At 40.4% G+C, this 137231-nt stretch overlaps 2 protein-coding genes across 6 annotated transcripts; one reads left to right on the top strand and one right to left on the bottom strand.

The window, feature by feature from the left end:
* The first annotated feature begins 15980 nt into the window (after positions 1 to 15980).
* Positions 15981 to 20156, top strand: LOC119905963 (twist-related protein 2-like). Its single transcript, XM_038723403.1, has one exon. The coding sequence runs from the start codon at positions 16377 to 16379 to the stop codon at positions 17007 to 17009; it is 633 nt and encodes a 210-aa protein (XP_038579331.1). The 5' UTR covers positions 15981 to 16376; the 3' UTR covers positions 17010 to 20156.
* A 105-nt stretch (positions 20157 to 20261) lies between these two features.
* Positions 20262 to 136511, bottom strand: hdac7a (histone deacetylase 7a). Of its 5 annotated transcripts, none has more exons than XM_038723398.1 (26): positions 136335 to 136511; positions 118325 to 118390; positions 74907 to 75089; positions 74593 to 74683; positions 71930 to 72050; positions 70945 to 71045; positions 70580 to 70702; positions 66590 to 66699; positions 65717 to 65818; positions 64938 to 65106; positions 64076 to 64281; positions 60149 to 60373; positions 59113 to 59338; positions 57302 to 57435; positions 56764 to 56884; positions 56267 to 56316; positions 55670 to 55777; positions 50586 to 50641; positions 49518 to 49605; positions 49251 to 49370; positions 49046 to 49143; positions 34052 to 34170; positions 26721 to 26854; positions 24090 to 24171; positions 23750 to 23888; positions 20262 to 23656 (listed from the first exon to the last, which is right to left on the bottom strand). In XM_038723398.1, exons 3-26 carry the CDS (start codon positions 75051 to 75053, stop codon positions 23602 to 23604), a joined length of 2925 nt encoding a protein of 974 aa, XP_038579326.1. In that variant the 5' UTR covers positions 75054 to 75089; positions 118325 to 118390; positions 136335 to 136511; the 3' UTR covers positions 20262 to 23601. The 5 variants fall into 5 exon arrangements, with proteins under 5 accessions (XP_038579326.1, XP_038579325.1, XP_038579330.1 ...); XM_038723397.1 differs by lacking the exon at positions 136335 to 136511 and adding an exon at positions 119410 to 119605; XM_038723402.1 differs by lacking the exon at positions 136335 to 136511 and adding an exon at positions 119410 to 119603 and having other exon boundaries at positions 60176 to 60373.
* Between the last annotated feature and the right edge of the window lie 720 nt (positions 136512 to 137231).

Below are 137231 nucleotides of genomic sequence, written 5' to 3'. Positions count from 1 at the left end.
CGCTCTTCATCTGGGCAACATATTCAGCTGGGACATAGATTTCCTGGTTTTTCAGATGCCTCTCAATGACACTGTGCACTGAGTCGCATTCCATCTGGGTGTGCCCCTTCTCCAGGAACTTCTGGGTGACTACCTTCTTCATTTCACTGGAAAACTTCAGAAGAGCGTTGCTGAGCACCGAATTGTTGTTTTGGTACCCACAACAATCACTCCATAAAATGTACTCATGTTCCTTATGCTCAGAGGAAATTGGTGAGATAGGATGCAAACTCACTGGCAGACAGAGCTCCCTCACGTTGACGGCAAGTTTTGTCTTGTAATAGAGAGCAGATGCTTTCAATCTTGGGCAGAGGAGTGCTTGCAGATCCATGCATACAACCATGGTCTTATCTGCATCATTTTTGTCCTGTGCTTTTTGTACACGGGCCTTTTCCTTTTTCAGACAGTGGTTCTGCCACTCATTATCTGGCAAGTTTCCAGCAGGTGTACACTGGTCCTTCTTTGGATGGTAAAGCCCCAAGTTCTGCCGCTGAAATTCCTGAGAAAACCTGCCTTGATAACGGTCTCAGCATCTTCTCCTCAGCAGCACTCTGGTACACTTTATGCAGGTCAGTCATGGACTGAAAAACAGGCTCCAGGTACTGTTTTGATGTGGATGACCTACAGTAGTGGGAGGGCACTTTAGGGAGATCCTGCAGAAAGGTCCTCATGAAATCATGAGTCACATCTGTGGCATGATGTGGGATTCTTCGGTGTCCTATCCGTGTCTTTCACCCAGTTAAGGAGAGACCACTCCCCTATTCCAACTGTCCCCAAAAACAAATTCCTGCACACCCTCCTCCTCCTCTCCCCATCAACTTTTAAAAAGAAAACAAGAGTTGAATTTTCAGACCCCCTTCTCCTCTGTACTGGGGTGACATCTACCAAACCACGCACATACATTCTTTCCAGTCTTTCTTCTTCTTCCCAGTTAATGTTTCCCCAAAAGCTTTTAAAAATCTCCTCCCTGTCTGCCTCTCCAATTTTACTGCAGTAATGCTTGGAGGATTTCTCACAAGCAGCTGACTGGCATCTTGGTCCCTTGGCTCCTTGGTGACTTCTTCATTCTTGCTCCTCCTAATATAGGGCTGTCCCATCATTCTCTTTTTCTGCACACGCTTCTTCCAATTACTTTCATTCTTGCGCTTTCTTCCTCCAACTGTCACCCTCAGCCCCATCACGAGGATCTTAAAAAATAACACAGAAAACGTGTCTGTATGTATTATCCACTGTGGCTGCTGCTGTAAAATGTGGCCATTTATTCACTCATTATAAATTTTAATATCACTTAAAAATACCAAATAAATTCATTAATCATTATTCACTGTACCTGCATCCACTTCATGTTCCTCTCTCCAGTGCTGTCTCCCCATCCTCTCTCTCTCGGAAAGGATATCACCTCTCCCCATCTCTGCTTCTTCTCTGTCGCTCTCTCCATCTGTGCTCTCACTGTCTGTGTCTATAACTGGCCTTAGTTTGTTTGCCTCTTCATGACACATTAACCATAGCACACATTTCTTCATATCAGCTTTGTTAGCTAATTAGACGACACATCTGAAACATGTTAATCTGTAACACTGATATTAAATAACGTTACATCTACTGATAAGTACTCATCGGCGTTTCAATAATGGACATAGTTTAAAATGAGTTTTCTAATAAGTATTACTTTTGATTTAAATAGGGATCTAGCTAGCAAGAGAACCTATAAATAATCGGGTCTTCTCACGTAACGTTAACTTGGCTGGCTAGCTACGCTGGTCTCCTCGGAAAAAAAAAATTCCGTCTATAACACTGATAACATCAGAGCTAAATGTGAAACGGGTACACTGGATAGTTTTAACTGCTTTAGCAAACTAACTATGGGTAATTGAAATCATTTGAACATATTTACCTCAGTCAGTCACTGTTTACACTCAATTCTGCTGTCACTCTAGAGGGGGGCGGGGTGGAGCTACAAGGTTTTGCCGACAGTTTGAGGATCCGGTGGAGTTATGAGAGAGTCACAAGCTGTTTTTATACTTTGTATTGGTAAAATATTTGTAAAAACCACAGACAGACTTAAAGGGTGACCAATAACACTGATTTATTTAAAAAAATAAAAATGACAAAATGTGGAGATATGAGAGATATGTTTTTTTTTTTTTTTTTGCAGCTTACATGACATGAGCATTGTTGAGGAGGACTTAGAGGAAAATGTTTTCAATGAACAGTAGTACTTCCTAATTACATGTAGTATTCAGTGATATTATTTGAGAACTTGTTTTTATCTGAAAGTTGTCATTATGTACAGAATTGATTGGGCAGATGAAGCTTCCCCTTACTCCCTTGAAAGAGATGATGGACAGAATGGTTTCAGCTCTGAAGAGTATCTTCCACCGATTTTCTATATGGTGTGTTATTTGTCAGTCTCAATTTTCAATTGTTCTTTGTTGTCTGTTTACTACAGATTTTTGTGCCTCAACAGACTGGGTGGAGCACTGAAGAAAGCACACTCTATCAATGAACTTCCTGTTATTGGAATCGACGAATGTGCATGATCTGCCTGCACATGAAGACCCTCCTGATGAGCCTTCTCCCTGTGATTATGACCCTGTTTTCCCAGAACCACAGAATGTCCTTTGTGAAGATGACATCATAGGTGTCAGAGCCTCCATAGTGTACGAGAACTGCTTAAGACAACTGGCTACATTTCTGATCCTGCCTGGGGATAAATGCACTGGCCTTCTGAGGACTGGTGCGCCGTGCAACTCTGTTGCACCCTTTGAGATCAACATCACCACCAAGGGCATAGCGGCTACTATTGAATGGGTAAGTCCAGACTATCTTGAATATCTTGTATATCAGAATATCTATCTTTAAATTAGTATAAAATTAAAGTATACCAAAAGCCAGTGCTGTACATGACAAAAGCAAATGTTTCTTCTGTGTGACTTTTAGATCTGACCTAATGGACACAGCTTGTGGAGGTGGAATTCCCAGCCTGTGATGAAGTTTGGGATGCAAGCTGGAGATTTTCTCTTGTCCACCAACATTTTGTTGTCTGGCAACAACTATACAAAGGTTGCCCTCTTGTTCAAATTCACGAACATGGGAATGGTGAACAGGATGATGCATCTGCACTGATGCATCATCAAAGACCAGGACTGGCTGCCTCTCCAGCAGAAGGGTGGAGAGCTCTCTGTGTTCTTCAAGGGTCATCTCCTGAAGAAGAAGGGAAAAATACTCAATACTCAATATGCAATACTCTCTACTTCAATACTCTGGTTACTCTGTCTCAATATGTTGTTTTTAAGATTGTATTCATTCCAAATGAACTATACCAGTACTCATTATTACTAATGGTATTTAATGCGCTACTATTATTTATCATTACACTTCTGTTGATGCTGTAAATTACTTTACATGTCCACATTACCTTTATTTAGATTTTATAATTTGTATATTTAATTATATTTCCTACTTATCTACTTTATATAGTTAGTTATTTTCCTTATGTTGTGAACTCAACCAGACGCACTTCAAAGAAGGTCAGATGGTGTCAAAAGAGGGAGGGAAGTTTCCCTCCCCGAGAGTTGACCCTTTTCACATGTAAAACCCAGAGACATCGCCTGGTGTTGGTAAGGACCGAAAGAGACTCAATCAGACAATGAATCGCTTAAGGATTGTGTATTCAGAGAGCCTTAGTGAACCTTTCTAGCCGTAAAGGTGTCACTAAAGACAGTCCACAGGACAGGAAAAGGGGCGATCTGACCCCTTCTCCCTCCAGCAGGTCACCTCCAGCCTCAATCTGACTCTTTTCTCCCCACAGAACGGCTGAGCCATAAACCACCAATTCATTCTCTGATAACCTGTGCGATAAGCCAGGAATGCAGAGAAGAAAGACCATAAAAACCCCTGTTACTCGAACCAAGCAAGGTTCCAGTATAACTGTGTTTATTCTGTTTAAATAATAACCTTGCTAAGTGAGCAGCAGTGTTAGCCTCTGAGTTTAGTAAGTAATAACCCTGTTGTTATCCTTTAGTGATGTTTGAAGACTAGCAGACCCATAAGAAAGTAATCTTGAACTAGTTTTCTAACCTCTTTCTGTGTTGTCTTAAGTCATTCCTGTTACTCCCTAGTAAACACTGTCTATTCAATGCTAACTAATGCTTTAGTTAAATGTCTCATATACAATTTCTTACTAAATTATCCATGGAAACGCTCGTAGGCATCACCAGCCTCTCAGTTAAAGTGGAATGTCTACTCTTTTCTTGTGTGACCCGAGTGCCACCAAGGGGACAAGAAAGGTATAACACACAAGTGTTTAAAACTCGGCTTACACTGACAGAATTGTTAAGTAGGCCTAACTATCACCACGTAATTGCATAAACGAAATTTTACTGTCATGCTTACATCTAAATTGTCTCATGAGTTAAAACCAGTAACCAGCAAGTATACTGAAGACATGTAATCAAGCTTTGTTACGTTTTATATAACCATTATAACCTTTTTCCATAGTGTTTAGCCTTGTTTTAACTGTCTTTATCCGAATGTTTAGAACTAAGTATTTTTCCAAATGTCGATATTGTGGAGAGAGAGATCAAAGAGAAATACGCGCAACGTATATTTCTTTATCCCAAAAAGTTAACACCTTAGCGACGTTTGGGAGACCATCCCCAAAATTGACGTCACTACCTAGCGGAATCAATAAAAAGGCCTTGCTGTCTTTTGTTCTAGCTGCTTCTTGCCTCTTCAAAACTCTTCGTTTAAACTTTCTTGACACTAAACGTATACGTTCTCTTAACTTCCTTTACTTTTGAAATTCCGATATTTTTGTTTCGTACTTAAATCTCCTTCAGACGAGCTGAGAAAGCTACGACCCTGAATTCCAAATTTCTCAGCGGGAGATTTGATTTTCTTTATTCTGTTTGGAGCTGCCTGTTTAACCTCAGCAACATTAAATAGCCTATATTCCCGAGGCCTCGCGAACCTACGGTGAATGTGTGCGTTTATTTGATTTTGTTGTTGCAACCTCATCCGACCGTTGTGAGCAACTTTGGACCAGAAACTCAGAAGCCTTCATTTATGGCCTTGAATAAATTCGTCATTCGTTCCCTCATACTCGTAGAATTCTCTCCCTCTACAATATAAACTGAAACTCCATCGAACCTTACATAGGCTACCCTTTTTAGTACCTCCTTGTTGTCATATTAACTGTTATCCCTGTAATATCACCACATTTACCCACAATTGTATCCTCTTTTGTTAGTTAATAAATTAACCTTGAGCACAGCGATGTATGTGTGTGTGTTATTCAGAATCTAGAGTCCCTATACATAGAACTTACGCTCAGATCTGAGACTGACTGATTGACCTTACGATTTCAGAATAACAACTAATGAAATAACCGAACTTCGTATAATTCTCAGGCTATACTCAAGGACCTAAAGCCTTGGGCGGACAAGCAAATCTTTAGGTGGTGCTCCTAATTTCGAGGTATAAATTGATATTCCCGGAAAAATTAATTTTCATAACTGTATTAAAATTAATATTCCCGGAAATATTAATTTCCATAACTGTATTAAAAATTTTACGTAGCCGAGGTCTGCTACACTTAGTATCTTGACATGCAAGCTTAGCAATTGTGACCATGAATTTCCCCTTGGGTATCAAAGAATTTCTGATTCTGATCAAATAAGGCTTTATAAGTTGCATGACATTATGTTGGCAATATGGTACTGCATATTAAGGTTTGCAGGCTGGCCAGTGTTTGCTCAACTTGTATAATATGGCTTCATATAATCATTGTTGCCCAGTAAATGACATGTTACACTATGAAAACATTCAACTACTAACATTTACAGTATCTGGGGTACATGTGCACAGAGCTGCTATGAAAATAACGTTATAACTGTGTGCTGGGGTTTGTCATAAAGTGCAAACAGGTCAGAATATAATAACGTTACAATAACCTTTATAAATACAAAACTCGGTGACAGCTCTCCGGTTCCTTTGGAGGGCTTCCACTCTTTCTTCGTCCTCTATTGAGCCATCACTCCGGGTAGGTCCTCTGCCTCTCCGCCCTCTTCCTCTCTCTCCCCCCTCTTCCTCTCCCTCTCCCTCTTCCAGTTACCTCCGGTAAATGGACTTCTGCATTTAGATCACATTGACATGTGCTGGTTCTGTCTAACCTTAGCTTCTTCTTCCTCCTTCTTGTCTATGAAGATTCTCAGTCATCCAGGTCATAGTTATCCAACGAAGGTTAAAATCAAGGGCAACTGGACTTGGTTGAAGATACTGGAAGACATTTCATCCCTCATCCAAACAGAACCACCTGAAGGGGGCACTTACAGCCTGTGGATACCCTAAATGGACCTTTGTGAAAACAGCCACAAGATCCAAAAAGTACAAAACTACAGGGGATGAGGAAAAGAAGGTCAAACGCAACAACATTGTGATTCCATACGTGTCTGGAGTATCAGAGAAACTCAGGAGGATTTTCAACAAACATAACATCCCTGTGTTTTTTAAACCCAAGAACACACTAAGACAGATGCTGGTACACCCCAAAGACCGCACACCCAAACACATGAAAAGCAATCTAGTGTATGTGGTCCAATGCAGTGAGGAATGCACAGACCTGTATATTGGGGAGACTAAACAACCACTACACAAACGCATGGCTCAACACAGAAGGGCCAACTCCTCAGGTCAAGACTCTGCAGTCTACTTGCATCTGAAGGACAGAGGACACTCATTTGAGGACCACCAGGTGCACATTTTGGACAGAGAAGATGGATGGTTTGAAAGAGGTGTCAAGGAAGCCATCTACACCAGGGTTGAGAAGCCGTCATTGAACAGGGGAGGGGGTCTACGCCACCACTTATCCCCCACTTACAATGCTGTCCTTTCATCACTTCCCAGGAAACTCAACAAACGTAACCTATTGGCCTCAGGTGAAGATACCAACGAGGGTCGTTCAGTTCATCTCTAAGGGAAAAGCAAATGTATGTATTCTTTTATTCATTCTTTCTTTGATATATTTCTGCATTTGTTTATTCTTTTATTCTTTCCTTGATATATTTCCCCATTTATTTATCTATTCATTCATTCTTTCTTGCATATATTTCCCCATTTATTTATTTATTCTTTTTTAATTCTGACACTTTGGATGTTCCATATATGCATCGTGTGTGAAAATACTTCACTAAAGATGAAACAGGTACTACTGTCATGCACATTCATCTGAAAAGGCATACGTTAATGCTAGGGGAGGAACGATCCAAATCTTCTCGACAGCAGTCAATTAGTGAATTCACCAAACGCCCTGCAGTAACAGAGAAAAGATGGCTGCAACTCAGCAATTTGCTGGTGAATTTCAGAGTCAAAGATAATAGACCTTTAGCTGCAGTACATGGAGAAGGCTTCAGAGAAATACTGCATTTTTTTGAACCAGGCTATGTTGTCCCATCTTACAACACACTGTGTAATGCTATTAAACACCAATACGACAGCCTGCGTGAAAATATGTTGAAGGAAATGAAAGGCAAGCGTGTGTCACTAACAACTGACCTGTAGACATCCTCCACCATGGAGCCGAACATTTCGGTAAATGCTCACTACATTACAGACACATGGGAGCTGAAGGCCCGTGTGTTGTGTGCTATGATAACGGCAGGAACAGCTTGGCGTAAGCGCCAACAAACTTCAGAATGACTGACTGGTCTTTTCGAGCAAAGGATCGCGGTGCAGTCTGTGCTCGCGGATGAAACAGTCACTAAACCGAGCGTCCAGAAGTCACTCGCCATGAGAGCATCACAGTGAGAGCTGGTGGAAAAGCTAATTCCAGTGCTGCAACCTTTGGCCAAGGCTACCGAAATAATGTGTGGTGAGATGCACGTGGGGTTGTCTTTCCTCTATCCAGTGATTTTCAACATGACCAGTACCACTCTGCGTGTTGAAGCATCTGATCTGGCAGCTGTACGAGCCTTCAAAATATACGTTTCGGCAGCAGTTTGAAATGCGGTTGAAGTTGCAGGCTGATGATCTGACAGAATCCATCCTCATTGTGGCCTGCATGTTAGATCCCAAGTTCAAAGATCTTCAGTTCATCCCAGAGAGTAAACGAGAGGCTGCCCAGAGCCACCAAAAAAAGCCTGCTACAGGATGAGGAAGAGAAGCTCGTAGCAACAGGTGGGTCTGCTGCATGAAATTAGTTAACCAGTGTATCAATTTAGAATGATCCTCTTTTGCTTTGTTATAATATGTACATATATAGTAAATCTAGATATTAATATTCGTCCTAGGTGAGGATGTCCAAAACGAGGACACCAATGATAAAGAAGGTGAGCTAGAAAAAAGCCAAGCTTGAACAAGATTTTGCGCAACTTTTTGGGCCACACTACCAAAGCGGGAGGAAAACGGGACACCACTGCACTGCAGCTGAAGAGTTCTGCGATTATTTATTAACGCCGCATATTCCCACCACGGAGAACCCGCTGCAGTGGTGGACCCGTAACCAGGACAGATTTCCTCGATTGGCTAAGCTAGGCAAAACCTACTTGGCTGTCCCAGCCACCAAGCACGCTGAGCGAAAGGATTTTTTTTCTCTGGCTGGGAATACCATCACGCGACAGCAGTCGAGCCTTCATCCAGCCCATGTCGATGCCCTTATCTTCCTGCAGGATCGAAAAGCAAAAACTGTCACTGAGCAGGACTAAGAAAGTGACGAGTAGGCTCACAGGTTAGATCTTGCGTGAGTTTTGTTTTGTTATACCGACATTTCAGTCGATCTTCTTTGCACTTAAATGAAAGTTGGAGCATATGCCTAAAATTGTAATTGCAAGCTCTTGTTTTTTCTACTTGTATATCTGTAGATGTGTATGAGCTGTCTGTTTGTCAGCATATGCATTATACATTGGAAATACAGATTATAGCTTGTTGCAAAGCATTCCCTTTTACTGTGGTTTATTAATGATGTCATCAGCGATTAGTCGACGTTGACTCGACTTTCATCACATAACTCTCGACTGTAAAAAATCTGAAGTTGCATTTTCAGTTAAACTGAAGGTGGTGATAACGCTTAATTTATTTGCCTCAGGACAAACGCAGCAATGCTGATGATTGTGGCCGTCTTAACCATCAATAAACCGAATAGTTGTGGAAACAATTATAGCACTTGCTTCAACTCCACACATTGTCACACGTTTCATCGACTTCCCAACACCACCCCCGTAATCCGACAGAAGCAAACACAGTTCATTCAAATAGCTGGCAATACAGGAGTAGTAGGCGCATTTGATGGCGCTCATATAGAGAAACTTTTTTTTATTAATGTTTAGGCCTATATCATAATGTATTATCTTGAAAATTCTTTATTGTTAAATGTATGTTGAATATAAACTCCTCTTAGGAATTTCACCATTCAATGTGAATTTATCTGAGAAAATCCCTAATAAAAAAATCTATTCAGTGATTGGTCCTTGGCCACATCGTCATCCAAAATCCGGTTTGCAGCACAGCAAAGTGTCGTGAATCAGCACTAAGACTGACACTTAAGATTTAGTCTTACTCAAATTAGGACTATGATGCTTGATAAGTAACTTTTAAGCTCAGCTTTGAGCCAAGAATTTTAAGCATTAGTCAGTTCTTAGCAGTCTCAGAGTAATTCTGAGAAGCATTATAAATACAGGCCCTGGTCTCAGCTCTGGGTTCTCATGGATTTGGTCCGCTAATAAACTTGGCCAGATTTCTAGAAATGAGAACGGCTCCTTCCCAAGTGGGATCTCTCAGAATCAGACCAGGTCTTCCCCCAGAAAGTCTGCCAATGATCTACAAAGCCCACATTGTTTGCTGGACACCACCTCGACAACCTGCAGCAGAATGACGACATGCGGCTATACATGTCATCACTGGTCAGATTTGGCAGGGCTCCAGAGAAAACTACGGTGTCCGATATTGTTTTTGCATATGTACACACCGACTCAACATTAATCTTAGTGACTTCCGATTGGCATAACCGGGAGTCATTACCGCCGACATGAATAACAATCTTACTGTATTTACGTTTATCCTTAGCCAGCAGTTTCAAATAAGACTGTGTCACCCGCTCTGGCCCCAGGGATGCACTTAACTATGGCCGCTGGCTTCGCTAACTTCACGTTTCTCAAAATGGAGCTGCCAATAATCAGAGTTGGTTTCTTAGCGGGTGTGTCGCTGAGAGGGGAAAATCTGTTAGAAACGTGAACAGGTTGGTGGTGACACGTGGGCTTTGAATGCTTACGACTATTCCTCCTTCGGACAGTCACCCAGCCACCCCTTCTTGGCTGCACAGGAGATGCCGGGGGCTACCACAGGCTAACCCAGGTTGGTCCGCACCAACTACCGGGGACTGGCTAGCTATTGTAGCAAAAGACTGATATACCAAGGTGCGGAGCAGGACTTCTAAATCACTGGGCCTCGCCTCCCTGTCTACAAATAAACTATATTTGTTACACGTACCATTGCCGCTAAAGGAGGCAGAGGAGTAACTGAACGTCTGACGCACCGAGCAGGAGAAAGTAGGAGAGCGAGAGGGAGAAGGAGAAGCCATCGCTAGCTGCTAAGCTAAAGTACGGTAGCGTTGGCTACCAAAACCTTTGAAAACAGCTATGAGATTAAACAGCAGTCACTAAAATATGGAAAGAACTGTGAGTGCTTAGGCAGAATTGCTGTAAGAATAAGTGTTTAGCGGACAGTTGGCCGCTGTAATGACAAATCTAACAAATTTAACTGGTATTTAGCGAGAGCAGCAAAACACGCTACCAACACACAAGCACCGGAAACAGAAATGTCAACACGCTTACCGCAGTACGTCAGCACGTCAGGTTAGCTGGATCATCATAAAAGGAAGTAAGCTGTTACTGACAAAACGTGGCCACCTCACACCTCGATGTGCTACACGTGTCTCCACCCTCTGATATGGCCCATAGCAGCATTAGATTGATTAGCACCCAAAATACCACAGATATGGATAAAATGTAGGAAATCCCTGTTGCATTTGGGCTACGTCAAGGGTAAGGCTTGGTTAGGTTTGGTCACAAACCCAATTTGATTATGGTTGTGAAAAGATCATGGTAAGTGTTAAAATAAGATCATTACATGATAATTGTCCAATTGGTAAAAATATTAAGCACAGTTATGTTCAGATTTGGGGTTGAAGGCTAGATGTAGCTAAACCACTGTACTTAAGTATGGGTTGTAAAAAAAAAACAACAGGTTGCTCAAACAACCCATTAGCAAATTTTGTACAGGAGGACAGGCTCACTGTAGCTACTTGTTTTGTCAGTGTTTCCCAGCCCCATTGCTATGGCTCATTATTCATTATATAGATTGTGGTATGGCCTTCTAACAAATAAATTGTTCTGTGTTCCTACTTTGTGTGTACTGGCTTACTGTCCTTTTAGTATGTATTGTGGCGGTATATGAGCATCCCAAGCTTAAAAAAGTTTAAAAACTACACTATTAGTACTATTAGTTTAAGTAAGAAAAATGCAGAGTTCATCGTCATCAAAAGTGTTACATTAATACATTATGTATAATGATATATAATATCACAGCATGTATTTATATGGATTTTAATTGCCATGGGTTTTCATGAAAGAAAAATGCATTTATGCGTCTTCTGTCATACGACCTGTATAACTTCTGATGAACAGCAACAAAACTACTTAGCTAAGTGAGACTAAATATTTCTTTGAAGCAGGTTACATGCTGTGAGAAAAAGTTAAATCCCATGATTTCCATCGTCAATCAAGGGATTAATTACCCTTAACTCAATGTCCCACTGGTCGTGATAGGGGCGTTGCATAAGCACATGATTGAGTCTTTGATGTTGAGGCAGTTGGAGCATTCCAACTGTCCACAGTTGCATTGGGGACCTACTTTCCATTGTCCTTAAGCTGTGGTGGTTCCACTGCCTCACAAACTCACCCATAGATCTGTTAATTCTTGGAAGGTAAACATGGTAAAGAGCCCTAATGTGAAATGGGTCAGTGCTATCTAAAATCCCAACATTTTCCATAAAGAGGAAAAGGTCTTATAAGTATGCTGCAACAGCCTGTTTAGTTCTCCCTACAATCTTTCAATTCTTTGATTATAAACACTACGTCCAACCAAAAACTTCCCCTGTTTGCCCCTCGATTCTCAATCATAAACCGTACAATATCAATATTTTCACAACCAGCGTCACTCCTGACATGATGTGGGAGTCCAAATACATGAACACCTCCCTGGAAAAGTTGCAGGTAGGTAATGCAGCGGCTATAGCCATCAACTACATTATTGTCACCATACTAGCAACCAAATAATGTACTGATATATAACAATTTTATTTTTAGCAGGTTACCGTGTTGTTACCATAACATTATTGTACTATACTAACTAGTTGTGTGTTGTTGCCATCATTAAATGTGATTCACTGTTATTACCTGGTTACATAACTTTCAGTCTTATTACCCAGTTAATAAGAAGAGATTACCTGGTTATTAATTTAGTAATAACATGGTATTATTTAATTGTCTTCATTATCAAACCATTACCCCATTATTTCTATGCTTATCTAGCTGTGATGTAAAGTGCTAATGTAATGTTTTTTTCATATGCCATGATAGCTCATTATTTAATTAACATAGTTTTGGTCCTCCTAAATGCATACATCTTTCTAACATGCTTTATTCAGCAGCTTGGAAGTAGCCTAACGACTGTAATTTAATCAAATTTTCACAACACATACCACACTTGATTTGGGACAGAGACATTGTAGACCCTCCGTTGAATTGCCCTTTGTCCTCTTAAGGCTCTTCCTACTGGATCTACTATTCTTAATCGCACTCGCCAAGGCTCAACTCTGATCCCTCTCCCAACTACCAGTGATGTAGGTCTCTCTGAACAAGGGGTTTGTCTAAGAACTTCAGTAATAAAACGATCAAGATCATCATTTGAAATCTTGGTAAAACTCCCATAGTCCAGTAAACCAAGTTGTGTCCTGTGGTTGTACAGTGTTCAAATGTTTACAGACAATATTCGAGATATGGCCATCAAACTAAATCCTAAATCCCGCATGTGAGTCAGCTGAACAGCTGATATGTTGTACCTTTAAAAGAGAAAAAAAGAAATGTGTTAATGTATGTTGAAAAACTCTGTAACCACTGTTACAAGTAAAAGTACTGTATTGGAAATATTAAACTACTTCAGTAAAAGAACAAAAGTATTAGCAGTACCAAAACAAAGTAGCCTACTCATTATGCAGAATAGCCAATTTCAGAATAATATATATTATATTTAGTGGTGGACAATAATGATTAATTTACTTAAGTACTGTACTACTGTTTTGAGTATCTGTGGGTCTACTTGAGTTTGTCCTCTTTTTATTTTTACTTATGACTTTCACTCCACAACAATTGAAAGACAGTATTGTACTTTTGACACTACTACATGTCTATAAAGGTTCTTGTTAATTGATACTTAGAAGCATAGCTTTAGAATCAAGAATTTTCTTTTCTAAAATGCGATCAGCCAATACGCTTTGTGGAGAAAAAACAATCACAGCAAACTAAAGCTCCTACGCTGTCAGTCAAGTTCAAAGTGTTTGCTGCATTTTTGAACAGTTCAATTTGTTCAGTGTTTAGTGTTGCTGTTGGGCAGTCATAAAGCTAGAGATGTGTCAGGCAATCAGTGCATTCACTAGGTTGTTTCAGAGTCATTAGGTTCTGTAAATGCATTGTGGCAACAATACAACAATGTGTTAACATTATAAGAAATTTGACTTCTGAATGTTGAGTATTTTTAAAAGCAAGTATTCTGATTGTTTCACTTAAGTTTAAATTTTAGTGAACATACTTTACTTCTATTGAAGTTTGCTCACCACTGATTATATTATTGTATCATAATTATTGATAAATTATTGTGTTTTTTGTTTTAATGTTGCAGCTGGTAAAGGTGGATATCAATTTCATTTATTTATATTGATGGTATATATTTTACATACTGCTGAGTAGCTTGTGAATTTCTTCATGGGGACCAGTGTTACTTACATGTCCCAAAGAGACTCATAAATTCCTTCAAGAATGATGCATAACGTTCTTTCAGCAACATTTTGTTGAACAGGATTGCTCATAAGCACTAAGAATATCACAATAATGGAAATATGATCCTCAAGGTGACCCATTTTAATTTCCCAACTATTTTTTTATATATAGGCTATATATAATATGACTATTTCATTCGATGCCATTTTGTAAATCCAGTACACACACCAAGTGAAGTCTGTGCGAGTGAACACACGCACTGACCCCGCTAGACCCCCACCCCCCACCCCCCATGCCATCGTCCATCCTGATGTGTGTGTGTGTGTGTGTGTGTGTATAACCAGGACATGGTTACGATTTCTGACCATAACCACATCCAGTGAGTACAAATTGTTAGTCAGTCATCGGTCAATCCTATAAGTAAATATGGAGCATCATCTAAGATCAAATTTACGATGATTGTGTCGTGTGACTGCAATGTTATGCTAATTGTGTGTGTCTGTGTCTCTGTTTTTGGCTTTTCTATGATGTTGCAAATGGATCTGCTGTAATGCAAGAAACATTTCAGACTCGATCTGACAAAAAAGTATCATCATCATCATTATCCCAAAAAGAAAAGTCACATTACCTTTTTGGATTCAGTCTTACTGCGTGGGAGATCTGTGCATTTTCAACAAGCACAAGGACTGCACGGAAAAACAATCTCATGATAGGAGCATACAATAGGCACATTTGGTGCTGTGTGCTTGTTTCGTTGGATTTGTAGAAGGTATAGAAGGAGAAGAAAAGGAGACAGAGACAATGATGAAGACAACACTGTATCACAGAAGCCTCAAAAAACACTAACAATAAACTCCTCTATTGTGTATGGCCATGCTGAAGTCTCACCCAGAAATTTGGAGGACAAAGTCCACATTGGACCTAGACTGAATTCCTTTAGATGTAGCTCAGTGGATGAAAGTACCATGAACATGTCCCACAGGCCTCCCTCTGTTTCACAGAACTAATTCTTTCCTTAATGCTGCGATTAGACCTCTGTGCTGCACTGCTGACTAAATGCCTATTTGTTCCTTCCTCTAGGTCTATGCTTAGAAACTACAGCCAAATTACTGAAAGTAAAATTAAACCTGCTGTCTCTGTTTCACAAACAAGAAGAATCCTCTGTTAATAAAAGGTGTTAATTTTTCTAATATTTTTTAGCATTTTTTCTAGCCATTTATTCAAGAGATCTACAGTCATAAAACCAACATTATTTTTGTTTTGGTTATTTGCTAATGATCATATCTGTTTAAAGGCCATAGTTTGTTATGGTTAAATTATATTCTATTGTATTCTTACAATTGTTGCTATTGTTTTGTATACTTCATCTGCCTAGAATATTATGTGTTTAAACAATTATCACATTTCACTATTATAAAGCAGACAGAATTCCATGTGGCAGAAACTCCAACTTTGAAACCAGAAACCAAAACATTAGTGGAGATTCCTTTATAGCTCCCCCCCCCCCTTTTCTCTGAACTATATTAAAAGCAACTGATAATGGTGCATAGCTGTAGAAAGCTAAGGCAGAGTGGTAAAGAGAACACGGCAGCAAAAGGGGGGATGGTAGCAATTTGCTTCAGAGGAAATCTGGAACCTATAAACTTGGGCAACTTCTATGACAAGAAGTAAACGTCAGAATGGTTCAATTTGGTTGGCTGTACAACATACCTTTGTCTCCTCCTTGTCCTTTTGATCGGACCAATCATTTTAGATTCATTCTTCCTGTTTTCATAAGCTCAGCTGTCCAAAAACAGTCCTCTGGACCAATCAGTAAGTCAGATGGGTGGGCAGCTGAAAGTTTCATGGTTCCCTCCCTTTAAAAAGTCAGAGTCAGGTTGCCTCACACGCAGCTACAGAAGCGGGACATGAGAACATTCGGGTTCACCGATGCAGTATACACTCACAGAGACTGGCAATAGATGACTTGACTTGTAGATGAAGAAGCAGTGTGGCAAAATAAAAGTGAGTGCTAATTACTCGCCCATTTTGGCTTGGCATGTATAGATGTGACAAAGTGTAAATCTGATAACTGTTGGAGAAGAAGAACAACATAGCAGAAAGCCGGAGAAGCACACAGCGTAACGGAAGCAGTTTCAGAGGATGAATAGAGAGTAAAACTGTGTGAAAGAAGCAGAGGAGGACTGGAGAGACACACATTGAAGGAAAGAGAGAAGCACACAATATAGAGAAGGAGTGAAGGATAGTCACATAAAGGAGAGAGAGGAAAGAAGAAGAACCTGGAAAAGCATGAGAGAGGAGGAGCAGTCTAAAGATGACCACCCTGAGGGAAGGGTGGTTTCCAGTGAGGAAGACACAGGAAGACAACCTTTGAACGCCTGTCCCGTCGTTGTGGCAAAACCAGGGGTCACCCGGCATAAACGGCTGATGGGCACACGTCATGTTACCACAGTTACTCCCCCCACCCCAGCAGACAATGGCCAGACAGGGGACGACACCCAGATTTACACGCTGACTGGACCTAAAAGACTCAAGAGGAGCCCTCAACATCGACCACCTTCCTCAGACTGGTCCATTTCTCCTGACCCCGGTCCTTGTCCCGGTAGTCTCTCAGCCCTTGAGGACCCACACGGCCAGCGGGTGATAGCCAACATCCGTGAACGGCAGCGGACGCAATCTTTAAACGAAGCCTTCGCCTCATTGCGTAAAATAATCCCAACTCTCCCCTCCGACAAACTAAGCAAGATTCAGACCCTTAAGTTGGCGTCGCGATACATTGACTTTCTGTACCAGGTTTTGCAGAGTGATGAGTTGGACACTAAGATGGCTGGATGTAACTACCTGGCCCACGAGAGACTGAGCTATGCCTTCTCTGTCTGGAGGATGGAGGGTGCCTGGTCGACCATGTCTGCTGGTCATTAGCTCAACCTTAATGCAAGATTTGTCCTTTGATTGTTGCCCTAAAAAGTGGGATGAATTCCTCATTACAGGGAAATATTCTTACTTAACACAGAGTGCTGAGGAGGCGTCTGAACTGTGTCTGCTTACCAGTGGACTATTTATCACCTCAACTTAGATTATCTGTCTGTCTCAGTGATGATGGAAAGACTATCTGACAGTTGATAAGTAGAGATTCTAGTTTTATGTGAGTATTTGGATGGAGCTGGTTTTTAAGCCACTACCCCTTCATGAAAATTGCAGTTTTCATTGTTCATTTCAGATGTGACTATGGATTGATTCTATTGTTTCTCTTGCCAAAAGCAGCTATTGCGTGCAGGGACATTGTTGTCAGTGTGTGATTCCTAGACATTTGTACTGTCTACATAGATGACAATGGATGACAGGACAATCTGAGATACAAAGACACCCAGACATCATTCAACATTAACCAACCTGATGGTTAACGATGCCCTGTCCTAAATGTTGCCTCTACCTGACAGCACAGCTCACCCTGCTGGAACCCTCTGACATCTCGGCTTTCTAGGGCTTTTGGAGCTTGACCTCTGGTTTCATCCTCATCATCACCCTTGATTTTATCACCATAAATCACCATAACTGACATCAGTATGATCATCATCATCATTAATATCTTCATCATTATAGGTATGCATATTTTGAGCCACATTTTAACTTCATTAAATGTTTTTATTTAACTTTATTTCTGCCTTGGCTAGCAAGTGTTTAAAGTTTTTTAATATATACAAAGAGCAACAACTACAGCATACAGGAAAGGAATTAGAAAAAAGTGGACAACTGGAAAGACAAAATTTGATGTTTGAGATACATTTTGAGATGAGACATTGGACCTTTGACTTTTCTGTACACTTTCAACTCCTACTTTTCCAAGAGTCTGACATATTACTCTGAACCAAAGTCATGGTGGAAAAACTAGCTGCAGGCAGCAGCCTAACTGAATTTTCTCCTCTTTATTTTCAAACCAAGCCCTTTTGTTTCTTCTAGTGCCAAAAAAACTCTCCTAGAATTTCTTTCCTCTCATTCTGGCCAAAATTTGCTTGAGTTGCACAAAACCATGATGCGGCTACAGCGAGGCATAATGAAAACAAACAGTCTCTAAAAGCCATGAATCATGTGTGTCACCATCAAAGGGGAGGCTGATGTGGCTCCCCACTGGGCTCCCATAAACCAATGGAAGTGATGGAGGAGGTGAGAGCTGATTAATGCACACACAAATGTGCACACAGGCATAGGTGTAGCCATGTAGCCAGAACTGCCCAAAGTCTTGGGTTCGCAAAAAAGAGTGCCATTTTATTTAAATGTCCATAATCACATCCATGATTACCATATTATATACATGCATTAAACAAAAAACTAAAAGTCAGTTTTTGTATTGTTATACCACTGTTTGTTGTCTTACCTGCCAAGCAAATGAACCTGCAAGGTTAAGCTTATATTTAATACAAACAACCGTATTCAAAATATATGGGGTTGACATGCTGTTTGTATTCAATACATATCCATGAACCACTTCTTACTTGCCAACATGCATGAAGCCCAGCAACCTATCATTAGAATGTCCTAGGGAGGTAGCTAACGTTTCCAGCTCCTATGAAGAAAGCACAGTGTGGTCTCAGAAGGCTAACCTTCACAGACATGTCAGTAGACACTTGACATTAAAAAATAATTGAGTTATGGGCCAAAAGAGAAAAGCAGCCCCTATGCATTTTGTATTGAGTGGCTTATTTAATAATCTGGGAGAGTAATTTTGAATGCATATTAATTTCATAAAGCATTTGTCGACTTACTGAGACACTATGACAGCTACTTATTGGTATCAGAAAATTTACATTGAAGCAAATTTGGCAGTACCCTGTTGATGTCCTAGTTATTTTGTAATTATTTTATTCATATGTCTAAAATCCAATAATGAATTTGTCAATATGTGTCCAATATGACCTCTACAAACTTTTAAATGAATCTAAGTGGTTACCAAAATATCATATCTGCCTTTTTGTCTTTCCAGCTGCTGAATGAAGGGGCTGTGACCTTCACTGTACATCTCTGGTCCATGCTACCATTTCTGCCATTCTAATCATTTGGCCTTTAATGCAGATCTCACATTTTGGATAAAAGGAATATTTAAGATAATTAAAAGGCATCTTGATCAGTAGGCAGACTGACTAGTGGAAAGAGAGCACATCTCTGTACCAACTAAACCAACAAAGAGCTTTATTGAAAATAAATGGACAACACAGGTCAAGCAATATTTGTGTTCAGTTTTTTCTTAAAGTACTATATTCCAAGATATTATCCTAAGGAAACAGTTAAAGAAATTTCAAGCTAGACTTAAGTCTCAGAATGCGATTAGTGTCTGTCTCTTGCACACCAGTTTACAGACAGGGTGTGAGATTTTTTAAGGAGCATGTACTTGAAGTATGTACAGTGTGGTGCTATACAAATGAATGTCACAGTATGATAAATATCACAAGCAGAAAAAGCAGAGAATTGCCCTGGAGAATTAGTTGTAGTATTTTTCTGAAAAAAAAACTTTCCTCAAACAATGAAATTTGTGTTTTGTTAAAACTGGATGATAAACAGTGTAAATATTTATACTGGCACCACACTCTCTTTGTCTACTGTCTCTCTTGTTTTCCCTTCCTTCCGCCTTCCCCCAGTCTTTTTCATAATGAGATCTGTGTGCCTTTGCCTGGTCAGTCAGGAACAGTTAATTTTTCCAAAAAGAACACATTAATGTGCAATTAAGTTGTAGCTTGATATTTTCAGTTATGCTACAGTGGCCTGCATGTTTAGTGCCATATCCTGATACTTTAGCAAGAGTTATGTCATTAAAGCTTTTACATAAGCTAAGGGTAAACCTTAAAAAACACACAAGGGAACATAAATACAATATGGTTTAACAACATTTATCAGTGTTGGTATAAACGTTTGGCCATATTCCAGTAGTCTCACTCACAGACGTACGTAAACTGTGCATTGTTTTTAACTTCTGCTAACTTATTCCCTTCCTGCACTAATGTTTTTGCAGAAACACTAGTTAAAGGCTCTGGTCATAGGCGCAGGTATTTGTGTTATGGTCCATGATTGTGGAGCCATGGTGTGGTGCTTGTATTGTCATTGTTAATTAATTGACACAAGCAGTCTGCAAGCATCAGCTTCTATATTATGATTTTCGGAAAAGAAGACAACACAAAAATGTACTAACTGGAAATTTTTCCTTTAATCAAGAGGATGAGACAAAAATAGACAATCTTTCTATACATATACATGGTAGGAAATGTAAAAGAAACATAACACATATAGGTAAATAATAAAGAATATACCGAAACAAAGATTTCAATGTCATCATTAGTTAGTTAGTTTAGAGTTACTGTATGTCCAGTTAGTTAAGAGTTTCCAATACACATACTACTTAATGCATCAAGGCACATGTGTAAAATGTGTATTTTGGTCTTGCAGTTTCTATTTACAGTGTTTTTCTTTAAGAAGGTACAAATGACATCTGTAATAAAGGGAATTAAGAGTTGAGGCAATACTGGCCTCTACATCAGACAACAGCCACTTGGAATATAATACAGGAGAGGTCATTTACAGTATTTGACGGACACACATACACACACACACACAGACACTTGCAAATGCATTAACAAAACACATGACTAAAGTACTGGTACTAGTGCACATGTAATCACTGCCACTCTCTCTTTCACACTTACACTCATTGACAAATCAGACATTTTCTTTATACACACCACATGCACCTGCTGTGTACACTGTTTGAGAGAGACACCGTGTTTTGTCAAAATGCCTCACTCACTGTTAAGAATACTATGAACAACACCTAAGAATGATGCTTTTAAGTTGTAGCAATTATAAAACACTACTTCTCCATTTAACATTCATAATTCCTGGAGCAGTAGTGCAATAGCAGTGGGATTTCTGCAAAATATTTTGGTTTCTACTGTCCTTTTGTTTACTATTAAAGCTCTGATGCCTTCTGTTGGGCAGACGATGCCCATGGTCTGACTACAGCAAACTTTAGTTTCCTACCTGGATGCTAAACTGACAATACTTGCTAAAAACTTGCTAATTGTGCTAATTTCAATCTCGATTTTTACAAACGCTGCATTTACACACAAACACAAAATCAAGGTGCTTTTTACCAAATATTTGCCAACAAGACTTGAAAATCATATTGTGCTGCTTTAAGACCAATGGATGTGAAAACTCAAAGGAAAGCTCTAAAGCAAACATTTTCAGACAAAGCCATGTAACTAAGTAGTCAAATATGAAATTTCATTAGTTTCATTGCACAGTTTTAGTGTCTTGATGCTATTTAGAAGCTTTAACACCCAACAATCTGGAAAAAAACTGCACTTTATTCAGGCATCTTATCTATAGTATTGGTATTGTTCATGAAAAGGTCAGACCTAGTGTGCAATAAAATTAACTTAGGCAAATTTAATTTTGCTGCACAATAACATCCAAACTAAGAAATATGACTTGTTAGTTTTACTTTTGAAGTGATGATGCCCGTTTAGCAGGGCAGTCAGATAAATTCTTCAAATGAATAATCAACATGACCTCTACTACAAACATCAGCTTAGATTATGAACTGACATGTTTAACGTGGCATTGTGTAGGTTGATTGTAACATGACAAGAAGAGCTGCTATAATATGGAAAAACACAAGTTCACTTCCAAACAAAACACAATGCATTAGTTTCCTTAATTAGACTGTGATAAAACCTGAAACCTGATTTTTAAACAATGACAAAACATTCAAACCAGGCCAGGTCACTGTAGACATCATCAAAACAAACAGTATACAAACATCTGCATATATGATGTTTACCTAAATCCATAGGTTCAAATTATGTCTTAAAGGTAGAGTCACTGTGTTGCTGTCCCATTGCCAAGTGCAGGCTGTTTTAAGGCAGGTCTCTTTGGGTGATGTCCATTAAGTGCATTAACATTATTGCTACTATTTTGAACAATACAATGGTCCTCAGTTACCTCATATACAGTATTCAATACTAGTGGTACACCAATAGTTCATCATTGCTTTGTATGTGTGTGTGTGTAGATATGTGTACGTGTGTGCATTTAAGACACTGAACAGCAGTGAAAAATAATCCTGCTCTGAAAATCTTGCCCACTTTTCAGATTAACTGCATAAGAAATTCAACTCCACAGAGTAAGTCAGAGACTTTATAAGACATCTCAGATTAAGAGTGGGAAAAACATAGCAAACACAATTTCATCCAATTCATCCAAAAAAAACAACAACAACTATTAAATAACCTACAGAGTATTTTTTCCCAGAGCTTTGGAATTTCTAATGGTTCACATTATGGAATGAACAGTGCAATAAAATAACAAGGACAATTGCCCTTTCTTTGTTTGTACAAAACCAAAGTTGTCCATTTTGTGTCTTCGTTTTCTCTCTTTCCCTCAAGTTCTTTGTGGTCTTCTTTTAGTGGTTAAACAGCATGTAATGACATCTTTATTCTTTATTTATGATGTGACCACTTCATCGTATTGATATTTTTGCATATACGATTTCACCTGAAGTTTAAAGATGGGGTATGCAATTCTGGAGTAATCCATTCCATGTCAAATACCATGATATAGAGAGAATGACACAGCAAGTAATAAGTAAGTTGTGGGTTAGTAAACTGTTGCTACAGTTGATGCTGCAAAGCTCTGCTGCTGCAGAGGACAAGACTGTTTCCCAGAGCCAGCAGACCAGCTTCAGACAGCACAATACTCACAAATCTCCTGCTACCATAGCTAACATCACAACAACATGATTCTCGGCAATCTCAAAAGTAATCTAATGTTACCTGACACACAAATCATGGCTGGACGGGCCGAGTCACTTTGTTTATTTCTCATTTATAAAGTCAGGGAAGTACAAACAACAGATTTTCTTTCAGCAGGCCGTGAGGAGTTTCACTGAATTTGACAAAAAGACGTGTATTGGATTAGAATTGCATAACACACCTTTAATTCTGCGTCAGCCATTCTGCATCCCATTTATTCTGTGTTTGCTTGTTTTCCTCCTCCTTTGAAACCTGATGTTGCGTCGTTTCGTTTAGACAAAGTTAAGGAAACAAAACAGCTGCTGGTACATAGTGCTTCAAGATGAATCAGTATCTGAATTCTGGCTATTCCTAAAAAGGCTATGGTCACAGAGCTGTGGCACTGGACTTCTGAACACACACAATCCGATGTCAGTCAAGAGACATGAAAAATCTATTAAAAATCATCTTGTTTTGCTCTTTGGTGAAGTTTCAGATTGTTTCGCACCTGCAGGTTGTGCTGCTGGTTTCAGCTGAGTGGTTACCAGCAATGAGGTGATCACACTGCAGGTCTGTAGAGGTTCAGCACTGTGTGTTAGTGGATGTGCATGTTAGTGAATAAGGCAGATGGATCTGTCCCAAACCTGTCCCCTTCATGGTCATGTGACAGCGCAGGTGATCCCAGGCTACAGGTTCCTGAAAATGAGTTCTGTGAGGTGATTGGTCAGATTCTTCTACATGGAGTCACTGTCATGCTCCATTGGCTCGTCAGGGAGGCTGGAGGAAAGGCTGATAAACAGATGTGAATGGAGAGTTGGAAGAGTTAGGGCCAAAAACATGGAAATGTGATTTTTGTGTGGTTGCACATTTGTGTGTGTGTACCTTTTGTTGGAAAGGACTCCCACAGAGAGTGAGGCCAAAGCATTGACAGCATCTGTTTCCTCACAGTCTCTTCTCTGAGCAGCCAGGTAGGACAGACCCACTGATCCACAGTAAGCCTTTACACTCTGCCAGTACTGACCTGCAATACCCACATACATCTAGGTTAACACCACATTGGGGTGGACCCTGTTCTGATGTCAGTATTGTATCCGGAGGCCATGTTGATTATAGTAAGAAGAAGGAAGCAAGAGAATAATCATGACACTCCTGGGGCTTTTATAGGATTAAATAATGGTCAAAATGGCACAAATAAAATAATTAAAGTGTTATTGCTGCTCACTTTGTATCTGTATGACAGTCTGCAGGGAGGACACTGCGGTAGCGCTGGGATTTTGGAGTAGAACTTGTTCTTGCAGTGGGTCCTACAGGACAGAGGCAGACAATCAAATTACCGTAATTCTGGCATCTTTTCAATGGTTGAATGTTTGGTTAAGAAGTGATGAAGAGATAATAATAATAATAATAATAATAAAACATGTGCAGCATTATATTATTATCAGGACCAACATACCTATACCAAAACAACAAAAAATACAGTACTGTAATTAAAATGGCTAATTTCCTATCAGTAACATAAAGATAATGCCTGTGTGAGTCCGTACACGAATCTCAATGTAAAAATTTCCACAGTAAGTACTATGACAATACACTATGTGTTCAATGGTTAAGTGTATTCATGAGCATTATTATTATTTTTCTTAAATTTCAGCTGAGAAAACTAAAAAAGAAGCAAACAGTTCATTTAATGTCCATATAAAGCAGAAAATTACGATTTCCTGATTTTTCTGACTTCCCTGCCTGCAGTGTAACCTTTGTAAACCCTCAAATCCAGTCCACAAATTCAAATTCCACTAATCCTGGGAAGCATTTCAGCACTGAATATAGATGCTTCATCCTCTGTTAGTTAGGGGTGCTTGACTGGGGGGGCTGGGCCCCCGTCCAGGGATGAGATCGGCCTCGGGGGCTGCTGGCACTGCCTGCACTCTGGGGAGGGATGCCTCTGGCTGGGCTGGGGGACCGTTGGCCTGGTTCTCCCGCGTTATTGCTCCCTGGCGGCAGGGAGCTTCCTGGCATGGCTTTCTGCTGTTCTTCCTTGGAGCGGGGTACAGCTTCCCCCTGGACATGCGGTCTGGGGTCCTTTGCGCTTTGGGGGGTCGCGGGGTGCCCTGGCTTCTGGGGGTGGGGGTCTCTGCTCGGGTTGATCCAGTTGCGGTTTGGAGGGCTGCGGTGGGATTGTGGGGCGATTGTCGATGCATCTTGATGCATTGTGCTTTTTCCCTGGGCAGGTTCTCTGAATGGCTGCTGGGCGTTTAGTTTGTGCATTGGGAGTCCGGGGGAGGCTTTTCCTCGTTAGCTGGGAGGGACCAGTTGTTTTGCTTCGTTGGCCTCGGATCCATGCTTCCCCATTTCTCTGTCGGCCGGTTGTTGGACCCCTCTGGATACTCAGGCATATAGTTCATTTTCGGGATGTGCAGTGTGCGTGCGGGGCAGGGCTGTGCTCCGGTTTGTTCTGGGCTTGTGCCTGGAGTTCTCGGCCCTTGACGAGTGGGTGGGTTGGTGGTGGCATGCAGCTGAGCTAGTTGATTTTGCCTCGTTGCTGGTTTGGCTGGTGTTGCACGGCGGCTGGGGGGCGTGCTGGGCATGGGGGATGTCGGCTGGCGTCGGCGGCCTTAGTTTTTTCCGGCAGTTGGGGGGACGGCGGACTTTTATAGGCGGGTGCACGGTGACCGTTGTGGCGCGTTTGCTGCCGGGCTGGGACTTGCTGCTGGTGTTTCTCTCTGCTGGCTTTCGCTGTCGTGTTATTCCGCTTGCTCTCTCTCATTTGCCCGACCTCGCACGCAGGATTCGCGGGGGGCTGCTGGGCATTGGGTGTCGCCGTGCTCGCGCAGTTTGCGTGTTGGGCTTGTTACTTGTGCATTGGTGTTGATGATTGCGTGGCATTTGGGCGTTTTGGTTGTTTGCTGCGTGGCGGTGGAGGGGGAGCACTGGTCTATGTTGTGTGCGCGCCGCGGTCGGCCCGGGCGCTGTTCTTCCGCTGGTTACAGGGGGTTGCGTTCCGTCGGCATTACGTTGTCAACTGGCATTTGGCTCGGGGTCTTCCGCGTTTCCATCGCGGTGCATCTGGGAGTCTTTGTTTTTTTTTCTTCTTTCTCCCACTCTCACTAACAACTACATTCTTTAACAAGCTTATGCGCACACACATGTACACACACACACATACAGACACATTCACCCACATGCACACAGACACACACAGTCTCACACATAGACACAAACAAATTTAGGATGTCCCTGGTAGAATTATTCCTGATGCTTTTCTTTCAGTTACTTATTTCAATTAATTATTATTCCAGCTCTCGTTGCTGTGCTGTGTTGCTTATTTATTGTGCGTGACTGTTTCTTGTTTTCATTTTTCTCTTAGTTGTCTTACTATGTCAGCTGTTTATTGCTGCTGTTCGGCTGGTTGTCTTTTACTATTATTATTATTTTTATTGTTTGTTTTTGTTTGTGTTTGTTTGTTGTTGTTTTTCTCCTCCCCAAGCCCCCTCTCTGTTCTATTACAGGTTTCGTTGCTTTCTGCAATTGGTGTTTCCCACTGCTTTTCCCTGTTGTCCCCACCTTCCATCCCCCTTCTCTTACAAGTCTTGTCCTTTCTCTGTGCTGTCTGTTTGTGCCCCCCTGTCCGGCCCGGTGACAAATCAATATATAATTAAATAAATAATAAAACAGACAAAGGAGTATATTAATACTCTCTTGTTAAAGTAAAATCTGTCTGGCACAATATGGTATCCAGGTCATCATACTCTATACCAGGCTGCTGGGCAGGACAGGTTTAAAAAAAACAAATACAAAAAAACAGATTACCCTAAAAAGACATGTAAAGAGGACTCCATTACCCAGTATGCCTTACCTGTATGCCCAGGAGTGCACTGACACAGGCTTCAGATGCGTCACAGATAGCTGTAAGGTCGTGACCTCCCTCAAGGGCCAAAACCAGACGACCCCCTGCCAGAGACATTAGTTGGCGGGTCAGGAAGCTGAAGCCTGTGGTAGACAAACACACAAAACACAAACAGAAATGTTAACCTCAAGTATTAACCATGTAAAAACAATAGAGCTTGGCAGGTAAGCTGCAATCATCAGACCACCTACTTTGTGGATTCCCGATAGCAACACACTACCTACTAATTGCCGTGACCATGAGAGTAAACGCTGGTGCGTCCTTTTAATGTTTTTAGTCAATTTTAACTGATGTCCACGATTTTTAACTGAGTAATTGGAGGCCCCACGTACTACGGAGGAGTTGAAACAAGCCACTGCTTCTATGAAAAGACATAAGTCACCGGGGCTTGATGGGATACCTCCAGAATTACTTTTAGCAATCTGGGATCTGATTGCCCCGTTGGTGCTTAAGTCTATTCAATATTCACTTGAGGTTGGTTATTTTCACAGAGATCAGAGGGCTGCATTGATCTCTGTACTGTAACTGGGAAGGATCTGTTAGATTGTGGGAGTTATAGGCCTTTTCCTTGTTAAACTCCAATGTTAAAATATATGCAAAGGCTCTTTCTAATAGATTGAATATATACGTATATTGTAAAGTTGATACATGAGGATCAGACTGGCTGCATCAGGGGCCGTCTGGCCTCAGATAATGTTAGACGCCTCTTGCATATAATTGACACTTCAAGGGATAAAAATACATGTGCAGTACTCAGTTTAGATGCTATAAAGGCCTTTGATAGACTGGAATGGAGTTACCTGTGGGCTGTGCTTAGGAGATTTGGCTTTGGACCCTCTTTTATTCATATGATCCAAACCCTGTATGCTAAACCTACAGTCTGTGTATCAACTGGCCACACAGTCTCTTCACAGTTCTGTCTTCAGAGGGGTACAAGAAGACAAGGTTGCCCCTCTTTCCAATTTGGTTTGCTTTTTCACTTGAGCCGCTAGCACAGGCTGTTAGGCAGAGCCCTTTGATCTCTCCAATTCATATTAATAATACTGTACATTACATTTCATTATTTGCAGATGATATTATCCTCTTTCTTTCAGATATTAATAATTCTGTACCACAAGATTTTTTATTATTTGAAAGATTTGTTTTTTTTTCCAGTTACAGAATAAATCGGGGGAAATCTATATTAATGCCTTTAGCATCAACTCCTCCAAAACTTAGTCTCCCTGCTTTTGTACCCATTAAGATTCAGTCCTTTGGCTTTAATTATCTAGGTGTGAGTATTCATCCCACTTTGATCAGCATATGTAAATACAACTATGATGTCTTGTTACAGAAGATTAAAAATTCTTTGAATAGATGGTCTCCTTTACAAATGGATCTCTGTGCTGAAAATGAATATTCTTCTTTGGGTAAATTTATTGTTTTCTTCTATTTTTTAGGGTTATTGATAAATTCTGTAGGGGAGAGCGGGGTATGTTGTCACACTTTTCACACCATCTAATATTTACTGAGCACCGTACATCACAATGGTACAAATGTTGAACCAAAGAATGAAGTCTTGGGCAAAAGTTTTGTATTCATTACATCTTCATATCTTATCTCATTATGGAGCTGTAGACTGTTGAATAGAGAGTGTGCACTTGTTGACAATTTGCCCCATCGGCAGGTAAGTTGTCACACTGGATTATCAAACAGTTAGAACACTTAATTGTGAATACTGATTTCAATTTCAATTTGTAACCAGAACTAAAAGTAAAATCAATCAACAATCAAGCCTAGGGAATTTGGAAAATAAATAATTTAATTCAAAACAAAAATGTTGGCAGAGCACACATTAAGTGGGACAACCTCTTTCTTTGAACTTTAAAATTAAACGTTCTCTGGTGTGCAAATAGATCTATGGTAATTGAATGTAATGCTGCAGATAACTTGCTTAAATGTACTGTATAACTTCTTAACTAAACAGATGTGGTGTTTAAACACACTAATGCAACAATGTGAATTTTGTGTTCGACCTACATATGTATCTGACTAATCAGACATGTCTTTAGTGTCACAGTTCTGGCACACATAAATTGCCTGGCCTGAGGTGCAAGCATCGCAGGCCCATTTGTTGCATTTCACACACTTAAACGTCTTCTTTCGAATATTGTATGAAAATGGCTCCACACAGATGATCCAAAAGAGATGTCGGCGGCTTACATCAAAATTCTTAGCTGTACTTCTGATTGATTTGTTCTTCAACTTCACCTGCCTGACTGCCTTTAACATTATGTCAGGTGGTGTACTGTCATTCTCTGTCTTCTGTTGATAATTTTCTTCCTTCCTTCAAAAACACATTCCTCCTTGCAATTACAAATTAATTACAAGCTTATTTGTCTGCTACCCTTGTTGCCTAACTAAATTAATAACTGGATCATGTAGTGTGTGTGTGTGTTTGTATCTACTAACATACTACATGCCAACGGTATAAGACCGTATATACTCTGTCATGAATTCAGTCTTGTCCAGGCATATGGCTGCTGCTGTAAACTACAGTGTGTAAGATTCTATTTACAGTATCATTTAATACTTGTGTCAGAGGTAATTACACAATTTCACTTAGTTTTTTGAGCATGTTCTATGTGTTTATTTGTACTGGGGCAAGTAATCACGTGTGACGACTTGCCCCAAAGTCATGGAGACAACTTGCCCCAAACTGACATGTGTGATAATGTTAGCTAAATCTCAAGGTTAGCTTAACATAGCACTTCAGCTGAAGTATCAAAAGACACGTTATTGTCTCCTCTACTTTGTGCAAAGTTATCATTTTGAACATTCATACCTAATAAGGTTGGAATACATAAAATGTAAAGTGCAAATGTTTTACTTTTGAAGCAAAAAAATAATAAAATTGTGCTCACCTCAGATTAGAGTGACCTTGACCACATGTGAACAGGAAGTTGAACATAGAAAAAGAAGTCACACAAAATGGCTATTTGATTTTTGACATAGAGCCTCTAGTGTTGGAGTTATGAGCAGTGTGACAACTTAGACACGAGACAACTTACCCCGCTCTCCCCTACACTCTTTGTATGGGATACTAAACGACCCAAAATACGTTTAACAACAATGCAGAACTGTAAATCTGCTGGTAGTTTAGCTCTTCCTAATTTCAAATTCTATTTTTGGGCTTTTCAGTTACGGTTGCTAAAGATATGGTTTGAACCTTCCTCAAAAATTTGATTGAACAAGAATTGGTTCATCCTTTGAGGAAAACTTACCTTTTAGCTTTAAACTTACCTTACCTTGTAGGTATTTTGTAATACCTACAAACTTACCATTTGTAGGTATTACGAAATGTAAAAGTACATTACTTCGTTTGGGACCCATTATAAAATGTTCTTTGGAAACATGGAAACAATCCTGTAAGTTTCTTGGATACAAGCATAAATTCCTATCTGGCACAACAACTATTTTTTAACAGGCTCTAAACCTTTTGTTTTCCCCTCCTGGTATTTTATCCAAATAAAGGTGTTTATACTTTTAATGACATCTTTAACTATATGGCCTGGCCTGGCCTGAGTGGCATTGCCTCTTGGGTGTAGGCGGACCCTCAGGTCTGGGCCCTAGGGGAAGATGGGCTGTTCTGTCCCTGGGCGGGGTCCTTGCCACTCCGGGTTAGGGTTAGGGGGGTTGTGCCAGCACTGGTCTATGTTGTGTGCGTGCCGCGGTGAGTCCGGGCGCTGCTCTTGCGCGGGTTACGCCTCTTGCGTTCCATCGGCATTGCGTTGTCAATTGGCATTTGGATGGTCGTTTTTATTTATTAATTTTTTTTGGAGTGTCGCGGTACATCTGGGAGTCATATACTTATTTTTTTATTATTTTATTTATTTATTCACCCACCCCTATTGGCTACTGGGGTTCTTGCCTGCCTGTTGCTGGGGTCGGGGTGGCACAGTTGTGGCGTCCCACTCTCACTAACAACTACATTCTTTAACAGGCTTATGCACACACACATGTACACACACACGCACACATACAGACACATTCACCCACACGCACACAGACACACACAGCCTCACACATAGACACAAACAAAATTAGGTTGTCCCTGGTAGAATTATTCCTGATGCTTTTCTTTCAGTTACTTATTTCAATTAATTATTATTCCAGCTCTCGTGGCTGTGCTGTGTTGCTTATTTATTGTGCGTGACTGTTTCTTGTTTTCATTTTTCTCTTAGTTGTCTTACTATGTCAGCTGTTTATTGCTGCTGTTCGGCTGGTTGTCTTTTACTATTATTATTATTTTTATTGTTTGTTTGTTTGTGTTTGTTTGTGTTTGTTTGTTTGTTGTTTTTCTCCTCCCCAAGCCCCCCTCTCTGTTCTATTGCAGGTTTCGTTGCTTTCTGCAATTGGTGTTTCCCTCTGCTATTCCCTGTTGTCCCCACCTTCCATCCCCCTTCTCTTGCAGGTGTTGTCCTTTCTCTGTGCTGTCTGTTTGTGCCCCCCCATCCCCATGTCTGCCCCCCGGAGACAAATCATAATTAAATAAACAATAAACAGCCAAAGGAGTATATTAATACTCTCTTGTTAAAGTAAACTCTGTCTGGCAAAATATGGTATCCAGCTCATCATGCTCTATACCAGGCTGCTGGGCAGGACAGGTAAAAAAAAAACAACAAAATTTTTTTTTTTCTCTTCACGGTTCGTCTTATTTTTTTTAAATCTTAGGTTGCGCTCTGCTCTTAGGGCTTGGGATACAGAGCTGAGTAACCATCCCTTGCCTGAACATCTACAGAAAGCTACACAAAACCAGGGTGTGGTTACTAGATTGTATAATGTATTTGCTATACATAAGGCTCCAGGTTTAGATTTTATCTCAATCTAGAGTAGGGAGCTGGGTGAAATTGGATTGGGAGACTATTTGGAATAATATTTTTGTTTCATCAAAAAAATTGGCTCATCAGTTAATACATTTTAACTTTACCCACATGGTCTAAATAACACCTTGCAGGGCTTTTTTGATGAAGTTTTCTAATGATAAATTGTGTAATCAATGTAGCACAGCCTCTGTTGGTGACTACAGGCACATGTTTTGGGAATGTCCACATATTATGGGGCTCTGGACATATATAGTAAAAGTGCTCTCGAGGATTTTGTTGGTTAATCTGCCTTTGTCCCTTCTGTTGCTGGCAGATGACTCTGGTGTGGCGCTTGACACATACCAGAGAAGAATTTTAATGTTAGCATTTACAGCTGGTAAAAAAATTATTTTAAAAGGTTGGTTTGAATTGAACATTAATTATACATCTGCCTGGATGCTTTCTTTCTCGGACATTTTACTTTTAGAACGTGCCATAGCAAGATTTCACAATGCAACTGTATACACAATCAATCACTGGTCAGCTGCTATTAATTCTGTTAAATCCCTGATGAGGTAATTGTTTATTGTATATTTTTTGTGTTATGTTTTGTGTGGTGTGCAGCAGTAATTAATTGTTTTATGTTGTTCCCCTTCGCTGTATTTGCTTGATTTGGTTGATGTTAATTATGAATGTGCTGGTGTTGTTTAATTATTTATTATTTGTTTGTTTTGTTGTTGGAAAATTGAATAAAAAACCAACTACTTGTCAGCTAGAACCTCTTACTACCATCTTGGTAAAAGCCTGCTCACCCTCTCTCTCCTCCCCATCATTATACATTCCGTTCTCTCTTCTGCTCATTTCTAAAATCAGCTGCTATAACTACTATACTTAAGAAACCTGGTGCAGACCCCAACAATTTCAACAACTTTTGTCCTATTTCTCATCCTCCTTGCTCCCTTTGACACCATCTCCCATAACATCCTCTTTGACAGATTAGTATCTCTTGGTATCACTGCTTTAAATCAAATCTCTCTGGCTGCACTCAGTTCATCCAACTCAGAACTTAAAAATCACAGCTATCTCCTATCACTATCTGTGTTCTCCAGGGCTCTGTCCTGGGGCCCCTTCTGCTCATCATCTATCTACTTCCTCTTGGCTATATCTTCCGTAAATTTAACATCCATTTCCACTGCTATGTGGATTACACCCATCTCTACCTGTCCACCAATCCTACCCCCACCCTCTCATCCACCTCCCTCTCTGATTGCCTCATGGAAAAATACTGGTTCTCCTGCAACTTCCTAAGTGACAAAACCAAGGTTCTCCTCATTGGCACCAAATCCACTTTGACAAAACTTGACAGATTTTCTCTTACCACTGACAACTCCTCAGTTTCCCCCTCCCCTCAGGTCAAGAGTCTTGGTGTCATCCTCGACAGCACACTTCTTTTGAAGCTATCATTAATAACGTTGCTCGGTCTGCATACTTCCATTTACGTAACATTAATCGCCTCTGTCTCTCTCACCCACTAGTACAGCCACTCTTGTTCACATCCTGGTTACATCCCGCATTGATTATTGTAATTCTCTTCTCTTCGGTCTTCCTCTCAAATTCATACATAAACTTGTTCATAAACTTGATCAGAACTCTGCTGCCTGTATCATCATCAGAACCTCTTCTATTTAACATATTTCTCCTGTCCTTCAGCAGCTTCATTGGCTCCCAGTTAAATACCTGATATAAATATACTGATTTCAAGACTCTGCTCCTGACCTTCAAAGCCATTCACAACCTCGCTCCTCTGTACCTCACTGACCTCCTTTATATGAACACACACACTCGTACTCTTAGGTCTTCTTCTTCTATTCTCCTCACTGTACCTCCTGCCCGTTTGACCACTATGGGGTTTAGAGCCTTCAGCTGCTCTGCCCCTCGTCTCTGGAACTCTGTTCCACCAGACATCCATAACATTGACTCACTTTCCATTTTTAAATCCCACCTGAAAACGCATCTTTTTAAACTGGCATATCCAACGTGATCACTGTTTATCTGGTCACAGCAATCTTTGGTTCCCAGTTGTTTATGTACCCTGATTTTATGAACTGTAATTTTAGTTTTTGCTAATTTTATTGATTTATTTTATTGTTTTGTTGCTAATTTTATTGTGTTTTGTGAGGTGACCTTTATTGTTCTGAAAGGTACCTATAAATAAAATGTGTTGTTATAATAATAATAATAATAATAATACTGGTTACATCAGCGAGGTACTGTAGTAGGCACAACTTCTGCTCTTTGGTCCATGTTTGACAGGAACTGTAATAATATATTAATATCTCCACAGGACCGCAAAGTAAAGTTCTTATTGGCATCCCTTGCTAAAAATGAGACCTTGAGGTAAAGACTGTGCAGTCTGTGGTAGAGATCCATGCTTACATTTGGAAGAGACCTTGTATCCTCCCAGAGGAGCAGGGTTGCCCTCTGCGGCATCAAACCCAGCCGACACAAGAACAACATCTGGGGAGAACTCCTGCGCAATGGGCATCACCACAGACCTGTGAGAAAACAAACACACAGGCCACTGTAACTTCAAGGGACTGGGAAGAGATGGCTGTGTTGTTGTAATTTCTACTGGTTGCCCATATAGGTAGATACATGTCATATATTACACAACACTCAGGATAATGCCAGTGTGCATTTTATTTTCCTTTTTACCACTAATATCAATGAATAGTCTGTGTTTTGTCATGTAATGTCTGTTCTACTTCAGGTTTGTTTAATCTACTGGCTGTAATGTACCCTCAATATGCAATCACTGTTGGCATGGAAAAATGTATTTGTATCAAATCTAAAAAAGGCATACAAATGAATCTATTGTGTCTCTGTTGGAGAACCTGCACAGTCTCAAATAAGACAAGTGTACTTGACAAAGTCAAATTGTTTTGTCAGCGCTTATAAGCAAGGCAAGGCAAGTTTATTTTTCTGGTATATTTCAACAACAAGGCGATTCAAAGTGCTTTACATAAAACATAAAAGCAAAATAGGGAAACATAAAAAAGACATAGTTAGACAAAGTTAAATTTACTGTGCAATGTAAGTTATTAATTTACAACCTTACATTTGATTTAATTAAAGGCAGTGGTAAAAAGAAAAGTCTTCATCTTGATTTAAAAGAACTGACAGTATCAGCAGACCTGCAGTTTTCTGGGAGTTTGTTCCAGATATATGGAGCATAAAAACTGAATGACAGACAGAATGAGACCTGTCCCTGACTACCTGAGAAATCTGAATGGTTCATAACGTAACAGAAAATCTCCAGAAGTGGAGTGGCGTGATTCACTTTTTTGGTCTTAGTGAGGACTCGAGCAGCTGCTTTCTGAATCAGCTGCAGCTGTCCGATTGATTTTTTAGGTAGACCTGTAAAGACACCGTTACAGTAGTCGAGTCGACTGAAATGCAGTTTTTCAAGGTCCTGCTGAGTCCTTTAATCCTTGATATATTCATCAGGTGATAATAGGCTGACTTTTTAATTGTCTTAATGTGGGTGCTAAAATTCAGGTCTGAGTTCATGACTACACCAAGATTTCTGGCTTGGTTTGTGGTTTTAACATTACTGATTGAAGCTGAGCACTGACTTTTAATTCTTCTTCCTTGGCACCAAAAACAATGACTACAGTTTCATCTTTGTTCAACTGAGCTGCTCGGTGTTGTTTGTGGACTTCAAACAGATAAATATTTCCTTAATGCTATTGTTGTTAGGGGAGTGCTGCTGCCCCGGGGAGAAGAGAGAGACTCAATTCTGCAGCTGATGCTGTCGGCGGAGTTCAAAGCAGGAGTGTGTGAGTCTGTTTCCCATTAGAGGCTTGTCACTCTCCTCACGTCATTGACAACACAGAGAAAAGACAAAAAACAGCCCATCTGGGATCCATTTCCCTTCATTACTCTGCCTGGGGACTTTGGAGACATCCCTCCCTCCCCTTCATACACACATACATATTCAAACACACATGCACATTTCCAAACACACACTGCATGCAAATGGACAACATAAGCTCCTAGACAAAAATGAGGACAGAGATAAATCACACATTCCAGCATGAGCATATACACTCAAATACACAACACAAAGATACATAGATGAATTTTCATACATACAATGGTGGTGGTGGTGTGTGTGTGTATCAAGCGACAACCTCCGGCTCTCACTTCCGATACCAATACGGAAATATCTGAAACTGCAATTCATCGAGTGGCCACTTCAGACTGGCTGCAGAAGGGAGTGAATCTCCATTGACCCCCATGTTAAAATGCCCAACTTCTTAGCAGAATAAAACATGTTTACAGCCTGGGTCAAAAAATGGTTTTAGTGCATATCGCTAATTTTGTCCTTCGTGACAACTGTGAGGGGGGTGAATTTTTTTAATTTGTGTGTGTAATTTTAATATTTTTATAACTCACCTTTTTAAATTATATGAAGCCTTAAAGTTCTGCATTATTAGGGGAGTGGCCGCTTTAATTAACAGACGCCATTAGCCGCTGCCACTGTTAGCACTCGATCCGCCATCTGTTAGCCTCACTCAGCTACACGGAGCTCTGAGGCTCAGCCTGTTGGAGCCTTTTGGACATTTCTACATGCAGATACCAGATGAATAATGGCAGGCTGTGCAGGTCGTTGGAGAGAGAACCTCCAGGAAATCCGTGTTCTACTTGATGAGTGAAATTCCTGTATTTTATTTATGTGTTAACATTTAACAGGTATCGCTGTCGGCATATAGCTTGTTAGCTTAACGTTAGCTTGTTGCGGTAATTAGCCATTAGTGTAAGTAACGTTAAGTAAGTTAGTGTGTTCTAACCGCAGCTTTTAATGAGTCAAAGACAAGTCAGCAAGAAGGGAGAATCCAAAATCTAACGTTATTAGATTAACCTTAGTGTTAGACATTAGGGTGATAATGCTTTGAAGAAAAGGCGTCTGTGTGAAGTTGTAAGTAAAGGCTCAGCTCTCAGTTAGCTGACGTTATGTTAACGGTAACCTTTACTAATGGGCGATGTGAGATTTAGTTACGTCCTGTAACAGAATCACTGTTCAGTTAGATACTAGTCAGATACTATTGTAAGTGGCTGCACCTGATCCCGATGGACAAGAATGGTTTAAAGGCAGAGAGCCGAGGGGGGAGCGGCTGCGGTGTTCTGCCTGAAACTGTCCCGCCGAGGAGCACCGATGCCAATATTTGAGCTAGCTGTCTTTCCCGAGGAGAGCCGTGTACCTTCAAGCGTAACATTACTGTTTAAAAACAATAACGTTATACTATTCTTTGTGGGGTTCATCAGTGGGAATGATTGATTCAAAGTACATATTGAAGGACGTTCAGTCTCATCAATAAGTTATTACACTTAGTAGATGTAGCATTCCTTGAGATTCAGCAAACACTCTGAGGTGATAACTGCATTTGATCAGTGACGTTTCTGGAAGCTTAAGAGATGGATGCATTATTCGGCAGAACAGCTGTTGTAGGCTACCTGCAGAGGTTTACATCCACCTTTTTTGTCAGCATATAATGCGAGTTATGCATGCAGACAGGTAGCTGTGCTTTAAGTAGGGCGATGGTTTAGTTAAAGCAAGAAATTAGGTGTGTGAGAGTTCAATAAGAAATATAAAATAAGATCCTTATAATAAACGTTCAATAAGATCTGACTTGAGTAGTTATTATTGCACAGTGTCCAGCAGAAAACCGTAGATTGCACATATTAGTAAACAGTGTATTTTACATTGCCACCCCCTAATTACTGTCACATGCCGGAGAAGTTATCATGCTGAGGCGATCTCAGAGTTCAGTAGCTTTATGGCTCTTTGGAAGAAGCTGCTTAACTGGTTACCCACTGTTGTCTTTACAGGTGCCAGAGGAGCTGATTGCAGAACCCTCCAGATGTGATTAGCTGTGTCCAGCTCTTCAGGAGAGAACAGCTCCAGCTTCCAGCTCTTCAGCTCCTGCTTTTCTTTTTACTCACACCACCTGAACACTACTGACGTGAAATTATGACACTGGGTTCTTATCAACAGATTCTATCATTATAATAACTCCCAACACATTTCAAGTCATACAAAACTACTACCTACATTTGTAACCTTTTAATAGTTTAATTTATTAAACTATGGCTTTTGTATTAGGAAGACTGTTAATTGGAACTAATTATACATAATAAAATCATTCTTCATTCATCATCAGTTTCATATTTTAATTTTAAATAGTGTGATCTAAACTTAACAATATATTATAGTTAACAGCTGTAAATGAAAATATTAAGATGGTATTTATAGGCTAACATCTTACATATATGTTAGTAGAAAGTAAAAAATGAAAGGTTGATGTTTTATACCGTTTTATTTTGACATTTCTTTAAGAGACAAATGTGACATTGACTGAGAAGTTACTCTGTCGTGGAAAAACAATTATCTGCACGCTGAATAGTTGTGAAGCCAGTAGTTGTGATGTCATTGCGACCTCTGAGAAGGTCTCGTGTGGTTTACATTGTATAGACTCATCTATTCACTACATGTGCATTCGGTCAGCTCTGAGACCTCAGAGTTTGCAACGTCACAATAAAAACCACCTAGTGGGATTCATAATTACTCTGTGCAAATCATTCTTTGTTTCAGCACTTACCCACAGGATGGTTTGGATGTGCCCACATTATTCTGTGTTTAAACTAGACTTATATCAGAGCAGCAAACAAGGCACTCTTCAGAAACTTCAGGCTCTGTTATACAGTATATGGGTACTGGGTGTATGGCTCCTTATTTATCTTAAAGTATAAGGTAGAAAGTAAAAATACTCCCGCACACACACAAATACACTGCATAATTACTTTTCAACATTTCATGTGAAACATGTTTGGGAGTATTTTCACTTTTTAACTTATAATAGACTGATGTTTTTAAGCAAGAGTTCAGTTTTAATGTTTCATGTTTTATCTGTGGTATACTCTTCAGTAAGTAGTAAAGACAGGGAGTGCTAATATATATAGAATTTATTACAAGTGAACCATAAACCATATCTTTGTTTAAATGGATCTATGATACAAATATGGACAACATTTAAAAGTCAAAGTAAACAGAAGGAGAGATGGCTTTTCCACGTCAGTCCACGCCAAGAGATACAGACTTCCACGACAATAACAAGGCTTCCAGGTCTCACCAGGTGGGACATCTGATCCACAGTGTGACTCTTCGAGGAAAATGTATAATAAATTCTTCAGGTGAAAATATAAAGTAAATACAGATGATTCTTTAATAAACAGAATATTGTGGTGAAGTTCATTTTCTAACGTAATTTAATTCAAAAAGTGAATATTTGATATATTCTAGATTCATTACACAAAGCATTTGACGAAGCATTTCAAACCCTTTTTGTTTTCATCTTGATGATTACTGTTTACAGCTCATGGAAATAAAAACTCCACTATCTCAAAATGTATAAATATTTTAGAATAGCCTAAATACATGTTCTGTATTATAAATTATACAGAAATAACTGGAGAAGAGCTCTCTAATAAGCTAATTAACTCAAAACACCTGCAAAGGTTTTTGAAGCCTGTAATCTCTCAGTCTGGTTCTGATGCTCATAAAGAACTTTTCCTCAGTATTCTAATTTTTTGAGATGCTCCTCTAAAAGATGCCTCAGTGTTTTAATGTGACAGCACAATTATGTCACATAAGTGGGAGAAAATGGAACAAGGGACACTCTTTAAATTTTTTTGTGTTGTCCTTTTAAGACATAAAATTTTACATCATCTATCAAATGTCCAGTAGCCAAGACTAGCAACGTTATTTTAGACTCAAAGTTTAAGCTTTGAGTAGCAGATGTGGAGGCATCAGAACCTCAACAAGAATCTTGTGACAAATATAAAAAGTACCTTTCTCTCACAAGTGTCCTATTCCAGACAATAATCTCACACAGCCCTGCCGACAGCAGCAACGTTACTCAAAATAGCGGTGTGGAGAATTAATTAATCTGATAACATTTTACGTTTTACAAGATATATAGCTTCCATCATGTAACTGAGGACGTTTATTACAAGTAAGTTAACATACTGAGGTGACGTCCAAATAAACGATTTGTAACGGCATGTAAAAGGGTTAATTGATTTGCTTGAAATTGTTCGTTTGAGCTGTAACGTTAAGTAAACTTAAGGTAATTAATAACTGATTCATAGATAACTGTTAACATTGGTCTCAACAAAATCTTAAGTTAGTGTTAGTGTTAATAACGTTACCACATTTATAAATTAATAACCATTTATACCAAGTATAATGTCAATAACACATATGTGAGTTATTTTAATATTTTCCGGTGTCTTACCTTGACTGTGAGCTGGTAATGTTGGTAAACTGGTAACAGCAGGTTCCAACCGGTTCCAAACTCCACCGTACAGCACCGCAGAGTAGCATGTAGCATTAGCTCCTTAGCATGAGCTAACTCGGTCACGTCGAGCTAGGCGGGAGTGGTTTCAGCAACACGTCACCTCAGCTCCACCTACGACCTGCCTCTTTGCCCATTTTTGGTTATCTGGGAGTGACGCGCGGTGACGCGCTGCCAAGATGGCGCTGGCCAGCTCTGCCAATTTTGAGCTTCAAAACGGCTCTTCAGAAACCAATGGGTGACGCTACGTCCGTTTTTATATACAGTCTATGGTGTGTGTGTATGTGTGTGTGTGTGTGTGTGTTTTTCCTCCTACAGATTATTCAACATCCATCCATCTATCGTCAACCGCTGACCGGGGGTCACGGGGGGCTTGAGCCAATCCCAGCTGACACCAGGCGATGGACAGGTCGCCAGTCCATCACAGGGCCCCAAAAGAAATTTCTTTTCAAAACATCTCAAAATGTTGCCTGGTATTTGTTCTCAGTAAATGCAGTGCAGTTTCCCCTTAACATGATAAGTAATTTACAACTCTATTCTGGAAAACAGCATGTATCAAATAGACTAGATTAAAAAGAAAGATCAGTTATTTTCACTTAGTGAATGTCACATTGATACTGTACATCAATGTAATATTTGTTCCTTGAATGCTAAGGGTTTCTCCTTGTGTTCGTAGAGCTTGGACTGGGTTGATGACTGTTCATAGTTTGGGTCTGTAAAGCTAATTAAGATATTGAATGTGATATTGTGCTCTACAATTAAAATGTACTACATATCTGGCAAGTCCACTTTAATTGCATGTCATTCCCCCTCACTACCCACATTACCTGTCGTGTCTCACTCTATACTAGCTAGTAAAGGCAATAAGTAAACCACAAATATTAAATTATGTCAAGTTCTTTTTCTCTCATTGATCTGTTTGTTTCCTGCATTGGTAGAAATATCAGTTTCTACAGCACTCAGTTCAAGTTTCACCTTGAGTCTGTGATTCCAACTCACATTGCATCTTAAAATTTGTATTATCTTCTATAACTGAGCAGACAATTATCTGAAACGTTTTGATTGTAAACTCAGCATCTGGAACTCTAGGCAGATTGAAAAAAACAGAGAACTACTTAAAACTTTTATTAAGTCCAGATCTGAATACTAGGACATTTGACTGGCATTATATGATAAAAATGATACTTTGGTTTGATTTGTTGTTCCCACTGAATGCTCTCGACTTTTCCTATGATGACTTTGGAGACCGGTTCAAGAAAATGTCGTCATTAAATACTTTTCAAATTATCTTCTGAAAAAAAAACAAACATGTATTTTATCATGATATCAAGCTCTGGAAGGTTCAAACCTACTTGGAGAACACAGAAACTCCACGAAGTCCAAAATTTTAGGGAGGTCTTTTAGCATGAAAACACTGAAACCAGCATTACTTCGTTCCCCTTCGAGGGAACTCGAACTGCGTCGGTGACGACACTATGGGAACACCTCTGGGCGTGGCAGGGCTGAAATCATGAATGAAACTACTCCAATCCTATTGGCGTTGCTAACGGTAGCGTGTGACGGCGTAACTGGAGGCATATATAAGCACACCGGCACACCGGACACATTAGCTTTTTTCTATTCAGCAGGCACTCTGGCTTGTTTGAGACTACTCAGAAGAAAGCTACCACAAGAAGTTCTAGTTACCTGAAAGGAGAAGCAGATGAGATGGCTGGTGAGCAGTTCAGGCAGTGTGTCTTTCCATGCCCGGGCTACATCACGGCTGGGGACACTCATGCCCTGTGTGTTTCCTGTCTGGGTATGCCGCAGGCCTAGGCAGCTCTCGAGGGGGCTGCTTGCGACCATTGCGAGGCCCTGCCCCTGAGGATGCTGAGGTCCCGTGCGGCTCTCTTTTCTGAAGACGGCGCGGCGGCTTCGGTCATGGGGCTCCCAGTGCGACATCTCCGAGGGCATCGCGATTGCCGAGGCTTTTCCCGTTCCTTGTCTGCTGACTCCGCCTCCTCTCTTTCCCGTTCGGGAGTCCGTTCTCGGCTTCTCCCGCCCGAGGTATGAGTTTGGAGAGGCTTGCACAGTCTGATTCTGAGGAAAGGCTAGACGTGCTTAGCATCATGGAGGATGACTTCCGGGAGCTGGGCTGACGTCATCAGTCCGCGCCCAGCTGTGAGAGGCGGGGCAGGAGCCGCAGGCCGGCAGTAACCTCAATGAGCTTTTCTGCAGCCTGAGCGCCACCCGCGCGTTCTTTCCTGATTTGCACAATGAGTTATGTAAATCATGGAACAGACCAAAAAAAAAAAAAGCTGCTCTGCACGGCTGTCTGTGTCCCCTCTGCTGGTCTACAGCAGACAGAAACTAAGCAGCAAATCCTTGGGGGAAGGAAGCTTTCTCCCACCCTTGCTGCATTCCTTCAGATGTCGGCGCTCCCCACCAAGCCGTGTCGGACGACATCCGCTTTGGTGGGCAAGGCCTACATGGCAGTGGGTCGAGCTGGTGCCAGCCTGCACACTATGGCCATCTTGCAGGCGTACCAGGCCGATCTTCTCAAGACTGTGACCTAGGTGGAGGTCCCTCTGAGGAGGACCTGACTGAGCTCCGTAGAGCTGCGAACTTAACACTCTGTGTTACCAAGCATTGGCTGCTCCATGGCAGCATTGGTGGCTACGGAGCGCCATCTTTGGCTCAACCTCTCGGGCATCCAGGGGAAGGAGAAGGCTTTTCTCCCCTCTCTCCTACTGGCCTGTTTGGTGAGGCAGTGGATGCTGTCGTCAGCAGGTTTCAGCACGCTGAAACGCAGGGAGAGGCGTTTGAGCAATATCTCCCCCGCCGGTCTGGGTCCAGGACGGCGATGGCTGAAGAGAGACGAGCTCAGCCCTCATCTAGCTCCTACAGCTGGAGCCAGAAGCGAAGCGTTGCTTCCCGTAGTCCCCCTCAACAAACCTGGGACGTGAGGCGGCGCTCTCGCCCACAGCCCCCCGAGAGGCTGACCGAGGTCCCCTCCCTCGTGGCGGCTCAGGCAACTGGCGCTGTTTTTCCCGCCGTCTTGGCGCTCGGGACACGCTAGCCGCCAGCGAGCTCTCACCAGTCTGCCAGCCTCAGGGGTTGCAGCTGGAAAACGATCGGGCTCACACACCGTGGGTCGCCAGCGAGTTTTCCCTAGCGGTCCTCCGCTTCAGGGTGCCACCGGGGACCTACGCATAACACCGGCCACCAGCCCCGAGGGGCTGCTGGCTGGTGCCAGCCATGGAGGTCAACTGTTCCCCCTCAAGAACACTGGATGCGCAATTCCCTACTTTGGATTTTTCTTATTGGAAAATCTGTCCCTCTGTTGCTCTGCTCCAAAGAAAGGTCCAAGGTCAGGGTCATACTATAAGATGCAGTCCTGGAGCTGGTAAAGAATCAATGTTTTGCTATTGTTTTTGCATAAGGGTCTCTTGATTGACTTCTTGACTTGATTGTCTCTTGAAAATCCTCAAATGAGCAGTATTATGTTTGAATAAATTTCACATTGATTTTCAGTGATCTGGAGGTGATGACAGTAACGACAAAAATTAAATGCCACCTATTTTGTAATTTCATTAGGTATAAGATCATGGCCCATTGTGTGTTTGTGCTCATGAACTGTATATAAACTATGAATGCTTAAGTGTATGCACACAGTTTCCCCCAATTATGTCTGCAACTTTGCCACAGTTTCCTGATAGATGCACCAGGCAACCGAAAAGCCCACACTACTGAACCTTAATTGGTGCCAAACTCCCACTACAGACAATCATCCAAGCCACAAGCAGGAAATAATGGTTTGTAATCTGTCAAACATAAGACCTAGAAACTATTTACTGTAAAGCATCTGAAGTTACTGGAAACAGGGAGTGCCAGACACAAATGACAAGGATTATTAATTACCCAAGAAGTACGTCAGAGGCAATGTTAAGCTGTGCAGAGGCTCAACTGAAGTGTCTTTGTTGTGGCTCAGTGTAAAGGAAATGAGATTGTGTGATCACAGCTCCACTAAATACCCTTATCCTGATCAATGAAAACTGAAACAAATCCATATCTAACGTACTTACTGTAATATTCCCCCAAACCAGCTGAGTGGTATGTGCCATGGATAAGTATACCAATGCAAGTGAACCAGTGTAGTAATTTGCACTAATTTACTGACTCCATGGTGATCAGAGATGGCCATGGAGTACACAACTCTTACTAAACTACAAGTAGCCTACAAGTCATTTTCACAGCAGTGTGGGATTACAATTACAACACAATGCAATGACAAAATAACCTTACCGCAGCCATTAGGACAGTTAGCCTGCAGACTGCATTAGGAAACTATGCTAGCTACAAAACAATGTCAAATAGCTTATGCAGTGCTGTATGACAGTGAGTGATAACTAGCAGTAGGTGACAGTATCGCTTTATGATAGCGTTATGATTATGGTATCACTATTGACCTTAATTAAAGTAATCATCATCATTGTCACTACGGCATAGCACACACCCTACCCAAGGGCGTCACTTTGTGTTGAAAAGTGGTGGGGACATTTAAGAGCTCAGATTAGGGACAAAATCCCTGAGATGTGACATTGCACAAGATTGGGGTCATAAGAACAAGACAAGAATATATTTTTATAGGCCTACTATTATAAATAATAAATATTTATTGATGATATTAACAATTGGGGGGTCTGGGGGTTTCTCCCCTAAAAGATTTTTAGCATTAAACACTTAATGCCCTGCATTCTGGAGACATTTTTTGCACCAATTTATGGTATAAATGTTTTTATTTATATAAAAGGGAAGCACAAAATTCAGGTAACCGGTGACAATTCAGAATATAAAAATATTATAGGGCAGTAATCAGTAGCTTATTTTTTTTGGACAACACAGAGGTTTCTTGCATTGCAGGCTTACTGTGCAAATCAATCTTTCTCATAGCATTTTTATTTGTTAATTAACATTTCTTGGTGCAAGCCATTTTTCAGAACTTTTTTAACAAATGCTCTCAAAAAGTGATGTCCCCAGCATCCCCAGTGTAAATGATACATATGACCCTACACCTCCCTGCTCCCTCCCTACAGGTTGAGCTACTACATGTTTATCACTTCACTTATACTCCTGCTCTCTCTGTCCCTCAGCCCTGTCACAGTGACTTTGTCACTCTGCTCTGCTGTCTCACACCTCCTCCTCTACCTGGCAGTGGCCATGGCTTTACTCCTTCAAGTGCCTGTGTCTGCACTGTACTGCAGCTGATGTTGAAGCTACTGCAAATACACGGTTATTTTCGCATTTGACGGCAGCCGTCTGAAGAATTTATTTTTTTTGGCCCGCAACACAAGAAACAGAGAGGAGAGGGGGAGGGACTGGGGGCTAGTAAAAGATGTGATTGGGCCACCACAATGTCAGTTATTAAATAACCCAATGGGCCACTGTCTGTGTTTTATGGGCTAATTGTTGGACCATTTTTTAAAAACAGTTAGGGTATATAAAAAAATAATTTATGTTCCACCGGCCCCAAAGGTTTGTTGGCTCACCGGGCATGCCAGATTACAAGTCCACCCCTGGGCAAAACAATGTTGCCTAATCTATCAGATTTCACATCCAAGAAACGAATTAAAGATAAAAATATAAAATATCTGCTTTTAATTTTTGTTGGGTTAACTTTTATGCTGAAAAAGAAAAAAATTGCTCACGTTCTTTACATCTGGAAAAAATGTTGCTCCATCCTTTATGAGAAGAAATTGCAGTAAAATTATAAATAATTTGTAGAATATATATGAAAAAATAAAATTAAAATAAAAAACAATAAGGAAGCAAGATTCAGACAATTTAGACTTTCTGTTGTGTATCACAGACACAACTAGAAAATATCCACACTTCCACTCCAACTTCACAAACTCAGATGAGACTTCCCAAAAGAGTTCAAAAAGCTATTTCCTTTTCTTATGTACTAAATTAGACAACCGGTAGTGTACAATAGTCTGGAAAGTTTCTCTACAATTCTATCAAACATGGGAACACCACAACATACAAATGGGAAACAATTTCAAGAGAAAAATCAGCAAAACTGAGTGGATTTAATAAATGCAGATCCTTCAAATAGACGCAAGGGGTCACTGAATGTGTAATATAAAAATTATGTGAATCATCTTTTGCAATGTCTAGATCTCAACACAAATGAACACCAATATGAGATTTTGAAGCAACATGGGACGGTTTCATTCCTGCAATATAGACCCATACACACTTAAGGCATAGCCACACTACGCCCAGTTGCTTTGTACTGTGCCCGAGCAAGATTGTCCCCCCTCCACAGTCCCCCGCTGGCCTGCGCTTACACTGTGCCTATAGATCCGAGCCGGAGCACATTTACGTCATCACTCAGTCAGTGTTTCCCATACATTGATTTATTTGTGGCGGCCCGCCACAGTATTAGCGCTGACCGCCACATATTGATGTGTGATTTTTTACTAGGCCTATTTGAAATCGTAGTTGATTGCAGAGTGCTGCGCGTATGCAACCAAGATGGCGCTGAGTATAGGTGCGCTTTGTTTTGTTTTGTTTTTGTGTGTTAATTCAGTTTTCGTCTGTGATTCCCGGTGCTCTTTCACCAGGGAGGAGCTCATGAACATCAGGGGAACAACTGCAGTGGATTTAATTCCCACTTTTCTTGCGTCATCAGTGGAATTATTGGACATTTTGGTGAAGGGCTGACTCGCTGTCGTTCGCACTCTGAAACTCTGCAGGAGAGGGAAAAGAGCCGGGTCGCTTGTACGTCTTCCCTGGCAGGGACTCCGCACACCGCTGCCAGCAATATTTCTCTCCAACGTGCGCTCACTGTGCAACAAACTGGACGTACTTCAACTTCTGGTGTGGAAAAACAGAGACTTTTATTCATCTTCTGTTCTGTGCTTCACAGAGACATGGCTGTGTGAGCTGATACCAGACTCCGCGCTGCAGCTGGCTGGCTTCTAACTGTACAGAGCGGACCGCGACACAGAACTCTCCGGCAAAACAAAAGGTGGAGGTGTCTGTTTTTATGTTAACAATGGCTGGTGTACAGACGTGACAGTGATTCAGCAGCACTGTTCTCCTAATCTGGAATTTCTTATCATTAACTGTAAACCGTTTTACTCCCCCTGTGAGTTTGCTTCATTCACTCTGGTCGGTGTTTACATCTCGCCGCACGCCAACGTTCAGGACGCAAAGAGCATGCTGGCCGACCGGATACTGTGTGTAGAGCAGACAAACCCGGACTCCCTTGTTATTGTTCTCGGTGACTTTAACAGGGGAAATCTCAGCCAAGAACTACCCAAATACAGACAGTTTCCTGGGCACCATCATCTCCCAGGACCTCAAGTGGGAGCTGAACATCACCTCCCTCACCAAGAAGGCCCAGCAGAGGATTTACTTCCTGCGGCAGCTGAAGAAGTTCAGCCTGCCAAAGACTGCATGAGGATGTACTTCCTGCGGCAGCTGAAGAAGTTCAGCCTGCCAAAGACTGCATGCTGGCCGACCGGATACTGTGTGTAGAGCAGACAAACCCGGACTCCCTTGTTATTGTTCTCGGTGACTTTAACAGGGGAAATTTCAGCCAAGAACTCCCCAAATACAGACAGTTTCCTGGGCACCATCATCTCCCAGGACCTCAAGTGGGAGCTGATGCGGCCAGAACAGTCTGGAGCTCAACACTCTGAAGACAGTAGAGATGCTCTTGGACTTCAGGAAGAGCCCAGCCGCACCCTCCCCCTTCATCCTGTGTGACTCCCCAGTCACCACTGTGGACTCCTTCCGCTTCCTGGGCACCATCATCTCCCAGGACCTCAAGTGGGAGCTGAACATCACCTCCCTCACCAAGAAGGCCCAGCAGAGGATGTACTTCCTGCGGCAGCTGAAGAAGTTCAGCCTGCCAAAGACAATGATGGTGCACTTCTACACCGCCATCATTGAGTCCATCCTCACCTCCTCCATCACCATCTGGTACGCTGCTGCCACTGCCAGGGACAAGGGCAGGCTGCAGCGTATGATTCGCTCTGCAGAGAAGGTGATTGGCTGCAATCTTCCTTCTCTTCTGGACCTGTAAGCCTTGAGGACTCTGAGGGGAGCAGGAAATATTGCAGCTGACCCCTCCCACCCCGGACACAAACTGTTTCAGACTCTCCCCTCTGGCAGGAGGACCAAAACCTCTCACCACAAAAACAGCTTCTTCCCGTCTGCAGCTAGCCTCATTAACAAGCCCCGGGTCCCCCACTGACACTCCCCCCTTGCAAATGATACAAATGTCCCTGCACATGTAAATACTGTTTCATGTCGTGTCAACTGGCATGTCGCACGTATTTGTTGTTGATTGTTGATCTTTGTTGTTGTATATTTTTATGCTTTCTAGTTTATATATTTATATGTACACAATATTCTCTTCCGTTGCGTTACTTCTGCACGGCACAGACCCAGAATAATGCACATGTATATATCTGCAACGTTGTTCTTCCATTCCATATTTATATATTTCTACATTTATTTATGTTGACTGTATGTTTGTCTATGTGTAACACCTTATCACCACAGCAAATTCCTTATATGTGTAAAACACTACTTGGCAATAAAACTCCTTCTGATTCTGTTTCTGATACCTTGTCTCCTTGTCTCCCTCTCTCCCTCTCTCTCTCATGAACACCGGTGCACAAATCTGTCCAACACAATTGTCAATGTTGGAGACCCAGCTTAAAAAAAGTTATTAGTAAGCATGTATGGAGCCTAGCTAATAAGGAGAGCTATGTTAACCTCAGATCACAGCTGGGTTGTCAAGGTAAGCACACTGTACATAGCTGGAAGTCAATATCGACTGGTAAAACGAACCGGACTTTGGGGGATAAACGTGCACGGTACAGATCGACTAGTGTGAGTACACCCTTAGAAACTCAAAACATAATGTTGATTTTCCTTTAATATGTCATCCATCTGTATCTCTGTCCTGTACGCTTGTGTTGCAGTTTTTAAACAGAGAAGTAGTTAGTTCTACCTGAATGCAGCGAGGTACTCAGCATCTCCCATGGGTGGGTCCAGTCCTCCTGTCCACGCCACATTCACATTGAAGCCCTCACCTGCTCCAGAACCAACCTAAACCCCAAAAATATGTTGCATTTCATTCATGCAGTGCTATTATTTTATAAAAATATATGCAATTTGTATATATAATGGGCTTCAATGTGCCTGGAGTCACCCACCTCAGCTGGCGACCCACTGCCAGGGAAGAAGTTTCCATCATCATAGCGGTGAAGCGAGATGTAGAGAACGCTGGGGTCGCTGTAGAACACTTCCTGGGTGCCATTACCATGGTGAACATCCTAGCAACAGGATGATGGAAGACATATTAATATTATACATTGCAATACCAAAGGAGATACATTCACTATTGAGTATCACAGAAATGCTCAAGTACATACGATATAATAGTAAAAACACCAGCATGAGGCCAGAATTCTCCATCTTACCCAGTCAACAATGAGGATCTTGCTGACACTGAGCTTGTGTTGCAGTTGCCTGGCAGCTATGGCCACAGAATTGAAGTAACAGAAACCCCTGATAGACAGAGATAAAAGTTTAAAGACAGTTTTGAATAATGTAAAGACTTTAACTGAGAAGAAAAAACATGTCTCTTTTAGCGCTTATTTATTTCACTCAATTGTTGAATAATTGATGCATAGTCAGCTGGGAGGAGGCCTCGGGGAAGACCCAGGACTAGGTGGAGAGATTATATCTCCACACTGGCCTGGGAACGCCTTGGGATCCCCCAGTCAGAGCTGGTTAATGTGGCTCGGGAAAGAGAAGTTTACCCGATCCCGGATAAGCGGATGAAGATGGATGGATGGATGGATAGTCAAATAGGAGTGTCTGTAGTCATCTTTTTTTTAATGTTGCACCCACCTATTCCTGATTAAAGTATCCGCTACTGTATGTACTGTACTATATGCCTGTAGTTTAAAATGGTTATTAACAGTACAGTAGCTGTAAAGGACTGTGCTGAGAATAAATGAGAAGAAGATGAGTAGTCCAACAATCTGTATAAAAAAATCCATCCATCCATCCATCCATTGTCAACCGCTTATCCTGCGTACAGGGTCGCGGGGAGCTGGAGCCAATCCCAGCTGACATTGGGCGAAAGGCGGGGTACACCCTGGACAGGTCCAGTCCATCGCAGGAAAGAAAACAACATAATATACAATCGCTGAACTTACTGTATGTGTAGTCTTCAGTCAAAAGTGCTAGAATAAACTACTCAGCAAAACTCAAAAGGTATGGCATCATTACACACAGACTACAACAGCTCCACCAACAGGTCACCCGTGGATGTTACAGTGGGAAGAGAATGTTTTCATATAACATAACCTTTTGATTAAAGGACACATCTGAGTGACACACACGGACTAATTTCCCTTATTTTGTCCCTTTGTCTTCTCTCTGTCTTTTCATAAATATCCTCCACAGAGAAGCTGCTGACAATGCATGTGGTCAAGTTGAGGAAGTGACTGATCCATGCACAAATACATAAACATACTTACATTGGATTGGAGGGGTCTGCGTGATGCCCTGGCGGTCTGACCACAGCAAAGCCATTCTGTGCAGAAGAAGATGACACTATTAATCAGTGTTTCACTGGATATGAAGTACTTTAAGTGCACTGTTAAGAACGTACAATCTTTAAATTTCATGGGCTTTTATAATGTACATAAATATAACAGTTCTGGCACACATAAATTACTGTCAACATTTAAAACTAACTAAATATTTTCTTTAAATCAAGTGATTTTAGTGTTTTTTTTAACTGTCTGTGGCCTTATAAATATCATGTGGTGCGACCATAATTTATTTTAAAATGAATAAATTTCCTTAACATGCTTAATAAGTTCTCTATAATATAAAGATTTTAGATACAATGTATTTGCTTTTCTTTTGGGTTTTTGTAAATAATAATGTCATATTTTTTGTTCTACAATGTCACAGTCCCCTTCTTAAATGTAGTTAATTGATTTTTTTTCTGTAAATCACATAAAATTCATAAAAAAAATGTTTAAATGTTTAAAAAATACCATTCACTTAAGCATACTGTATCAGTAATTAATATTTCAGTCATTGGAAATTAGATATTTTTTTTAATTTAATACAGTTATTGCTATTATTGGCCGCACAACATGATGAGTGTTCGCTCCAGATGACAAGAAGACCGCATATCATTAAAAATACATATTTAAAGAGATCAATAAACAAAACATTCTATACAAAAATATATTTAAACCAGATGTTATTGATATTTAACAGAATTACCATGAACACAAACATTTCATAAACATTTTATTTTATGAAAATCTCATTACAAACATTTATTTTAGTGCAGTACACATTCACGGCTTTGTTTTGAACAGACATTTAACTTGACAATAGAATTTATCTATTTTCATTAACTGCAGGCATGTGGTGTTAAATGCAAGTATGTTTTTTCTCATTTAGTGGGTGTGTCAGTGTTGTACCCAATCAGCAACCATATTTAAAAGATAGTAAATGTCCAGTGCACTCGTGTACGCAATAGGATGTTCAAGGCACCACCATTCCATTGAAATAAATGCTTTGCTACATTTTGTTAAGGCTAAGGTAGTTATGTATGTTAGCCTAAAACTGAAAATAACTGCATTTACTTGGTTTCACAGGGGACTCCTGAGTGAAAGTCCTGGGTTTGACATAGCCAACAAGGTCACTAAAATGTAAATGTGCAGCATAATAGCATAATAAATCGACCTAAACGCAGCATAATAAATCGTAATAAATCATAATAAAACCTAAACAGCCGTTCTCTTATGAGGACGGGTTGCTACACCAACATATTCACAAAACAACATGTTCACCAACATGTTCTCAAAAAATGTATTTCCTCCTAGGAGATGAAAGCATGCACAATAGCAACATGTTGCTTCTTTTGAGATAGAACAATTTTTGCGTCTTTTAGCGAATCCGCTCTTACTGCAGGGTCATAATTAACATTCTGCCTATGGTGACCAGTCTTTTCTTGGCAGTGGCATCTGGTAAAACAGTTAATTAAATATTACCAAGTTAGTCAACTCTCAGAGTTACACAAAGGGGCAGGGAAGGGGCTACCTAACAAATATAACAAGCTATACCTGAGGCACTGGAGACTGCCAAACAAAAACTTGCTGCTCTGGCTACCCATCTAAAGAGAGACAAGGGAGAAGCAGAAGCCAGGAGAATAAACTGGATGTTCTCCACCAAATCTCCATCAAAAGTATACTCTCAGTGGCAGGGTAATAACAATAATAAGATAATAATAATAATTCAGATCCACCCAGGGCTGAGACTGAATAGTGGAAGAACATATGGGAGAGGGAGGCATCACACAACACCAATGCTCGGTGGCTAGTGAATCTAAGAACAGATCACAGCAACCTCCCAAAACAACATCCACTAACCATTACAATGGCAGACATCCAAGAAAGAATGTCAGGTATGAAGAGCTGGACAGCACCAGGCCCTGAATGATCCACACTTATTAGCTGCAATGTCTGGCAGCACAAATGAACAAACCCACCCAGAATGGTTAACCCAAGGACAGTCAGTCATGATCATGAAGGATCCCTGAAGGGAACAATCCCATCCAACTACAGGCCAATAACCTGCCTCTGCACAACATGGAAGCCCTTTTAAGGCATCAGAGCAGCTAAGATGAGTAGCACATGGCTCAATACATGGACAGGGCCCAGAAGGGAATAGGGGAGCCAAGCACCAGCTACTCGTCACTCAAGACTGTATGATCTGGCAGATCAACCTGTGCACCACCTGGACTGACATCAAGAAAGCCTACGACTCAATGCCACATACATGGATACTGGAATGCTTGGAAATGTACAAGATCAACAGGACACTAATAGCCTTCATCAAGAACTCAATGGGGCTGTGGAAAACAAGTCTGGAAGGCAACTCAAAGCCAATTGCACAAGTCACCATCAAGTGCGGCATATACCAAGACGATGCACTATCCCCGCTGCTGTTCTGCATAGGCCTGAACCCCCTCAGCCAGATCATCACATCAACATCATCAAGACTGGCTACGGATACCGGTTCCGAAGTGGAACAACCATCAGTCACCTCCTCTGAATGGATGACATCAAGTTGTATGCCAGGAATGAGAGAGACATCGACTCACTGATCCATTTACCAGGATCTACAGCAACATCATTAGAATGTCATTCGGACCGGACAAGTGTGGTCAGATGGTATCAAAAAGAGGGAAAACAATGGGGTGGTGATGGTGCAGTGGATAAGATGCATTCCTTTGTTGTGGGAGACTAGGGTTCAACTCCCCACTTTGACACATCAACCAATGTGTCCCTGAGCAAGACACTTAACCCCTAGTTGCTCCAGAGGCGTGCGACCTCTGACATATTTAGCAATTGTAAGTCGCTTTGGATAAAAGCGTCAGCTAAATGAATAAATGTAATGTAAGCCAACCCAGGGTTTCCCAATCCAGGCCCAAGTCCACCGTCAGCAGAGCTGCATATTTTTACAAATGAAGAGCAAACTGTAACACTACAGAAATACGACATGGTCTAGTTATGTAGCATGCCTGCATCTGACAAATGCAGGGAGACCGAAAATCACAGACGGTGCCTAAATGCCTAAATGAACAGGCGTAGTCTATAATAACGCTTTGATTTGATGCGTTCTTATGAGCTGTATGATAATATCATATTCTTCTCTTATTCTTTCAGCTCGGCTGTGTGTCGTCATATCCACATTAAAAGACTTGGGCACTGAATAAGTGGTCGTTCCACCTCACTTTAAAAAAAATTCAAAAATGAGATTAATTTATTTAATACACTCAAAACTGTTCCAAACATTGTTCTAAAACTTCATAAGGCAATGAAACGAAAAATTAATTCATGCCATAAAATGTGCTCAAATAGTGGTTGAAAGACTGAATCGCAACATTTAGGCTAGTAAAAACTCACCTCATTACCTGCGGCCATATCTAGCTACTAACCTAACAAACTATAGCCTACAAAAGTTTCTCCGTATCGCCGCAGCATTCTGTGGGATCTCCTGCAGATGGTGATGTCATTTTCCAAGAGAGCTGAATGGTCAGTAGGCAGCGTTTTTATAGAGTTCTCTTATCTGGAACAGAACCTGCTCCGGAACAAGTAAGCCATTCAGCATAAGTTACCATGCCACAGCTAAATGAATAAATGTAAATGTAGAACAGAGGGGGTTGAACAACCCGAAGGCAACGTTGAAGATGTTCAGGACAGCTACAAATACTTTGGGGTGCCGCAGGCTAACGGAAAGCATGAGGAGGCAGCAAGGAAGTCCGCCACAGCGAAATACCTCCATAGAGTAAGGCAGAGTCCTGAAATGTCAGCAGAATAGGAAGAATAAGATCTGAGCCATCAACACATATGCCCTGCCAGTCATCAGATACCCCGCTGCCATAATAAACTGGCCAAGAGATGAAATAGAAGCCACTGAGATCAAGACAAGAAAGCTCCTCACAATGCATGGAGGGTGTCACCCCAAATCCAGCACCCTGAGACGGCACACTAAGCGGAGCGACGGAGGCCAAGGACTAGTGATTGTGAAGACTACTGTCAAGACGAAACAACAAAGATCCTGGAGTACATCAGGAAGTTGGCCCCCAAAGATGAAGGGCAAAGTGAATACCTCAGACAGTAGAAACCCAAGGATGGGCAAGGAAGAGGACAAACCTTCATGGTGAGACAAGCTGCTGCATGGCATGTACTACATACAGATAAAAGAAGTGGCTGATATCAAGAAATCCTACCAGTGGCTTAAAAAAGGCTGGACTAAAGGACAGTACAGAAGCCCTAATCATGGCCGCACAAGAACAGGCACTCAGTACAAGATCAATAGAGGCTGCGATCTACCACACCAGGCAGGATCCCAGGTGCAGACTGTGCAAGGATGCCCCTGAGACTGTACAGCAGGGTGTAAGATGCAGGATGGAACAGCGTACATGGAATGCCATTACCAGGTAGCTGGCATAGTGTACAGGAACATCTGCATAAATATGGGCTGGAAGTCCCAAGGTCAAAATGGAGGTCACCTTCTAACGTAGTTGAGAATTACCGAGCTAAGATCCTGTGGGACTTCAAGATCCAGACTAACAAACTGGTAATGGCTAACCAACCTCGTGTTGTCGTGTTGACAAACACCTTACATCCCCACAGTTATGATGGCCTGAATCAGGCTGTAAGTGATATTAACAACATATTTGACAATGTGGCAGATTTATCAAATCTGAAAAAGTCTCAGCACCACAGGTCAAAAGAGTCAGCCAATCAAAAGTGCTTGGATACAGACTGCAGACTTTAAAAAAAAAAAAAACACTCAGAAGTTTATCCAATCAAAAACACAGATGACTTGATCCCTGTTGCAGACAGTGCTTCATGCAAAGCAGGTGACTCAAACAAGAAATTGCAACAGAAATGGAATTAAAGTTTCCACAACCATTACTCCAACTAGTCGTCTTAAGAGGTCTAATCAATAGGTGACAGAATGACGTCTGGCTCTATCACACTATTGCATCTCAAGTGTAGAATGACTACGAGATTTAGTTTCTCACCTTTAGTTCTCCTTTAGCCACTCTGAAGGCCAACTCAACAACACTGCCTGCTGCCATGCGTGATGCCGTAGAGGTGTGTGACTCATTCCAGGTGGTGTCATTATCAACCTGCCAATTGACAAATTACAGGATGACAGAATAAAACCAAAGATTGTAGAAATATTTATAATATAGTATGAAGCTTAACTATGTCTAATATCCCTCTGGGACAATAAAAGAAGACTGAATACCCTGTCATTGGTGTACTCTCCCATTTCAAGGTCAGACCAATAGTGATGTTTGTTCACAAATTGGCATTACTGTCCATCTGGCTTGGACAATGATATCGGAAGCATTTCCTTTATCCTTGGTCAAATGTTCTAATCTGACTTTCATGGTTCAACACGGACAGTCAGGAAAATGTCAGCATTGGGCCAAGCCAACTCTTGTTTTCTCTTTAAAATCCTTTTGTTTCTTGTAATTTTCTCTCCCTTGACTTTATTCAAAACAAAATTGTCCTTCATAGTGGTTATGTTGTATTTTATAGCTTTCATTAATACCTTACAGTATGATGAAATGATGAGTTTTGTGTGTGTGTGGGTGTGTGTTTTCTCTTACCCCTACACCTCCACATGGTAACATCACAAACATCCTTTGAGATAGAATTCCTGAGAAAACAGAAACATAACAAAAATACTGTTAATTTATACATTTATACAATTACATAAGATAATTATTTTATGCCAAAATGGCTAAGATAAGCCATATGCTGACCTGACATAATCCACCGAGTATTTGTGGTATGAGAAAACTATTTGTAATGATACATCCAGTATGCTTTGTAGCACCATCATGTTTGTAATTTCTTTTTAATTCAATTAATGTAGTTCAAGGCCAATCATATGATTTTTTTGCCGGAACTGTAAAACAGACTTGTAAAGTTTTTGATATAGCTTTAGTTCTGTTATTGAGAAGACCTGGATATCTGGGACTCAAATTTACTCTACAAAGAAAAGTCTTTGATTTTTACTGTTAAATCACTTGAAATTGTTTTGAAATTACATAATGTGGCTCGGAATTAAGAATATTTTATATCAGTTTGAGATGTAGCATACCAGCAAGTTTGCGGTTATCCAGTTTGAGCCTGTTGAGCGGGTTGGTGCCATAGAGCAACACATGGCGCTCAGTATGGACTGACTGCAGCTCCTCCAGAGTGGCTTTACGACCACGGATAGTCTGTATGAACAGAACATTTTCACTTGACTTTCTCCTCTCATCTCAATACTAGAAAGAGACAATACACCTCAATTGTGTAGTCCTGCAGACTAAGAATATGACATTACCTAAGGAATCACATGCACATGGAAAATGTATAATATGTAATGATTATGAATATTAAACAGTGAGAATGCCAGATTCTGGAAACAACCTTTCTATTTTCTGACAGACAGATAAAACAAATTTTGTAGGTTAGATCAGGTTTAAAAGTTCTACTCAGTGTGACCACTTAGATGAGATGTGATCACAGAGGAGAAATAAGAAGACAATATCAGTCTCTAGGTAAATTTGCACATCCTCAAGAACTTTACTGATACCAGACTTGCCAGATCAGTGTTTGTCTGTATGTGTGTGTGTGTGTGTGCCATGTCATACCTCACACTGTCCCCTCAGGCCTCTCTCCTGTAGTCGGGACCAGATGCTCTGAATCCTCCCAGCATGTTCTGGGTGACTGCTGTTGTCTCCACATGTACACTGGTGCTTCAGCATCTGAGAATCATATACCAGGCCTGCATACATGCACACACACACACACACATACACACACACACACACACAAAAGAACAGAATTGATCTCAACATTTTGCACAACAGAATCAGAAATACTTTATTTATCCCAGAGGAGACATTTGTTGATGTCAGTGTACAGCTCACACTACGAGCCAAAAGAGAACTGATAATGCTGACCCTTGACCATTTTTCTCAGTGTTTACTCGAGATGCATCATAATTCATATATTAAAATTTTTACATATTTGAGGATCTGGCGGAAGCTTCACTTCCTGTTCTCAGACTTTGCCACTTCGACTTTTGTATCAGAAACATTAGGTTTACATGTTGCATTAGGCTAGTTTTTACATCAGACATTAGCAGTTAATTAGTGACTACCAGAATGACTCCTGATTGACAGGGAATAAAACACTTCTTTAACTTTCCCAGATGAGGAGCACAAGTCAACCAGTGCTTGCAGTGTTAGGGGTTCAAACACTCATTGAGATACCACTAGCTAAAACATGTTTTAACACCTGAAGAGTTCTCTAAGTAATTAATTAATTCATATGATCCCAAGGACAACTGTAGTTTGATTGATCCACAATCTGAGTCAAAGCTTCCAAATATAATTATAAACTACATTGTCAGTCAAGCTTTGAAATTGCTATTTTATTTAAACTGCAAATTTCCCCTTCTGAGGTGCAGAGCTTTTTCATGTTGGTTTGTTCATGAGATTTTTAATTTCCTTCACTTGTAACTGTGACATTTACCTGTGCATGCCAGTGAACAGTACTAGATGCTGGGAATTATATAAAATCCAATGTGGTTCTTTTATTGTTATTTTTATTATTTGTGAGAGGCATGTTATACCATTTAAACAGTAGTAGAGACATGACTGGCAATTGAGGAGAGAGATGGGCAACATGCAACAAAAGTCCTTGGATGGAACCTGGGATGTTGCAACTTAACTCCTAAGCCAGGGGTCGGCAAATGAGTCGGGCAACAGGCCAAATTAAATTAAGGCCGTTACATGTACACGTTGGAGAGAAAAGTGAGAAAAAAATATCCGCAGTTAGTTGGAATCGATCTTACAACTAACGGTGGATATTTTTTTCTCCATTGTTAAACAAATTGATTATAAGGACACTTTTGCACAAGCTCACAATAAAGCATGTGCTGCAGTTTGTGCGCGCCCCTAGCGTTTGATCCACATTCATAAACCTATGAACGCTTTTTTTATTTCCCTGAGGAAAATCAGTGAAATCCAATCACACGTTTACTGATGGCTTTTTCAGAGGTGTGTCAAGCAAGCCAGAGTCTCTTTTGAATGTCGTTCAGAACTCTTCAAAGTAAAAGCTCTCAATAAACTTGTCATTAAGCATTGCTGCAAAAAAGTTATTGCGCTTTTATTTTGATGGCACAATCACTTAAGAAGAAGTGATTGTGTGAGTAACTGTATCTGTCATGACTGAGATCTATTTCAGCACCAGCCACTATCAATTTATATATTTCTTTATTTTTCTGCTATCAAAGCAATCTGGCCACAGGCCAGATATAATTGCTGGTGGGCCGGTTCTGACCTGTGGGCCGCCTATTGCTGACCACTGCCCAAAGCCATGGGGCACCCAGTATTTGAAATATCATTAAGAAAATTATTATACATACCTATTATAATACTATATAAGCATGTCTCACCAGTGGTAAAGCGTGGTTTGCTGCTGGTATCCTGTGCGGCAAGACTTAGGGGTTTCTCAGGCAGAGTGAGAGAGGTAGAGGCTGGCGATGACTGTGTACGTGACAGGGGGCGATGGACACCTATCCCACTACCAACCCTGCCGCTGCCGCGTAACATGGGTACTGCCAGGTTCTCCATCTGTCGATGCAGCTGTTGCAGCTGCTTCTGCTGTTCCCATAGCAATGACTAAAGAAAGAGAAAGGTGATAAAGATGAAATAGTCAAATCATACATATAATTCAAAGTAAATATCATAAATATAAAAGACAAAGTTAAGTGTTTGAAAGGACAGTGTAGAACAGAAACCTTCGAAAGCACAGGGTCTTAATTCTAAACACTAGGCTTAAGCATATTGATGCTCATAACATTCACTTCCATTGCTACACATGGTGTGCAGCTGTACATCCCTCGAAAGCTCCATAAGTGATTTGTATTCTAGGCTAATATTTAGTGCTGAAAGTCATAGAACTTCCTCCAATCTAATAATAATCAATCAATAAAATCTTGGTTTTTTTGGCTCCTCTGATCTGACCTGTCCCATCAAGACAAATTGGTGATCTCTCAAAATCATATTAACTGCTTTGAATCTGGAAGTAATTTTTGACTCTGATTTTCCTTTACAGACTGGTTACTAAAAGCATTAAATCCGGTTTCCTACACCTAACCTTGAAAACATCAAAATATATTTCTTCAATACTGAATTGATCTGCTTTTTTTGTTATTGTAAAATTCTTGTTTGTCTGATCAGCTACTGACACATTTTCTGAAAGAGTATTATCTTAGCTTACGGTACATGACATACACTGCTAAAGTAACCACTTTAATGAATAGCTGTCAAACCACAGAACTATGCAAGGGCAACTAGAATCATGCAAGTTCAATAGTTAGGTCGCCATCTACAGGACTGTTGGTTAAAGAGCAGTTTTGTGGTTTTATTCCCTCTATCTACCTGCTGTGTGTGTGTGTGTGTGTGTGTGTGTGTGTGTGTGTGGCTCACATGTGAAAGTATGCTATGTTTTCCAACCTGGTTGAGTATGAGTGCATGTTCCAGGTTCATTTGCTCTTTGTGGCTCTTGGATGCTGTGGGTCCCGCCTCCCTCATCGACCTCACTCTGCCCTGATAGGTTGGCTCTGTGGGCGACATCCTGCCACCATCCTCTGAGTCCATTTCCTCAGAGGGGATCTGATGCAGTCTGGGCTTCTCGCTGGACTTAGACATCAGCTGCACATACACATACATTTAAGTTGACAAAAATACACATACACATGTGTGTTTGCACTTGTTCATTCAAATGAAGAAATTATGGTGCAAGACTGTAGACTCAAAAATGGAAACATCACAGGAGAGCATGATATGAGTGAAAATATGAGGTGCTGAGTGGGAAGGAAATGTGTAATGATTGTGGAAATGTGGAATTTTTGGAAGACGCCAACATCAACTAATTTGGGATTACAAATATCAACACACACTGCAAAAACTATCTTCTTCCCATTGCTGGAGGAAGATAGGAAGATTACTTTTATTGAAATATTATACTGTAATTTCCACATCCAAGATTGCAGCCTTGAGAGTGTCGTGGTTCTCCTTTTGAATAGGGCGATTCTAGGATCAGACCTTTAGGGGGGTTCTCAGCCCCTAATGAGAATGTAGCATCCATACAATACCTTTCAAAAGTGTTCACTAATTGGTGGAGAGAATAAGTAGGCCTACTAGAAAGGAGCTGGTGCAGAGCGGAGCGGGTCAGTCAAGAGTGTCACTTTATGTTGAAAAGTGGTGGGAACATAAGGGCTCAGATTAGGGGCGTGATGATACATTTGGGTCAAGAGACGTGACGATACACCAGAACAATAAGAACCAAGACAATAAGATTTTTAGCACTATATGGATTAAATATCCATCCATCCATCGTCAACCGCTTATCCTGCGTACAGGGTTGGCGGGGGCTGGAGCCAATCCCAGCTAACATCGGGCGAAAGGCGGGGAAGATTTTGAGCATTAAACTCGTAATTTCCGGCATTCTAGAGACATTTTCTGCTCCAATTTACGGTGGAAATGTCTTTTTTTTATATGAGGGAAAACTATAATTCAATTCAATTCAAATTAGATTCAAATCATTATTGTAAATGACCCCTATGGAGTCAGTGGACCAGTTAGGGTCAGACCACAATGTGAAGCTGTGTGCTCCCTCGGAGGAGGGAGGTTGTTAAAAGTGTTTCCCTAAGTTAAGTCTTGTGTTTTCAGTTAAATCTAGTTACATGCTTGCTTTCTCTTTTAAGGAAGTCGTTTTCTATTGCTGATTGAGTTTAATTTGTCAGTATTATTTAATTGTTTAAAAAAATCTTTATTTGGTTGCACAGAATCTGTGAAGTATAAATTATTTCTATTAGTATAATATTCTAACATTAAATTAAAACTAATTTCATAGCTAGGCTACAGTTAGCATTGTTGGGCAGGAACTGTAAAAATATTACTTTTCTCATTTTACATTTACCCATTTTCCCAGTAACTAGTAGTGTAACGGATTACTATTTCCAAAACCTTATTACAGTTACTAATCCAAGTAACGCTGCGGTACGAGTTACTGAATGCACCATCCTTGGCGTGAATGCGCGACTGGGCAGCAGGTCAGCTGCACTGAACCTGATGTTATTCAAGTCAGCTGTTAACCAGCAAGCTAAAGTAAAGTAAAAGGATGAATGGAGATAGACGTTCTTTTGCCCCCTTCTCTGATGCACTTGTCACACAACCCTGGGCTGAGTTCAGCCCTGACAAAACTTAGCAAATCGGTGCCAACGGTTTTGGATTGAACTCGCCCCAGATGGAAAGTAAACTCCTCTGATCGGTGCCGTTGAGCCAATCAGAATTCATCAAAAATGAGGATCAGTCCAAGTTGAGAGGGGCCGCTTGTATCCCCCCTCAATATTGAAAGTATTGGTTTGGCCCAGACTGACAGACACACAAACTGTTCCGCTGCAGCTGACCGGTCGGCCAGCGCGGTCGCGGATTATTAGGTAAAACATTAGAAGTATTTAGGGACATTAAACCCATTTAATGTAAGAAAAGCCATATGACACAGTAGGTTAAGTGATTGTCCCTTCTCTTACTTCTCCAAAATCTAACATTAGAGGACAAAATTTTTTTTTCAGAAAATAATAATGATTTATTGTATTATTTTTTAGTTGTGCTAAGATGAAATTTAGGTGTGCTTCAGCACCCCTAAAAATGGTCTAAAATCGCTCCTGCTTCTGAAGACGGAACAGAACAAGAATCTCTAGAAAGTTCTTGTCAAGTTAATGTCATAATAAGCTGTTCTCTTGAAAGGCTAGTATGAGCAAAGGCAGCTAACGTCAATGAATTTTTCTGACATATTGGCCTCCTGTATCAATACACCTGTATAGTGTGTTATTGATTGATAATTAAATTTATGTATACGTACAAATGACCAAGAGACAGACTTAATAGATTTTCACTATCACCACCATATTAAGCACAGCCTGAGAGAAAAACAGAAGGCATTTCAGTGCTGGCAATGGGCTTCCCTTAACAATCAACCGACAATTTAAGAATGATATCAAGGCCAAACTCAAATTTAAGGACAGATCGGAGGAGTTTAGCTATATGAACACAAAACGAGCTGTGAAAACCATAACTGCTTGTGAATCAAGACAAGACCATTCCACCACCTTTGGTGACACTCTAAACACTTTCTATACATGGTTCGACATCCATGCCATTCTTCTGCCTGTGAGAAGGTGCTGAGAGCCCTCCCCTTTCATGAGCCTACACATCCCCCCTTCACACTGGAGGATGTCCGGCAGTTGCTGGGCAGGTGCCAACCTGGCAATGCCCCAGAGCCACATGGCATCCAAGCAAGATTACTCAAGCCCTGTCATTGAGCTCTCAACCACCCTCCACTCCATCTTTCAAGACACCCTATCCATCAGAACCTAGCCACCACCAACAGGCTGCTCACTCCAATAGTCATGAAATGCCTGGAAAATTTTATCACCCGCCAGACCACAGCTAGACCCCCACCAGGTGTGGAAACAATACTGTAAAGTAAGAACGCTTTCAAAAATAGACATGTTAATAGATAATATTTATCAGTTTAAAAATGCAAATGCCTTCAAAACAGCATTAATTCTTCACTTGCACATAGCCTAGTTTTTGAAGAAACCTGGCAGGTAGGCTGACCCAAACATCTTGGGGAACTATCCACAGTTCTTTTGTGGACTTAGGCAGCCTGAGTTGCTTCTTTCTCTTTATGTTATCCCAGACAGACTCGATGATGTTGAGATCAGGGCTCTGTGGGGGCCATACTACGACTTCCAGGAATCCTTGCTCTTCTTAAGGCTCTTAATGACTTTCGCTTTATGTTTGTCATGCTGCAGATTAAATTTGGGGCCAATCAGATGCCTCCCTAATGGTATTGCATGATGAATAAGTACCTGCTTGTACTTGTCAGCATTGACTCTCCCCTCTTTCCCTTCGGACTCCTATTCCCCCTTTACAAATCTACGCCAATCAAACACAAGTAACATTAAACGTACATAAACAACAACCAATGAAAGAACCCCCCTAATCCGTGTGTTACACGATTTTAGATCCCTGGGTACAGCGGGGACCAATTAAAGTGCGACACACAACAAACAGGAACGCTGCAGTTAATTACCATCAGATAGATATTATATGGCAATATCATCCCAAATACATATACCCGCCAATGTGGCGGGTAGCCTTCCAACATTAAGTTGCCAAACGGAAAATCTACCCGCATTTGGCACTTGGCGGGTGTTAATTTCCAACCCTTTATGTATCTGAGTTGAATATGTATTGACTGCAAAAACAAATGTCCCTCGGGAAAAATATCAATTTTAGGGATATTTTTTCCTGAATACAGATGAGTGCCTTCATTCTCTATACCTTGCCCAGGTGAGTTTGCTGTTTTAGCCTCTCCAGTACTTGTGTGTTGTGCTGTTGTTGTAGGAGATGTGTATGAAGGGTCCGCGGGCTCTGGGGGAGGGGCTCCGAGCGTGTTCTGCTCAGGGGCTTGTGGGGCTGAACGCCTCCTGGAGCCAGGAGATCTATCTGGGGGGCAAACTGTAGTGGGACAGGGTCTAGGCCTGGAACTGATCAGAGATAGAGACAAGGTGCAGAAATTATTATTATTAATTATTATTTCTCAAACACAAATAAACACACAATAGCTACTACAATGTTAAAGTTCCCCTTTGACTGAATATATATTTTTTAAAATCTTATAATTTATTTTACCTTGCAATGTCGTTTATTTCCAATTGTTAATACACATGTAAGACTGTTTTATGTGCTGCTTTGACATAATAGTATAGCCACTGAACTGAGAGAAATTGAAGAGCACAGGTGGATTTGGATTAAAGGAGTCTAAATACTGTATAACAATGCCAAAGCAATTCACTTGCCATTCAATATAAAAAAATTATTATAAATGTAACCACTAGATGGTGGTCTACATTTCAGACAATACATTTAAAAGACCGTGAAACCACGGCTTACTTTATTTTATGAAGGTATACAGGTCCATTTGTTACATCCTGGATATATGTATTTTGCAGCCTTGTGCATTTTTTCATGTGCATACAATAGTAGTCTGAGATGTGAATCAGTTACAGAACATGTATGTAAAATTAGGAATTCCTTATCAGTGTTTCAACATACTAAATTGTGCATGTGTGCAAATATACTGAGTGGGTATACGCATGTACATTTCTATATATGTTTATGTGGCAGTTTTTGTGTGTCTCACCTGTGAGTAGCGGAGTGGGTACCAGTCCAGAGGGCTCCAGGATGATGACAGGCAGGTGAGGGTTCAGCTGCCCAGCCTGATCCTCTCTGTTCAGAGGGAGGAAGACCGGCGAGCCCCCAGCTGTAACCACTGGTACCCGGCCGACCTTAGGAGAAGACAGCTCCTCAGCCTGCACACAGACAGTTACCCAAACCATGGTACATGGTACTTTTCTTATCACATAGCCTACTGAAATATATTCATCTTATTCTATGTTGGCCCATAAATTCAGCAGTGATAAAACGTCAGATAGCATGTTATCTGTGGCTATAAAGCTGTTTAATTGATGTACTTCCTGTTTAAAACAGGATATTAGGGAGGGTAGATTTCATTCATTTATTTCAATGGAGTTTTGAAGTTTCAAGTGTTATGTTGTGTGAGTGTTTTAAGTTATGTGAGCTATATAAGTTAACTTTTACACTGTACAGACTGTACTATACAGTCACTGCATCTTAAGACACACCTCCTTAAGTCATTTAGGCTAGCCACCGAGTCTATAAAACATCAAACAACATCTGTGAACAGAATCAGATTCCTTTATAGTAGAAAACCTATATTTATGAATGTGTCTTAAATAAAGCAGATCACTGTGTGAGTCTGGTCAAAATATCAAAACACTAGTTAACATTTGTAAAAGACCCAAACACTTTTCTCATGTGTTTCAGGGAAAACACTCGATTTAAGAATAAAGAACAATAATGAGTTGTTACAACAGACATTTGTTGCAGTTCAGTGTTTACCCTGACGTTGGCTGGTAGTCCCAGAGTGATGGTGGGCAGAGTGGAGGGACTCTGGATGGTGAAGTTGGCTAGAGTGCCATCTCTAAGCAGCAGCTTCTGGGCCTGGGAAAAATAATTACTGTTAAAAACAATACATTTCTATTGGAACTGAATTGTATTTATAATAATACACTTTTCCTACTACAAACAGCAGTTTATGGGGGATAAGAGAAATCCCATTTAACATTGAAGACCAATGTTATGTATTTCATAAGACCCCTCCTTGATCTCTGCTCTGCTATATAAACAGAATTTGTATTTGCTATATGCTTTTAATATTTTCTGCTGTAGTGACCAAATGTCAGTGTTTAAAAAATCTAAACCAATGCAGTTTAATTATGCCTTCACTAGTGTTTTGGCCTGAGCTGTCATGGGACTGGGGAATCATAAGTCAGACATCCATAGCAGGTGTGACAGAGGCTGACTTTATGTGATTAAATTAATTATGTATAAACAGCTGACAAACACTGCTTGTGTCATTGCTTTAAACATGTCATTAATCAGCGTCTCAGCACAGCTCATGTACATGAAACCACTGTTTTTAAAAAAATCAAACTGTGTGCTTACTTGTTTAACATGTTTTTCCATCACTAAGACAAAAGAGCCTGTCTGAATTACAAAACATAAGAATTTCCTTTTATCTTTAGTCTTTAATAATTTTCCGTTATCTATCCAACTTCATATACACATGATGACTGGTATGGTGTGCAAACATGGTTGTAGTTGCTGTTTTGTCAACTGATGTTTTAGTTGGTTTTACTTATAGTATTCTGAAATTACTAGCCAGTGTGTGCGTGTGCGCTTGTGTATGTGTGCGTGAGTGTCTTTGCTAACCTCATGTGAGAGGCCACCTGCAGATGGCAGTAGCCCATTCTCATTGGGCAGACTGTCATTAGGAGAACTACAGCCAGAAACAGGAGTGCTACTGCTGCTGGGGGACGAGTCTGGAGAGAGATGATTCTTGATCATATTTGAGTTACATTACATTTTATCACAATCATGTTTCAAAAATAATCAGCAAGAAAGAATGATAGTCTTGACTCACTGAACATATTGTAACAATATGAAGTTTTTAAAACTAGATTCAGGAACCTCGAACACATCCCATTTCCGTTTAAAAGTATTTAAGCACAGCCATAGACTGTATTAAAGAAGTGGACGTAGTCATCATGACGTCACCCGTTGGTTTGTGGACTGCTGCTTTGAAGCCTCGAGTTTGGCCGTTAGGGCACCGCCATATTGATTTTTTGCAACCAGCGCCACCAGACATGACTGTGGAACCAACGACTCTGTTTGGAGCTAACTTGCTTAGCTAGGTGCATCTGTAAATCACGTTAACAAAGTAGCCTCATTTTACCATTACTTCTAATGGAACTGGACTTCTTTGTGCAACCAGGGGAGTCGGCTCCTGCTGGCTATTCCAGAATGTTGCCATATGGATGTATTCAGGGCGGGACTGTTATCAAACATCTAAAGTTTGGTGCAGATGTGAGCATGTACACTGAAGTTACAACTTCCTGTTTCTTGGTCAATAATCGAATTTGGTTTCCACGCCATGGGCACGCCATTCCACAAAAACTTGCCGTTTGTACAACTTTTAATCGTCAATGGGTTTAGACTGCACATTGAAAATATGAAGTCGATCGGGCAAATTCCCTATGAGGAGTTTGTTAAAGTTCAAAGTGTGTAAATCAAACCAAAACATCAAATCGAATCAAACATGACCATTAAATCCAAAAGGGACATGGTCTGGACATGATACACGTACCATAGAAATTTCATACACATGTGGGCTGCTCTGTCGTGGGTATTAGCGAGCCATTTTGACACGCCCATGCGCGAATGTCTGCAGAAATGCAGACTTACGAAAAGGGTGCAAAAGGGGCTCAAAATGTCGACAAGAGAGCCCTCGCACACTGAACGATTTGACAGTGGGACAGCCCTAAGCCCTCATGGGCTTATCAGGAACGTGCCTTAAAGTCTGTGAGTCTGAGAGTGTAGACATTGGGATTGGGTCGTTCTTTCCTCCAAAGCATCACATGAAGCGACTGTTTATGATGATGGTGGCAGCTGTCATCTACTTGGACTAAACACTCAGGAATGATCAGCATCATGTGACTGAATGGAAATTATGATAAATTATGTAAAACGGGTTTCTTGCTGACAGACAGACTGACTGTAATGGTTTCCATAATAAAAGTTAATGGGAGAAAATAACAGAAAAGAGAAATCATCCTAATAAATGAAGTGTTTTGTAGTGCTTTTGTTGTTCAGACCTACAGTGAAGACAGATTTTAACTAGACGGTGAATCATAAAACAAACACAATATAAAACTTGGAGGTGATACATTTTTAATCTGTCTTAACTCAGGTATGAAACTGCAGTGATTTGTGTATCATCGCTCATAGCTCCTCAAATCACTCCTCGCTCCTTACTTCTCACAAATAAGAGCCTTGGCGTCCAGTCTGCAAGATGGCATCCTATATCCTTCCAAACAAGCCCTCTCACAAGGCTAGTTGTACCAAACCCATCTCCTTCTTCACTGAGGCTTTACAGAAGTTGGCATCTATGATGTCTATTCATTTTAAAGCTGTCTTTCAGTCCAGTCGTCCCAAAACCAAATAACATATCCTCCCAGTAACACTGGCTCCACATTCTACATACTTATATCATTGTCTTCTACCGCTCTACCATTGTCTCTCTCTTCTGTCTGCTGTCTATTGTCTACTCTACTCAACAGTTCCATAGAAGTAGCCTGAGACTCCTCGATTTAAATTCAAATTCGTCCTCCCCACCGCTCCATGCAATAGAGTTTTTCCCTGTTTACTATTTTATAATTATTGCACATTTTGTCTGCTTCATAACACAAGGGAACTACAAACTGCATTTCATTTTACAACCCTGTCGTAATACATGATGAAATTTTACCAAGTACCTTGTACTCTGTGTTTCCACTTTCTACATGGCATAATAATATACTGGACTTTCTCAGCCCAACGGCATAGATTGCATTACTTGCTGGATGTTTTCCTAGGATGAATAGTGTACTGTTAAGTTTGCCATGCCCAATTTAAGTAGCTGTGTCACTTGTCTATGCTTGAAATAGTGACCATGGGGGTAGCATGGTCACAATTTCAAGCATAGACAACTACAATACATTGTCTATTCTTTTTACATTCCCATGTTGATAAGCAGTGTCAAATATCAGCAGAGTTACCTGGCCTCCAGCGACGAGGCCATGGCTGTCCCTCCCATTTCAGGCGCGCAGGGGCAACACTTCTTGCAGCTTATTGTTGTTTTTGTTCAACATACTTCTTACAATGTCTGACATGTGGATTGACTATCAATGCCTCCCTCGTTATTGCATCATCCATTGCTGTTACTTACGCCATACCCCTCTGATCTTGATAAATTCCAAATCAATTTAATCAATTCCTTTTACTGCTTCTTTCGCCAGTGCCTCAGATCAAGGCATGTCAAATTCAGGTGAAGCCATTGCAACTTGCATTCACCAAGTCAACACTCCCAACTGTCCCTCTGCTCTAAGAATTTCTGATTGGACAGTCATCTGCCTCAACCAGCGTAAATCCCCTTTTCACCACTCCGACAAACAGCAAAACTTTCCCATGTTTTAAGGACTACACAACAAACACAACCCTCCCTCACCAAGTTTCCCCAGCACTAGAGTCCTCTCTGAGGGCCAGGTCGTACCAAACTCTGAACCACCTTAATCTTTTTCTCATACTTTCTCTATTTCTCAAGCCTGACTAACAACCCGAGCACATGCATGCCTCCACCCCAGTAGTCTTCTTTCTTCCCGGTTCCTACCTTTCGTATCCCATCCTCTTGGGCTCTTCCACCACCGTACCTGCTACCACAGCCACACAGACTGCACCTATGCCGTCCACCCATGGCAGTCCCACCGGCCAATCCCATCTAGTCTTTTGCCCCTTCATTCCCCCACCCCTAGCCCCTCTCCCTCCCCATATCCCAAATGTATATGATGTGATTTTTTCTCTTCAAATGCACCCCTTTTCACCACAACTCCACCCACAGCTGGTCCAAATGGTTTTCCTGCATATCCTCCCTCTGTTGAGGGCCATCTCGTTCATCCACCATGCTTCAAACAACCCATACAGACATAGCCTTTCCCCATTTCTCTTCTACCTTTCACGCCAGTCACGTTTCCCCCTTAAGACTCTCGGGTTCACAGAGAGCTCTTTTCCTGCACACCTTATTAACCTCCACAGCTATCTGATATCTGAAACATATTTCCATTTCGTTTGTTCTAGGGGCTCTATTCGTAGCAGAGCACATGAAGAGATGGTTTCTCTACTCAGAGTGTCAACTCTCCTGGTTCCCTCCTGTCTTACTGCCACCGGTGGACAACGTTCCAGAGCACATGAAGAGATTGCTCACCTGCCCTGAGTCTCAACCTCCCTTGATCCCTCCTGCCTACCTGCCACTGGCTGACACCGATCCATCGTTCTCTTCCATCCATCCATCCATCCATCCCCTGGCCTCCCCTCAACCTTCCATCCCTCTCCTTTCCATTCCCTCATTTATCACTCTTATCTCTTCATCTCCCTACCCTCAATTCTCATCCCCACTTCCCTTGACCCCTCACTCTTCTTCCTCATCCCTGCATCTCTCCTTCTGATTTCTTAATTAATTCTGGCAAATTAATCTCAGCTGTTCTCCATTCGTATCATACAATAAAATAGCCTAAATCCATATCTGTAGTGGTGTGGTCTTTGTTAGTGAAAATGCATTTTTACATTATTGTATAATGTATATATGTGTGAGTGTGTGTGTCTAGTTACCCAATGTGTCAGGTACTCTGTGTTTAACAGTAGGCGGGGCACTCTCTTTGCGGGTGAGCGGGCTCTTGCGCGTGTTCAGGTGTTTCTTCAGCTTGTGTTTCACCTTCAGATTGGGCTCAGATGCTAACATATTAGAGCAACATGGAGAATATTACACTATTAAAGACAAATGGCTAACTCCATAAACAACTACTGTATTCCCCTGACTTACTATGGTGGTAAATGATTGAGATTTGTCATTTGACTGAAAAAATAGAAATAAACATGACTGTCTAAGGATCTTTCACATCATAATATCAATGAAGTGTCACTTATTCTTTTTTTTTAAATCAATTTTATCACACGTATCCTAAACATTTAAATACCTGCTCTGCGTAGTGGTGTCCCCTCTGAACCCTCAGACGAAGGCTGTGACGGAGACGAGACCAAAAGCTGGGAGGATGCACTGGGGTCTGGGCCCAGCTTTCTTAAGTTGACAAGGAATCAAATGATTATTTAACAAATGATCTGTGTGTAGAAGATACATAAGTGATGTGGTCATGATCAGAGGTGGGTAGTAATAAGTTACATTTACTCCATTACATGTGCTCATGTAACTTTTTGGAGTAAATGGTACTGATTAGTTTTAATGCATCATACCTTTACTTTTAGTTGAGTAGTTTTTTAAGAGAAGAGTACTTTTACTGTTTTGCTACTTATTTATTTATTTAAAGCAGTCATGCATCCACATGACTCTGTTAGAGCAGAATAATGGCTAAAGCAACAGCATAGAAGTATCGCTTTTAAATAGCGCTAGGAGCTCATATTTAGGCTACAGATTAAAGTTTAGCGCACCATGCAGGCAGCCCCGTATCATCCCAGGGTGTCTGAAACTGACCCTTTGTCAGGCTTTCTTGAAGTGTCGGTATTTGACGCCCTGGGATGAGACCATGTTGGTGGTTCTTTTGTGTTAATGCTAATATGTTTATTAATATATAGCTATGTTGTTGTTTATGTTGTTGTTTACTTCTTTACCTTTACCTGCAAAGACCATTTGAAATAATTCTAGCCGCATCCACATCAAATAAAAGACTAGGGGAAGAAGACCCATTGCATTTTATGTTTTATTTCTTGAGTTACTCAAAAAGTTACTCACTACTCAAATAATTTTTACTTTTGTACTCTTACTCAAGTAGTTATTTTGATGAATACCTTTACTTCTACTTGAGTACTTGTTTTTGCAATGTAACAGTACTTTTACTTGAGTACAGTGTTTGTCTACTCTACCCACCTCTGGTCATGATGCATGTTCAGCATTTTGATATTTTCCTTTTGTGCTCTGTTTGTGTGTGTGTATGCATTTTGTGTCACCTGTATGCTACAGGCGGGGCAGTCAGAGTGTTGGAGTTTGTTCTTTCCAGTGCCGCCTGTTTCTGCTTCTTAAGAATCACCTCCTGGAGTTTCTGTTTCACCAGGGAACTGGCCACTGCACCTATCAATCAATATCACAATCAACCAATCAAATACATAGAAAGATCAACTGCTTCATCATAAAAATGAGGAGCAAGGAAAGGCCCAGCCAAAAGCAGTGTGTATAACTAACCCTTGTGGCATATTTGTGCTGGACATAAGCAATGATTATTAATAAAATATATAACAAAGCGGGTGGTGGTGACAGGGCAGTGGATAAGACACATGACTTTGGTGTGAGAGAATCTACTGTGAGACACCATTGTGTCCCTGAGCGAGACACTTAACCCCTAGTTGCTCCAGAGGCATGTGACCTCTGACATATAGCAATTGTAAGTCGCTTTGGATAAAAGCGGCTTTACATTACATTACATTTAGCTGACAACTGGAAAAATACTATATACATGCCATATATAAAAATGCATGCCATTCATGCATACATGGTTGAGAGTATGGATGGATTTGTGTGCGGTGCAAAATAATATCATTGGTTTGTCTGTGTTCACAACAATTAGCAGGGGCATAGCACAAAATTCTGGGTCCTATATACAAGCAGTCTCTGTGGGCCCACTTCCTCTCTTGGTACCTGTCTGTCACCCATCTTTTGAAAAACGTTGACAAATAATTAAGCTAGCAACTGTACACATTAAACTGTGGTGGTCATTAGGCCAGTCACTAATGAACTGTTTTTACCACATTTAAACAAGTTAAAACAAGTGGGGTGGCAATGGTGCAGTGGATAAGACACATGTCTTTGGTGTGGGAGCTCACAGTCACTTCAAGCTCCATCGTTTTGAGCTATTGTCCGGCTCTCAATCGATTCGTCCTATTGTCCAGGTCTCAGTTGCTTTACGCTCAGTCGCTTCGTCCTATTGTCCGGGTCTCAGTCGCTTTGTGCTCACTTTTTTCACGCTAACGTCCAGCTCTCACTCGTTTCAAGCTCACAGTCGTGTCTAACTAAAATTCAGCTTGCAGATGACAATTCATAAATAAAAAAATATAACAGAATCTAACAGAATATATCAGCAGCATTTTTATTTGTTGGTTAACATTTCTTGGTGCAAGCTATTTTTCAGAACATTTTTAAATAATGCTTTCAAAAAGTGAGTCAGTCATTTCAAAATGCGGTGGGTCCCAGCTTCCCCAGCGTCCACCAGCACAAATGACACCTTAATGCTTAATTCTGCACAGTTTGAAATCTCACCACATTTTAATTTCAACCCTCAACACAGTGTGTTCTACAATTACTTTATAATGGTTAAATGAGGTTTACTATGAGTATCATGCTTACAATAACATTATTTTACGCTGAAAAAAAGTACCATCTTAGTTGTCATAGCCCTACACTAAGAAAATGATTGCTATACTGAATAGTAAAAAACAACTGACTTCACTAGAGACATGTTTCTTTTGCAGTTTTCAAAAAATTCTAGCCTTTACATTGCTGTATGTCTAATTTCACTACCTTTAATCTATTTTTGTGTTCAAGCCCACTATACTACTTTCAGCAGTCAGCTGGTGGACACGTTCCACACATTTGCAATAGATCGGTTGGTGCCCTGGTAGCGCTGAAGTTTTTTTCATCACACGGATATATCACGTGGATATATATATACATATATATGCCTGGACAAAAACTACATATGTAGTTTTTGTCCAGGCAGCGCGTGAGATGGTTGATATTCCATTATTTTCACAATGTCAATAATATCTACAAGATATTAAGTGCCATTTAATTGACATGGTCTATCTGTAGCCACAATTTAGCTCTGAACTGGACAGGCTACATATAGTCTGCTTTTAGTCCAACCGGCGAAATCGAGGCAATCAGTGGTCTAATTTTAACGCCTTGGCTATAACTTAGCCATAGACAGACCAGCGAAGAGAGTACAGCCAAAATAGTGTTTAAACATTTAAATTACCCTCATTTTCACTGTCACACATAATGGAAACTGGAACTGCTATACAAATAATTTCATCCACTGTGTGGATAAATACCTGTACTTTCTAGTTTTTGTTTTATTCCAAGGATGGTGGAGAAAACACAATTTTCCATGTTCTGGATAATACTTTAATTATTTTTTAAATAAAAAATTGAAAATGATAAATGCAGCATAAACAATCAAGCAACTACATTTATATCTTGTCTCAAAAAATTACAACCAAATGTGGTAAAACACTTGCTTATTGTTTATTATTATACTACTAAAACTACGACCTATATCATAAATAATTAATTTTTAAACATCAACATTATAACAGGCCCCCCCCTGCTTTGACGCCCTTGGCTATTAGTGTGTATGTGTGTCGCAAATGTGTGCACACAGAGGTGACAGGAGGTGCTAGGGGTGGTCAAATCAATATTGACCCAGTGACTTTATGTTCACAGACCCAAAGCTATATTTAACTCCACTGTTGTAGCTCAACTTGTCAGGTGAAAGCAAATTGTTTTAAAAGTAAAGTAACACAAATAAGATCTCTTACAGGACTTTCCTCTTTGGTCCTGATAAGCAATCTGGGCCATACTTTTTTTGTGTGCGTGTTTGTGTGAGAGACTGACTTACTCTGTTGACTCTTGTCTTTGTGTTTTAACTGCTGCAACTCATGTTGTTTCTCGTGGTGCTCCTGCTCTCGCCTTCTCTGCTCCATGTTAAACTAACACACACACATACACACACACACACACACACATTTATATTATACCAACACATATAAATAAAATGGTCATTCAAAAAGCTAGCCTAAGTCTTTATTCAGACAGCTAATATATATTTAATCTAACAATTAGATTATTATTATTATTAGATTATTAGATTAGAAGATTATCTATGTTTATATATATATATATATATATATATATATTATATATATAAGTTACCCTGATGTGCTGGTGCAATTGTTGTTGGGAGAAGGAGGTGCGGGGCTGAGGGGAGAATGGGGCGAGAAGTAAAGGCGGGTGCAGTGGTGCGAGGAGCGCTGTGTCTGAACCAGGGCACATCCCCCGCTCTCCCACCCTGAGGTCCATGGGTTACGTACGACACCAGCACTGCCACTGAAGAATCTGGGAAAAGGGGTGAGGTGAGGGAGAGGAGAGAGGCGTCAGTTTGCTTCATCCCCACAAAGAACAGTTAATTTACACAATACTCTGTGGTAAACCCTACTTGAAAAACAAGCACATGTAAACAAGGCAAAATGAACCAGTGTTTGGAGAAAACACGTAAACCACCCCCACCAGAATTATGGTTTCATATAACACTTTGCAGTTGCAAAACACAATGCTCAGATGGCAGATAAAATTAATTTTCTGACATGTAGACATATGTTCCAATCGAAGATACTGTTACACAGTAAGAAAGTTTCTTTCCTTATTTGATTTTATTTTATTTTTACTTCTAAACATGATAGTGGGGTTTCAGTCCATATTCTTAGATAAATGATTACCTTCAACTCTACTGACCAGTAAAATCTGAGCACCTTATCTTCACCAATTTGACAACACATAAGCAGCCTTTAGAAATAATGCTGAAAAGTGATAAGTAGTGAAAAAACAACCAAATACAGAAAACACAACTAAATACAAAGACTTTGCAGAATATCTTCTAAACGCTGCACGTGTGCAAATTAGTAATCTTTTGTTGATTTTCATGTCTTTTCTTAAGTTGCAGTTTGTTGCGGTCTCAGGGCCACCATAAAAAATACGTAAAAAAAATTTAAATGGGATAGTTTTAGACACAATACAAGTGCATATATATTAACTGCATATGACTCCCTTAGCTAAGTTCTGTTTTTCTGTTTTCTTTTTGTGTTACAAAAACTCACTCTGTCTGTCCGTATGTCGTTTTCTTTTACACACACACACACACACACACACACACACACATGAATTTCCATGCTCTTTGTATGTTGTTAGGGTTCTTGACATTGCATGGGTGAGTCAATGGGAAAGATTGCCTCATCCGGCGCTAAAAACAGGATCCAGGAAGGGAACAGATTGGAAAAAAGGCTGGGGGTGGTTTCTGTCTATGAGACACACATATTTGCACACATTGACAGATGCACTTGCATATGCACAAAAAATGCACACTGAGTCACACACTAACACAGAAACACAGCTGTAAACTCATACAGACATTCACATGTGTCATTCCACACACTCACTTGAACACACACGGCTAATACTGTAGCGAGCAACACACATTAACCTAAATATGTATATTAATTTATTCATACGCTTAAATAATCCCACGCACACAAACCTTCTTTACCACACACACTATAAATACATTTGCATGAGGCTTGAGCAAACACCTATTGCACAAACCTGCCTTGACATTTAAACCAAAACTTTAAAACACACACACACACACACACACACACACACACACACACACACACACACACACACACACACACACACACACACACACAGTGTGTGAAGTGAATGTCACTCATGGAGAAGCTTGGCGTAATACCAACCACTGCACTGGAAGTGGGTGAAAGGGAATAGAATAGAATATGCAGATATGTGTGTGTGTGTGTGCGCAATGTCACTACTCCTCCTCCACATTAGGCAGTACAAATGACGAGAGACAGTCTCGCAGACAATGGCTGGAATAACAGAAACCCCCTGGCAAACACACACATACAGCTCTGCATAACACAAGTAAACACAAAATGCAGTTTTTAAATGAAGGTTTTTATTATTAACAAGGAAACCTACATAGCCCTGTGTTAAAAGGTGTTTGCCCCCCTCTTAACACACAAATCAACTGTGGTTTATCATGTTTGGAAAGCTGTGTTCAATTTCTCTAGCCACATCCAGGCCTGATTACTGCCACACCTGTTCTCACTCAAGAAATCACTTAAATAGGACCTGCCTGAACAAGTGAAGTAGACCAAAAGATCAGGTTATAAAGCCATTTCCAAAGCTTTGGGACTCCAGCGAACCACAGTAAGAGCCATTATCCACAAATAGCGAAAACATGTATCAGTGGTGAACCTTCCCAGGAGTGGCCAGCTGACTAAAATTACCCCAAGAGCACACCGACGACTCATCTAAGAGGTCAAAAAAATCCATGACTCCATCATTAGAAAGAGACTGAGCAAAAATGGCCTGCATGGCAGAGTTCCAAGATGAAAACCACTGCTGGGCAAAAAGAACATAAAGGCTCATCTCAGTTTTGCCAGAAAACATCTTGATGATCCCCAAGACTTTTTGGGAATATACTGACAAGACGAAAGTTTAACTTTTTGGAAGGTGTGTGTCCATTACATCTGGGTTAAAAGTAACACAGCATTTCCGAAAAGGAACATCATACCAACAGTAAAATATGGTGGTGGTAGTGTGATGGTCTGGGGCTGTTTTGCTGCTTCAGGACCTGGAAGACTTGCTGTGGTAAATGGAACCATGAATTCTGCTGTCTACCAAAAAATCCTGAAGGAGAATGTCCGTCCATCTGATCGTGACCTCAAGCTGAAGCGCACTTGGGTTCTGCAGCAGGACAATGACCCAAAACACACCTGCAAGTCCACCTCTGAATGGCTTAAGACAAACAAAATGAAGACTTTGGAGTGGCTTAGGCCCCATGGCGGTGTAAATATGAAGCAGACGGTTATTCCGTAGTTACAGAAGATTTGGCGAAAGACTAAAGAAACACAGGTGAAGAATCAGACCAGATGTTTTTTGCACGCACCAATAACGAACTGGGACTGTTACTGAATGTAACACGGGACTGTGGCGGCAGAAAACAGACTGAGAGTCGTTGCAAAGTAAACAGCGACATGCACAGTACAAGCGTAGGCTAGATAAGAGTTATTTGCACGGTACAGAATATTTTAATAAAAATAACAACTCAAAGTCTTTTAGTAGCATCGTGTTTCTTCTTTGCATGACTTATAAGACCCAATCAGAGAGCAAAGTGTGAGCGTCTGCATCATCCGTTTCTAAAATCCTCCCTTTTTGCCCGTCTTCACTAAAATGCCCTCCGGCATTTCGAAACGCAAAACGGGGTCGGCAGCGATTCCAAAGTTCTCTGTTCTAGGTCTTCATTTTTGCCGTTTTAGTCTGGACGGGAGGTGCAAACACAGGGTTGGGAAGGTTACTTTAAAAAAGTAATCCAGTACAATTACTAATTACTTCCATCCAAAAAATAAAAGTTACTTTCAGTTACTTTTGGATTACTTCAAATGAAGACAAGAGGAGTATCACTGATGTGTTTTCTGCTCAGTGTATTTTTAGAGAAACACAGAATAACAAAATCTCCTATTCCCAAAATCCATATTTAAATGTTTTTATATGATATGCTTTCCACTATGGCAGTATCTCGCCCATCAATGACAAAAACATTGTTTTGTAGGTATTCCATATATATAACCATTTTACAATTTTAATTACCCATTCTGCACTTGTATTAATTTAGCATCCAATGAAAACAATATGAAGCTGCTGAAGCATAGTGTTTCTGGGGCTGACCACTGTACAAAAACACAACTTTCTTCACTGATTCTGGTGAAAATGGATCATATTTGATGGAGAAGAAAACCACATTCGTACCGTATCCCCCGTGGTCAAACTGGCCTTTGTCGGTCTCGGGGGCTGTGTTCGGTCCTGGTCCAGCTGCTGTGTTCACACACTGGAAGCTGGAACCAGTCCGCACAGAGTCTGCATGATGGGGAGGGGGCGTAAACACACATTCGCCGCTACTGGAGACTGTAAACACCAATCAATGTCTGCAACACGTCCCTCCCTTGCTTTGGGTTTTTACCATAGACTGTATATAAAAAACATACTGTATATGGAGGCAAATAACACTGCGTTTTCTGTTTCATGGAAAGCTTCTGCTTAAGTAATCCCTGTGAGTAATCCCCGATTTTACAAAATGTACCTGTAATCTTATTACGTCTATTTTTTCTGTACTGTGACGGAATACAGATACATTTTTTTTGTATCCTAATTACGTAATGCCGTTACATGTAATCCGTTACTCCCCAACCCTGTGCAAACGTAGCAAAAGGTCTCCGTTTTCATTTGAAAATGCAGTAGTGTGGATGGGACCTTAGTCAATGTCCTGACCTGAATCTGATTGAGATGTTGTGGCATGACCTTAAAAAAGCAGTTAAGGCTCGAAAACCCTCCAATGTGGCTGAATTACAACAATTCTGCAAAGATGAGTGGGCCAAAATTGTAAAAGACTCATTGCCAGTTATTGCAAATGCTTGACTGCAGTTGTTGCTGCTAAGGGTGACCCAACCAGTTATTAGGTTTAGGGGGCAATCACTTTTTCACGCAGGGCCATGTAGGTTTGGATTTTTTCCCTTAATAATAAAAACCTGTGTTTGCTTGTGTTATCTTATATTCTAATATTTCAATTAGTTTGATCTGAAACATTTCTGTGTGACAAAAAAAAAAAAAGAGAAATCAGGAAGGGGGCAAACACTTCACACTTCACACCACTGTAAATAGCAAAACACACTGGGACACGGATAACCACACACACATGCACACACACACAATTGTAGTGCAATCCTGTGATGCTGTAGTGAAAATTAATTTTGCTTTAAACTGTAGCACTACTGGCATGCTACATCTACAGTTTTCGCAAATTACTCAGTATGTAGTGACACTTTGGCAGGCTATGGAACTGGGTCTTTTAGTTAAGGAATAATCTCTCCATTTAGCCACGCTGCTGTTCAATAAGCGGATGCATGATGTACTTTAGAATTCTAAAATAACTAATAATAACAGTTCCTATGTAGCCAACATGACTTTAAGTCTAGAAACATGTAGTGGTTAAGTCTCTGCAACCACATATAATATCTCCACAATCTGTCTCTCATGGGTCTCTTCAAGTACTATGAGGCTCTAATGTTTTTAGTTCTCTTAGAGAACAATATTATGTTACAGTTTGTGGGGCGGCTGTGGCTCAGGAGGTAGAGCGGGTTGGCCATTAATCGGACGGTCGGCGGTTCAATCCCTTGCTCCCCCTGGTTGCGTGTCGAAGTGTCCTTGGACAAGATACTGAACCCCGAATTGCCCCTAGCGGCTGTTCTGCCAGTGTATGAGTGAGTGTGAATGTTAGTTTCTGTTTGAGCACTTAGGCTTAGGAAGAATAACACATTTTGACCCTGTGGTTATGATTCTGTGCTGAACATTTAAATAGCATAGTTTTTCTGTGCAAACAGAGCACTATAATAGAATAACACACAAAGCATGAACACACATCTACACATAAGCAAGGGGTCCATGTGAGAGAATTAGGTAATATGATACATTTCCCTTGAGAAAGCCGGTCAGGAGAGTCAAATGATGACTGAAAAACAGAATGCAATGTTTAAACTTTAACTTAACTTTAAACATTGCTGAATTGAGGAGGATGTGGTTTTGGAGATATTACTGCTGGAGAACAGAAGTAGCAGATATCTGTTTAGTCTAGTCTACATGTGGCTCTTTTAATATGTCCTTAAAATGATTGTCCTTTTATCCTTAAAAAATATCATTATGTGAAACAAATTTTTGATACTATTTAGGGAAGGGATTTTCCGAACAACCAATCAATGTCTTTGCATTCTGTAACTGCCTCTTTATGTAGAGTTTTGTTATGGCTATTGCTATTGTTATTGCTCTTCTTCTCTTAAGGTGTGTAATTTTGGATGGGACTCTGACTTGAGTTTGAGCAGCTGAGCATCTTTTAGTCTTGGATGATTTGTGTGAGTATATGTGGTAATGCCAGTATGGCATTATAGAAATCACCAACGATGCAGTATCATCTGCTTATACAGACCATATAGAATGTGCTGATTTACGTGTGTGACTGAGAGACAGATATTCTCCATAGCCTGGTATTTGGGTAACCCCTTCCTACTAATTTCCTCCCCTTTTTTTCCTCCCCTCCCTTCACGACTGTACAAAACATGGACATAGCATCTGTGATAGGTTTCTGAAGAGCCTTTGTGAAGCTCAATGTGGGCAGATCCCGGGGGTTCGGGCCGGAGCCGTCTTAAAGCTGCCTTACTCTGGCTAATCCAAAAATGGGCAAAATGCAGGCCGAATAAAGGCCTGGTTGCTTAACCAACTAGCAGCTAGCCACCTGAGAGGGCACCCACCTGTAACTCAAAGAGACCACATCCTTGATTATTCATAACTTAAAATGAGCCTTAATATATTTTAAATGGGTAAGTTACTCCCCACACAGGTGTCATAAAGGGGGAATTAGCTTTAGAGACCAAAACCCCATAAACTTGTTTATTTCTGCATTTTGACATGGGGGTCTATGGCAACTGAGTCACCTTTGGAAGCCTGAAGTGGCTGAATTGTTGAACTGTTGTTCAGTCTTTATTTGAATGATTTGCCCTTGGTTTGTCCTGATGTAGAAATCCAGTTATATGCTGATGATGCTGTTATTTATGTACACAGCAACACAAAGCAGCAAGCTGCTTCAAAACTGACTAGTGCAATGTAACTATATTACAACATGGCTTGACAGATGTCTTACGTTAAATGTTTGTAAAACAGTTAGCGTGTTCTTTTCAACGTGACCATGTAGCACTCCAGACCCAGACATAATAATATCAGGTCAAAATTTGCAAGTTGTGACTGAATATAAGTATCTGGGTGTCTGGATTGATTCAAAACTCTCTTTTAGAACTCATGTAAAAAGTATGTGCAAATGAGTTAGATTTAATTTATGTAACTTCAGATTTGTTAGGCAATCACTCAGCTTTGAAACTGCTATGATATATATGAATGCCATGATTATCCCACATTTTAAATGAGGTTGCCCTCATAATAACTGGCATGGGACAACAGAAGAAAATTAGCCTGTTGAGCTAACTCTGGCTCATTTACAGTTATTTTACTGTTAATTAATGAGCACTGTGCCTGTCAAATAAATGAAATGAAATTAACTGCAGTGTTTTTGCAGAGGTTGCCACCTGGTCAGGACTGATTCTACAGATAAGACAAGGATATAGAAAGGTCTCTCTCTCTCTCTCCCTCTGCCTCTTTCTATTTCCTCCTTCACTCTCTCCATACTCTCTGATGGAGTGGACAAATCTTGACAGAGTGAAGAATTAAAAGCAAAAAAGCCACAGTGCGAGAGAACTGGAAATAAAAACAGAAAAACAAAAACATGAAAAGGAACAAAAACAACAACAAACAAGGAGTACGAAGTAAAAATACAAGAAAGATGAGTTGGCCAGCAATCTTTAACAACCTGCAGAAGTCTAGTAACACTGAAGGGGAGCTGACAAGCATCACAGTGCCACTAGTGATAGACACTCAATTCAATTCAAATTAGCTTTATTAGCATGAATGTGTAACAACAATATTGCCAAAGCATCATACATACTACATAAGAACAATCAACCCCATACATTTCATTAAACAAGTAATTAAAGTGTAAAGTAATCATAGCGTGTGTTTGTGTTAAAAAAATAAAAATATATTAAAAATTAAAATAAAATAAATAAATAAAACAGTAAGCGTGTGTGTGTGTGTTTGTGCGTGTGTTAAAAAAACCCAACATATATTTAACTATACACTCTGTGTGCTGTACAAAGTCAACAACCAACTGAGCGGAGCACTTTATGTCTTGTCACAAGTCTAAATATAACTACAAAGCCTTCTTCTGACTTGACTATACTGTGTGCGAGAGTATGACTAAATCACACTACACCTTTTAGAGGCAACAGCTACTTTTAGTAAATAAAGATGTCTCACAGCCTCATAGATACCTGGCTGTTAGTACACAAATTAAGGCCCTTTGAGGTTAGTGAAACTCCTAAGCTCATAAGAGTTGAAGAGTTGAGAATTGTTTTCTCTGGACCCCTGCCAAATCTGACCAGTGATAACATGTATAGCCGCATGTCGTCATTCCGCCGCTGGTTGTCGAGGTGGTGTCCAGCAAACGATGTGGGCTTTGTAGATCATTGGCAGACTTTCTGAGGAAGACCTGGTCTGATTCGGAGAGACGGCATCCATCCCACTTGGGAAGGAGCAGCTCTTATTTCTAGAAATCTGGCCAAGTTTATTAGTGGACCAAATCCATGACAACCCAGAGTTGAGACCAGGAGGCAGAGTCGCAGTCTAACACACTTCTCTGCTCTTCTAATTCAGCAGTTACCCATCCAAAACCCTACACAGAGTCGCAGTTTAACACACTTCTCTGCTCCTCTATTCCAGGAGTTACTTAGTGAAAACCCTATAGTGATGGTGTCTGCCCCCAGACCATTGAAATTATTTAAATCAAAGGAGAGTTAAATGTGGACTCAAACATAAGGTAAATGAACTAATATCAGACTATGATAATGATTTATTTTGTCTTACTGAAACCTGGCTGGGTGATGGAGAATATGTTAGCCTAAATGAATCCACCCCTCCCAGTCATTAATACTCACATTCCTCGAAGGCACAGGCCGAGGAGGTGGAGTTGCAGCTATCTTCGACTCTAGCCTTATTATTGTAGGGGATTTTAATATTCATGTGGACGTTGAAAATGACAGCTTTAGTACTGCGTTTATCTCTGTTAGATTCCATTGGTTTCTCTCAGAGTGTTCATGAACCGACTGACTGTTTTAACCACACCCTCGACCTTGTTCTGGTATATGGTATTGAAATTGAACATTTAATAGTGTTCCCACAGAATCCCTCTTTATCGGACCACTGTTTGATACCTTTTGAGTTTGTATTGCTGAACTACACGCCATTGGGCAAGATGTCTGTCTGATAGTGCTGTAGCTAAATTTAAGGATGCGATTCCATTAGCTCAAAATTCATTATCAGATCACAAAGTAACGGAGGACTCCTATGCTAATTTTAGTCCCTCCCAAATCGATCATCTTGTTGATAGTGCTGCAGACTCGCTGCGAATGACACTCAACTCTGTACCCCTCTAAAAAAGAAAATAATAAAACAAAGACGGTTAGCTCCATGGTATAATACTGAAATTCACAAATTAAAGCAAGTATCGCAGAAACTTGAGGGGAATTGGCGTTCCACCAAACTGGAAAATTCTCCTTTAATTTGGCAAGATAGTCTTCAAACTTATAGGAAGGCCCTCCGTAATGCCACAGCAGCGTACTACTCGTCATTAATAGAGAAAAATAGGAACAACCCCAGGTTTCTTTTCAGCACTGTAGCCAGGCTGACAGAGAGTCACAGCTCTATTGAGCCAAGTATTCCCATAGCTCTCAGTAGTTACGACTTCATGAGCTTCTTTAATAATAAAATTCTAACTATTAGAACCAAAATTCACCAAGACCTGCCCTCAACTGGCACCGACTTATCTCTAAACTCAGGAACCTTAGAAACAGCTGTAAAACCAGATATATGTTTAGACTGCTTTGCTTCCCTCAATCTTTACCAACTAACTTGAATAATTTCTTCATCTAAACCATCAACCTGCCTCTTAGACCCCATCCCAACTAGGCTGCTTAAAGAAGTTTTACACTTAGTCAGCACTTCTATATTAGAAATGATCAATCTATCTTTATCAACAGGCTATGTACCACAGTACTTTAAAGTAGCTGTAATTAAACCTCTTATGAAAAAGCCCAACCTTGATCCAGATGTTTTAGCCAACTATAGACCTATATCTAATCTTCCATTTCTCTCTAAGATCCTGAAGAAAGCAGTTGCTAAACAGCTGTGTGACTTTCTACATAGCAATAGTTTATTTGAGGATTTTCAGTCAGGATTTAGAGTTCATAGCACAGAGACAGCACTGGTGAAAATTACTAATGACCTCCTAATTGCATCAGACAAAGGACTTCTCTCTGTATTGGTTTTACTAGTTCTTAGTGCTGCATTTGATACCATTGACCATCAGATCCTATTACAGAGACTGGAACATTTCATTGGCATTAAAGGAACCGCTGTAAGCTGTTTAAGTCCTATTTATCAGAGTGATTTCAGTTTATACATGTTAACGAAGAATCCTCCATGCACGCCAAAGTTAGTCATGGAGTTCCACAAGGATCTGTGCTCGGACCAATCCTCTTCACTTTATATATGCTTCCTTTAGGCAATATTATCAGGAAACACTCCATAAACTTCCATTTTTATGCAGATGATACTCAGTTATATCTATCGATCAAGCCAGATGAAACTAATCAGTTAGCTAAACTTCAAATGTGCCTTCAGGATGTTAAAACCTTGATGACCTGTAATTTTCTAATGTTCAACTCAGATAAAACTGAAGCACCTCCGTGATGCATTATCTAAAGATATAGTTTCCCTTGATGGCATCGCCCTGGCCTCCAGCACCACTGTGAGGAATCTTGGAGTTATCTTTGATCAGGACATGTCGTTTAAGTCTCACATTAAGCAAATTTCAAGGACTGCCTTTATTCACCTATGTAATATTGCGAAAATCAGGAACATCCTGTCTAAAAATGATGCAGGAAAAACTAGTCCATGCATTTGTTATTTCTAGGCTGGATTACTACAGTTTCTTATCAGGCTGCTTGAAAAAGTCCATTAAGACTCTTCAGCTGATCCAGAATGCTTCAGCATGTGTTCTGACAGGAACCAGGAAAAGAGATCACATTTGTCCTGTTTTAGCTTCTCTGCATTAGCTTCCAGTAAAATCCAGTAGAATAGAATTTAAAATCATTCTTCTTACCTACAAAGCTCTTAATGGTCAGGCACCATCTTATCTTAAAGAGCTCATAGTACCTTACTATCCCACCAGAGCACTGCGCTCCCAGAATGCAGGGTTACTTGTGGTTCCTAGAGTCTCCAAAAGTAGACTGGGAGCCAGAGCGTTCAGCTATCAAGCTCCTCTCCTGTGGAAGGTTCCAGTTTGGGTTCAGGAGGCAGACACCATCTCCACATTTAAGAGTAGGCTTAAGACTTTCCTCTTCGATAAAGCTTATAGTTAGGGCTGGCTCAGGTGAGTCCTGAACCATCCCTTATGCTGCTATAGGCCTAGACTGCTGGGGGATTTCCTATGATGCACTGAGCTCCTCTCTCCTCTATTTTCTCTCCCTCTGTATGCAACCTCATCCCATTATTGCATGTTACTAACACAACTTCTCCCCTTTCCGGTAGTCTTGTGCTTTCTCGTCCCTCTCCTCTCTCCTCCTATCACTTCCTGCAGGTGTTTCTGGCTCTGGAGCTGTGGAGTCTGGATCTGTGGTTGCGAGTCACCTGCTGCCCCCGTGTTCCTGCTCGACACCCTCTGCTACAATTATTGTTACTAGTCCTATTTTTATTATTGTAATTATAATCATTAACATTACAATTATTATCATAAACATTACTGTATTTATCTGTACCATTTTTCATTTAGTCTATAGCAACATCACCTTTACTGTCTGTACCTCTGTGTGTATACTGTGTAGGCTGCCTCTCTCTTTCTCTCTGTTCCTCTCTCTCTCGCTCTCTCTCTCCCCTTCACCCCCAACCGGTCGAGGCAGATGGCCGCCCACCCTGAGCCATGGTTCTGCTCGAGGTTTCTGCCTCTTAAAAGGAAGTTTTTCCTTGCCTCTGTCGCCTAGTGCTTGCTCTTGGTGGGAATTGTTGGGCTTCTGTAAATAACATCTCAGAGTACGGTCTAGACCTGCTCTTTTATGAAAAGCGATGTGAGGTAACTGTTGTTGTGATTTGCCGCTATATAAATAAAATTGAATTGAACTGAATAGATGTTTGAAGGGAGAAAAATCTGAGACAAGTCAGAGAGGAATAGCTGATCAAAAAAAGAGACAAACAAAATAAAGAGGGATAAAGAGGTAATATGGAGTTGGAGTCAGAGAAAAGGTGTGAACAGGAGGACTGACAGGACCACATCAAAGTATTTGGGAAAGTCATGGGACTCCATCTTTATCACTTTTGTCATCCCTTTCTCCTCAATAATGTGCGTTTGTGTGTGTGCTTGTATATGTCTTGTAATAGTATAAGTTGCAACAGCAAGCTGACACTTTCTTATCTCTTTGTTACGCCCCTGCAGTAAAAAGGTGCATGTGTGATTTGTTTCCTATTAATTAAAAAATGATTGCACATTCTTAGAACACTTTACAAATCAGTGTGTGAGAATTACTTATCCAAGTTTACAGCATGTTTTTTCAGCTCTTTGCCAAATAAAACAGATCCCATTTCATCCAGAACAACAAACGTAGGGTCAAAGCTGTAGGTTCAAGTCTGGCTCTTCTTAAGCAAGTGAATATGCCTGATAATTTACGAAATAAAGTTAACACGTACAGTAAAAAAAGGTTTTAGCGAATATGTTTCTGTTTTCTGAATAAATATTCATATTCAGAGTATTGACATGAGGTTTTATATTATTTTTGTCTCAAAACTAAAACTAGTTTTTTTGTCACTTTCTAGAAAATTATCTAACAAAAGAAAAAACTACTAATTTCCCAATTGCTTGTTTTTCCGACCAAGACCAAGTCTAAAATAGAGCCCTGCAGTTCAGCCCCAACCCAATGGGGCCCGATGAGTTTACATCCCTGGGGCTGGGCTTCGGGCCAATTTCCACGTCATAGCTCACACACCTGCACTGGGTTGCACCAGCTATGTGTAAGTTCAAACTTAGGCTAGTTTGAACTTAATTTCTAACTTAAGTCGGGGTTTACGTGCTGCTAACGTTGTAAGGGTGGCACCAGCTGAAATACGTCCAACGTAAACATAAGTTACAACTTAAATCTTACACCTAGTCCTTAATAGGTGTAAAGTCCTCCATAAAATAGTCAAGTGGCTGTCATGGCGCATCGTTTTGAAAGGTGGGGTGACTGGGATCAGGAGGAGCAAATTATACCGGGCACTTCTGCGTAACAGAGCACACACAGCCCGGATGGAAGCTCATTTCGGTTAATGAAGCAAAATGCAGATCACAGACTAGTTAAGTTATGAAGGTATGAATTGAAAATGTAGCGAAATTAAGAGTAGATTACTAGCCCAAAGAAAATACTGGATTAAAGAGTAAAAATCTAAATAATAAAGGAACGTGAAAAGGCAATGACTTATTATCATTTATTTATTTAGCAAATTTGCGTTACTTGTAAAAAGTTACTACCCACCCTGCTGCAGGCGCCCTCACTGCTGTCTTCAGGTAGGCTGTAATAACAGCAGCACAGAAGACATGTCTGTAATATTCAGGCACTTAGCTGCCTCCAGCAAACTCGTATTTTTTCTCCCTTAACTTTTCAGCATCTCCTTTGCGTTGTGTCGGATGTTTTCTATAGGCCTAACTTACACAATTTTTGTCCGTGTTTCAACCGTTTAATTATGTCTGATGTGGAGTGATTGATTGACTAGCCACTCATAGTAAACCTTCTCACCTAGCCAAGTCCAAAATTGCTGGAGAAAAGTGGGGGGGGGGACAAAACATTGATTTTGAAATATGAGGGGGATAATGGCTCCTACAATATATATAAGTTATAATGTTACAATTTCATCTCAATATACTTTACTGTTCATTACAGGCCCCGTTAAATTACGTCTATGTTGTAGTTAACGGTTTTACCACTTGATGTCACTGTGAGACTAGCTGTAGATTAAGGTTTCATAGTTATCACCTAATCATAATTATTTGTCCTTGTATATGTACCTTTTTGTTGGTGTTTTGTTGCTATTTTTAGCCGTTAGCCTCTTCAGTATTGCAAAACGTTGAAAGAGAGAGAGACAAACAGATGACAAAACCATAATAAACTCTGTTAAGAATAGTGCTGTTCACTGATTGGCCATGGGATGTGTAAACGTCATTTTCTGCGACACTGTTTTGATAAGTATGGACTTATTTATGGACGCCAGAGTAGCTAAGATGCACCTTACGTCTCGGTGGAGCAACCAAACATCAACACAGCTTAAGTCTCAAACTAACTAGCTTCAATGTATTGTTTAGTGTGGACTTTGCACAGAAACTTAAGGTAGAACTTAGGTTTGCGGGATGGCAAACTTTTCTTCTGTATGCATTGCAGCATTTTGGCCGATATTCTTTCCGTGATTATGGGATCTCTGTGTAACAGCAGCTGTGCTGGCTGCAGCTGTTTTTGTTTGGGATTGGACTTTGGGATTGGCCATGATGTTCTCTGGTGAAGCCTTGATTTTTGATGCATAACATAGATGTAATGTAAGATAACCTGCATGTATGTATGTATAGCCTGTTTTTCTGCACACCGTTGTGAGCAGCAGGAGCAGCAGCCTGTCTCAGCTTGTCAAAAATGCATTTTTTACTAGTGATAATAAATACTTTGACAGCTAACATTGTAATATGCCTGAAGTGTTTTTATATCTTTGGATTATATTGTAGGCAAGTCAAGTGTCGATTTGAGAGGCTTAATTCAGTGTTAACTCAATGTCGGCCGCTGGCTACTTGGTCATCACTTAACCCTAACCCTAACCTGTCACGAAATATAGGCTAACCACTGCCATTTAAAACAAAACTCAACTGTTTTATTGGCTTCAACAGTAAGCTGTGTTATGGGGAGGAGGAAGGGTTGGGCTCAGAATTCTGATAAGCTGTCAGACAGGGGCCAGGACCTGAGTGTCTCGGGCCAGGGCCATGCTAGAGCCTAGATTTGACACCCATGCAGGGATCCAAACCCAAAGATATTTGGGTTTTAGACTGGAGCCCTAGAATAATTACGAATAATTTGGAATGCGGTGTAAAATTAAAAATGCCGATGGCATTGTTCCAAGAGGCTTTTTGATACATCTGGACATGATACATATGCCAACAAAATGTTCCGTGGGGCCTGCTTTGTTGAAGGTCACTTCCTGTTGCCAGCAGGTGGCACTATGACTATGGGTGAATGTTGGCATGTCCATGTGTTCAGGGCAGGAATTTTATTAAATGTGTAAAATTTTGTACAGATTTGATCACATACACCGTGTTCCAAATTAATTAGGTGTTTTATATTTAGTTTTTCAATCAAACTCATGGATGGTATTGTGTCTACGGGCTCTTTGGATTACTGAAACCAATCTCAGACACCTGTGATAATTAGTTTGCCAGGTGAGCCCAATTAAAAGAAAACTACTTAAGAAGGATGTTCAACATTATTAAGCAGGCCACAGGTTTCAAGCAATATGGGAATGAAAAAGGATCTCTCTGCTGCAGAAAAGCGTCAAATTGCAATTCCTTGGACAAGGTATGAAAACATTAGATATTTCACGAACACTTAATTGTGATCATCGTACTGTAAAGAGATTTGTGGCTGATTCAGAGCACAGATGGGTTTGTGCAGATAAAGGCATAATGAGGAAGGTTATTACCAGACAAATTCATCGGATTAAGATAGCAGCTGCTTAACTGCCTTTACAAAGCAGCATAAAGGTATTTGAAGCTGCTGGTGCCTCTGGAGTCCCGCAAACCTCAAGGTGTAGGATAATCCAGAGGCTTGCAGTTGTGCATAAACCAAACTATTCGGCCACCCCTAACCAATGCTCACAAGCAAAAACAGTTGCAGTGGGCCCAGAAATACATGAAGACTACTTTTCAGAATCAGAATCAGTATCAGAAGGAGCTTTATTGACAAGTAGTGTTTTACACAAACAAGGAATTTGCTTTGGTGCTAAGGTGGACAGACATACAGCTGACATAAATAGATGTAGAAATATATAAATATGTAATAAACAAATGCAAGTTTTACAAGAATACAGAAGAATAGAGAAAAATAATCCAACTGACAATATAAAAAAATAAAAATAACAATGGAACAACAACAATTTACAAATAACAAATTAACAACAATATGTGCAATGTGCCAGGTTCGTGCATGATATGACATGAAGTGATATTTACATGTGCCAAGACGACGTATTATTTGAAGGGGGGGAGTAAGTGGGGGGCCCGGGCCTTGTTGATGAGGCTAGCTGCAGACGGGTAGAAGCTGTTTTTGTGGCGAGCAGTTGGTCCTGATGGAAAGCAGCCTCTTGCCTCAGAGTCCTGGAGGCGTGCAGGTCGTGAAGTGATGGAAGATTGCAGCCAATCACCTTCTCTGCAAAGTGAATGATGCAGCCTGCCCTTGTCCCTTGCAGTGGCAGCAGCGTACCAGATGGTGATGGAGGAGGTGAGGATGGACTCAGTGATGGCAGTGTAGAAGTGTACCATCGTGGGGCAGGCTGAACTTCTTCAGCTGCCGCAGGAAGTACATTCTCTGCTGGGCCTTCTTGGTGAGGGAGGTGATGTTCAGCTTCCACTTGAAGTCCTGGGAGATCATGGTGCCCAGGAAGCAGAAGGAGTCCACAGTGGTGATGGCGGAGTCACTCAGGATGATGGGGGAGGGTGGGGCTGGGCTCTTCTGAAGTGCACGACCATCTCCACTGTCTTCAGAGAGTTGAGCTCCAGACTGTTCTGGCCACACCAGGTCACCAAATGGTCAATCTCCCACCTGTAGGCAGACTCCTCCCCACCAGAGATGAGCCCAATGAGAGTGGTGTCGTCCGCAAACTTCAGGAGCTTGATAGACTGGTGACTGGAGGTGCAGCTTTTGGTGTACAGGGAGAAGAGCAGAGGGGAAAGAACGCAGCCTTGAGGGGAACCGGTGCTGATGGTCCTGGAGTCAGAGACATGTTTTCCCATTTTGACCTACTGCTTCCTGTCCGTCAGGAAGTCTGTGATCCACCTGCAGGTGGAGTCAGGCACATTCATCTGGGAGAGCTTGTCCTGCAGCAGGGCTGGGATGATGGTGTTGAAAGCAGAGCTGAAATACACAAACAGGATCCTGGCGTGGGTTCCTGGGGAGTCCAGGTGCTGGAGGATGTAGTGAAGGGCCATGTTTACTGCATCATCTACAGACCTGTTAGCTCTGTAGGCGAACTGCAGGGGGTCCAGGAGTGGGTCTGTGATGGATTTAAGGTGGGACAACACAAGGCGCTCAAAAGACTTCAACCACAAAGGTCAGGGCGACGGGTCTGTAGTCGTTAAGTCCCAGGCTGGCACATGGCATGACTCCAGTGAGGTGTTAAAAATGTCTGTAAACACCGGAGACAGCTGATCAGCACAGTGCTTCAGGGTGGATGGGGAGACAGAGTCTGGCCCCGCTGCTTTTCGAGGTTTCTGCCTCCTGAACAGTCTGTTGACTTCCCTCTCTAGAATGGTAAGAGAGGGGGAGGAGGTGGGGGATGAGATGGTGGACTGTGGCTGATCAGTGGTGTGACGGGGGGTGGTGTCAGGTCTGTCCCATTGTCTTTCACCGCAACAGTAAACTGGTTCAACTCGTTGGCAAGACGTGAGTCATTCATGGAGTGGGGGGATTTAGGTTTCTAGCTGGTGATCTGTCTGAATCCTCCAGACAGAAGCAGAGAACCAGAGAACTGATGTTGTAGTCTCTCTGCATACAGCTGTTTAGCATCTCGCACAGCCTTGCTAAACCTGTATTTTGAACCTGGCCTGGTCTCCACTCCTAAACGCCTCTTCCTTTTCCAACCTCAGCTGTCTGAGCTTAGCTGGGAACCAGGGTTTGTCATTGTTAGAACTCACCCTGGTGCGTGTTAGAATGCAGCTGTCCTCACAGAAGCTGATGTAGGACGTCACAGCCTCTGTAAACTCATCCAGATTGTTGGTAGCAGTCCTGAAAACATCCCAGTCAGTGCAGTCCAAGATCCTCAACAGCTTCACTGGTCCATTTCTTTGATGTCCATACTACAGGTTTAAAGAGTTTTAATTTCTGTCTGTAAGCAGGAATCAGGTGGACCATGACATTTTCAAACAGTCTTGTTTACTGATGAGTGCTGTGCAACCCTGGATGGTCCAGATAGATGGAGTAGTGGATGGGTGGTGGCCAACATGTCCCAATAAGGCTGCAACATCAGCAAGGAGGTGGCGGAGTCATGTTTTGGGCCGAAATAATGGGGAGGGAGCTGGTAGGCCCCTTAAGGTTCCTGAAGGTGTGAAAATGACCTCGGGAAAGTATATAGAGTTTCTGACTAACCACTTTTTTCCATGGTACAAAAAGAAAAACCGTGCCTTATGTAGAAAAATCATCTTCATGCATGACAATGCACCATCTCATCCTGCAAAGAATACCTCTGTGTTATTGGCTTCTATGGGCATAAAAGGAGAGAAACTCATGGTGTGGCCCCCATCCTCCCCTGACCTCAACCCTGTTGAGAACCTTTCGAGCATCCTCAAGCAAAAATCTATGAGGGTGGGAGGCAGTCAAAACAGCAGCTCTGTGAGGCTATTCTGACATCCTGCAAAGAAATTCAAGCAGAAACTCTCCAGAAACTCAAGTTCATTGGATGCAAGAATTGTGAATGTGATATCAAAGAAGGGGTCCTATATTAACATGTAACTAGCCCTGTTAATATGTGTTTGATAGAAATAGCTTTTGATTTCAGTAAATATGGCCTCCTAATGCTGCAAGTTCAGTAAATGACCATTTTCAGTTCTTTACAACCTATAAAATGTTTTGCAACTCTGTTGTGCATAATAATTTGGAACAATGAATTTTGAATTTTTTATTTTTGAAAAAATAAAACAAACCATTGGATGGTTTGTTCAATGAAATTCAAGTTATGCCCTAACGGCTGAAGACTTGAAAATTATACTGACTGTCATTTGCATTGACTACTTAGGAAAATCAGTGTAAAATATAATTTGCATAATAATTTGGAATGCTGTGTACAGTCAAGTTACAACAACTTCCTGTGTCACAGCAAAGGGTGGAATTCGCCGCCCTGCCACCGACACACCATCAACAGAAAACTCACAAGTTTTACAACATTGCTTCGTCGATGTGTTAAGGGTTTTCTGGAATCATCGATTTTTGACAGCACGCCATGGGCAAACCGGTCGCCTGGTAATAACCGTTTGTACAACTTTTAATCATCAATGAGTTTAGACTGCACATCAAAAATTCTAAGTTGATCGGACAAAATTCCTAGGAAGAGTTCGTTAACGCAATGCGAACGGACTGACCCGGTACCGGGTACGTAATCAATTTTCGTTGTTCTAGCTGTTTTCCGTCCAAAAACTGCGGCGCTTTGTGTCCACAGAGATCGTCTGGCAGGCCGCCATCTTGGTGAGGTCGGCTGCGGTCTTTAGTTTCATTTGTGTCACGAGGTATGAGAGCCGAAGAAGAGTGTAGTTTGGCGGAGGCGATCTTTATTGGTCTCTGCTGGCGAACCGTAGGAGCTACAGGATATGCCTCAAATCGTCTCATCGAGACGAACAATATGAGCCCACCCACAGCCTTGTAGGATGTTCTGTTCTCAAGCTGTGAGCCTGTAAAGCATGGGAGTGCTTTTGGTCATTTGTATTGACTGTTTTTATCAATATTTCAATGTTTTGGAAGCTTTATGTTATTTGGAACGTGACTGTATGGACAGAAATAATGTTTTGAAGATAACTACCAATAAAAGTGAACATGGCCAAAACATGGACATTTGCCTGGTATATTTTTGAAAGATTGTGTAATAACTGTTGTATATCAGTTTCTTTTCATCAAATTTACAGTTACAGTTGTATTCTAGGTGTATTAGAAGATATTCAGGTGCATTATAGTCTACCTTAGGATGGTTTTGATGGTTTATTGCATCAAAATAAAGCTTTTTTTACCAGGCGAGGTAAAAATGTATTTCATATCCATGTAGTCTGTAATGGTAAAATAAATATGTTAATCTACAATGGATTTATATTCCTTAGTTTCTGACCTTTCAAAGGAGACCAGAATTATGCGTCTAGGCCTAATGGTTGAGGAGGTATTACTGATTTATTTTGGGTATGTTATTTTAGCCGTTTTTCCTAGAAATAGGTGCCAGGTAGGAAGAGTACAAAGTGTGTAAATCGCCAAAAATGACCATTAAACCAATATTTTTTCGGGTGTGCAGTAAGACACAAGCTACTTAAGCCATTGCCTTGCTGATGGTGGATCTTGAGATTTCCAGTTAGTTAGAATGCATTTTCTCGCTGCAGTGCTAGCCAGTAGAATAAAATACTTCTTGTAAGAGTTCACAGTAACAGAACTCGAGTCCTCCAATATCAACAGTTTTGGGTCCTGGTCAATTTGAGATCCTATTATCTCTGAGGTTAATGCAGTACTATGCTTCCAAAATGTTTCTATAACTGGGTAGCTCCAAAGAATATGAAGAAGATCACCTCGTCATTTTACATCTCTGAAACATGGGCGATTTGTTGGTGTCAATTTTATGTAATCTGAGTGGATTGTAATATGTTCTGTGGAGTATGTTGAATTGAATTTACCTGTTATTCGTGGTGACAAACACAGCCTGTGCCTGCTCGAGAAGATGATTCCAGTTCTTCTCATTATAAGCACAGCCTAGATCTGTTTCCAATTTTTCTTTTATTGAAGTTTTTCCATCTGGTAAATTGTCATTAATGATAGCATATATACAGGATGTCATTCCTCTAGTTGTTGTACATAAATAACCTACTGTAAAAATAAGTTTCGAAAGTCGTTTCTTTTGCGACATGTGGGAAAGTGTCTTTGGAGTTTTCTTTAACCCACTGTCTAATTTGGAGGAATTTGAAAAAAATGTGTGTGGGAAGATTGAATTTTTTCAGACAGTTGTTGGAAGTTAGTAAATGTATCATTAATGTATAAATCCTCAACTGTGTGAATTTGCTTGCCCTTCCATCTTTGTAGTATTGTGTCAGCAATATGGTTTGAAAGATTGGGGTTGCCCCATAAAGGGGTCTTCCTAAGAAATGAGACCATTAGATCTAAAAGTCAATGAGATTCTTGCCAAGCATGAAATGTGTTCAGTATTATAGAGTTATTTGTGAGTGAGGCTAAACATTTTTTGAGCCTATAAAAGGAACTACATTTAAAGTAGTTGTCTTCATCTCAAATTGTTCTATTGAGAGCGATCTCACCTCACTTTTCTCTGGGTGGAGCCAGATCCAAAGTGGGCGGAACTGAGAAGCAAGGTAATAGTTCCTGAAATTTGGTAGATTAACTCCCCCTTTTGAGTATGAGGCCTGTAAAAAGATGAGTGTAACCCTAGGAGTTTTCTTTTGCCATAGAAAGGGGGTCAACAATATGTTCAGATCTTTAAAGAAACTTTTAGGAATCTATTTAAGGATACACTGAAATATGTAGATAAACTTTGGCAGTATATTCATTTTTATTGAATTAATTCTGTCAGTAAGGGACAGTGGAAGATCCATCCACCTTTTGGAGGTCAGATTTGGTATGTTCCAATAGTTTTAAGTGATTCTTTTTGAATAATTTTGTAATCTGTTTTTACGATGGCGAGTGAAATGGTGAGCCTTGGACATACTTGTCGGCAACCTGTTGGAGAAGGCGTTAGAGAGGACACCATTAGTTAGGATATTGGCTTTGGGTGCATTAAAGAGTGTTATAACAGTTAATTAATTTCTCACCAAAGTCCATGGCCTTAAGCATCCAGAAGAGAATACTAGGTTCAATTATATCGAATGCCTTATTAGCGTCCATAGATATTATTAACAGTTTTCCATTTTTTTGTACCGCATCTACAGTCAATTTGCCAAGCTAATAATTTACTTGTTTTATTCCCAAATTCATAATAATGAATAATTTGTCCTGGCCATAGCTGCTTCCTCTTTGTTTGTGCATATTATCGTATAGCATCCTTGTTTTAGTCTAGAGTATTAAGATTTTCTTCACTTTTTGTGTAATGATGAACACTGCTCCAGTGTTCTGATATCTCTTTCCAGTTTAGCTTGTGCCTCTCTATTTTCTTTGACCTTCTGAGCGCTGAATGATAGAATGTGGCCTCTCATATATGCCTTAAGGGCTTCCCAAACGTTAGCATGTGAAGAGGAGTTTTTGAGAGAAATATTTCTATATTAGTGGTCATGTATGAAATTCAGGGTCTTTTAGCATGTAATTTCTAAATCTCCACCTATGAGACGAAGGTTGTGGAGTATTAATCATGCAAGTAAATTTTAAGGCATTGTGATCTGAATGGTTAGCAGCTAGATATGAGTAATCTTTTACTGTGGGCATCATATCCCGTGGAAGTAGGAACATGTCGATTCTGGAGTATGTATTATGTGTACCTGAATAAAAAGAGAAATCCCTATGGTTTGGATTAAGGGATCGCCAATCATCAATTATACCCATGTCCTTCAAACCTGAGTTTAGCACTGTAGCTGCATTTGATAGTGAGGCTGATTTGGGTGATGAGTGATCTAGTAGAGGGTTTAAAACCAAATTAAACTCTCCACCCACTATACACTGACCCTTCACCGTAGCAAGTTTCAAAATCAGATTGTTTATGAATATTGGGTTGTCGAAGTTAGGGCCATATAAATTCACCAGGGTTACCCTGTTCATCAAACACTCAACAAGTAGAAATTTATCTTTTCAACTGAATTTAATTTAAAATTCACTTTCTTATTAATAAGTAAAACTACTCCTCTTGCTTTTGAAGAAAAGAAGGAACAGAGGACAGTACCAACCCAGTCTCTACGTAGTTTCAAATGCTCAGAATCAGTCAGATGACTCTCTTGAATAAAGGCTATATCTACATTATGTCTCTTTAAATATGTAAGTTTTTTTTTTCCTTTTAATTGGAGAATTGACCCCTCTAACATTCTATTAAATGCATGTCAATTGGCCCATAATATTAGTTCAATAAGTGAATCTCCCAGCAGGATATAGGCCCATATCACATAAGACATCTTCGTAGGTGTCTGGAGGAGTTCCTGCTTGCAGTTTAAAAGTAGTGAAACCGTAGTGGTAAGATTCAACCTAGAACAGAAGGTGGTGTTGATATCGACTTTGTGTATGCAAAAACTTCAATAAGAGACCATGCAAAGTCCACAGAAAGATAAACTAAAAACCTGCTGATTAAAACCCCAATAACAAAACAACATTAGGTAGGTAACTTTCTTAAGTAGCAATGGTGGCCTGGCAAGTGCTGAAAAATAGTTGGCCACAAACAGTATACAGGAACATTTTAACTATAGTATTAAGGAGGTTTGGATGAGAGCTCGATAAGTGAAGGCAAAAGGCATGGTCAAATATGAATGTAATCCCATTTTACCATTGATGTACAGAATACAATATCAGACTACATTACTAAATCATCTAACAAAAAGTCTGCAGCCATAAGTGCTCAGCCATAGACTGATATTTATGGGGAATGCAGCACTGGGTCAACAGTCACACCACCAATCAGTCCAAGTTAACATTGAAAGAAACAAAATAAGTGTGACATTGCATGATCAGAGTCTCCCCCTCTCTCTTTTTGGGACCTTATTTGTATTAGCCTACCATTTCAGGTGACTATTTAGTTAACTATTTTATTAACTTTCACTTGTTATTTTTAGGCTACTCACTTAGGTCTTTCAGGAACCTTTGTGCTTCTGCTGGACTAGAGAAAAACTTGAGTGCTCCCTCGTGCCTGATGCGAAGCTGTGCAGGGTAAAGCAGAGCCTATCCATCCTCTTCACGCCCAAGAAACCGTCTCTCTTGCGCTGTAGTCTGGATAAAATGATATCTGCTTGTTCTCATATGTTATCTCTGCTTTGCTTCTGGCGAGCCAGATGACTTTCTCTTTGGCTTACATTCAGACTGCAGGCCAATGTGACCCAAATCCGATTTTCTTGCCCATTTGTGACTCAGATCTGATATTTTTATGACAGTGTGAACAGGCCAAGTCACATGGAATCTGATCTTTTCCAGTTCGGAATTGGGCCACTTCCATATGTGGTCCAAATCCGATACAGATCGGATCTTTTTAAATGCGACCTCAGTCTGGACACTCAGTTCGCATTTGATGTGACTTTGACGTCAATGTAGAGCCACTGTTCTGCTGCAGACGGAGCCGCGCTGAATAAAAAAGCTCCACAAAAAGCCATAATTAAACATGTGGCTCTCTTCCTTCTCTACCTCGCTATCATCTGCTCACAAATTCCTTTTCTTATACCTAAAATTCACCGGACCGGGGCTCTCTTCTGAGTTAAGGCCCATTTATACTCCTGCGTAGGGTCTACGTGCATTTATACTTGTGCGTAGGTGTGTCTGTCATTCTGCAATTACACCCCCAAACACTAGTCGGCAGTAGCGCTGCAGCGTCCACTGTGTTGACTCTTGCCGGCCGAGCAGGCTAACTTCCGGTTTAGCCCTTCGCTAACGTAAATGGGTGTAAAATTGTATACGTGCGGCTGGTGTAGCCTTTTGAAATGTTACCGAGCGAATGGATCACATTCTGATAGCGAAACGAGTCATTTCGCTCGGGTTGCGACGGTCAAATATATTGATTCACTGTGTTACAGCCGCCGTTTTGGCTGTAAAAGTTACTTCAAAGCGCTGGGTACTTCCGGTCGGCTCGGAGGCATTGCGAGGCTACCTAGCCGACCAATCACAGTGCTTACGGTCCACGTCAACTCGACGTGTAGTTACATTTTTGAGGAGGTGCACATCAGGCGACGGCGTAGCCTCTGAGTAGCCCCGTAGCCTACGCCGTCGATTCGATGCAGAAGTATAAATTACCCTTTACGTGCATGCTACGTGTCCAAGCGGGCACAGTGTGGAGAGAGTGAGAGAGAGAGAGAGAGAGAGAGAGACGGAGTGAGTTGTGGGGCAGTAGAGTTCCAGCGCCAGAAACCGCAAAGAAAAGAACAGAAAGTTGTGAACAATTGTCATAATTCGGAAGAAATGTGACCTGTGAGAGGACAATGAAAAACGGGAGTCCCCCGCGTGCTAACCGGAGCTATGCTGCTCCTTGTTTACTTCTGTAGCCTGTAACAGCGTGTGACATCATGTTATTCTTCTGCGCATGCGGGTCACTTTAAGGTCACTTTCACTACAGTTCACACTGGAGTCTGATGTGGGCCACATTTAAACTATAATGTGAACTGTCAAACAAAAAAAATCGGATCTGGGAAAAAAATCGGAATTGAGCATTAAGGCCTGCAGTCTGAACGTAGCCTTTGTCTCTGAAGTTCAGGAATTTGGCAAGGATTGTCCACAGTCTCTCAGAGATTTTTCCAAGGCGGTGTGCCCTCTCAAAAGTAACGGGTGATGTAAAGTCGTCTTCACCCAGTAGTTGTGGTATGAACCGCTCCAGAAAACCCACCATATTACAGCCTTCTGATCTTTCTTGTACGTTCAGTATTCTAATATTTGATCTTCTGCTGCGATTTTCCAAATAATCAGTTTTGTCTTTGAGAGGAGCTATGAGTTTCTCCATCTCGTCAACATGGTCGCGTGTCTTTTATGTAGTCCTCGTTTGCGCCCACACATGCCTCCATCTCCTGTGCTTGTTCCTACAGCGTGGATTCTATTTTTGTAGTTTGAATGTCGGCCGTTTTCTTGTCAGTATGTTTGGTCAGTACCTCTTTAGTTTCCTGAATGGCCTCCAGGAGTTTATTGAGGGACGCATCTGCTTCTTTTTGCCCCTTTGCCATGTTTGCTCTCGGAGCAGCTTGTGAGCAAGTTGAGGTCGGAAGTGCGGTTTTACTTCGGTTTTTATGTCAAATTGTAGCTTGCCATGCAAACATGTAACAACTGTTTCAGTCTTTTGCTAGCATCTAGAGGTTGTGGACAAATAAAGCAGGATAAAAGCAGTAGCCTGGGCCTACCACCAAGAGCTCATTAACACACGTTCACACTGCTTGGCTGCATCCCGGAACTCCTGAGGTTTCCTTTGTTAAAGTCACATAGAAGAATAACTAAGGAGTCCGGGAATGTCCGCTCTACCCACAGAATCTGGTCGGCCAGCGTGCGCAGTGCGTTGTAAACGTTGGCCTGCGTTGGAATGTAAACACCGAGCAGAAAGTAGCTAGCAAACTCGCGGGGAGAGTAAAAAAATTTTTAACTCCGCTTGTGTTGTTCCCCTTATGTTTATGAGTTCTTCTCTGGTGAAAGGGCTCCGGGTATCACAGCAGAATGCGAAGTTAACAAACATAAACAAAACAAACAGAGCACACCAAAATACCACCGCTCCCCTGAGCGGTGCCATCTTGAGAAGATCTGATAAAAAGCCATTTACTCTCACCCTCTGAGACCTACAACTTAAAAAATCTAGCCCACAAAGTCAACATCAAGATTAAAATGAATAAGCAATTTCCTGGCCAAAAGATGTGGCTGGATAGTATTGAATGCAAAATCCAAAAATAAATGCCTGGCATGTGTGCCAGGACTTTCTAGATGTCTGTACAGGAAGTTGGGTAATGTGATTGAGGCATCCTCTAATCCCATCCTAGCTCCAACAGTTCCCCTTTGAACAACCTTTCAAATGACTTTATGACCAGTGATTCCCCTGAAACAAGACACAGTAACACATAGGCCAATGCCAGAGGCCTCCTGCAATCAATCAATCAGTGTTCTTATTTACATTAAAGAACTGAACGTATTTCAGGTCATTGTCTGTATGGAAATCACAACTAACAACATACGTGAGGGAAAGGATAAGTATGTAGTATGATAGGTGTAGAGATGTAAGCATGGATTTGCACATCATGGGTATATGTGCATTTGTGAGTGTATTCGTGTGTGCGCGTGTGTGTATGTATGTACAGTAACAGAGGAAGGTTCATGCATAATGCAGCATGGTCCAGTTCCTAACTCCTCACTGAGTTTCAATAAACATATAGGCCTGCTGTCTGTTAGGTCAGCAGTCTCTCTCTCACTCACTCACTCACTCACACTCACACACAGAACATTTCTTGTATGGTGTTGCTGCTGTTAAAGCAAGTGTTGTAGCAAAAGCAGCAAAAGAAGAGTATCACATAATGAGTGAGATAGAGAAGAATAATTTAATTAACAAACAAAATCTATCTCTCTTTCTACCCCCACCCCCCACGCCCTCAACTCCACGTTGGACTTATGTGATTTGATTATCAGATTTTGATACAACAGGTTTTACTTTATATTCACAAAATTTAAATGTCCACAGAAACAAGAAATTGCGCAGGTATATGCAGACACATCTCGTAAGCAATAAATAAGACACATACCCGTGTTTGTCTTGTAAATATCTGGCTTTGTGGAAACCCCAGCAGCACTTCTGCTTCAGCCAGCTCACAGCAGGATCTATAATTAGACAGAGAGCTACACTCCCCTTCAGTCAGTCATTTTTTACTGTCGGCCACATCCTCTTTTCTTTAACTCCTTCTCTTTCTTTTCCTCTCTCTAGCTTTGTCTCTATTTGTTGATGCTGCTTAAACTCTTGATTTCATCATTTCATTCACACAGTACAAGCACCTTGTGTGAGACCAAATGGGCATTTTTGAGGGTATCTGCAGACTCCATACAGATAAGGCTTTTTAAAGAGTTTATACTTGTTTTAAATGTTGCCTACAATACAATTTAAGACAGAATGAATGCAAACTTAAGAGACAATGTAGTTTAAATAAAACTCAAACTCTAAATGTGCAGAGCAAGAAAAATATAAGCCAAAAATGAATGACAACAACATGATTTCAACTTCTCTTTTACCACAAATTGATGATGTATGTTAGCTCTTGTCAGTGCAGGTTCTTTACAATCCATCCCATAAACAATAGGGATTGTAACCATGGTAATGGGGGAGGTCAGGCTGACAGGAAGTTGAGTCTATAAAAACACAACAATAAGAGAACCAGGGTGGCTTCCTGTTTAAGAGCTGAGTTTAGACTTCCATTTCCTCCCCTCTCCTCCCTCTGCTGTTGTTGTGACGCTGCTGCCACAGTGCCCTTGAGCCCTATGGCAGTAAAGTGCCCCACTGGAATACATGCTCAGACATTCAACCTAAAACAGTCATGGTTTCTCTGACATCCCTCGCCCCCACCTTACACACATTCACACAAACTCCAAATCACTGTTCCCATTCCTCTCAAGCTGGGACATCCATTAACAACTCAGATTAATGTCTACCAGTCGCCCAGAAGGCAACACACTAATGTACTGAACACACAATCTCTCACAAACACACCCATTACAGGAACATGGAAAACTACTAAGTAAACTATTGACAATCCAGTTAAATAGTGTTTCATCTCTTTCAATTGTTTGTGAAACTTAATAGGGCTGAACAAATCTTGTATTATTTGAGTAAATTTGAACCAAGAGTGTATAACTTTGATATACTTTGAGGAACTTAAGGCATTCAGTTTGTGAGTGAAACAACTTGTAAAACAGAGATGCCAAGAACATTGCCGTTGTAATGTAATTTAATTTATTTTTTACACACTATTAAAGGAATAGCACATAATTTTGGAACATATGACATGAGAAGATTGTTACCACTCTTGTGTCTGTATGCTAAATATGAAGCTACAGCCAGAAGATGGTTGGTTTAGCCTAGCATAAAGACTGAAAATAGGAGGAAAAAGCTAGCTGTTAAATAAATTGCCTACCAGCACCTCTAAAGGTAACTAATTGACACGTTATATCTCATATTGTTTAAGCTCTACAAAAAGAGTGTAACAACAACTTGGACTATTTCTTGACCGGGCACTGACTTCCTGAGTCTTGTTGTTGTCACCATGAGGTTGACAAGTAACCCGATGAAACCCCAGGAAATCACTGTGCCTGGTCAAGACAAAGTCCGTCTCTTTAAACTCAAACTACTTTGCTTTACTCTTTTGACCTTTGGACAGACCTTCAGATGTTCTAGTCTCCGCTAACTCTCAGCAAGAAAGAGAATCTGTTTCTCAGAATATCAAACTATTACATAATAGTGTTGTCACGATACTGGAATTTCTAACTTCGGTACAATACCATGAAAAATATCAAAATTCCATACCATTTTAGATACCAAAATTGAAAAATTGATTGAAAAATTACACAACATTGATTGAATTACTGAAGTTACTTACTAAATTATCTAATCAACTTATCTTAGTAAATAAAGTTATTAGTACTGTGTGTTAAGCAGAACAGCATCAGTTAATTCACTTCTGACCTTCCGTCAACATATTTTTCTATCAACTGAAACTCTGCAGTCACTGTGAGTGATGCTGCAGCGGTGTGTGTGTCAATACGCTGTTGGAGGGAGAGAAGAGAAGCACATTTTCAGGATCGATACTGTGGAAAATGAGTATTAAAACCGTTTAAAATATTCAGAATCGATATGTATCAAAACACCATCACATAATAATGTTAAGTTTTCAGTGTTACTGAAAATGTAAATCTGTTTCAACATTGCATTGGTGTTTACAGTATACTTCTCAGCAGATTTCTTTCACTCTAGAACATTTTATGGAAATGTACACAGAAGCTTATGAAAGACAAAAGAGCTTTCGATTTAGAACAACAGTGTGTAAATTATATATTCAAAAATGTACTATTATGAAAAAAGTGTTTGCCATCTGATGCAAGTGCTTCATTTTGGGATGTGTTTATGGTAGTAGATATGAGGCATTTTGCATTTTGTGTGAGCAGCTGGCGGAATTATGTGTAGAGTTTTGAAAAGGAGAGACAGTTTTGAAAACATGTGTAAGCAGTTGTAAAAAACTGTAAACATATGAATTCATGCTTTGTCAGGTCTGTCAGCAAGACCAAACAATGTCTAAAAATTTTCTGAATGGAGTTCGGATCAATCAGGGCTATGCTATGCTAACTTGTTTACGGTAAAGTACAACGATAGCTGGAATAAATTTACAGACACATTTTCTGAACTCACCAGGTAGTTCAACTTCCTCACTTTCTTTTCTCCAAACAATGTCCAGTTTTGTAGTACTAGTCCAACAGAGTTCTAGAACCGGATGTACACAGAAGTTCGCTGCCGTGAAGTTCCAGTGAAGATAAATCAACGTTGTAATACCAAAAACTAAAGTAAAAAGCTAATTTAATAAAATCAGTTTACTCGAAGCTCCTCTCACGAGTAACTGGCGTAGTTGTCAGAGCATAATCCAGTCCGACTACAGGTGTGTATTTGTCCAAAAGCTGCATATCTGTCTTCGGCTTTTCCCCGAAGCTTAGTAGCTCTCTGTTGGTTCTCACGTGTTCTTGAGTCCCTGGACTCCCCCAGCACAACTCTCTGCTGTTCTCCCTCAGGGCGGGGCATGGCTGTCCCCGGGACATGTGGTCTTGGGCCCTTTGCTACTGGGGTTCTTGCCTGCCTGTTGCTGGGGTTGGTGCCGTGCTGTTGTGGCGTCCCACTGTCAACTACATTCTGTGACAGGCTTATGCACACATACACACACACTCACAGACACCTACACATTCACCCACACATAGACACACACACACACACACACACATAGACACACACACAAAATTTAGGTTGTCCATGGTAGAACTATTCTTTGTGCTTTTCATTAAGTTATTTATTTAATTAAACATATTTATTTATAACATATATTTATTTCGCTTGACTGTTTCTCCTTTTCATTCTCCCTCAGTTGTTTTCTTATGTCAGCTGATTATTGCTGTTGTTTTGCTGGTTGTCTCTTTGTTTATTTTGTTGTTTTTTTGCTTGTTTGTTTGTTTTTCTCCGTCCCCACCCCCATCCCCGTTCTCTTTCAGGTATTGCAGATGTCCTTTCTCTGCGGTGTCTGTACACCCAATCCTCATTTCTGCCCACATGTCTGGCCCAGTGACAAATAAATACATAATTAAATAAATAATAAAACAGACAAAGGAGTATATTAAAACTCTCTTGTTAAAGTAAAATCTGTCTTGCACAACATTGTCTCCAGCTCCTCACACTGCATACCAGGCTGCTGGGCAGGACAGGTTAAAAAATAAATAAGTTAGTTTAGTTTAGACTAGAGCAACAATTCTGAGTAATTGTACTGAAATACGTTGATTGATGATGACTGTTGTTTATAACAATTCCTGTTTAGTTAGCACAAAACACGTTCATCAGCATAAAAGTGATTAATACTCGAATAGAGTAAAAGTTGAAGGAACTAGGGTGTATTCACAAAATAATCTACAGAGTTGCTAAATCAGCCTTGTGCAACACAGGATCTCTATGAATAGTCTGGTACTGACAGTTAGGATCACATGCTCTTTACTCTTTGAGCTCTCTTTGTTGCTCTCTCATCATACCTCAGTCCCTTGAGAATACCAACTAAACCATGTGTGTTACACAGAATATCAAACAACAAAGTACCAAGTACAATGGAATGCTTGATCTGATTCTTCAGTCATTCTTAAATCAGATATTTGTTGATTTAAAACATACTTTCGTTAATTGTATTCATAATGAAGTTTAGGTAGTTTTGGTAAAGGAAAAGCAAAGGTATTTGTAGACAATACCTATCAAATAAAGTATTAAAAAGGTATAATTGTGGAGTCGGTACCTAAGTTTATGTTTCAGGTTCTATACTTTATCATGACACCCAGTCTTTCATTTAGTCTCTAATCACTCCCCTTCTTTTAGTTTAATTAAGTTGATTTCAATCTACTTTATTACAGTTCATGAAAAAAATCATTCTAAAGTACATACACTGAACAAAATTATAAACGCAACACTTTTGTTTTTGCCCCCATTCATCATGAGCTGAACTCACAGATCTAAGACATTCTCTATGTACACAAAAGGCCTATTTCTCTCAAATATTGTTCACAAATCTGTCAAAATCTGTGTTAGTGAGCACTTCTCCTTTGCCGAGATAATCCATCCACTTCACAGGTGTGGCATATCAAGATGGCTGATCAGACAGCATGGGTATTGCACAGGTGTGTTTTAGGCTGGCCACAATAAAAGGCCACTCGAAAATTCCCTCTGACACACTTCACCTCATTTCATTCCTCCTCATATCTCTCTTTCTTTGTCATTTTGGATCTCTATCTCTCCACCTATTGCTTTCATTGTCATTCACTCATTCCTTCTCCAACTTATCTTCCTCTTCTTCTCGCTTACTCTTTCTGTCTCCTATCTCTCTTTCTCCCTCCTTCATCCTAAAGAATCCACAGCTGTCTCTCCCATTCAGAACCTCTTGTCTTCTCATAGCAGTTAGCCAGACTGTGGTTTGTGTGTGTGTGGGTGTGTGTGTGTGGGAGTGTTGGCCTGTCTGCCCATTACTGTCGCCTAATAATTTCTATACTTACGTCTTTCTCCGTATGTGTTTATTTATGTTAATTTAGAACATGATCAATCAGCATGACAGCACACAATGATCATCACTAAAAATATTACTCTGCTATTTCCATGGCAACATTGTAACTGCCAGAGCTGGAGTAAATTCAAGTGGGATAATGAGTTTGTTTTACGTACTGTATAAAACAAGGAAAACTAATTGATGATTCATTTATTAATTTAAGATTAACTTAATTTATGATTAAGATCAAGTTTCAATCAATCAAGTACAGCTGCAAAAACATGGCTAAGAGTCTATAGCCATGTCAGAGGCTTTGAGAGGATGTAATTGGTAGGCTACTTGGTGCTTTAAGCTAAATGCTAGCGTCAGCTTGCTGTCTAATGTGTACCTTGTTCTGTTGTACATTCTGGTCTACTAAGAATACAGTACATGGTTTGTGAGTGCAGAAGCTAGTATCTTAATCTTCAGCTAGCATCTTTTTTCATGTTGTAAATTTAGTGTATTGTTGACATCTAGGAAATGTTGGGAATAAGAAAAATGCACTAATTAAAATGAAATAGACCAATAAATGCAATGGAGGACAGTCTTTATGGATGGGATGGAAGGGAAGACATTCAACTTGGGATTTTAGTAGGCAAACATTGTCCAGATGTTTGCCTACTAAAATCCCAAGCAAACATCTGGACAATGTTTGCTTTAAGATTCCACCAGATCTGCATGTAAATAATACAGCCATTTACATGGACGTAATCACAGAATTTGACTATAAAAGTGTATCAAACACTGGAATCTTACAAAAATATGGATGCAATTTATATATCGGGGTTATTCATTATAAAAGTTTTTCCCCACAGCACTTAGGCCAAATGAACAGAAAAACTATGCTACTATGTTTTAGTGTCATTTACAGGTGCTGCTTTTCTCATCGGCTCTCTATGTCAGAATTTTAGCAAGGGCGGGGCTCAGCGGCTCCTCTGCTACACACACACACGGACACAAACATATAGACACACACACGCTTTGTGGCTGTGTTTGCAGAGTTATTGTCTACGAACGCTACAAGGGGGAGCAGCCAGGGGGCAAAAGCGCTTCGGTAGCCGGTCTGAAGACTGCTGTACCGCTGTAATCAACGTAAATTAGGCATAGTTTGTAAATTCTTGTTGACTTAATAATATACTGTCATTTCAGAGTTGGATCTGTTTGTTTGTGTTTCATTTTGCATATTAATATAACATGCACGACCGTGCTGCAGGTCAGCGACACTGGGTGTAATGTTGTTAAAGTCAGCTGCTAGCAAGGAATAACGAGGGAGAGAAGCGTTCTTTCCACAGCTGTAAGTACTGTCATTAGGCCTAGCTATGTCACACTCAGAGATGCAAAGAACATGGTATTAAACGTTGTGAGACCAGCAAAAAAGCTTATAACCGCAAACAATTTTGTATTGAAGTATCTGATAAGAAACATGAAACATCGCCTGTAGAAAGAAACTCCGGCAGCTACTGCCTGTTATGCATCCACTCGGCTGGACAGAGTGGCGTTAATCAACGTTTTGCATTTTGTAAAAGCACTTAAGACTTCTCTTATAAACTTATGTGTAAAACAGTAACGTAAAAGTCGAGACATCACTTGATTTTTTTTAAATCTCAGACAGTGGCGTTAAAAAACATTTTCGTTAAAATCATACTCACGGATGCTCTTATGAATACGCGATAAAAATATAATGGACTCTGTCCTCTCTGTTTGAAGTTCTGCAATACAGCTCTAAGTGCAACATGAGGAAACCCTCCCTCATCCAGCAAAAACACCTTCTGGCTATCGTTCTCATCAACCCGAGCTCATCTCACGCGTTACATATACACACTTCGGAAAAACCGTGGCTATTGTATGTAAAACGGCGATTTTGCCTTGTTATGATAAGCTGCAGTTTGCTATAGCATTACAACACAAAGGAGACTAACCCTACCTGCTAGCACATTAGCCGGTCGACATGCATATATTTACTGACTTATACTGGTTTAGGCACTAACTTCTGTGATGGCTAAGGTTAGGGTAAGTTGCCTCGGGGGGCTATCAACTCCTTAAACACAAACATCACTATAGCTAGCTAGCTAGTTAGTGACCGGAAGCGCTACTAGCATTTCCGGTCATCCCAGGGTGTCATATACAGGAGTCAGCAGGTGAGGCTGGGGAACATCACATCCAGCACCCGGACTATTAGCACTGGAGCCCCCCAGGGGTGTGTGCTCTCCCCACTACTCTTCTCCCTCTACACCAACGACTGCACCTCAAGAGACCCATCTGTCAAACTCCTGAAGTTTGCTGACGACACAACGGTCATCGGCCTCATCCGGGACGGTGATGTGTCAGCCTTACAGATATCCGGTTGATCAGCTGGCTCTCTGGTGCGGTCAGAACAACCTGGAGCTTAACACGCTCAAAACTGTGGAGATGATTGTGGACTTCAGGAGGAACCCCCCACTCTGCCCCCCATCACCATACTCAACAGCCCTGTGTCTGCTGTGGAATCCTTCATGTTTCTGGGATCCTCTATTTCCCAGGAATTGAAGTGGGAGCCCAACACGGACACCATCATCAAGAAGGCCCAACAGGGGATGTACTTCCTGCGCCAGCTCAAGAAGCTCAACCTGCCTAAGGAGCTGCTGATGCACTTTTACATAGCTATCATCCAGTCTGTCCTCTGCACGTTCATCACTGTCTGGTTTGGATCTGCCAGCAAAAAGGACAGGAGCAGACTACAACGGACAGTCAGGACTGCAGAAAAGATCATCGTGCCAACCTGCCCTCCATTCAGGACTCATTTCCAGAGTCAGGAAATAGGCAGGAAACATCACTGCAGATCCATCTCACCCCGGACACAACCTGTTCCAGCTTCTCCCCTCTGGTAGGCGCTACAGAGCACTGTATGCCAAAACCAACAGACTTAGGAACAGTTTCTTCCCACAAGCCATCACTCTGATGAACAGCTGATTTCTGACTCACGGCATCAGGAACTATTCTTGTGCAATAACCCAGTAACTCTGTCTCTAATCAGCCACCTGTTTACTGGCTAACAATTATTATTTATTCACCATTCTCTATTTGAGTGCTGTTCATACTGTTATATTGTCATATTGTAGATGCTGTATACCAAATCCACCTACCTAAAGTCATTACTCCCGCACAAAATACTTAAACTTATTTATTCCAGCATCCTTTGCACTATGCTTCATTGCACTGTGTACATGTGGACATGTATGCATGTATATGTACCTGTCCATACTCCTGCATCCTTTGCACTCTGCTCACTGCACTATTTGTTAATATGTGTATATTGTTTTTGTTCATAGTGTATATTTGTGTTGTCTTTTTCCACCCATGTTTTTGAGGGTGTGTCGGAGTAGCCGCTTGGCGAGCGTTATATGAGGCTCATTTAGCTTTCATCCCTGTGTCATCACAGGGATGAAAGGGAAGCGGCGGGACTACAAACGAGCTGTTTTCAAGAAGTTCAGAGCAGAGTTTTCTGTGGGAGGTGGGAACTCCCTTTGGGGTGGACTTTGAGCTTTTTCACAAAAAAAGGTATATAACTCAATAAGGGAGAGGGAAAAAGCCAAAAAGCATAATACCACCTCTTTAAAACAAATTATTTTATAATCACTGCAGTGTTTGCTGCAATAGACCTAAAAGTGGCTATATTTAAGATGACAAATCAACTTCAATATTTCTCTTTCTAAATAAATAAATTCGAAAAAACATATACAGATAACATAAATACAAATAAAAGTGAACAAGGTTTAGCCTGCCTAAGCATGTTAAATGCAACATTTGGCTGACCCCGGACCACATGTGCGCCGTGGCTGCTGAAGGTAATCGCAGCCATTCCAGTCAATGCTTGTGCTCATACCAGAAGTGCCACAGCACGTCCCAGAAGTGTCCCAGAAGCTGCGCGGAGAATAGGCAGCCAATCTATTTTTGATGGAAGCCGCATCAAGCAGCACAAAGCAGATGAACCAGGAAGTCAGACACAGAAACGGCATAGAGAATCTTGTCAATTTTCAAAATAAAATACCATGTGCAGACTCCCAATCTTATATCAATAATAAACACAGTTAAAACAGACAAAAAAATAAACAATTTAACTATGTAGCCTACTTAACCGTGGTAGAAGCACCAAAACCATTGATAACTGACTGGTTTGCTTTATGTCCTCCTCCTAGGATTATTCCTAATTTATTGTTAATTTATAATTTATTCTCACTCTCTCTCGCTATATATATATATATATATATATATATATATATATATTGCATTATGCAGACAAGTTGCACACTAGTTATGAGCTTTTATGGTATTACAAAAGATTCATATATTCAAGAACTTCCAAACCTAGGTCACATTCCAGTCCTGCAGCTTTGTGCTATTCTCGCTCTAGAAATGAGCTGTAGACACAAACAAACAAGATTCTTTGAAAAATACATGTAATTAGGGCTGGAACTAAAGTTTAATTTTCTTATAGAATAACCTGTTGATTATATTCTTTGTTAAGTGTCATTTAATTTTATGGACAGCATGACCTGTTCACGTGAAGATTTTTTAGAATGAACCAACATTTCTAGCAGACTGCAACTAACATAGAAAAACAAATTTGGTTGCAAAACATTAATGAATGTGTGAATGTGTGACAGCTCACTGACATCTGCCTCCATCTGTTACTTCTGCCTTATTTCAATTTCTCCTTCTTATTTTGTATTTATGTTCTTTTCTTGGTAAAAGTTAACATGTTCCAGGAAGGCAGCTTCATGAATATGCACAGTCACACTCGGCTGTCTGCACGCACAACAAAGGAAGAAGGCATTAACATTCCTTCACATGCTCTGCACACACAGGTCAGGGATGAACACACAGACACAGACAAAAAATAATCCATACATAAATATAGTCATGGAGTCATGGACAATTCAAAGATGATACTGAAACATGCACATATGGATGTGTGTCCCTTTTACAAACACTTGATGATGCCCATGGCCAGGGAGCAGAAAATAACGTCATGATAGGACATTCTTTGCATTTAGAAATGGTGCAAGTTGCTCTTTAACAATAATTACTATTTGTTACACATGAATTTGTACAGAACAAGACTACGTGCACACTGCAGGCCTTAATGCTCAATACCAATTTATTGCTGATCCTATTTTTTGATTTACTATTCACATTATTTTTTAAATGTGGCCCATATCAAACACGGAGGCTATGTGTTATTTTTTTTCCTGCCAAAGTTTCGACAACACTGCCTCTGATTGGTTAGTACTTGTTGCCTCCGTTGGTTAGGGTTGGTTAAAGTTAGGGTTAGCAGTTAGTTAGCATTTGGGGATTCTAGTGAAAAATGGCAGGTAGTAGCAGAAACTACACTAAGCCTACCTTAATTTTGCACGTGTTCAGTATATTAAAGTAAATTTTGGCTGTGTCAATATAGATTTTAAGAAATAAAATTTTGGTAAAGAAGTCCTGTGTGTGTGTGTGTGTGTGTGTGTGTGTGTGTGTGTGCATACAAAAGACAGTCTGCATGCATATAATTATGCATTGTCTCTGTCCTCCACTTCACAGAGTTGTTGAAATTAGCTTGAATCTGGAAAAGTCATTGGAGACCATTCATCATAAACACACACATTCACAGTCAGATGTAAAGGCAGGAGTCCATCCAGATGGGAGGAGATCGCATTACAGCTGCAGTAACAACAAGCTATCTGATGCGAGGTCAGTATCAGTCACCTTGGTGATCTGGAGTGAATGCGAGCCGTCCATTACTCTCTGTTGAGCTTAAGGTCAGACAATATCGAAATACAACGATTACTCTGTCGGAAATCTCTGGATTATGGCTAGACTGATATATGGGGCCAGTATCTGACTTTTATCAGATATCAGACTGTATCATCCCCGCCCCCCATACATGTGTCTACATGTATATGCTTGGTGTATGATAGAGAGCGATGTCCAGAGGGTGATACAGACTGTGGCTGGAGGGCAATTCATAGTTTTCGCAAAAGCCGATTAATTTTATTTGGATCACTGCTCAAATCAAGAAAAAGATAAATATGGACACAAACGTTAAGTGTTTGGCACCTGCGATTCATATACAGCAGCCGCTGCCGTATTTCAGCCATTAAAAACTGCAAGATCCCTGCCAGCACTCGACTGTGGTAATGTTTACGTTTACCTTGCAGGGAATCCCTCACCTAACACAGCTCAGGCTTGTCTCCTCGTCCATTAGTGCATCCGATAGCACAACAACAATCCAGCATTTTGGCAACACAAAAGTAACAAACTCAAAGTAACAGTGTATTACTTGCTTCCTGGTTGGGGGGCAGCAGAAAATAACGTCTTTTTTGCCCTCCAGGGGAGTGTTTTCCTTGGAATGTGACGTCACGTGAAAACTATGAATAACAGACCAATTACCCAGCTGACCACAGCAAGGAGCCTTTAGATCAAAGGTTAATACAACATGAATTGATTTGACACACCAATAAAACATTAAGGACAATGTTACCTCAGGCCACACCACATTCACTTACACGCAGTCTCTCTGTCCCATTTATACCAAATATGTGCAGGCTGATACACAGAAACAGAAAAACACACTTAAACAATTAATAGACATGAAAGGTGGAAAACTGCATACACATACACAGCCTTGTGGCACTATATTCGTGACCCGTCATTAACATAATGCATTCCCTAGCCCCTTAACCTAATTCTAACCTGAACCCTATAACCAAGTCTTGACCATTAAAATGCCATTTAAACTTGTGGGGTCCAGCATTTTGGTCCCCACAAACTGCCGGACCCCACAAGTACAGTAGAATGTAGGGTTTTTGGACACTATGAATATAGTAAAACAAGACCCCTCAACACACACTCACAGGCACACACAGCACTATGGGGCCCCTTGGAGAGTATTATATAACATTACCCCTGACATATCAAGTGCTTTCACGCACCTAGAGGCAAGACAATCAAGCCATTTGTTCAGGGCAAAAATAGCCACCTCCTTCATTGCCGTCTACTATAACTACCATTACAACCACTACCGTGTCTACAATGCAGTTTGGCTTAAGAGACCTAAAAATTTTAAACATCATCTATCCATAGAGGTTAATATAGTTGTTGATGACTATAGTAGGTCAATCAATTTTGGGGCAGCTGCTGGGATTTAATGACTTTATATGGTTTTGGAACCAAAGCGCTATACATTGGAATTGGAAATTCACGATGGAACACAATTTATTGTTGAATAAATAGTGTAGTAGCCACAGCAGCAGTACCATTCCAGTAGGTTGTTTCATGATGTATTACATCTGTACTCAATGAACTCTAAACCTGTTGATTAAATGTTAAAGCTAGGTCACAATTTAAGATAAGATAAAATAAGATATAATTTTATTAATCCCCCATAGGAGAAATTTCGGTTGACATAGCAGCACAAAGGAATATAAAAGAACAGATGCGGTATTGTAGAATAAGTAACATTCAACGTATATAAATATATATATACACTGAAAACACACTATATGCGATCAATACATTAACATTCTATGTATCCTAAGTATTAACACACTGTTTACACTGTACAATCATTATTAATTATTTATAACCATTTACAACCAGATAAATGTCTGAAATATAATCAGGAATTGTCAGGAAACAGTTTGGTGCAAATGAGCCTACAAAATGCTTTGAATTTTTAAGTCCGATGCCGATTTCGATATTTGAGGATTTTAAAATCCGATATGCTGATATATCGCCGATATTTTTTCCCCCCTTATTTTATGAAACACACAACATAAACAAAGATTATCCGTAACATTTGTTATGTTGAGAGCATACCAAGATATATCTGAATTGTTTTAAATTGTTGAGTACTACTACTAATGAACATTAAAGTAAATAGTGTATGTATTGTGGGGGCCAGTGAAATAAAACTATAAAAATTACCAACATATATATATCAGATCTCATGTAATTTCTATAGTAATAATGATAAACAGGGCTCTCCAACATAGGAAAAAATATATATATTTTTTTGTCATGCAATAGTTATATCCTTAAATATAATCAGCCACAATGACTACTTTCTGCTATGTAGCATATTCACATCTAGTTAATGCCTTTACCAGCACTCTGTTAATTCTATCCAAAGCTACGAGGAACCAACACCTGGCTCTAAAACATGCCATCTTATGATACAGTGACCCAGAGAAAATGCTGCTGTTGAATGCATCTAATGCTATGTGACTGTCTTCAACGAGGACCTGCAACTTTGAGATTTCGCACAAACGTTTCAAAGTTGTAAGTGGTTCGAGATAACTTTGTTTGGCAGGAAGCCATGTTAGATACTTGTTCAGCTCATGTTTATTAACATGTTCCCTCTGGTTTAATCATTTCTGACACGTCAACTGTAACTACAGAAAAGCAGCTCGCAGATATATTTAGAATACGTTAAACATTATAGTTTAACTGCTCATTAATGTTAGCGCTCCACTTATAAACATGGCATTAGCTAGTTTTGTGGCTAATCTTGCAATGTGCAGCATTAGCTGCTGTAAGTGATGATAAAGAATATTTAGAAGTAATGAATTAGGAAAAAATGAGAGGACAGTTTGTAGATTTATTTCTCAAACAGTTGTAGCAATCACGTTTGTCAACAGCGTAGCCTCCACCACTCACTCACTGTTACATTAAACACACCGCTGTGAGCTGGGAGAGGGCAGAGAAAAAAGGGAGTTACCAAGTTTGGTCATGAATGTTTTCAGGAGAGGAGAAATAATGACAGCTATTTTTATTATTACTTAAGTCATTATCTGAGTAGGCAAACTACGCAACACTCATAACATGAAGGAAGGATCCAACTCTCAGTTTCTTTTTTAATAGTCATGAATCGGCTGTTGTTAACAGCGATGCCGATTTATCTGCAAGTATCTTTTATCGGACGATGATATCTGCAAAACGATGAATCGGTTGGGCTATAGACCTCAACCTCTTCAGGAAGCTCTGTCCTTTCTCTGCTTCCTGCAGAGGGCCTTGGTGTTGCCTGTCCAGTTCAGTTTTTTGGAGTTTCACCCCTTAGAACTTGTAGGTATCCACCATCTCTACTCCCTCACCCCTTATTACGACAGGGGTTTGGGGCCTCTTGCTGCGTCTGAAGTCCACCACCAGCTCCTTGGTTTTTCCTGTGTTGAGCTAGAGGTAGTTTTATGTCACACCATCCAATGAAGCTCTCAATAAGGTCTCTGTACTCCTTCTTGCTGTCATCTGTAATACAACCGACGATGTAGGAGTCATCTGAGAACTTATGGAGGTGGCTGAGAACTTCTCGGTCCGGCCAGCGTTGTTGAGTTAAATCTGTTGAAAAACTGGTTTAATTCATTGGCTCGGTCCTTTGTCCACTCTGCTGCTCCTGCTGGCCTGTTCATACCTGTGATGGTCCTCAGCCCCCCATCCCCCACACACACATACTTCTCTGGTGTTGTTCTGCTGTAGCTTCGCCTTGATCCTGTTCTGATAACAATCCTTAGCCTTCCTCAGCTCTCTCTTCAGCTCCCTCTGGCTCGCTTTCTTGGCCTCTTTGTTGTCCCTTGCCATTGTTACTATTTACTTTTTAGAAGCATAATAATTTGTCAATTAATAGAGAATATAAGACAATATAATCAACAGATTATTCTATAAGAAAATTAAACATGAGTTGCAGCCCTAATTACATATATTTTACAGAGAATCTTAGAGAGAGAGAGAGAGAGAGCGAGAGAGAGAGAGCTATAACAGATGGGAGACCCTACATGCAGAATTCTGCAGAAACATCCTACACATTCAAAGGGAGTCTCCTAGAAATGTGTGTAGGGCAGAATTACGGCGGTTTCCACTGATAATAGATACCCAAAAATGAGCACTAAAATTTCTGATGCACCTCAGATCAAGTACCCAAGACTCCCTTCAATTAATCTTGTTATGTCATATTAAAATGTAAACTTGATTTTGAAATTGCTTTGGGAACGTTGTTTAAATGAAACATTCATGTCAAAGGACACTGAACTTAACAGAAATTCACACACTAGATCACACACTACACGAGCTGACAACGGCTGTGTCGCGCGACGGCGGGTTTCCAAACCACGTTTTGTCAAGAAAACTCATGTGAAATGTGAAACGGGAAATGGCACGAACCCTGTTGTTTGTTATTATAAAGATAGCAATTATAAAGACAAAGAATATGGGTGAAAGAATGGATTAGCACACCAGCCTCCAACTTCAGAGACAGCTGGCATCAGGACACTGAGCTTGTTATGTGTGTATTTGTGTGTGTGAGAGAGAGTAAAGAGAGAGAGATTAGAGAAAGAGACAAAGGAGAGAGAACCAGTGTCAGTTGCACGGAGTGAACAACACACATGTAACCAAACCCTACAGCCATGGCCATGACCTCACCAGGTTTTTCCACAGGCACACACACACACACACACACACACATGAACACACAACATACACAGGGCACATAGCAGGGCAGCTAGAGCCAGCTTCCATTCAGAGTCATGCATTGTAATCCTACACAGTGTGATCACACAGGCATGCTTCACAGTGAAGAAATGCAAATCTAAACTAAAAGGCAAGACACAAAGAAGCAGCCGGTTATTTGTTTCTGATGGGTGGAGCCGCTGATCAAATGAATTTTGATCTCAGGTTGAAGAAGAAACCTTTGAGTGTTTCCCATGTGAGTCATGTCTAACCATACTGAATTGTGATGATGTTTCTAAAGTTAGTTCTGAAAGATAGTTGCTGTGAAGTAAATCCTACTACTGTATAGTAACACCATTGGCAGATTTTTACATTTCCTGCAAGACTAATTGCAATTCAGGATTAAATAACTTAAAAATAACTACAACTTTATATTTTTATGTGTTGGCCACAGCTAGATCAACATATAATAACAGCTCATGTGTTAAATTTAACTGTCACACATTTTTGTAGGACTTTTTGACATATAATTAACTACCCTTCCACGTGACCTGCAGCAAACCAGATTTCTAAACCTACACATGAAAAACACAGCAGGCATAGGACGCATTTCCAGCTCGGCCAACACCTGTTTTGTACTCTACTGCAGTTCTCTGAGAATCAAACAGCTTAGATCACCCAAGCTGTGTTATGTGTGTGTACGCTATTAAAACATTTTTTAACAAAAATGTACAAGAGTACAAGATGTTGTCCTGAGGCGGTTTACTTCAGACATGCAGCCTTTTTCCACATGAAAGTTTCAGCGCTGATGGCTGTGGCCTAATTTTAACACATTTAAGAAAAATATAAGTGACCCACAAACAACTACTTATTAGGTTACAGTTGGTATTTAGTAAATATTTTTTTAGGTTAAAACTCCTACCTGCCACTGCATAAAATTTTGTTGTCCTGTCTGTCTTTATGATGTTCCCAGATGTGCTGATTCCATCTGTAGAGATAAACAGTTGCAATAAAAACATTAATAAATAATTAAAACAAGTGAAATTGACAATTGGCAACTCTGAGCTGGCCACCAAAAAAATTGTCCCAGAGAAGGTGTTGCAAATCCCACTGGCAGCCAAAAGAGGCAGATAAAAGTCAGAGAGAGAGAGTTAATAGTCCATAACAGTTTGTATTAGCAGACTTGGTCTGAAATGTAAGCCCCACCTATTAGGTCTAATATTTGACCCAGATCTGGATAGAAAGATCATAAAATGTGTGTGAATAAAATAAAACAAACCACTCAAATGAGACAAATAATGTAGAAAATCAGGCAGGAGGTGCAAGTTTTTTGTTGTTGTTGAAAACTCCAAAATAATATTTTCTCTCAACCCAATTCTCTGAGTGCTGCTTAACATCTGTTCCGCAGCAAAAAGCTGACTGAGTTCGAACACAAGGGCCATAAGCAAAATAGTGTTTGAATAATATCTCAGAAATGACTGATATGAAATTACAGGTCTGTGGCCTCAAATTGGTTAAACAAAAAGTTTAGGAAAACAAGCACTAACAATATTTCTGCAGAGATTTACGGCGTGTCTGTGGCACTCTGTCGGATATCAGAGTGACTTTATCCTACTTATTCATTCTTTCATCTGTTTACAACATCCATCTGGAAACATCGTGTCTATGATAAAGAAGTAGTTGTGACTCTAAGGTAGTTGTAGACACGCAGGCTGCGTATCACTATAAGAACGCTAAAATAATTACAACGGCGAAAAAAGTTTATATGCAGGATACAGTTTTCCGTTTTACTATAAGAAAGAGTTCTGACATACTTGCGCGTTTCACTTTTGAGCGCTCGTGAGCAATTAAAAAAGACCAAACACCTGCACAGGTAGCTTAAAGTTATCACCCATAACTTTTCTTAGCAATGCAAAACTCTGATATTTTAGCAGCACATTTAACAAGTCAATTAACAAATTTCCAGCTATTTCCACATCAGACCTTGTTACCACCAGTGTTGCCTACCGTGTGAGATAGATCCCGTTAACACCTAACAGAGTCTTGAAACAGTCTAAGTCCAAACACTTGAAGATAATCCATCTAAAGAAATCTTTGAGCATCCAACAGAGCGAAAACCTGACGGGAGGTGATGGTGAGCTCCGCTGGTGTTAGACAGTGCAGGAGAGGAGGAGGAAAAGAAGAGACTTATCGGAGGCAAGTTGCAGAAAAGAAGGTCCGGCCCCTCTCCTGCTGACAGAAATAGGAAGCAAGGCGGGCCCCACCAAAAATAGCCTTGACTTCACACAAACCTTCAGGACTATTGTTTGCCTGCAGTGACTGATTCCCATTGGTTGCACACTGCACACAATCTGCATTTGGTTTACATTGTTCCTACAGTGTGGGGACTTCAGTCAATTAAAATAATGGCATCTACACTGTGGCTCCATCTGCTGTCAAAAACCTCAAACCCAGCAATGTTGTAGTGCCAAGCAGAGAGATGTGGTTCTTGGGTCTTGACCCTCCAGGGGCCATTTGGAGAGCCCCAGAAGAACATGAGCCAGTTTAATTCACTTTTCACACCATTTAGTATTTTTTATTTTTTTGCTTTTATTTTTGTCAGTGTGTAACAGCATTTAGAAAAGAAGAAAAAAAGACCAACATGTGCCACACAAGATGATGATTAGTGAGCCTGCTGCCTAAAAGCTTTAAAGGAACCTCCATCATCTACAGTACTTAGTTGCAATGGTCTGGTTTGTAATACACTGCCATTATTTGTCCAATGTATTGGTTTCTGAGCTTGTATCATGCAGTACATGACATAATGTATACAGCAAAAAAAACATTCAATAGTTCAAATGTCTGTTCATATTCCTCCCCCTAACTCTTGTTGTCTTTGTGTAATGGAACAAGAAAATCTCTGATTACGGTCATGTACCAATGGTGCAAATGTCTAGCTAATGTTTAATGAAACCAATAGCATTAAACAATTATTCTGGTGGGGTTGCACATTAAAACTGGTATACGATAAAGGTTTCTGCACAAAACCATGTGCATAAAGGCTACAAATATTCTCAGAAAACAAAATTCTTCTCTTGAACCTAATTTGGTTTCCTTTTTATTTTTCGTTTCCTGCCAATATGTGCTGGTGCCTATGACTGCAGTTTTCTTAAATGTTACTCCAATAATTCACAGATCTATATGAGGTGTTGGCTAAACACAATCAACAAGTAAACTGCATCTGCAAAACAGATGCTTTTAAAACACCCTGCTGACTAATTAACAGTTAATAAAAGTTACAATTTGTTTAGTTTCATGCTAACAGTTATTTCACGAGAGCTATAAAATCTGAGTTGAAAGACTGGTATTACATTTTTGAATTCCTTCAATACATTTAACACCACTGCAATGTTCTTTTAAATAATATAACAACTTGCATGCTTCCATTTGGTGTAATCAACCACATTATATTGCCTGGTAATATATCTGCAGTAGAGACTGAACAAGTACATTGAGAAATAACTGTGAAAGGACTCCTCAAAATTGTTTTCATGTCCTGAACAACAGTAGAAGAAAGCCCATTGAAAGGCCCCTCATGAGGAAATGTCTGAAATAGTTTCTGTGGGCCTAATAACAATGTCATATATTGTTCAGCTGATTGTACAAATAGCTACACTTGCTACAGGACATTTCATTCACTGAAAGACCTAAACCATGTCACAATAGAGTTGTAATATGTGAGATTAAAACTGTAACTAATTAGCTCATATATTGCAGGATTAAAGATTATATCATTATATAATCATAGTTAATTCAATTATGTTACGAAACAAAACGCACCCCTGTACTGTAATATTGTTAGTGATTGGTCTACACAGAATAATGCTGAAAATGTTTGTGCTATTTGGTGAGCAGATCAGATTTAAATATTGAAAAGGAGGATTGGTAAAAGAAGAAACAGCTACAGTGAGCTGTTAGATGAAGAGCTGAGAGCTCTTTCACTGCAGTTTAGTAAACAAGAACTCCTAAATTTAATTTAAGGTAAACAACACAGTTCATTGTTGTATCCTGTAGTATGCAAAACCATTCAATTAGATCTGGAAAACCAGATGTAATCATAGTTGCTCACGGCTCAGAGCAGATATTTCTACCATATGGAAAAAGGCAATCCAATTTCTGTAACCATAAATGCTTGGTCCTGTTCAACAATTAACAACAAATACTTGTCAAGGACTTTCTGAAATAATGTATTGAAACTTCTGAAAGGGTTAGAACAAAGGAAATAGTAAAATTGTATTTCTTTTTCAAAAATCTTGTTGTATTCAAGTGCACAGTGTCATAAAGGTTATTTAATTTTATTTTGCAGTTACACACCATTACTGTAGCTATAGATACAGTATCATAAAAGAGTCATGCAAAGTTAGAATATATTATTATAAGTACACTATCATTAAAATGACTGTATTTTAGTTTTGGTTACATTATTATTACTGTAACTATAAAAAAGCGAACCTTCTGTTGTTGTTTTTTTTACAGTAAATTACTTGACAATTACTGTCAGTTACTTAATGTGGAATTCACAGTAGATCTTACAGTGTGCAGAGAAGAAACATCAAAAATACTTTATTTCATTATTAAGAGACCCTACAACAGAATGACTGAGAATATTCATAGACAATACATTAGGAGCAGGCTCTGGGAAAATATGTTTGGTTTGCCCTTGTACTAATGGCAGCCTGGAGGTCAAATAAGTTTAAACATAGGTAGGTAGGTTGGTTTATTGTCACAATATAACAAGTTACAAATTGTGTTTTGTAACTCTCTTCTGCTACATAGCAGACAATACACATTAATACAGAATCAATTGTAAAAAAAAAAGGTAAACAGAAAGAAACTATAATCAATGGAGCAGTGCAGAGGATGAATTAGAGTTTAAATATGATAGCTTGGGGAAAAAGCTGCTCTGCAGTCTGGTGGTGTGGCAGCAGAAACTTCTATATCCCTTCCCAGAAGGCAGCAGGGTGAACAGGCTGTGGCTGGGTGGATACTATCCTTTAGTATCCTTTGGGCTCTGTGTAGGCACCTCACCTCGCCGATATCACTGATGCTCGGGAGATGGATACCAATGATCTTCTGAGCAGTTTTAATCACCCGCTGCAGAGTCCTCCGTTCCTGGGCCATGCACATCCCATGCCAGTTTGTGATGTTTCTTGTCAGGATGCTTTCTATTACTCCTCTGTAAAAGCTGACAAGAACTTGGCTTGGGAATTTGGCCTTCTTAAGCTTCCTCAAGAAATACAGTCGTTTCTGAGCTTTCTTCACCAGCGTGGAGAGGTGAGATAACCATGTCAGGTCCTCTGTGATGCTGATTCCCAGGAACCTGAAACGGTTCACCTGCACCACCTCAGCACCACTAATGTAGACAGGAGTGTGTGTCTTTATGTCCTTCTTCCTAAAATCAACAATCAGCTTCTTGGTTTTGCTGACATTGAGCAGTAGGTTGTTCTCTGAGCACCACTCTGCAAGATTATGAATTTCTTCCCGAGAGGAAGTCTCATCATTGTTTGAAATCCAGCCGATGATGGTGGTGTCATCTGCAAACTTCACAACAGAGTTCTCTCCTGGGGGATGCAGTCGTGGGTGTACAGTGTGATCAGAAGAGGGCTGATCACACAGCCCTGGGGGGCTCCGGTGTTGAGCACTAGAGTGGAGGAGGTGTGTCTGCCAATATGGTCTGACTGGGGTCCAATATCCAGTTGCAGAGTGTTGTATTTAAACCCAGAGTGCTGAGTTTGCCGATCAGTTTGATGGGGAGATTGTGTTGAATACTGAGCTGAAATCCACAAACAGCATTCTGATGTAGGTGTTGTTTTTCTCAAGGTGTTTGAGGGCTGAGTGGAGGGCAGTGGAGATGGCATCCTCTGTGGATCTGTTGGTTCTGAAAGCAAACTGGTGAGGGTCCATGCTAAAGAACCAGTTTCTCAAAGCACTTCATCAGAATGGGGGTGAGTGCCACAGAGTGGTAGTTGTCCAGACTAGACTCCTAGACTACAGACTTTTTAGGTACAGGAATGATAGTGGCTGTCTTGAAGCAGGTATGAACCCTATCCTGAGACAGTGAGATGTTGAAATTGTCAGTAATAACGTCAATTGGCACAGGTTTTTAGTACACGGCCAGGGATGTTATCAGGCCCAGCTGATTTACTCATATTCAATCTCAGCAGGACTCTCCTCACATCTGCTGTGGATGCTAACAGTGGCCGGTCCTCTGGAGGTGGAGTAGACGTTACAGCTGACTCCTTGTGTTGAGGAGATCAAAGTTCATCTGGTAATGTGGCCTCACACATGATGGGAGAGCTCCTGCTTTTGTAGCCTGTCATGCTCTTGATGGCCTACTACATATCTTTGGTGTTGTTGGTGTTGAGGTCTCTCTCCAGGAATGTAAACAGCAATGAAAAAACACTTGGAGAATTCTCTGGGCAGATAGTATGGCCGACATCTCAACATTAAAAATTCCACATCTGGTAAACATTGTCCATCCACTTTAGCTGTGTTTGAGTACCAAGCATTAGTTATGTAGATACACAGTCCTCCTCCCCTCATCTTACTGGACAGTCTCTGCTTTCCTGTTGCTGAGTGAGCCTTAGTCTTACTTCCTCAATTTTACTTTCCAATGACCGGACATTAGCCAGGAGTAGGCTGGGGAGTGATAAAGCCTTTGGTCCGAACTTATTTAGTTCCTTTCTTCCTTCTCCGATGTTTCCTCCGACTTGTCTGCTTGTTTTGTCGGGAGATGCCGTTACTAGCCAGATCTGCTGCACTCAGTCCAGTCCGCACTTTCTTTTCCAATATTGATTAATGTATTTCTGTCACAGGTGATCATAAAACAAACTGCAATATAGCAAAAATTAAGGGAGCTACTGATCGCTGCGTTTATGAGATTTGAAGATTTTTGTCAGTCCATTCTGAACATGTTATAATTGACACCTGTTGTAATAATGCTTTTACGGGTAGTAAAAGGCCATAAATTATCCACAAAATTTTGACATTGCTGATACAGATCTTCACTTGCTGTTGTCAGACCACCTAGCACAGGGTACCTTGAGACCATGTAGGAGGAAGTAGAACATCCTGTCTGTGTAAGACACGGTGTTCAAACACACACACACACACACAGTACATACGTTACTGTGGTAGCTTACGTCAGGACTATCATCTTGTCAGTTTTTCTGGTCCAAAGTCTTCCTAGAATCAAGATGCTGTTTTGCTATTAGCCACTCACACTGTGTCACGTATATCTTTAAAACGCATCACATTTACTGAAGTGTGGTTGTCCTCAGTCCTTTCACTGTTTAATCATTAAGTCTGTAACATGCATCACAAAACCAATCCCAAAACCTTCATGAATTAATTATCCCAAAATGAAAATGTTAATAATTAGAAGAAATTAAAAAAACTAAAGATAAACAGCTGCAGTAATTATTCATGATCGTCTTAAAAATAATTCTCTATGGAATATCCATTTTTTATATATATGACAGAGATACTGTACTATGCAAATAGGGTTACTTTTTCTGAAATTAACTCTATCTGCATAGTACAATTTTAAACTTTTTGAGGCTGAAACTGACATTTACACATAGTATGAGTTTCAGTAACACTTCTCAGTGTTTTCTCCCACTTTCAACCGTCCTTTTGTTTCCACAGAGCAGAAGCGGGTGTGTGTGTTTTATCCTTTTTTCCGATCTCGCCATCAGCTAGGTCAACAACTGATGTTTCAGACCAATATTGAAACCAAGAAGCGTGTGTCTGTCTACTGCTGGTGGAGCTCAATCGTCCGCTCGCTCACCCTCCGGTGCCTCTGTGAACAGGGGGAACCCAGCACCGTTCCCAGAAACCCTCAGTGTGTAGGTGTATAGGGCTACATAACTGTGTGTGTCTGTGAGTTTTTTGTGTGTTGCATTGTGTGTGTCTATGTACATTGACATAAAGTGTGTGTGCAAGTGTATATATGTGTGTGTGCATGTGGTTAGTCCATTCAATTACACAATCTACCATGCAGTCTGAATCATATCCGGTTTCGAGCTGAAAATAACAAAACCACAGGGTGACAGAAAAGCAGCACAGCAGGCAAACGCCCACAGGCACAGAATAATACATACATATACACAAACACACATACACGCACACAGTCCAGCACTGGTCACTTTTTTTCCACAAACAACATCTATTTTATCTAAAAAGAGCTGTCTTCTACAGAATTGGTGCCTATTTGCTTGTTTTATCCTCTGATTGTGAAGATTTTAAATAAAAAATACTTACAAAAGGCTGTTAAAGCCTCTACGTGGTGTATGCAACTGTATGAAGTAACTGACAAAGATTATTGATTATCATTATAATGTATTAGTTAGTCTATATCTTAGACCGATATTTACTTAGAAAAAACAAATATCGGCCGGTCCTTCCTGTCTAGTGCAAACACAAAGGAAATCCCTGCTAATTCAAAACGGTTACAAAGAATGTGTGCTCAGTATAGAAAGAAACACATGAAGCTACAGGGCAAAAATGTTGAAATATTTGTAATATCAGTTTTCCGAAACATGACAAATCAAACCTTATTTGTAAATTATACTGAAATGATAGTTAAAAACTGTATATCTGACATTTGTAACTTTTTTGTCAGTACTATATGGGGCAGGATGTGGTCAACTTTGTGCTACATAGTTGCCTCCCACCTGCAGAGATGTGCTCCTGCTACAACACAACATTTGACACAAGAAGTGATCTTTCACAAAATACACAAGTGTCTGCAAAACTAAACTGAAATCCTCACAGAAAGATGATCAGAAGAGGACTGTATAAGGGCTGCATAAAGCATGCAAAAAGTCCTATAGAAAAATTATGTTTTTTTTGGTGTCCGGTGACTAGAGTATTTTCTTTATAACCAAATAAACCAACAAAAACTAGCATTGACAACTAATTTTTATTCATTCTTTCATCAAACAGCTTAAACATACTGAAATCATAGTCACTCACTAAATTAGGAAAACTGCCTGGCTTTCTGAGGGCAAGTGTGTTATGAGTTGCTTGAGTTCTGAGCCTTTTCTGTGAACATTTGTGAGTCTGATACGTTATCTCCCATTTGCGGAGAGTGTGTTGTTAAAAAACCCAGCACATGCCCTTGTACAAACATGAATGAGCCTGTTTTATGTAACACAGAAAGGTATGACACTTATTTCCACTAATTATAAATCACAGTGGTCTCAGTAAGCTGATTTAACACAGCTGAAGTACAAGCATACAGGCACTATTTGTAAAATGGAATTAGCGAGGATGGATGTTTTAGAGAGAAGAAATGAGGGAGAGAAAGAAAGAACAAGGGATTAGACATATAAAGTGACTTAGGAAGAATAAAAGAAAGGCAAAAAGAGAATAAGAGAAGGTGAATGAAGTAGTAGAATCAGTAAGAGAGGGAAAGAAGAGGAGAGATAGGATGAGAGAAACAGAGAGAGGCTGAAAGCACTGTAATAATGTTTGGCCTTGGTCTGCCAGCGGGGTCCTTCCCCTTAAGAAGCCAACAGGAATGCGAAGAATGCAGCATGAGAAGAAAAAGAAGGAGCAGAGGAGAGGGGGAGAAACAGAGGATGGTGATGTGAAAGAAAAGCTAAGAAGTAGAATGAGAAGGAGGAGGAGGAGAAGGAAGGAAAACAGGCAATCCATAGTGAGATGAAGATAGAGAGAGGGAGGCATGATGAAGGCAGAGAGAAATACGAGGGGGCAGAAACTGAGCAAAAGACTTTTTAAAAAATCTTTAGTGGGCTGAGTAAACACAAGAACAAAGAAGATCAAAATAATAAGGTTGGAAAACATTAGGGAGGAAAAACTCTATTTTTGTGTTTTTATTTTTCTGTATGGGGATATTGATGAATGCATGCAACCATGTGTTTGTGTGTGTTTACATACTTGTATCCATGTGTGCTTGCATGTTTGTGTGAGTGTATCGGGGTGTGGTCAGCTACAGTATTTAACTACACTCGAAGTTTTCGAAATGCAGCTTGGTTTCCTATCAAACGTTCTCAGTGCCAGAAATTTCACACCTGCAATATTCTACAGAAATTATTCTCTTTCCATGACATCTCTTTCAGGAAAGGTCTGCTTTGGTCTTGTGGCAGTCAGATGATAATCATGAGATACAAAAAGAAAAGACTTTGCTTTGCACATAAGCACGTACACGCTCAAATTGTGTGTGATAATGTGAAGGTTATTTAAAGAATGCACACAAAATTCCCCTCAAGAAACTAAGCTCACAGAATACATACTTTAAGTGCTGCCCTACAACACCAAACAAACTGAGTTAGGACCATAATTGGACTTTTTACCATATTAAACATTACATTTTGATCGAGTGACGTGGTGATTTTTGTTGTTGTTTTCCCACAAAACAAAATAAGACAGTGGCTCAGTGGATTCATGATGGACATAAAAAAAAGCTAAGGTAAGTAGCCTAGCTTAAACAGAGATACAGTAAGTACCGTCTGTGCTATTAATTCTATTGGAATTCATGTAATATGTGTGTTTAATATATATTTAAATGACATAAATGTATTACAATGTTGATTAATTTATTATATCTAATTTATTATAATTATTAATAGTAGACTAAGGCTGCTTTCACACAATAATAATAACACTTTTTTGTGCATTATTTTAGTAAAGTTAACCCCACTGCTAGCCTTGTAGTCCCATCATTGAAATAGCCCAAATTAGTTCATTTGTATGTGCTAATGTATTTGAGGTGGTTTGTTAACAAGTGAAACCAGACACAAACAAACTATAGCACCTTTTAAATTACATGGTTTGATTGTATTAGTGTTCATTTTGGATTTTATTTTAATCTACTGTGGTCAGTTGTGTGCTGCCTTCCACCTGCAGAGATGTTCTACTAAAACATGACATTTGACAGAATAAAGTGATCCTCCACAAGAATGAAACTGTTTGCAAGGACAAATGTAAATAAAATTATGTTTTTTGTGTGTCATGTGACTAGAACTAGATTTTGAACCTCATTAGTTTTTGTAGGCTATGGACTGAAATTACAAATATTTAAAACTGTCAAGTAGCACAGATATTTGTTTAAATTTGTAACCTTGCTTACTTGTTCTTGTACTTATTAATTTATGGTCCCTGATGGATTTTGTACATGTACTTGTGTTTGCATGTTTACATTTAACATTTGAGATCTTAATCTTCTTCTGTTGATTGAAAAGAGGATTTTGTAGAAAGGGTTCTGTTTGCTCTGCTAATAGCATGTCACATGAAATCCATGACCCTAATGAAGATTAAAAGCATCTATATTTTAGGATAACTCTCAAATACACCATATAAATCCTGAAATGTCCCAGAAAAATTTGTTTAAAGACTATTTGTCCAGTAACAATGTTTTCGGTTGTGTGGGGTAAAATAATGTTGATAAATCTTTGCATCTTTAAATGAAGTTCTGACCCAACATCTGTCAAAAACGTCTCACACATAATATACAGACATATAATATATTAAATTATCCTGTATACAACAAACAAGACACAATCTTACATTCCCTTACAGCATGTACACGCTTTAAAAACACACAAGCATGTTCATAATGTTTCCACAGTATGTATGTGCCTGTGTGTGTGTGTGTGAATAAAGAGAGACAGAGTGACTACCTGAAAAGACTAGCCACATCGAAAGTCTCGGTGACGTGCAGTCCACAGAAAAACAATGGATCGCTGACAGACATTTTCCACAGTAGTAATGTAAAATTACAGTCACACACAGTAAATATCAAAATGAAATTTAGAAGTCCAAAAAGAAACTTCCTTAGCAGACAAATTCAAGTAATTAGTGCTACCAATACTTTATACATCTGGGACGTGTACTGCAGAAACACCACAGCAAAGATGCAGAAAAAGACTTAAAGTTGGTAGTATCCAAATGAATTATAACCTCTTTTGTACATTTGATCAGGTTAAACTAAAAGTGAACTGAGGTCAACCCCAGCGACAGCACAAGCAGAGTGTATAATGAAGGGCTGAGGATCCTTTACACGCCAAGGATGTTTGGAGTTATGGCAAGTTGTTCAAAACACAGCAACCACAGGAAAATCCCAGGGATATCAACAGCGCACACACACACACACACACACACACACACACACACATAAATACAAACCCTCAAAACGCAAAGTCAAATCAAATCAAAACTCAGCCTTTTAACACCCACCATATTCTGAACAACAAGCCTGAGAAGCTTGAGTGTGTGTAGGAAACACCCAGACGAGCCAAAAATAGCTCTGCACTCCCTATCTCTCACTTTCAGTCTCTCTCTCTCTCTCGCTTGTGTCACTATAAACCATTGGTAGGAAAAAGAATAAGGTAATGTTCCCATGTGGAAAATATCACCCACTTAAAAGTGTACTTGAATGTGAGAATATCAGACTGAGTATATGATTAAGTGTATGGCAAGAATTATGACTATTTTGGCACAACTGTTGCATAAGGGGAAACATAAAGCTTCTCACAAGAGGGAAACATTAGTAGGTTGAAATTTGTCTGTTTGTCTGACACATCGAGTTGATGAGGGAAGTCAGACATTCCTTGAGAAAATGGTAGAAACAGAAAGTAACACTGTTATTTAAATTTTTTTCATGTGTCAAATGAAGTTTGTTCAGGATAAATAAAATAAAATAAAACTCTCACCTGCTTTATACATTTAGATCTTAATCGAGGTATATTCTCCTCCATGTTTTTCTTATTTTTAGGATGCTGTCACACCCACAGATATTTTGCTTTGGTCCAAACCATGGTGGCAAATTTGTCAGTTTGTTTGGCTTTAGAATACCCAATTACCAGTATGGCAGGGCTTGTAAACAAAAGTCACAAGTAGCATGTTTACTGGACAGTTTTACTAACCTATCATCCAGCAAAGTTAGATATTTATAAACAAATGTAATTGCAGTCTTTGTTAAATAAACAAAGGACATTGGTGTGGATGTATTTCTCTGTGGATACCAGCCTCAGCTATATTTAAGCCAACTGATGTGTGCTTAAAGGATAACTCTAATTTATTATAACTTGAGCCTCATTTTCTTAGTTTGGGCCGTGATAGCTTTCGGTATCAATAACACTGTGCTCACTCAAGTAATTGCTGAGATCTGGGAATTTGTCAATATTCCTACAACAAAGTCAGATGGGGCAAGAAACGTGCACTCGGACAACCTGACAGGTTATAAAGAAGCTAGCAGTTTGGCCAGATTATCGAAAGAATATTTGGAGGTAATACACAGCTATGGCAAGTATTGTAAGTCAAAGTTGACGTCTTTAACTGTATAATATAATAACTGTATAATATAATATAAATATAATGAATAATAACCTAACTGATCATCTGACTGATTGTGGCTTCATTACCAAACTGCAGCAATTTATTTTCAAAACAGTGACATTTTCTTGGAATTAATTTAATTCCAATGGAATTGCAGCGATTAGTTGAATCACTCATTGGCTAACTGTCCATTAGCTCATTTTTGTTTGGTTTTTTTATAAGACAATTACATGTTTGCAAAACCAATGTACATGCACAATTAAAACACCATCAAGGATAACACCCAAAAAAGTCACAGGACCTATTTCCATTGTGGTTAGATAGTTAGCATAGGGATCTTTATATCTCCTTTTCAATAACCTTTTATTGAACAAAATGATGTGCAATGAGGAAGAAATCCAAGGATGAGTAAACAGAGCAGTAGAGAGAAAAAAGGGAGCTATGTGACCACAGCTAGCCCGGCCAGCTAGTGAGTTAGTGGTTAGCTCTGCAAATATAGCCATTAAGTCACCAAACTTCTAGAACCAAATATTTTGCAAAGACACGCAGATTAATTTCGCTGTACCGCTTTCTGGTGGAATGGACCTTTACTAATAGGAAACACATTTCACAATTGTTAGACATTGTCTTTCTGGCTACGATAAGATACAATAAGATAAACTTTATTACAGGGAAATGTATCTTGCTTGTTGTAGCCCCTGCACCAAGTGGATGAAAACAGCAACAAGTAAAGGATGTAAACATCATATAGCAATCATCACACACTATAAAACACTTTATACACTCTGTCTGCTCAAGACACATTAAGCACGCACATCTATCTGTCTCTGTCGCCGTTGATTGATGACAGTGAAGTTTCTCAGTTGGGAACTTGTGTTTTCTTTGGTGTTTTCAGTGAAAGGTTACACCACTCCTCACCACTGTGCCCACTGTGGGAATTCAAGAGGTAGAATGCACGAGAGAGAGACAGATGGGTTTTCCTCGCAGGATATCCGGTTCTAAGTAGAGCTGCTGGGCCCCGACCTCTGACCTGTTAACCCCTCTTGACCCCTGACCCACTCATAGTTTTGGCTCACATCTTCAATGTGTCCCAATCACCCCAAATTTCATTGTGTTCTTTTAATTTTGCTCTGGCCTCTTTGCTTTCTCTCCTTCCTAACTCCTCTACCATACTCACAGATGTCACTTTAATTCCCCATTCCTTTTCCTCTTTGTCCCTTTGTCTGCTTACCCTCAATCTACTAACATCCTTCTTCTCCCTTCTTATATCCTCATTTGTCCCCTCAACAATCATTCATTCATTGTGTATTTATATATTTATTATGTATTAACATACAGCTACATAGCTACCTTTCATCTGCATCTGTATCCCAGGTACATATTACCATTTTGGGTACTTTGCTAGGTTGTACTATCTATATGCTTTGATGTTTTGTTCTATTGTACAGTGACACAGGGCTATGGTATCAGATTTATGTCGTATGTCGCAAGTGCAATAAAACAAGCAAATTATACTATTTCACACTCACAAATATTGACAGAACTGCCAAAGACAAAATTCAAGAGTTATACAGGCAGCTGCGAGTGTGAAAGAAAACATTGTGATGGGCAAGAACTAAGCAGCAAGTGCACAAAGCAGCCACCACACAGGAGAGATTTTGCACTTGGTGAGCGCTGGAGGTCACACATGCTCTCACAGGTTAACTCTGCTCTCGAAGTTGAGTTCTGCTTGTGCGAATCAACCTGACTTTTGACAATTTGGAGGAGGAAACCAAGAGTGGCACTGGCCCTCTTATGACTGGACCAAAAAGTCAAAATACCAAACTCAAGGCTTCAAAATACTAGGCCACAAACCAGTGGGTGACGTCACTGTGACTACGTACGCTTCTTTTATACAGTCTATGGTATAAACTTGAAAACCACATACAAGGAAACCACCACTATAATTATAAAAAATGATTTAAACAGGAGTATGACACTCGCTTAGGTAAAAAAAATCCATGCCCTCAGATGCCCTATTCTTTGTCTTCCCCACTTTCCCTTTATGTCAGCCTTCCACTCTCTCCCTCACTCACACCAAGCCCTCCCACCCTACACTACAACTAAGCGGCAACCTTCCAATTTCCTGGGTGAAGTGAACCCTGAACTAACAAAAATTGCAGTTCATCGAGTGGCCACTTGAAGCTGGCTGCAGAAGGGAGTCAATCACCATTAACCCCCATGTTAAAATGACCAACTTTACAGCAGAATAAAACATGTTTACAGACTGATACAAAAGACGGTTTTCATGTATATAGCTAATTTTGCCCTTCATGACAAGTGTTATGGAGGGTGAATTTTTTTTATAACTCAGTTTAAATTATATCAAGCCTTCTGCATTATTAGGGGCGTGGCTGCTTTGATTGACAGGTGGCTGCTGCCGCTGTAACTGCTCGCACTCTGTCCGCCGTCTGTAAGCCTCACTCAGCTAATCCAGTCACGGAGCTCTGCTGCTCTGTGGCTCTGCCTGTTTAAGAATTTTGGAGATTTCTTCATGCAAATAACGGACTGATAATGGCATGCTGTGCAGTTTATTAGAGAGACCGTTCAGGGAGCCTGTGCTCCAGTTGGTGAGTGAAATTCTAGTATTTCTATTTAGGTGTTACAATAATTTTATTTCACAACATCTGAACTCTACTGATTTCAAATTATGATACTGGGTTCCTATCCACAGGTTCTGTTATTATAATTACTGTTACAACACATTATTTTAAGTCATACAAAACAACCTTTATATTTGTAACCTTTTTGATATTGATGTTTTCATGAATGCAAGATATGCTTTTAATTTGTTAAACTGCTTTTGTATTAGTAATAATTTTTGTTATACTAGATATACTTAAAAGAAAATTCACTTCAATTACAGGTGTAAATTTTTTTGTAAATTTAAGACAGTATAGATAAACATTTTGCACGTCAGTAAAAAGTAAAAAAGAAAGACATTCACCGAGACATAGTTACTCTATTGTGAAAACCAAAGAATTTTTGCACACTGAATAGTTTTAGCCCTGTAGAAGGTATGGGCACAGGTATTAGGAGACTTAGGAGACACCTATTCACCACAGGTGCATTTGATGAGCTCTCAGACCTCAGAGTTTGCATCATCACAATTAATGATACCACCTAATTGGCTTCATTATTACTCTGTGCAGGTCATTCTTTGTTTCATCACTTGCCCACAGGTTGGTTTGGATGTGCACAGATTTTTCTGTGTTTAAACTAGACATATAACAGAGCAGCAAAACATTTCATGGTTCACATGAAATGTTTTTGGGAGCATTTCACCTTTTAACTTAACGTTAGTCTCCAAATAATCTAGTGTGGCAAATTCTCACTTTTATATATTAAAAAATGTTGAGGCATTTTGAACCTTGTCTAGCATAACCCAAACAGATAATTAAGTATTCTAAGTGTTGCTGTATAGTTTCAGGTTAACTTAACTCCAGTGTAAGGTGGTAACGACATGGCCACAGCCTACCAACAGCCAACCAGACTGCCCCGGGGGTTTAACCGAGAATCTACTTCTGCTAACGCAGAGTAGCATATAGCATTAGTTCCTTAGCCTAAGCTAGGCAGGCATGGTTTCAGCAACCAGCTACCTCAGCTCCACCCATGACCCACTTTTTTGCCCATTTCTGGTTATTAGGGAGTGATGCGCAGTGACGCACTGCCAAGATGGCAATGGCCATCTCCGCCAAAACTGAGCTTCAAAACAGCTCTTCAGAAACCAACAGATGACATCATGGACACTATGTCCATTGTTTTATACAGTCTTTGAGTATAACTTATTAGAACCATTAGCTGATGAATGGTTGTTTGTGTTTTTGTAAGCTCAACAGCACCACCCCCAGCCTGTGTGGCCAAAGAGGGTGATAAAAAAATATTTGCTGCGATTAGAGGAATAATTAACTAATAATCCTCTGATTAACCAGCAAATCCTGAGGTTAAAGAGACAAAGAGTGAGATGCTTCCCAGGTGGTTTCCCATGAAAACCATCAGCAAAGATATAGTGGTGTCATTGTCTGCACAGGTGAAACATGCATCTCTATGTCTACAGCTCTATGTCCCAGTGGACAGAGCGCAGAGTTTGTCCAGAGAGTCTGCATTGGAAATCAACACTTCCTGCTTCCTGTGGCAAGAGGAAGTGCTACCGTTGCTGTCCCCTTATCGCTGGATACACAGGCAGCGAAAAGGGAGGAAGGCAGGGAGGGAGGGAAGAGGAAGAGGAGATGCATATGGAGGGTGGTTAAGCAGGCCAAACAAAGGAAGAGGACTGAAGCTCTGTCCACCTGTTTTTTTTTTTTTTTTTGCACTACATGAGCTTGCTGGCAGATATAGATGAGCTGCAGGCAAGGGGAGAAGAGGAAACAGACAGAGTGACAGATATTGTCATAAAAAGAAAATTAAGAAAGAAATTGAAATGCAGCATGTGTCTGTAAAAAGAACCAATGCACCAAGTTGGATGCATTTTGCAAGTTACAATGAAAATGTACCCACTTGCACCTTATTATGAAAGCGCAAGAGAGGGAAAACAAGAAAGAAAGAGGGTGTGGGGGATGTTTGGGATCAGGGTGGGGAAGCTTTCAGCACTTGGGATTGTCCCAGATGGACACAAGCCTCTGCCTCCCTTTATAAACAGCCTCTGGTTTTTTTCTCTCCTCCTCTCCCCTCCTTTTCTCTCCTCTTTTCTTTTTTCCTCTCCTCTCTTCTCCGTCAATCTCTTCTTTTCTCCTTTAATGCCAGTTGTCCACATCCCATCTCCCACTTTGCAGAGATTCTGGGTCCCTCAGCAAAAAATATGACAATTGACACTTTATGTTTTTTCATATTTTCTTCTGACAATTTCATCTGCACCCCCCCCCCAATCCCTGCCATTTCCAAAGTCAACACGCCACTAAATGCCGGGCTGACTCACTTCCACTGTGGGTGGCTGTTTCCAATTTTCTCACCACCTCAGCCAACCCACCACCTCCAACGAAAAGAGAAAACTTTTGTCCAGAAAACAAAAACAGAAGTCAACCAGACATGCAAATGGCAGAGACATTTTCCCAAGTTCTATAGTGTTAAAGGGATAAAAGTGTGCATGTAGATGTCAAGAGGAGACATGCTTCGAAACCTAGCACGCTTCTCCCACTTTTTTGTGGCTCTGAAATGGTTATCTTTGTTTTCCTTCCTTTCTTTCTCTTGGGGGGAGAGCGTGGGAGCGCCCTCAGAGTGCTGCATAGAAACCATGGGGCTCATATCAACAGGAGGAAGCCGGTAACTTGAGTAACTTGGGTCAGGCAGAGAGGGGGATAAGGGGAAGAAATTGAATGGTGAGCCGAGGAAAGTAGAAAGACAAGGAAAAGAGAAACGTTTCACGTATTTACATGTCTGCACATCTTGAAAGCATGATATTTAAGCTCACACAAATAAAAAACAAAGCTCACATTTACAAATCACTTGCATTCCAGACAGCATTTCCTACTTGAACAGACACACTCATCTCTCTGCCACATCAAACACACTCCGCATGAAATTAGACAACTTTTCCAACCCAAACGCTTCCTTACCAGTTTGTGGTGTGAACATTCAGCATAAGGAGTGTGTTACAAAGTCCCGTCAGTCATTTTCACGTACAGTTCAGTCCAGAGAGATTGAAAGTGGTAAGGAGGACACCAAACTACACACACACACACACACACAGGCACATTATCAGTTCCTTGTGTCCAAGTGTTGAGAAAGTGAGGGGCTGCAACAAAAGGCATCAGAGGGAGGGAGAGATCGAGGTAGACAGAGAGAGAGAGCGAGAGAGAGAGCGATCAGCCCCTCTGAACTGACTTGTGGACTCTCTCACTCCCTCCCTCACACACACAGGTTTGCCGTATCAATTCAATTCAATTCAATTCAATTAATTAAAGTTTTATTGGCATGAACGTTATGACAACATTATTGCCTCAGCCACATACATACACACATCAAAGCATGAATAAAGTTGAACAGAACAGAAACAACAGAATAAAACAGTTGACGTAAGTTGATGCTGCTCCATAATATGCTGCCAGAACAGCCAAATCTTTGTTCTCTCACAGAATGTGCGGTAGTTTGTCTTCATTTGTGTAGTTTTGAAACTCAGGGAGGATTGAGTTGAATTTACTGCATTTGCAATTTGGTGCATTGGGTTAAGAAGTGCAGCTCAGTCTCTACATCTCCCGTATTACTGACTTCTTGTGTTTTTTCTCAAGTGCCAAGAGGAGGAAGGGAGAGCAGAGAGAGACTAGAGTGTGTATGTATTCATAGTCATGGATGTGTGTATTGACGTGTGTGTTTGTGAGTGTGTGTATTTTGAGGTAGGAGGGACCCACTGGCTCAAGTCCAGAGGCAGCCAGCCTGGTAGAAAAAGACAATAGCAGGAAACACTATATCGGGAGGAGGCAAAATACGAGCACAAAAATAATTAATAGACAGTG

Source organism: Micropterus salmoides, unplaced genomic scaffold, assembly GCF_014851395.1.
Source record: "Micropterus salmoides isolate LMB-PRFRI ecotype aquatic unplaced genomic scaffold, ASM1485139v1 Ms_hic_scaffold_16, whole genome shotgun sequence".
Lineage (NCBI taxonomy): Eukaryota > Metazoa > Chordata > Actinopteri > Centrarchiformes > Centrarchidae > Micropterus > Micropterus salmoides.
Note: the sequence above shows the minus strand (reverse complement) of the source record. Positions and strands in the feature narration are given on the sequence as shown.

Bases quoted from the DNA above. Each gene is read 5' to 3' on its own strand.
- LOC119905963 (XM_038723403.1), top strand. From the start codon at position 16,377: ATGAGAGAGGAGGAGCAGTCTAAAGATGACCACCCTGAGGGAAGGGTG.
- hdac7a (XM_038723398.1), bottom strand. From the start codon at position 75,053: ATGGACCTCAGGGTGGGAGAGCGGGGGATGTGCCCTGGTTCAGACACA. The intron at 74,684-74,906 runs GTAACTTATATA...TGTGTGTGTTAG, and splicing joins AATTGCACCAGCACATCAGG to TTTAACATGGAGCAGAGAAG. The intron at 23,657-23,749 runs GTACACACACAC...TCTGTTTATCAG, and splicing joins GGAGTCCTTTCCAACAAAAG to CCTTTCCTCCAGCCTCCCTG.